We start from the raw sequence: 144,179 nt of genomic DNA on the forward strand, positions 1-144,179 counted from the left end.
ATCAGAATTTTAATTGTTACTCCACGGATGACTCTTGGCCTGTGAGTCGGATGGCAACCTTTGGAGACGGAGATTTGGCTTTGTGTCAGAATCCGTCAGTGAGTAATGAGTAGATTCGCTTCATCCTCCAAATTAAAGTTCATCGTGGAAAACAAGCGCTCCTCTTGAGTAGACTGTGGCAAGTTGGAAAACTTAAACTGCATACATTCTTATGCTGTTAACCCTTAAGCAGCTTCAACAGAGTTATCTCGTTTGAGATTAGTGCATTGCTTTTGGCCTCAGTCGGCAGAACTTGTTATGCTGTTAATTCTTGGAATGTTTTGATCTCTCTTTACTAACATAAAATACAGAAACTGAATGCAGACCTCCTCTATTATTGTCTCGCACTGCCCCCTAGTGACAGGTGGTTATAAAAAGGGATGAGCAGAAATAACGCCAGCGCGAATTTACGCATCGTAGTTTGTAGGTGAAGTTTCAAAACTACGCTTATGAATTTACGCGTTGCAAAGTACCGTGACGCGTAGCTTACGCCCACTATGCGTAGTTAACATGTGTATTGCGTAGTGAACTACAAATACGTTACTCGTATCTAATTTTCCCCGTGCGATTGTATGCTTACAAATTTACGCATTGGAAAGGGGAATGTACGCATAGAAGAGTTACCGGTATCAGCATTTAAAGAGGAATTAATACGTAAAATTTTCTGCATACGGGCATAAGCATCCGCATACACTATGCTTCCCCCTACGCGTAATTGCATATTTTAACGCGTATTATACGAAATGCATATGAAGCGAATACTTGATATCGAAGCGTAATTGCGTAAAACTATGCGTAGTTCCAGAGTAGCGAAGTTGGCTGACTACGACCATCCCTGGTTATAAATACACCTTACAGCAGTACTACTATGGTAGCAAGCAAATGTAACAAATTAGAAATAAAAAAAAATGTGCTAATATGAATTGGCCTGGAGCACTTGCAACCCTAAATAAATTGGCAGTTAAAGGGCTAATGACAGTGTTCTCAAACATGGCACAGTTGGTCACTGGGCGAATGAGATTAATATTGAAGAAAGTGGGTGGAGCCTACAACAGCCAATCAAAATTCACTCAAGTTTGTGAGCACTGGGGGCCTTGGCATGAGTAATGTGAGAATGGAAGCAATTTAAATGTTCCCATTTAAATCAATCAAACAAATATGATTGACTGTTTGTTGTTCTGCCCCCTTTTCTGATTTTGAACCCCAGTCACCCAATAACCAACTGCAGCAGGTATTAGGCCTCTGCCATTAACAGAGTAAGAATGGCACTCATTTAAATATTGTCCTTGAAAATCATTAGGTGAATTTTGATTGGCTGTTGTGCGCTCCACCCACTTTTGTGAATATTAACCCCAGTCACCCAGTGACCACCAACTGTGCTAAGTTTGAGAACCCTGCTATTAGGAGTCTAAAGGTCCATACCCACAATGCAATTTTTCAGCTGTTTTTTTTTTCACGGTAAACAATTTTTTTTGCAATATTGTGTCACATTGTTTACTGAAAATATGTTAAACGAGGTTTCATGATGCAGGCCACCCACGGCAATTGTTCATTTTAAAACAACCGCCATGTTGGATCAAATCGTGGAGGATTGTTCAGATCCCCATTGACTTTCGCGGTTGCTGCTTACTGACTCCCCGCTGCTCCCTATTCCGGTAGTTGGAGTTAATAATAGCCTTATCCCAGGGCCCAAGTTACTCAGTCAGTGCCACCATAGCTACAAATTGCATTGTGGTGTATTGCGGTGCTGCTTCCTACAACTTCCACATCTGCAACATCTCCAAGACACCAGATCTGGGAGATCTGCTTAGTGAGGGCGGAGCAGTTGTGGACGGCAGCTAAGTGTGGGCAGTGGCTTAGTGCAGCAGTTGTGTGGTACACACGCAGGCTTTGACCAGCAGTGGCGTACGTTAACAGGAACCCAAGGTGTGAGACCTATGGAAGTTGACATATTAATTTCCAGCGGATCAGCAGGACACCCAGGCAATGTGCATTATTTAAAAGGAATTAAACATGTCAGCCTCCATATCCCTCTCATCTTGGGTTCCCTTTAAAGAGACTCTGTAACAAAATTTTCAGCCTTATTTTTTCTATCCTATAAGTTCCTATACCTGTTCTAATGTGCTCTGGATTACTGCAGCCTTTTCTAGTTGCACTGTCTCTGTAATACATCTAATCTTCTTTTCTTGTCAAGCCTTGTCGAGACAAAGAGGAATGCACTTTCTCTGCTGTGATAGGGAGAAGTTATTGGCGCCCCTGCAGGCTCTCCTGTGTGTGTATGAGTCACAGGCAATGTCTCTGCTCACAGCCAGCGTCTCTGCAAGGCTCTTGGAGCTGAGACATTTCAAACAGCTGTGAGTGCAGAGAGATCAGTGCAGAGCTCAGACAAGCAGCTAAGGCAACACGTGGGAGTAACATTACAGCAATCAAGTCACATTTGAGAGGAGCTTCTGCAAACAGGCACCTGCTCTGATGATGTATTTCCTGTTTGGCGGCCATCTTCATTGTTTACAAAAACAATGAATAAAACAGTGGTTTTATCACCAGGAAAGCAGCGGGAGTGGCGAAAATGTCACAGAGGGGGCTAGGAGAAGACAACAAACAGGCTGGTACATTTATTTATGTTAGATTTTCACAGTACAGAGTCTCTTTAAGGCTTTGGGCAATGGTGGCTCTATGGCGTTTGTGGTGTTAGGGGACACTGTGGCAGTTGTGGTGTGCGATTCTTTTGAGAATCAGGAGTTTACTGGTCCTGAATAACTTACTACAGTGTACCATTTGTCACCACAGTACCTCTTTAAAGCTAGCGGTGCATTGCATTCCACACGCGTTATAATGAGTGTGAACTGCAATGCAGCTTCGGACATAGACTTTAAAACAAAGCATACAGCAAATTAAATTAACGCAATCAGTTATAACATAGTGATGTGAACAAGTATATAGAGCTATAAGGGCAGTGAGTTTACAAGCAGAATTATCCTGCAACGCAACTGACCACTGTCAGGGGCAAACCCAGGACTTTCAAGGGGGGATTCCTGAAAGGTCACCCTCAGCCATGCACAATACAGTATAATAATATGGTAGGATGTCATGCTGGGTACACATAGTGCAATTCCCCGTCCGACTGACTGACCAACAATGGTATCGATCAGGAGCAGTTTGGATACAGATAATAATGAGGACAGCCAACATTGATAATGAAAGTGAAACATTCGCACAGCAGGGCACAGGGCTGTGCTCATTACTGACTCTGTTAAGTTCCCCAGAGCTGCTCCATGCTCTGTACACATGCTGCTGCTCCATGCTCTGTACACATGCTGCTGCTCCATGCTCTGTACACATGCTGCTGCTCCATGCTCTGTACACACGCTGCTGCTCCATGCTCTGTACACATGCTGCTGCTCCATGCTCTGTACACACGCTGCTGCTCCATGCTCTGTACACACACTGCTGCTCCATGCTCTGTACACACGCTGCTGCTCCATGCTCTATACACACACTGTTGCTCCATGCTCTGTACACACGCTGCTGCTCCATGCTCTGTACACACACTGCTGCGCCATGCTCTGTACACACGCTGCTGCTCCATGCTCTGTACACACGCTGCTGCTCCATGCTCTGTACACATGCTGCTGCTCCATGCTCTGTACACACGCTGCTGCTCCATGCTCTGTACACATGCTGCTGCTCCATGCTCTGTACACATGCTGCTGCTCCATGCTCTGTACACACGCTGCTGCTCCATGCTCTGTACACACGCTGCTGCTCCATGCTCTGTACACACGCTGCTGCTACATCCAATATCCAAAGTCAACTGTAGCAGGGAAAGAAAGGGGCGGTGCTGTGAGCTGCATGATACCTGTAGATAGCCTTGTGTCTCAACTTGTGCCTGTCCCCAGATACTGCACCGGGCCTGGTCTGAGGGGGGATTCTGGGCAGCTGTAATCCCCCCTGCATTTGCCTATCATTGTGAACAGAGCCTAACTCATATATAAACATACAGTGGTGTGAAAAACTATTTTCCCCCTTCCTGATTTCTTATTCTTTTGCATGTTTGTCACACTTAAATGTTTCTGCTCATCAAAAACCGTTAACTATTAGTCAAAGATAACATAATTGAACACAAAATGCAGTTTTAAATGATGGTTTTTATTATTTAGTGAGGAAAAAAAACTCAAAACCTACATGGCCCTGTGTGAAAAAGTGATTGCCCCCCTTGTTAAAAAATAACTTAACTGTGGTTTATAACACCTGAGTTCAATTTCTGTAGTCACCCCCAGGCCTGATTACTGCCACACCTGTTTCAATCAAGAAATCACTTAAATAGGAGCTATCTGACACAGAGAAGTAGACCAAAAGCACCTCAAAAGCTAGACATCATGCCAAGATCCAAAGAAATTCAGGAACAAATGAGAACAAAAGTACTGTAATTGAGATCTATCAGTCTGGTAAAGGTTATAAAGCCATTTCTAAAGCTTTGCGACTCCAGCGAACCACAGTGAGAGCCATTATCCACAAATGGCAAAAACATGGAACAGTGATGAACCTTCCCAGGAGTGGCAGCCGACCAAAATTACCCAAAGAGCGCAGAGAAAACTCATCCGAGAGGCCACAAAAGACCCCAGGACAACATCTAAAGAACTGCAGGCCTCACTTGCCTCAATTAAGGTCAGTGTTCACAACTCCACCATAAGAAAGAGACTGGGCAAAAACGGCCTGCATGGCAGATATCCAAGGCGCAAACCACTTTTAAGCAAAAAGAACATTAAGGCTCGTCTCAATTTTGCTAAAAAAACATCTCAATGATTGCCAAGACTTGTGGGAAAATACCTTGTGGACCGCCGAGACAAAAGTTGAACTTTTTAGAAGGTGCATGTCCTGTTAAATCTGTCGTAGAAGTAACACAGCATTTCAGCAAAAGAACATCATACCAACAGTAAAATATGGTGGTGGTAGTGTGATGGTCTGGGGTTGTTTTGCTGCTTCAGGACCTGGAAAGCTTGCTGTGATAGATGGAACCATGAATTCTACTGTCTACCAAAAAATCCTGAAGGAGAATGTCCGGCCATCTGTTCGTCAACTCAAGCTGAAGCGATCTTGGGTGCTGCAGCAGGACACTGACCCAAAAGACACCAGCAAATCCACCTCTGAATGGCTGAAGAAAAACAAAATGAAGACTTTGGAGTGGCCTAGTCAAAGCCCTGACCTGAATCCTATTGAGATGTTGTGGCATGACCTTAAAAAGGCAGTTCATGCTAGAAAACCCTCAAATAAAGCTGAATTACAACAATTCTGCAAAGATGAGTGGGCCAAAATTCCTCCGGAGCGCTGTAAAAGACTTGTTGCAAGTTATCGCAAACGCTTGATTGCAGTTATTGCTGCTAAGGGTGGCCCAACCAGTTATTAGGTTCAGGGGGCAATTTCTTTTTCACACAGGGCCATGTAGGTTTTGAGTTTTTTTTCTCACTAAATAATAAAAACCATCATTTAAAACTGCATTTTGTGTTCAATTATGTTATCTTTAACTAATGGTTAATGGTTTTTGATGAGCAGAAACATTTAAGTGTGACAAACATGCAAAAGAATAAGAAATCAGGAAGGGGGCAAATAGTTTTTCACACCACTGTAGCTCCCAACTGTCCCTTTTTGGGAGCCCTGTCCCTCTTTCCTTCTCATTTGACCCTCTTTCAGGACTTTGTCCCTCTTTTTATGTAATATATATATATATATATATATATATATATATATATATATATATATATATATATATATATATATATATACTAAAAAATGTCTTTGATTGATTCTAAACTTTATTCAAATCTTTTAAATTGATATATTTTTAATTTTAAGATGTTAATATGAAGGAAAATGATCGAGGATAGAGAGGACCAGTGTGGTTTGAATTGTAAAACAACATATTTTTCTTATGAACTCTTTATGGTATGCGTGACTAGGGGTGTGACGGGGGCGTGGTCAGGGGTGTGGCAGGGACATGGCTTATGCGTTCCTCTTTCTCACCTCAAAAAATTGGGAGGTATGTATAAATTACGCACAGTTTACATTGTGTACAGTATTATCATTGCATGGGTCAAACCATACTTACCTGTGTATGGCGTACTACCCTATTGCATGATGCTCTAACATGCTACGCACACACATTATTCTGATTCCTGCAGTTTAATGAATACATGCCAGTGTCTCCATTTCATTTTGTTTTTCAAAACCACAGAAGTTGAAAAAAATTCAGATATCCTGATTATTACAAAAATGTTCCAAAATTAAACTAGCTGATTTCATACAAGCCTGTTCCGATGTAGAATTTGGTAACAGACCAGCTGATTCCGGTAATGAATCTGGCTGTCTTCCATGGAGGGGACAAGGAAAAAGAGAATAAATAAGTAGTGAACTCTCCGAGATTTCTTCTGCAGTTTTCCAGATCAACAGCGTTACAAAATATTCCGTGATGTTACTGAGAAAGCACTGCAAAGTGCAAGTTTACCTGCTTAAAACATAAGGGCCCACATGCAATTAGCTTTTTCTCCTGATTTATCTCCCAGGTGATCATTTTCATCTGCTCTTTAACCACTTGAGGACCGCAGTGTTAAACCCCCCCTTTTTATAAATATTTTTTTTATTTATTTTTTAATAAATTTTGCTTTTTTTAGTTACATTTCCCCAGCTCCCTCCCCCCGCCAGCCAATCAGCGCGATCGGCTGTCCCCAGTACAGAGCTGCTGCGGATCGCAGCGCTGTACATGTAAATAGACGGCGATTACGCCGTCTAACAGTCTTCCGAGCGGCGATTGTCACTTGGAGACTGAAGGCGGGGCGGAGCTCTGCCCCCCCGAGCAGGAGATGCGTGCGCAGCCTGCACGCGATCTCCTGCATTAGCCGGCTCCAGGACCTGACGCCAATTGGCGTTAGGCGGTCCTGGGGCTTCCGCCGCGACCATGCCCATTGGCGTGGGGTGGTCGTAGAGTAGTTAAAGAGAATCTTTACCTTACCCGAACGAAGAGCCGCTAGTGCACCTGTGCAGGATCGTGGAGAGGTAAAGAAATCAGTACTTGTCAAGCTTTTCGGTGGAGCCAGCGATAGATTCCCCAAAGCTACAGGGGAGGGGGAACTTCTAGTAGGACCATGAGGCTTCCCCCTCCGGAGGTACGGCTTTTTTTAAGTACAGGTTCTCTTTAAAATAGCTTTTAAGAATTTCCCAATTGAAAAAGTACTCAAAAGTTGACGAAATAGCACAATCAAAATTATTGTATGTTGGTCGCTTAACTACTTGCCGGTCGCGTCACGACGACGGGCTTGGCCACGGTGGCAGCCCCAGGACCGCCTAATGCCGACTGGCGTAAGGTCCTGCGGGCCTGTTTTGCAGGAGATTGCGCACTTCCCTGCTTGGAGTCTGCCAGCAGCGATCGCCTCTGAGAGACTGTTAGACGAAACCACCGTCTATTAACATAGTACAGTGCCGTGAGCTAAGGCAGCGCTGTACTGGGGACGGCCGTGTGACACGGCTGTCCCCCTGGGACACAGGAGAACGATCGGGTCTCATAGGCTGAAACCTATGACAGCCGACCGCCGTCATTGGCTGGCTGGAGGGAGGGAGGGAGTTAGGAAAAAATAAATAAATAAATAGAGCCATTTATTTAAAAAAAAAAAAGAGCATAAATATTTATAAAATAAACAAACATCTGGGGGGCTATCAGACCCCACCAACAGAAAGCTCTGTTAGTGGGGGAGAAAAGGGGGATCACTTGTGTGCTGTGTTGTGCGGCCCTGCAGCGAGGCCTTAAAGCTGCAGTGGCCAATTTAGCAAACAATAACCTGGTCTTTAGGGGGGGGGGGGGGGGGGTTAACATTGCGGTCCTCAAGTGGTTAAAAAGCATTTTGTGACAAGGGCCCATATGCAATTCCCTTTTTCTCCTCAGTTTTCTCCTAGGTGATATTTTTAAATTTGTCAATAAAATGTCTTTGAAACTATCAGCAAGCAAGAAAATACTCTAAATAATTTTAATAGTACCTTTTTACCTACTTTTTGGTACTTTTTCAGTTGCAAAGTGCTGAAAAATAACTACCGTATTTTTCGGACTATAAGACGCTCCTGACCATAAGACGCACCAAGGTTTAGAGGACAAAAACCAAGGGAAAAAATATATACTAAACCTGGTGCATCCATGGTGAAGGGGCATCTTGTGGATTATGCTCCCTTGTGCCTCTTGTTTCTTCCTATGTCCTTCTCCGTCCCCCTTGTGTCCGCTTCTGTCCTCCTTATGTTCTCCTCTATGCCCCATTGTGTCCCTGTGTCCTCCGTTTGTCCCCCGTGTCCTCCTCTGCATGGTTACAGTACAGGGAGTCCCCGACATTGCAGCGGGTCGGAGTTATTTATTGGCAGACATTCACAAGTCAGGAACTCCCTGCATTTGGACTATAAAACGCAGTAACTTTCCCCCCCCCCCCCCCCCACACTTTTAAGGGAGAAAAAGTGAGTCTTATAGTCCAAAAAATACAGTATTAATAGAAAATGAAAAATTATCACCTAGGAGAAAACTCAGATGAAAAAGTGAATTGCATATGGGCCAAGGTGTTTTGATATCCTCCCTACAGATGAGCAAGAAGCACAGATTATTTTGAAACAGTGACTTTGTGTGCACAGCCTGATTGGCAAATTATTATTATTATTTATTGAATTTATATAACGCCAACATATTACACAGCGCTGGGCAATAAATAGGGATACATACAATGGAAACAATGGGTAACAGACAGAGAAGGTAGCACACAGTTATACAATATAGCACAAGGTAATACAAGCAAACAGCGCATAAGATCGATGCTGCTTCCAAATTTTCCCCAAAGTCATTTTTGCATCGAAAATGTTATTTTCGATTTCCAGAAAATTTTCGCAAACGTAGCTTGTCATTTTTCCGTCTTTGTGCTTTTCACGATATTTTACCGCGATAGTTAGCGAAAAATCTATATTTTTACATTCATGCTTTCAATAAACTTGAAGTTTTGTTTAAAGGGAACCTGAGGTGAGAGGGATATGGAGGCTGCCATATTTATTTCATTTTAAACCATACACATTGCCTGGCAGCGCCCTGCTGATCCTCTGCCTCTAATGCTTTTAGCCATAGACCCTGAACAAGCATGCAGCAGATCAGGTACTCTGTCGCAGCTGACGCAGGTTATACTGGATTAGCCATATGCTTGTTCCAGGGTTTTGATTCAAACACTACTTATGCCAGAAGATCAACAGGGGTGCCGGGCAACTGGCATTGTTTACAAGGAAATAAATAGGGCAGCCTCCATATCCATTTCACCTCAGCTTCCCTTAGAGGCTGTCATATTTATTTCCTTTTAAGCTATACCTGTTTCCTGGCAGCCCTGCTTGTCTATTTGGCTGCGGTAGAGTCTGAATAACACCAGAAACAAGCATGCAGCTAAGCTTGTCAGATCTGACAATAATGTCAGAATCATATGATCTGCTGCATGCTTGTTCAGGGTCTATGGCTGAGGCGGAGGATCATCAGGTTAGCCAGGCAACTGATATTTCTTAAAGGGGTTCTCTGGGGGGGGGGCTTCTATCAGCCCCCTGTAGCTGTAATGTCCTGCGCCGTCCTCCTCCGATCACCCTTTCCCTGCTGCCGGCACCGGGAAATTATTCGTCATCGGAAGCTTACTGCGCAGTACGAAGTTTTCTTGTACTGTGCCTGCGCAGTAAGCTTCCGATGATGCGCGCGGGAGCGAGCACATGCGCGGCCACAGCTGCAGTTGGATGAGATTCCACTTTAGAACGGAGCCAGAGGCGGGGAAAGGCGGATCGTTGGAGGACGGCGTGGGACATTACAGCTGCAGGGGTCAGTAGAAGCCCCAGGTAAGTGTCTGTTTTTATTTTCAACACCCCCCAGAGAACCCCATTAAAAGAAACTAAAGATTGCAGCCTCCATATACCTCTCACTACAGTTGTCCTTTAACACATTTCTCAGAAGAAAAATACATGTATTTACACAGATCTGTACTGAAAGAGGGACAGATGAGGGAGAAAGTGGGACAGAGGGACTGGGCAGTGGTGCTCATCCGGATTCCGGATATCCAAACTACCCAGATAATCCGAACTTTTTCCACTATCCGAACTTTGAATAGCAATTTGGATATTTTTTTTAATCCAAATAGACTATACGAGCAAACTTGGATTTCCCATCTGAAATCCGAAATCCGAGTGGATAGTTTGTTCAGATATCTGAGCAGAAGCCAAAATCACTTTCAATGCCAAAAATTCCTTTCGAAGGCATCCAGGCCGAGAGAGAGAGAGAGAGGGAGAGAGAGAGAGAGAGAGAGAGAGAGAGAGAGCGAGAGAGAGAGAGAGAGAGAGAGAGGGACCTCCAAAAGGGTTTTTCCCCATGTTCAGGTCACTTCCGGTTTTCTATTTAGATATCCGAATCCGGCCGGATACTGAGGTCGGATATCCGTTTCGGATCCGGATTGGAAAATTTTAAACTCGGATATCCGACCCGGATCGGATATCTGGATATCCGGATCCGAATTAGATCCAGATAGTGAAAAGTGGTATCCGAGCAGCACTTTGGTTCCCAAAGAGGGACTGTCCCTCCGAAAAAAGGACAGTTGGGAACTACTGTATGTTGGATTGACCTATTTTTTTATGATCTAGCACTCATGGTTTGGCATAAAAAAACTCCAAAGTTGGTTGCGTCATTTACTTACATTTTATTTTTTTTAAACTGCATAAGTTAGCATAAATGGACAAACAGCAGTCACTCACCATGGGGACACAAACGTGTAAATGTACTCTACATTATTAAACACTAGATGCATTGTGTTACTGGAAGAAACAAACACCAGTGGTGTCACAGCTTGTTGATGAAGATTTTTTCCTGGATAAGTTGGCAAAAATGAACAAAACTGAGCAGCAGATAATGTGCAAATATGAACTACATTTGTAACCACTGTGTGCACCGTGTACAGGGGAACAACAAACAGCAAACTCACTGGGGCCTATTCATAAAGCTGCAAACAGGCTATTCACAGGAAAAATGCTATATGATTTTTAATTTCTAGCATTTGCTACATAATCACATTTATAAAACAGCTGATGAGGGGGGATTCACGCTTATGGAGATCACACATGCGATTTCACCATGTACTAATTTGCATTCGATGTGACATCCTAAATTAATAAATGGGTTCATTCACATACGACTTAAAGTGGATCAGAGATAAACTTATTCATTGCATAATTGTGTTCCTTTCATATTGTTTATAGGGCATTCCTCAAGCCAAATACTTTTTTTGTTTTAATACTCTAATTTCCTATAAACTTAATAAGCCACGCCCACAGCTCCTTTTGTGCCTTGGCACTGTAGCAAGGGCTTATGGGAGCTCAGTCTGAGCAGGAGGAGGAGGTGTTACTAGCCAGAGATTTCAGAGGCAGAGGGGAGGAGGAGGGGGAGAGGGAACTGAATTTACACACAGGCAAGCTAATAGTATCTCCTGATAGCTGATAGCAGCCTGTGACAAACAGAACATGGCTGCCCTCATTGTATCACAGGAAGAATTAATCATATTCTGTTGAAGCTGTTTGCAGCTAGATATGCTGTGTAAACTATCTAAACTTTAGGTAACATATATAGACAAGTTACTTGTTATAGTTAGTTTTTCATCTCAGATCCGCTTTAAGGTGGCCACACACCATATCATTTTTTAAATATCCTTTTCAATTCAAGAATTGCAATACATTTTTCTGACTGATTGTAACATTTCAAAAATCTGACCAGTGTACCACACACATATGTTCAATTTTCTCCCAATCATGAAAAAAATGATTGAAAACTCAGAAAAACTCAGAAAAAATTGCTTGGGTGTGTACAACAAGTGAGGGCTGTTGCACACCAAGAGTGATTCTGAGCCCTTTTTAAAATCGCTTGGCTAATGTATTGCAATGGGATGGAGCACACCAGAGCGATGCTGTTTTTCCCAAAAGCAAACTCGGGTCCTGCAGCATTTTTGCTGATTTCTGAGGTAATTCAGCCTCAATGTTAAGTATAGGAAAGTGGAAAATCACTCTGAAAAGGGCTAGATCAGAGCGATTTTCCAAGTGTTTTTGTTACAGAAGCTTTTCAGTTACAGCTTTACTGTAATAAAAAATAAAAAACACTACACCAAAATTCTCCAAAAATCTCTAGGCATGATTAGAAAAATCGCTAGACACATGCCTAGAATCGCCTTTAAAAATCACTTCAAAAAGCACTAAGCGTTTGCGATTACACTAGCGCTTTTTGGTGTGCACTGGCCCTGATTGACAATCTACATTACACTACAAGTTTGGCAAAAATTGATCAGAAAAATCCAACACTCCCGATCTTCTTTTATCGAATACAAATGGGAAATATGATCAGATTTCTCAAACTAATGAAAAAATAGCTTTCGATTTTTCGGGACAACCGGTCATAATAATACAATTGGTGTAAAATTGAATCTTTTAATTGTATGGTGTGTGGTCACCTTTAGAGCTGGTTCACACGTTCGCTTGGCAGCGTTTACCGCCAAGCGTTCGGGACTCGTCAGCTAAGCATTTAGCATTGCGCGGTCTCACCTGGGCTACAGAGAAGCAGCACTGGACTGTTGCTCAGTGGTCCAAAGTACTTTTTTCGGATAAAAGCAACTTTTACATGTCATTCGGAAAGGTGCCAGAGTCTGGAGGAAGACTGGGGAGAGGGAAATGCCAAAATGCCTGAAGTCCAGTGTCAAGTATCCACAGCCAGTGATGGTCTGGGGTGCCATGTCAGCTGCTGGTGTTGGTCCACTTTGTTTTATCAAGGGCAGGGTCAATGCAGCTAGCCATCAGGAGATTTTTGAGCACTTCATGCTTCCATCTGCTGAAAAGCTTTATGGAGATCAAGATTTCATTTTTTAGCACGACCTGGCACCGGCTCACAGTGCCAAAACCACTGGTAAATGGTTTACTGACCATGGTATTACTGTGCTCAATTGGCCTGCCAACTCTCCTGACCTGAACCCCATAGAGAATCTGTAGGATATTGTGAAGAGAAAGTTGAGAAATGCAAGACCCAACACTCTGGATGAGCTTAAGGCCGCTATCGAAGCATCCTGGGCCTCCATAACACCTGAGCAGTGCCACAGGCTGATTGCCTCCATGCCACGCCGCATTGAAGCAGTCATTTCTGCAAAAGGATTCCTGACCAAGTATTGACTGCATAACTGAACATAATTATTTGAAGGTTGACTTTTTTTGTTTTAAAAACACTTTTCTTTTATTGGTCGGACGAAATATGCTAATTTTGTGAGATAGGAAATTTGGGTTTTCATGAGCTGTATGCCAAAATCATCAATATTAAAACAATAAAAGGCTTGGAACTACTTCAGTTGTGTGTAATGAATCTAAAATATATGAAAGTCTAATATTTATCAGCACATTACAGAAAATAATGAACTTTATCACAATATGCTAATTTTTTGAGAAGATCCTATATATACTTGTGTTTATATAAAATATATGAAAGCGCTATAGCTAAAACAAAGTATCCAAATGGAGTGCGCTACCACAAGGTCAGGCAGGACCTAAAAGCTTATACACAATTGTTTAAGCGCACATCCTATTCATGCACAAGTCCACATAGGAGTCATATGAAAAGTCCATATATGCTTGGTTTCATGTTCCACCATCACCATGGACCAGTGATGCTCAGCAGAGCTCGAATATTCGAGTAGCTCGAATATTCGAGCTCTTTTTCAGCTATTCGAGCTCGAATACCGAGCTCGAATAGCTGCAGCTATTCGAATGGGCTATTCGAGTGAACTCGAATAGCCCACTCACTATTCGAGCTATTCGAGCAAACAGCACTATTCGAGCTCGAATACCGAGCTCGAATAGCGTCATAGCCCAGATTGATGTCCTTAGAGCCAATCAGAGGGCTCCCAGGCAGCCAATCACAGAGGGGGACCCTGGCCAGCCCCTACCCTATAAATAGCGGCCGCCATGTTTGGTTTTTCCATCCTTGCCTGACTTTGTACAGAGAGAGATCTGCTCCTTTGTGCTTTGGCTTAGCAAGTGCTCTATAGTGGTCAATTACCTAGCGTTTTTGCTCACATACACCTGCTATATACACCTATATTGTTGTTAGCTAGGTAGAGATTGTATTTTAGTTAGTAGCTTGTGTGTTACATAGAGACAGCTGCTGCTGCAGGCAAGCTTACACAGCTTTAGGCCTCAGGGCCTTGCCTGTGTGGGCAGCTGTCCTCCTGTCCTCTGTTAGTTTATTTCTCATCTATACCAGTGTTTCTGCTGTGTATTCTACCCTGTCTTGTCCTTTACTTACTGAGTGATTCTTGTATTTTGTAGTTATACTACTGTACTAGGGACACTCACTGTTACTGTTCATAGCTCCTGAGTGTGTGTGCGCGTGCACTGTCTGTAGTGTACAGTACATAGTATTCCCTTCTACTGAATCATCTGATTACTACTGAATCTGATTATTGTATTTTCTAGTTGTACTTACTGTACTAGGGACACTCAGTCACTGTTCATAGGCTAGCTCCTGCGTGTGTGTGTGCGTGCACTGTCTGTAGTGTACACACACTCTATTTCCTTCTACTGAATCTGATTACTACTGATTATTGTATTTTCTAGTTAGTGTACTAGGGGACACACTCACTGTTCACTGTTCACACTTACTGATTACTGAATTATTGTATTTTGTATTTGTACTGTACTAGTAATCACTTAGCGTTTTAATCACTTAGTGATTAGTGTCACCTCACCCACTAACCCACTCCATTAAAGAAAAAAACATCCAGGAGATCCGCACACTCTGAATGAACCAAGTTCAATAATTTAATTCAGATAAAGTGACACATGCCATTCCATATAACACCGACGACTCGTTTCGGGGCCCCGTGGGGTCCCCTTTGTCAAGGTAACAAACACAGAATGGTGACAATGTGATTAACAGCCAGACACCTTATAAGCAGTACATCAAATCCTAGCCCCTCCTCAAACTGATTCAAAATCTCCACTGCAGTGACAAATTAGCATATGTAAACAACTCCTATATAGAGCACATAAACCTGACACAAGGGATCAAACATGTCCCTGTCAAAGATTGATGGTATTACCTGCCTGCCAGTTCCTCATGCCCTTGAAAGATCTGCCATGTCATCAGAATCAAGCCACCAGTGTCTCAACGCGGCCGTTAGGGCGGAAAACCCGCCTCTCCGTGTGCTGGGAGATTACCCGACTGAGGCTCCGACTGGCCACTACCGGCGTCGCTCAAGGTCAGGGAGAATCCTCCCCTGTCGTCATCACCGGTGTGATGCGCGCGCCGTCTCCGTGCGCTGGCTCTGCGCTGGGATAGGCTGGTCCTTTGAATCAGACCAACCAATCCACGTATCCCACCAGTTGTCAGGGCAACATGTACACATAGCTACAGTTGGCCTGAAACGAGACCCTGGGCCCCGTGAGATAGCCGTGCGGGCGTGCGGTACATCACAAGTGCACACTGGGGTTACGTTGGTGTGATCTTTTTTCAGGTTATCCAATGCCGCTCTTTCACCTGCCATCAGATTGTATCTAGGACGAATAGTATCGGCCCCCTTGAGGACTTCGTACTTAATGGTCTGCGTGAAAGTTTCAATAGATGGGAATTGACCTGATGGGATAAAGTTGCTCTTAAGCTTGAACGGGCATTCCAACACTTCCTCGGTAGTCCTTGGTTCCTTGGAAAAGTGCTGTTTCAACTTCATGTTGCGTTCGAACTTAAACATGTTAATTTCAAAGTCGAATTTATTAAAATTAGTGTGAGGGCAAAACGAGAGACCTCTGGATAGTACGTTTATTTCCTCTGCAGACAGTGCTTTCTGTGACAAGTTCACTACCGGTGTTTCTGTTGCCTGGTCTGTACTGGAGAGTGTGCGCCTGATCTTGCTTTTCTTGCCCCTCCTGGGTCTCCTCCTGCGGCTCCCTCCTGAAAAGGGTGCTGGGACTTTTGTACTGGACCCTGGGCACTATCACTGTCCGACGTGGGGTTCTCACTCCCAATATCACTCTCCTTGCCTTTAGGCTTCTGCGGCCTGGGCTTCCTCGGATGTCCCGGTTTCCTTGGGAATCTTGGTGGGAAGCGTGGATTGCCACCTTCTCTGATCCCGCTAAGCCAAGGATATACACGCCCTTCTTGATAATCCTGGTTCACTAGTTTAAACTTGTCTCTTTTGTACTGCCGTTGTTGTTCTATATATTTTTCAATATCTATATCAAGCTGATCGAGGTCTTTCTGCAGTTTGGTTTCCTTACCGGTCTTTAATTTGTGTTGTATGTGTACAGTAATTTTCCCGATGTCCTTATTAGTTCCCGCCAGTAGAACCTTAACTTCCTCTATGACCATAAGCATGTAATTTAAAGAATGCTGAGTGGATAATGCACACCACCGTTCGCAAAACTCGCGTTTGTGGCGACTGATGGTAGGTTGTATTTGCAGCCTGAATCCTTTTGGGATCTTTTTCAATTTATAGTATTGTGACAATGTTTGGCCATGCAGCTCAAGATCTGCTTTACGTTTTCTTAACCGTCTCAGTTCTTTCAAAAGATCTGCTGTAGTATCACCCCCAAAGGCAGTGTCAGTGTCTGCAAAAAGGATGGAGTCAATCTCTGCTTGTGAGTAGGTACTACTGTACGCAACCCGTCTGCTTCTAATCGTAGCAGGCTGGGCGCCTCCGTTGCGCGCACACTGCTCAACAATGCGTGTGGGCAGGTGCACGCTGGTGAACACAAGTGGTTGTTGCAGGGGGCATCTGGGGTACCAACGTAACCCCAGTGTGCACTTGTGATGTACCGCATGCCCGCACGGCTATCTCACGGGGCCCAGGGTCTCGTTTCAGGCCAACTGTAACTATGTGTACATGTTGCCCTGACAACTGGTGGGATACGTGGATTGGTTGGTCTGATTCAAAGGACCAGCCTATCCCAGCGCAGAGCCAGCGCACGGAGACGGCGCGCGCATCACACCGGTGATGACGACAGGGGAGGATTCTCCCTGACCTTGAGCGACGCCGGTAGAGGCCAGTCGGAGCCTCAGTTGGGTAATATTCCAGCACACGGAGAGGCGGGTTTTCCGCCCTAACGGCCGCGTTGGGACACTGGTGGCTTGATTCTGATGACATGGCAGATCTTTCAAGGGCATGAGGAACTGGCAGGCAGGTAATACCATCAATCTTTGACAGGGACATGTTTGATCCCTTGTGTCAGGTTTATGTGCTCTATATAGGAGTTGTTTACATATGCTAATTTGTCACTGCAGTGGAGATTTTGAATCAGTTTGGGGAGGGGCTAGGATTTGATGTACTGCTTATAAGGTGTCTGGCTGTTAATCACATTGTCACCATTCTGTGTTTGTTACCTTGACAAAGGGGACCCCACGGGGCCCCGAAACGAGTCGTCGGTGTTTTATGGAATGGCATGTGTCACTTTATCTGAATTAAATTATTGAACTTGGTTCATTCAGAGTGTGCGGATCTCCTGGATGTTTTTTGCATATTACTACAATCCAGCACCTCGACAGTGGTGTGCAATTCCCAGCGGACTTGTGCACTCCATTAAAGTACCCCACTTTTTCACCCGCCCTTTTAAAAAACTTTTTTGTTTACGCCCAAAACATCTAAGATGTCTGGAAGTGGCAGTCAGCGCGGTTTGGGCAAGGGGAAGGGCAGCAAGGGAATCAGGAGGAGAGGGAGCAGCATTGTGGCAAGCCGCGGCCGCGCCACCATGCACAGTTCCGCAGCAGCAGCAGCTGCGTCAGTGGCTAACATTCCGCCTATAGCCACTGGCCGTGGACGCCTTGGGCGCCGCCCAGCAGGAGCATCTGCAACTCACTCACTCACTCATCCCAGCAGGACATGTTTCAGGAGGGGGAGGATGATGATGATGACGGGGTGACAGACAAAGACTGGGTGCCACCACCACCAGCACCTGGGGATGTCATCATCAGCAGCTCTGAGGAGGAGGAGGAGGATGCGCTTGTGGGCCTCGCAAGGAGGCGCATCATTGCAAGCATTGGCAGCAGTAGGCAGGTCCCACAGCCTGCTGGTGTCTCAGGCTCAGCAGCAGCAGCAGCAGCATCTGCCAGTACCACCACCAGCCTCACCCAAGCCCCTCCCCCCCCCCCCCCCCAACCACCACAGGGAGACAGGCAGCAGCGGCTCCAGGCTGTAGGGGGGTTTTCTTGTCACCAATCTGGCAATTTTTCACCATGCCCACAGTTGACAACAAGTACGCCACTTGCAACCACTGTCAGCGGAAGTTGAGCAGAGGTGCAGACCCCTTAAAGTTCAGCACCAGCTCTCTGATCAACCATCTTGCTGCTAAACATTACCACCAGCATGAGGAGTTCCAGAGGCTGAAGGCATCTGGTGCTGGCAGTGGCACCACACCCATCACTGCACAGCCTTCAGCAGCAGCAGCAGCAACAGCAGCCACCCGCCCTCCTGCTCCTCCAGCACCACCAGCAGGAGTGTGGAAACGCACTGCTCCTCCCCCCTCTGCAACTCCTGCCGCCGACACTGAGGCCTGTTCTGGCAGCCAGTCCTCAGTGGCCTCCTCTGCTGTCTCCGCTGATTCCCGTGCTAGCAAAAGGCAACGCCAGAGCCTTTTGAGCGAGTCCTTCCAGGGGGTGGTTAGAGCTCTGCCTCCCAGCAGCCGTCGCGTGGGGCAGCTGAACAGCCTGCTGGCACGGGCCATGTGCTCCCAACTCCTGCCGTACACGCTCGTGCAGGAGGGGAGCGACATGCGTGCGCTGCTTGCTTGTGCAGCCCCAGACTGGCAGCTCCCCAGCAGACACTTCTTCGCCCGCCAGGTCATGCCTGCACTGCACCGCTTTGTCATGGCCAATGTGGAGCAAGGGCTGGAGCACGCGGTTGGTGAAAGGGTCCACGTCACCCTGGACTCCTGGAGCAGCCGCTTCGGGACAGGCCGCTACCTGTCCTTCACTGTCCACTGGGTCAGCTTGGTGGAAGGGGGTGAGGATGGGAGAGCAGCAGCGGGCACAGCAGCAGCAGCAACACAGTGGGTGGTGCCACCCCGCAGGGTCAGGGGAACTGCAGCAGGTTCCTCCGATCCTCTGCCATCCTCCGGCACACCTGGCCATACCCCCCGCCTCAGCAGCAGCGTGAAGCCACGCCACTGCCAAGCGCTGCTGCAGTTGGTCAGCCTTGGGAAGACCAAACTGACGGCAACCCATGTGTTGGTCAAACTCCAGGAGCAGGAGAGGATTTGGCTGACCCCCAGAGGCCTCAGAGTCGGAGAGGTGGTGGCCGACAATGGGGCCAATCTGGTTGCCGCAATCGACAGGGGAAACCTGACCCACATCCCCTGTCTTGTCCACGTGCTGAACCTGGTGGTGCAGAAGTTCTTGCACACCTACCAGGGGATGGGCGAACTGCTGGAAACGGCAAGGAATGTTGTGCTTCACTTCCGGCGCTCTGCTGCAGCCTCTGCGAGCCTGGAAGACGTGCAAAAGGAGCTGGAGCTGCCACGCCATCGGCTGATCCTTGACGTTCCAACTCGCTGGAACTCCACCCTAGTGATGTTGGAGCGTCTGGTTGAACAGAAGCACGCTGTCAACCAGTACCTTGCCCTGGCCACTGTTTCCGCCGCTCAGAGAAGGGACAAGACCAGCAACATCCCGTCCATCGTCCCCGATGATGACTGGAGGCACATGCAGCAGGTGTGCTTAGTGCTGGCTCCCTTTCTGCAGGCCACTAACATGGTGAGCAGGGACCATGCTATGGTCTGCGAGTGGGTGCCCCTGGTTTGTCTGCTGAACAGGGCCCTCGATGCTTTGCTGGAACAGGGAGCGGCAGCCTTGGACCAGCAGGAGCGGCAAGCAGCTGCACAGTCCACCTCTGAGGGGGAGGAGGAGGAGGACTTGGTGGAGGTCCCTGACCTTGCTGGTGATGAGGGGGAGCAGCACAGTGCAGCTGAGTTGGTGCGGGGGTGGAGAGAGGATGAGGCTGACGAGGCAGAGGAGGAGGATGAGGACAGCACTGCCGTCGATGTGCCAGCACACGTGGCCCGCCTCTTCCCAATGGCAGCGCACATGCTGACGTGCCTGCGCAAGGACCCCAGGGTGATCCAGATGAAGCAGAGGGAGGACATCTGGATCAGCATGATGTTGAGCCGCGCCTCAAGGGGAAGTTGAGCCAGTTCCTGCCTCCTGCAGGAGGAGACCCAGCGCAACAAATAAGGAGCTTGCAGCAGGCCCTTGTTGAGTGCTTGGAGGAAGCCTTTTCCCCAGCCTTCCACCCCCACTGTCCAGCCAGCACAGAGGCAGCAGCAGGTGCCTGCATCCAGCAGCAAGCGCCCCACAGACCTGCTGTCTCTCAGCAATGAGCTCTACAGGACTGTAGAGGCTCCAGCAGTGACTAGAGAGGAGGTGCATGCAGCAGCATCCTCCTCCGGTCACAGTCAACGCCTGACCCGCATGGTGGGTGACTACATGGGGTCCTACAGCGGGCTTGACAGTGATGCCCCTGTTGATCCCATGGAGTATTGGGTCAAGCGCCTGGAAATCTGGAGCGAGCTGGCGCAGTACGCCCTGGAAGTGCTGTCCTGTCCCCCTTCCAGCGTGCTGTCCGAGCGCTGCTTCAGTGCAGCTGGTGGCGTGGTCACCGAGAAACGCTCACGTCTGTCTCACAAGTCTGTGGACAGAATGACGTTTCTCAAGATGAACCAGGCGTGGGTGGAAGGCGAGTTCCTGGCCCCTGTTGTCTGCGAGAGGGGGACATGAACTGGCGGACGGAACCATCGTTAATATGCCTTACCACCCTTTACCACCTCCTGGCTCCTGCTCACTACTAAGTAGTGTTGGGCGAACAGTGTTCGCCACTGTTCGGGTTCTGCAGAACATCACCCTGTTCGGGTGATGTTCGGGTTCGGCCGAACACCTGATGGTGTTCGGCCAAACTGTTCGGCCATATGGCCGAACTAAGAGCGCATGGCCGAACGTTACCCGAACGTTCGGCTAGCGCTGTGATTGGCCGAACGGGTCACGTGTAGTGTTGGGCGAACATCTAGATGTTCGGGTTCGGGCCGAACATGGCCGAACTCCGAACATAATGGAAGTCAATGGGGACCCGAACTTTCGTGCTTTGTAAAGCCTCCTTACATGCTACATACCCCAAATTTACAGGGTATGTGCACCTTGGGAGTGGGTACAAGAGGAAAAATTTTTTTTGCAAAAAGAGCTTATAGTTTTTGAGAAAATCGATTTTAAAGTTTCAAAGGGAAAACTGTCTTTTAAATGCGGGAAATGTCTGTTTTCTTTGCACAGGTAACATGCTTTTTGTCGGCATGCAGTCATAAATGTAATACATATAAGAGGTTCCAGGAAAAGGGACCGGTAACGCTAACCCAGCAGCAGCACACGTGATGGAACAAGAGGAGGGTGGCGCAGGAGGAGAAGGCCACGCTTTGAGACACAACAACCCAGGCCTTGCATGAGGACAAGAAGCGTGCGGATAGCAATTTGCATTTTGTCGCCATGCAGTCATAAATGTAATACAGATGAGAGGTTCAATAAACAGGGACCGGAAACGCTAACCCATCACAGATGTTCATTGTTCATGTTACTTGGTTGGGGTCCGGGAGTGTTGCGTAGTCGTTTCCAATCCAGGATTGATTCATTTTAATTTGAGTCAGACGGTCTGCATTTTCTGTGGAGAGGCGGATACGCCGCCGATCTGTGACGATGCCTCCGGCAGCACTGAAACAGCGTTCCGACATAACGCTGGCTGCCGGGCAAGCCAGCACCTCTATTGCGTACATTGCCAGTTTGTGCCAGGTGTCTAGCTTCGATACCCAATAGTTGAAGGGTGCAGATGGATTGTTCAACACAGCTACGCCATCTGACATGTAGTCCTTGACCATCTTCTCCAGGCGATCGGTGTTGGAGGTGGATCTGCACGCTTGCTGTTCTGTGTGCTGCTGCATGGGTGTCAGAAAATTTTCCCACTCCAAGGACACTGCCGATACCATTCCCTTTTGGGCACTAGCTGCGGCTTGTGTTGTTTGCTGCCCTCCTGGTCGTCCTGGGTTTGCGGAAGTCAGTCTGTCGGCGTACAACTGGCTAGAGGAGGGGGAGGATGTCAATCTCCTCTCTAAAGTCTCCACAAGGGCCTGCTGGTATTCTTCCATTTTGACCTGTCTGGCTCTTTCTTCAAGCAGTTTTGGAACATTGTGTTTGTACCGTGGATCCAGAAGGGTATAAACCCAGTAATTGGTGTTGTCCAGAATGCGCACAATGCGTGGGTCGCGTTCAATGCAGTCCTAGGCCGAAGAGGTCATAGCCTAGGGTCACAAAACCTGTTTATTGGGCAATTTCAATGGTGGCGAGTCTGACGTACATAAATCGCAGCAATGGCCGTTAGCAACGTCTGAATCTCACGAAATGTCTCATGCAGGTAGAAGACATATTGTTAGACTTGGGCTCCAAAGATGGGTTCCCTACATCTCTGCAAACCAGAGTTACAGGGCTCCAAATTTGGTAAAATCCCCCATAGGATTTCATTGGCTCCCTATTTCACTTTCCAAAATCTCACATCTTTTCAAAGGGCAATGGCTCAGCAGTACCAAATTTTCTAGCATTGTAGGGACCCTTAGGGGGAACATGACTGGTGAGTTTCGGGCCCCTAGGCCGAAGAGGTCATAGCCTAGGGTCACAAAAACCTGTTTATTGGGGCTATTTCAATGGTAGTGATGGTGACGTACATAAATCGCAGCAATGGCCGTTAGCAAAGTCTGAATCTCACGAAATGTCTCATGCAGGTAGAAGACATATTGTTAGACTTGGATTCCAAAGATGGGGTCCCTACATCTCTGCAAACCAGAGTTACAGGGGTCCAAAATTGGTAAAATCCCCCATAGGATTTCATTGCCTCCCTATTTCACTTTCCAAAATCTCACATCTTTTCAAAGGGCAATGGCTCAGCAGTACCAAATTTTCTAGCATTGTAGGGACCCTTAGGGGGAACATGACTGGTGAGTTTCGGGCCCCTAGGCCGAAGAGGTCATAGCCTAGGGTCACAAAAACCTGTTTATTGGGGCTATTTCAATGGTAGTGATGGTGGCGTACATAAATCTCAGCCATGGCCGTTAGCAACGTCTGAATCTCACGAAATGTCTCATGCAGGTAGAAGACATATTGTTAGACTTAGATTCCAAAGATGGGGTCCCTACATCTCTGCAAACCAGAGTTACAGGGGTCCAAAATTGGTAAAATCCCCCATAGGCTTTCATTGGGCCTCCTATTTACCGTTCCAAAATCTCACACCATTTCAAAGGGCAATGGCTCAGCAGTGGCAAAACTCACCAGTCATGATCCCCCTAAGGGTCCCTACAATGCTAGAAAATTTGGTACTGCTGAGCCATTGCCCTTTGAAAAGATGTGAGATTTTGGAAAGTGAAATAGGGAGCCAATGAAATCCTATGGGGGATTTTACCAATTTTGGACCCCTGTAACTCTGGTTTGCAGAGATGTAGGGACCCCATCTTTGGAATCCAAGTCTAACAATATGTCTTCTACCTGCATGAGACATTTCGTGAGATTCAGACTTTGCTAACGGCCATTGCTGCGATTTATGTACGTCACCATCACTACCATTGAAATAGCCCCAATAAACAGGTTTTTGTGACCCTAGGCTATGACCTCTTCGGCCTAGGGGCCCGAAACTCACCAGTCATGTTCCCCCTAAGGGTCCCTACAATGCTAGAAAATTTGGTACTGCTGAGCCATTGCCCTTTGAAAAGATGTGAGATTTTGGAAAGTGAAATAGGGAGCCAATGAAATCCTATGGGGGATTTTACCAATTTTGGACCCCTGTAACTCTGGTTTGCAGAGATGTAGGGACCCCATCTTTGGAATCCAAGTCTAACAATATGTCTTCTACCTGCATGAGACATTTCGTGAGATTCAGACTTTGCTAACGGCCATTGCTGCGATTTATGTACGTCACCATCACTACCATTGAAATAGCCCCAATAAACAGGTTTTTGTGACCCTAGGCTATGACCTCTTCGGCCTAGGGGCCCGAAACTCACCAGTCATGTTCCCCCTAAGGGTCCCTACAATGCTAGAAAATTTGGTACTGCTGAGCCATTGCCCTTTGAAAAGATGTGAGATTTTGGAAAGTGAAATAGGGAGCCAATGAAATCCTATGGGGGATTTTACCAATTTTGGACCCCTGTAACTCTGGTTTGCAGAGATGTAGGGACCCCATCTTTGGAATCCAAGTCTAACAATATGTCTTCTACCTGCATGAGACATTTCGTGAGATTCAGACTTTGCTAACGGCCATTGCTGCGATTTATGTACGTCACCATCACTACCATTGAAATAGCCCCAATAAACAGGTTTTTGTGACCCTAGGCTATGACCTCTTCGGCCTAGGGGCCCGAAACTCACCATTCATGTTCCCCCTAAGGGTCCCTACAATGCTAGAAAATTTGGTACTGCTGAGCCATTGCCCTTTGAAAAGATGTGAGATTTTGGAAAGTGAAATAGGGAGCCAATGAAATCCTATGGGGGATTTTACCAATTTTGGACCCCTGTAACTCTGGTTTGCAGAGATGTAGGGACCCCATCTTTGGAATCCAAGTCTAACAATATGTCTTCTACCTGCATGAGACATTTCGTGAGATTCAGACTTTGCTAACGGCCATTGCTGCGATTTATGTACGTCACCATCACTACCATTGAAATAGCCCCAATAAACAGGTTTTTGTGACCCTAGGCTATGACCTCTTTGGCCTAGGGGCCCGAAACTCACCAGTCATGTTCCCCCTAAGGGTCCCTACAATGCTAGAAAATTTGCCACTGCTGAGTAATTGCCCTTTGAAAAGATGTGAGATTTTGGAACTGTAAATAGGAGGCCCAATGAAAGCCTATGGGGGATTTTACCAAATTTGGAGCCCTGTAACTCTGGTTTGCAGAGATGTAGGGAACCCATCTTTGGAGCCCAAGTCTAACAATATGTCTTCTACCTGCATGAGACATTTCGTGAGATTCAGACGTTGCTAACAGCCATTGCTGCGATTTATGTACGTCAGACTCGCCACCATTGAAATTGCCCAATAAACAGGTTTTGTGACCCTAGGCTATGACCTCTTCGGCCTAGGACTGCATTGAACGCGACCCACGCATTGTGCGCATTCTGGACAACACCAATTACTGGGTTTATACCCTTCTGGATCCACGGTACAAACACAATGTTCCAAAACTGCTTGAAGAAAGAGCCAGACAGGTCAAAATGGAAGAATACCAGCAGGCCCTTGTGGAGACTTTAGAGAGGAGATTGACATCCTCCCCCTCCTCTAGCCAGTTGTACGCCGACAGACTGACTTCCGCAAACCCAGGACGACCAGGAGGGCAGCAAACAACACAAGCCGCAGCTAGTGCCCAAAAGGGAATGGTATCGGCAGTGTCCTTGGAGTGGGAAAATTTTCTGACACCCATGCAGCAGCACACAGAACAGCAAGCGTGCAGATCCACCTCCAACACCGATCGCCTGGAGAAGATGGTCAAGGACTACATGTCAGATGGCGTAGCTGTGTTGAACAATCCATCTGCACCCTTCAACTATTGGGTATCGAAGCTAGACACCTGGCACAAACTGGCAATGTACGCAATAGAGGTGCTGGCTTGCCCGGCAGCCAGCGTTATGTCGGAACGCTGTTTCAGTGCTGCCGGAGGCATCGTCACAGATCCGCGGCGTATCCGCCTCTCCACAGAAAATGCAGACCGTCTGACTCAAATTAAAATGAATCAATCCTGGATTGGAAACGACTACGCAACACTCCCGGACCCCAACCAAGTAACATGAACAATGAACATCTGTGATGGGTTAGCGTTTCCGGTCCCTGTTTATTGAACCTCTCATCTGTATTACATTTATGACTGCATGGCGACAAAATGCAAATTGCTATCCGCACGCTTCTTGTCCTCATGCAAGGCCTGGGTTGTTGTGTCTCAAAGCGTGGCCTTCTCCTCCTGCGCCACCCTCCTCTTGTTCCATCACGTGTGCTGCTGCTGGGTTAGCGTTACCGGTCCCTTTTCCTGGAACCTCTTATATGTATTACATTTATGACTGCATGCCGACAAAAAGCATGTTACCTGTGCAAAGAAAACAGACATTTCCCGCATTTAAAAGACAGTTTTCCCTTTGAAACTTTAAAATCGATTTTCTCAAAAACTATAAGCTCTTTTTGCTAAATTTTTTTTTCCTCTTGTACCCACTCCCAAGGTGCACATACCCTGTAAATTTGGGGTATGTAGCATGTAAGGAGGCTTTACAAAGCACGAAAGTTCGGGTCCCCATTGACTTCCATTATGTTCGGAGTTCGGGTCGAACACCCGAACATCGCGGCCATGTTCGGCCTGTTCGGCCCGAACCCGAACATCTAGATGTTCGCCCAACACTACTACTAAGCCAGCCTGGTTCAGTTTGACTATTACGTCGCCTGTAGCCACACATTTTACACCTACAGTGGGCTGCTGTGTACTGCCCTTCTGCTGTCTGTCTGTGTTTCCCACTGCCAGGGTACACAGATTTTACCTTCTGCTGCCACTCTGCCACCAGCTATTACGTCCAACAATAGCTATATGTGTAATTTGCTGTAAAAATAAATAAATAAATAAAACATTAAAAAAAGAAAAAAAAGGTTTAATTTTTCTGAGGTGCCCGGGTTGAAAACTGTGTTGTCCCAGTTGTGTATTGGACACGATGTGGGCTGCACGACCGCTGTCTGGGACCTCCTGCTGTGTTTATTTACAGCCCTGGTATCACCGCTAGGTACCAGGGCTATTATGTCACGCTGCCTACCTACCTGATGCCACACTCACACTACTCCTCCATTCCTCCTGCTGCTGCGGCTGTCTGTCTGCTGTGTTTCCCACTGCCAGGGTACACAGATTTACCTTCTGCTGCCACTCTGCCACCAGCTATTACGTCCAACAATAGCTATATGTGTAATTTGCTGTAAAAAAATTAAAATAAATAAACCATTAAAAAAAAAAAAGGTTTAATTTTTCTGAGGTGTCCGGGTTGAAAACTGTGTTGTCCCAGTTGTGTATTGGACACGATGTGGGCTGCACGACCGCTGTCTGGGACCTCCTGTTGTGTTAATTTACAGCCCTGGTATCACCGCTAGGTACCAGGGCTATTATGTCACGCTGCCTACCTACCTGCTGCCACACTCACACTACTCTCCTCCATTCCTCCTGCTGCTGCTGCCTGTCTGTGTTTCCCACTGCCAAGGGTACACAGATTTACCTTCTGCTGCCACTCTGGCACCAGCTATTACGTCCAACAATAGCTATATGTGTAATTTGCTGTAAAAAAATGTAAAATAAATAAACCATTAAAAAAAAAAAAAAGGTTTAATTTTTCTGAGGTGCCCGGGTTAAAAACTGTGTTGTCCCAGTTGTGTATTGGACACGATGTGGGCTGCACGACCGCTGTCTGGGACCTCCTAGTGTGTTTATTTACAGCCCTGGTATCACCGCTAGGTACCAGGGCTATTATGTCACGCTGCCTACCAACCTGCTGCCACACTCACACTACTCCTCCATTCCTCCTGCTGCTGCTGCTGCTGTCTGTCTGCTGTGTTTCCCACTGCCAGGGTACACAGATTTACCTTCTGCTGCTACTCTGCCACCAGCTATTACGTCCAACAATAGCTATATGTGTAATTTGCTGTAAAAAAATTAAAAAAAATAAACCATTGAAAAAAAAAAAAGGTTTAATTTTTCTGAGGTGTCCAGGTTTAAAAAACTGTGTTGTCCCAGTTGTGTATTGGACACGATGTGGGCTTCACGACCGCTGTCTGGAACCTCATGCTGTGTATTTACGGCCTGGTACCACCGCTAGGTACCACAGCCTATTATGTCTCGCTGCCTGCCTCATAGACTGCCTGCTGCCACACAATCATCCTCCTCCTGCTGCTGCTGCTGAATTTACCTCCTGCTGTCTGTGTGTTTCCACTGCCAGGGAGCACATACAATGGCGCTTCCACCATGCGCCACCAGCTATTTATTACGCTCAAAAATAGCTGCATTTCTTTAAAAAAAAAATAGAAGAGAAATAAGTGAAGAAGAAGAGGACGATATAGAAGAAGAAGAAGATATAGAAAAAGAAGAAGATATAGAAGAAGATGATGATGATGATGATGATGATGATGATGATGATGATGATGATGATGATGATGAAGAAGAAGAAGAAGAAGAAGAAGAAGAAGAAGAAGAAGAAGAAGAAGAAGAAGAAGAAGAAGAAGAAGAAGGAGGAGGAGGAGAAGGAGAAGAAGATATAGAAGAAGAAGAAGAAGAAGAAGATATAGAAGAAGAAGAAGAAGAAGAAGAAGAAGAAGGAGAAGGAGGAGGAGGAGGAGGAGGAGAAGGAGAAGAAGATATAGAAGAAGAAGAAGAAGAAGAAGATATAGAAGAAGAAGAAGAAGAAGAAGAAGAAGAAGAAGAAGTATACAGTACTGAACAGAATTTTGGACACAACTTCTCTTTCCACCTTTTTTTTTTTTTTTAAAGGAACATCCCCACATAATCACTTGCTGTTGTTACTTGGAAAAAAAGATGTTTCTTGCATCATTCACCCCCAAAACAAGTGTTGGAAGCTATTTAAAGAGACTCCGTAACAAAAATTGCATCCTGTTTTTTATCATCCTACAAGTTCCAAAAGCTATTCTAATGTGTTCTGGCTTACTGCAGCACTTTCTGCTATCACAGTCTCTGTAATAAATCAATGTATCTTTCCCATGTCAGACTTGTCGGCCTGTGTCTGGAAGGCTGCCAAGTTCTTCAGTGTTGTGGTTCTGCTATGAACTCCCCCTTCCAGGCCCCTCTATGCACACTGCCTGTGTATTATTTAGATTAGGGCAGCTTCTCTCTTCTCTCTTATCTTTTACAAGCTGGATAAATCGTCCTCTGAGCTGGCTGGGCTTTCACATACTGAGGAAATTCAGACAAGGGCAAAGCTGTTTGCAGGAAGAAAAGAGCAGCCTGAAACTTCAGTGCATGAGAGATGCAGGGGGAAAGAAACACACAAATGACCTCTTGAGATTCAAAAGGAAGGCTGTATACAGCCTGCTTGTGTATGGATGTATTTTCTATGTGTGGACATACTGTACATCAACCTACTTCCTGTTTTGGTGGCCATTTTGTTTGTTTGTAAACAAACTTTTTAAAACTGTTTTTAACCACTTTTAATGCGGCGGGGAGCGGCGAAATTGTGACAGAGGGTAATAGGAGATGTCCCCTAACGCACTGGTATGTTTACTTTTGTGCGATTTTAACAATACAGATTCTCTTGGCCAATTCGAATAGTCAGCTCGAATAATGAGCTCGAATACCGACTCGAATAGTGAGCTCGAATTTCGAGGTCGAATCGAATAGTAAAAAATATTCGACTCGAATATTCGACCGACCTTGAATAATTTACTATTCGAATTCGACCTAACTCGAATAATAAAAAGGGGTATCCGAGCATCCTAACAGTAAACAGACTCACCAGATGTATTGGCCACTGCTAGACTGGCCAACCATGCTCAAATCCAGGAGCCTCAGTACTTCAGGATCCTGGTGCCTCTTTAGTGTTATCCCTTTAGACCACCATCGTTCTCCACATTATCCATGCATAGTACCTCAAAGAAATAGCCTGCATAGCGTAACTCCGTAAAAACTTTAAAACTTTAATTATAAAATTGCACTCACATGCTCCAAGAGTATTGCACACATTGGGCTTGATTCACAAAAGAGTGCTAACTGTTAGCACGGCCGTTTTCGTGCGAATTTTCACGAGATAACGGTTTCGCGCGCAAACGCGAATTTTCACGCGAAAACAATATTGATTTCGTGGTAACATTCGCATTTGCGTGCGAAAACGTTATCGTTTCGCGCGAAAATTCGCGATCGCGCGCAATGCGAAAATTCGTGCGAAAACGGCCATGCTAACAGTTAGCACTCTTTTGTGACTCAAGCCCATAGAGTTTTACGGGCTCTCCCCCGTTGCCAGGCAGAGCACTGCTTGTGTTGGGTTCTCCTGCTCTCCCTCCACTCAGCTTGCAGACACCACCGCCTCCGCCGGCCGTTTACTTCCTGGTATGTCCAACCAAACGTTGCCACCATTCACAATGGTTGAAGGCGGTCCCAAGGGGACAATTTACACATATTCGTAGGAATTGTAGTAGAATGGAGGCGTATATGCAACAATCACACACGTTGGTGGAAAGGTTCAAGGAAAAAGGGAGGAAGAGTTATATAAAGAAGTTATTGAGGTGGGGAAGAAAGATAGTGGTAGATTGATTAGTGGGGGAAGAGCACAGGAGGGCACGAAATATGTGGTCCCATTTGTTACAGAGTTCTCCAGTCAGCATAGGGAAATGGAAGATGTAGTCAGAAGTCACTGGCATATACTATGCAGGCTATTTCTTTGAGGTACTATGCATGGATAATGTGGAGAACGATGGTGGTCTAAAGGGATAACACTAAAGAGGCACCAGGATTTGTGCATGGTTGGCCAGTCTAGCAGTGGCCAATACATCTGGTGAGTCTGTTTACTGTTGGGTGTCCATGGTGATGGTGGCACAAGAAACCAAGAATATATGGACTTTTCATATGACTCCTATGTGGACTTGTGCATGAATAGGATGTGCGCTTAAACGATTGTGTATATACTTGTGTTTATCTCATCATGGACCTAGTCTCCTAAACTGCGGTAAGATTGTTGTGTACAAGCAAACCTAACCTCACCCTAACCCATCTCCAAGACTTAATCTTCCTAACCAAAGGCAACATGTGACATGATGAGATAAACATGTGTATGTACAATGCAAAACATTTTGTTTTATTTTGCTGCCTGAAATAATACATTTTCAGGCATGCAAGTAACAGCTTCAGTCGTGTCGGTACCTTGTCGGGAGTATAGTAAACATCACTGATAAGCAGAGTACAGCCATAAAAGTTTTCCTGGCAGAATACAACTTCTAAGAGCAGAGTGAAATAAAAAAAAAAGGTCAATAGTTCATGTATTTAAAAGTGAACCTGAGGTGTGAGGGATACAGAGGCGGCCATATTTATTTCTTTTAAAGCAATACCAGTTGCCTAGTGTCCTGTTCATCCTCTGCCTCTAATACTTTTAGCCATAGCCCCTGAACAAGCATGCAGCAGATCAGATGTTTCTGACAATATTGTCAGATCTGACAAGATCAGCTGCATGCTTGTTTCTGGCGTTATTAAGGGGCTCTTCACACTGGCGCAGTGGAGTGCGGCATTTTACCGCAGCTGAACGCTACGGCAATGAATGTCTATGAGGCACGTCACACTACATGCGACGCAGCGCAATGGAAGTAGCCAATCTAATGCCAGCGCAAACCTACATTACTGTGCGACCTCTGCGGCAAGGTGCGGTGGACCGGAAGTCGTGTAAGTCTATGGCGACGCGCGTTTTCAAAAGACCTGCCGCAAGTTTGATGCGTTGCGCATGCGCGGAAGTGTATTTTTGCAATACACATCCACACAAACGGGCTTAGGTCTACTAGTGTCAGAATAAAGGTCTTGTAGACATCCTGCGTATAAATAAAAAAGTAATTGACATTACACTGTGGGAGCCTTGTTGCATTGTGGGAAATAACAGCTTTGTCCAACTGCCAAAAAAGCAAGCAGCATCTCCTTCCAGTGATATCACCTGTGATACATGTCAGAATGTAAATAAGGGAGAGGAAAGATTTTACAATGGGCAAACACTGACTAAATCATTTATACGTAATTATTGTAAAACATAAGCACTTTTTTTATTACATTATTTTCACTGGAGTTCCTCTTTAAAGGCGATCTGTAATGAAAAAACCTCCCCTGGGGGGTACGGCGGTGGAGAAAATCCTCCTGGAGCGGCGGCGATGTAAATATTTACCTTTTGGCTCCAGCGCAGGCGCAGTATCCGCTCTTCCCACGGAGATAGGCGGAAATAGCCGATCTCCGTCGAGCCGCTCTACTGCGCAGGACCCGACGGAGATCGGCTATTTTGGCCTATCTCCGTCAGAAGAGCCGCAACAGCGCCCCCGCTGGAGCCCGAAAAGGTAAATATTGCACATGCTGTCGGATTTGACGCCTATGCGTTCCGGGGGCTGCAGCGAGACCACCATGGGACACAGGAGGACAGGGGAAGCCTCGATAGGGTCCAGAGGCTTCCTCCTACTGAGGTGAGTACCCCCCAGGGGAACTTTTTTTCAGTACAGGTTATCTTTAAGTAATGTTCAGCTTTCATCATACTGATCCCCAATACCACGACCAAGCTCCCTCACCTCAAACATTCTATTGTTACCAGTTTGCCATAAAATATGCGGCTGCCAGACTACAGCGCTGACATCCTCATCATACACTCAGAAATGTCTAAGTTCACTTTTGTTTAGTGTTCTTCAGTTTCAAATACTTCTGTTAGTATTTTGAATCTGGCATTTCAATTGAATTTACTCAGGCTGTTGGCTATCATCACCTCCTTTGACAGAGAACCGCTGGTCACCTTTACAGCAGAGACAGCCTATTTGTGCCAATTTCTCCTCTAGTTATTGGGGGGGGGGGGGGGGGGGGGAGGGGGAGAAAATTCATTTCTGTCTTACACCATAGGATTTTATTATCATTCATTTATACGCACTGCATAAAAAGTGCAAAGAAACAGTTGCAAGTAGCGCCGCCAGACAATGCCGCCCTTCATTTCAACATAAATAAGTAATAGTCGGATGTTAATGGGGACTTGCGCCAAGACCTTGTGTCTCCTTGTCCACTGCAATGGATTGTCATCGTATTCTATTGTAATGATAATAATAGGAGAAAGATTCTGAGAGCGGCTGATTAGCATTAATATGACAACTGGCTCGTAAATCCTACTGATATAGTGACTCTCTTTCATACCTTTCCCACTATTCTGTCTCTTGATTTACTATTTCAAAAACTGCTGTCCCCAGCTTTCAGGTCCATGGCTATTATGGCTCCAAACAGCTGACATGGAAGTTTCACACACTGAACAGACGTTAGACAATTAGATACATCAGTGACATAGCTAGAGATAATGGGGTCTCATAGCAAAACCTTCATGGGGCGCTCGGATGTAGGCACTCTATGCCACCTGCCCCTACCCTATGGATATGAGTAAATTGGGCACTGCTATGGCTGCTGTCAGGGCCATATTTAGGCCAAGGCCACCTAGGCCATGGCCTAGGGCACCACAGGAGCAAGGGCACCAAAGCAGCAGGCTAAACTGGTGCAGAATTTGCAAGCTTGCAAATGCTGCAATGCAGGGAGATCAGGCAAGCGCCTGACCACGGTATTCACCTGCTAGCCACCACCTTGCTCTCTGTGCACATTTGCATTGAAGCCGGCGGCTATGGACTTGGACAGTATTGGAGACGGAAAGGAAGAGGAAGCTTCTGCACCGGAGACAAGTGGAGAAATTAGTGACTCTGATGGCTGCTGTGGTGTGAAGGTGAGCTGGCTACCTATACTGAAAGGAAGGAGGGAGGGATTAAGGGAGTCATCTGGCTACCTATACTGGAGGGAAAAGGGGGAGGGATTATCAGCCTACCTATACAAGAGGGAAGGGGGAGGGGTCATCTGGCTACCTATACTAGAGGGAAGCGGGTAGGGGTCATCTCGCTACCTATACTGAAGGGGGGGGGGGGCAGCTGGTGACAGTGGCCTTGGGTGGTAAAGAGTACAGTTCTGGCCCAGGCTGCTGTGGCTATTGCCACGCCCCTGATATACATATACTGTACTTACCTAGGCTTCCTCCAGCCCCTGGAAGCCTATGTGCCCCTCGCTGCAGCTCCTCTCAAAGCCAGTCTCCTGGGGTCCCCTCCAGAGCTACTGCCGACCTGGCCAGGTTGGTGGCTTCTGCTTATGCACGAGTGCGCAGCTGCCAAAGGGAATGCTCTACAGAGGCGCAGAAGTCCTGCCCCTGCAAAGAACACTCCTTGCCATGGGAGTGCAACTGTGAGCACCGCTTCCACGCACTTGCGCAAAGGGGACCCCAGGTTGTGGCAAAGGACATATAGGCTTCTAGGGGCTGGCAGAAGCCCCAGGTAGGTAAATCTGATTTTATCTAATTTACCTCATGAATCCTTTAAGATACCATTTTCAATGTCAATTTTTTTTTTTTTTACTCAACAGTAATAAACTACAATATTTAATTTAAAAAATGCATTCTGATTTGAGTGCCCTTATTGCCCTTGTGTCTCTCCAGGGGAACTCTTGTCTTTTCAGCTGGCAGCGGAGGGGTAACAGAATATCCAGTAAGCCTCCTGATCATCCATAGACTTTCCCCCCTTAAAGAGGAACTCCGGTGAAAATAATGTAATAAAAAAAGTGATTCATTTTTACAATAATTATGTATAAATGATTTAGTCAGTGTTTGCCCGTTGTAAAATCTTTCCTCTCCCTGATTTACATTCTGACATTTATCACACGGTGACATTTTTACTGCTGGCAGGTGATGTCACTGGAAGGAGATGCTGCTTTCTTTTTTGGCAGTTGGAAACAGCTGTTATGTCCCACAATGCAACAAGGCTCCCACAGTGTGATGTCAGAACCATGGTCCTGACATTACACTGTGGGAGGGGTTTCAACACAATTTCAGCCATACACTGTCCCCTGGTGGTCTGTTTGTGATAAGGAAAATATTTGTCGTGGGAAAGGGGGTATCAGCTACTGATTGGGATGAAGTTCAATTCTTGGTTACGATTTCTCTTTAAAGCCTAATTGTTGCAAATACCTTCTGTTTTAAGAAGGCAAAATTATATATAAAGTGTACAGAAAGATCCTAAAAAGCTATGGTTGCAACTTCCAACCGCTTTCCTGGTCCAGTCTATGGAGAACCCAATATTCGTACGAACATGGTTTGGGTTTCTTGGAGAAAACTGGCAAATATGTACCGTGGATAATGATTACTACTATTCAAGGCATATAGGGAGGTGATCATTACCAGCACAGCGCTAATTAACGTGAACCTGAACCAAGTAACATTATGTAAAATAAACACATGATGGACCTGCAAATAAATATTACATACTTACCTCACTCTCAGTTCCTCTCAGAAGCTCACCATATTCTTCCAAAAATGATTCCTTTCAGTTCTGCCAACATTTTGTCAGAACTGAAATCGATCAGTTGAGGTCAGTTATATATCAGTGACTGTCAGTTATAACTGAAAGGACAACGGATGTGCAAGGTAATGTCCATGTTTCCCTATGGTTCAAGTGGGCGATATTACAGTTTAACAGTGTGCTTACAGCTGTTATGGGGTCATCGCCATTTTTAAAATGGAGGATGGAGAATTCCATTGATCACAGTGGACGAACAGGACACGGGAGAGGAGAAAGAGATTGAGGAGTAGACTACACGGGAGGCAAGTATGACGTTTATTTTGACCTTGAATGTTCAGTGCAGGTTTGCTTTTAAAGCTCATACCAAGGTGCCTATCTACATTTGCAACCCCTGCACTGCACTTGCAACCCCTGTATTTCCTATTGCTACACCGCTGCATCAACCAGTTTCTGTTAGAAGCCACCTAGAATGCTTATACTGGTAGGTGATCAGAGGCGCCAGCAGAATAAAATTAATATAAAATTGTTAAAAATTGCCGGGAGGGAAAGTGGTGGACTTCCCCTCAATAATTAGACACCAAGGTCTGTCATCAAATCAAACAAATACATTTATTCAATAGTACCCCAAAATCTGCAACGCGTTTCGTGGGAACAGACCCACTTCTTCAGGCAATAAAATGTCCCCGTTTTATTGCCTGAAGAAGTGGGTCTGTTCCCACGAAACGCGTTGCAGATTTTGGGGTACTATTGAATATTCGTTTGATTTGATGACAGACCTTGGTGTCTAATTATTGAGGGGAAGTCCACCACTTTCCCTCTCGGCAATTTTTAACAATTTTATATTAATTTTATTCTGCTGGCGCCTCTGATCACCTACCAGTATACTTGAGTCCACCCCAGGTGGAGGGGTGATCCTACCCCATTTTTTCTGATATACAGAGAGCGACTTCTTAATCCTGAGTGAGGACAGGTCTACTCTCCTCACCTGCCTATACAGTGGTTGCCTGAGCGGTAACCCATGTTTGTGAGTATAACCATCTCACTTATTCATTTCCCTTCGTATCTCTGACATACTAAACCATATTGGGCTCTCGATTTCTCTCTTTTCTAGAATGCTTATGTTTCATATTCAAAATAAAACAGTGTAATCAAGCTGAGGGGATAACAATGTTTGCAATGAACACTTGCAGGCTGCATTGTAAAGCTAAACTGAGAGCCAAACTCAAAACATTGAGTTTTTCTTGTGAAAAGTGCTTTTTCCCTCTAAAGGAAGAAGTTCAATACAAAATGCCTGGATAAAAAGCAATCTCAGCTGCTATTTGCTGGTAATGGCTGCAGTCGCTGCCTGGAGCATAACAGACCACAGTGACAGCTTACGAATGCGTAATAAAGTTGTGATACGTGATCCCACTCTTGTTTTTCACACATGGGACCTTTTTATTAAAACGTGGCAATCGCCTCAGTTTCAAGAGGACTGGTCATGTTTGATAATCACCAGAGTTTTGTGACTTCAGTAGTAAATCATCTCCCCTTCCTCACTGATGTTATTGAAAGGAGATGTGGCTGCGATAAATGAACTACCTTATTTTTCAACCTATAAGAAGCTTTGGACTATAAGACGCGCCTAAGATCAGAGGGTAAAACCAGGGAAAAGAATATATACTAAACCTGGTGCGTCCATGGTCCAGGAGCGTCTATCATTGTGTCCTCCTCTTACCTCGTCATGTGTCCTCCTGTGTCTCCATGTGCCCTCTTGTGTCCCTATGTGTCCTCTTCTGACCTCCAGGTGTCCCCTTCTGTCTCCCATGTCTCCTCCGCTCCCCCCTTGTGTCTTCCTTTGCTCCCGTGTCGCCCTCCACTACCCCTGAATAAATAAAAGCAGCAGCAGCACAGCTCACCCAATGCATCGGAACCAGTAACGATCAGGGACCTCTCCTCTTCCACACGGCTCCCCTAGTGTCGGCTTCTGCTGATGACAGGATCAGCAGAAGCCGCCCGACACTAGGGGAACAGTGAAGGAGAGAAGAGGTCTCTGATTGCCGCGGGCTCCAATAGAGGAGCTGAGCCAGGCTGCCGCTGCTTACCTTCATTCAGTAGGGGGGGGGGGGGTAAAGATGAGAAGAAGCAGATGAGGACACTGGGGCAATACAGGTAGTCCTCAAGATTGCGGCGGGTTGACGCTTCGAATTTGCAGGCGTTCGTAAGTTGAGGACTCCCTGTACTTGGACTATAAGACGCAGTGACTTTTTCTACACACTTTTGGGGAGAAAAAGTGTGTCTTAAAAAATATGGTATTTATACAGAGTAATTCAATGATAAGCAGGTCAACAAAGGCACCGAAAAGATAAAATACACTAATGGCAGTTTAAAAGGAAGGTAGTGTTGGACTTACTGGTGGATGCTTAGCAAAATTGATGCTTTTTAAATTGTGGGTGTGGAGAAAGCTACTGAGAGTTCCCTGGACTGCCAGAAGATCTAACCAGTCACTAGGTAAAAAAATAAGGCCAGAGTGTTAACTAGAAGGGCTGATACTACTATTAAAACATAAATACCAATATAGTCATATAATGAGAAAACCGGATTCTTTGGAGAGATCCTTGATGCTTCAAAAATTTGCAGGTAACAGAACAAGAGGATGACATAGGCTAAGATGTATGACAGCATATGTGAAGCTATGAACATGCCTATGCAACAGCTTAAAGAGAATCTGTACTCTAATATTCTTACAATAAAAAGCATACCATTCTATTCATTATTTTCTCCTGTGCCCCTCTGTGCTGTTTCTGCCACTCTCTGCTGCAATCCTGGCTTGTAATTAACAGTTTTAGGCAGTGTTTACAAACAAACTAACCAGCTTCTAATAGGCTCAGCTAAGCATAGTGTATGAGTCATTCAGAGTATGCAGGGGGCCTGCAGAGGGTGTGTATCGCTTCTACCAATCACAAGCAGCCCTGCACATTCCACACATTCAAGCCTTAGCCCGACAAACAGGACAGAGGAAAGATACATTGATTTATTACAGAGACAGTGCAGTTAGGAAAGACTGCAGTAAGCCAGAGCAGATTAGAACAGGCATAGGAACTTATAGGATAGAAGAACTAAGGCTGAAAAAAATTGTTACAGAGTCTCTTTAAAGAAGCAGTGACTGACAGACACCTCCAGCTTGCAAAAGTACATATGGCCACGATGAGTCGGAGCCGGTCCAGGTAGAAAACACAGTCTATTTTAAAAACAGTTTAATTCAGAAAAAAAACTCTACTTGTGATGCGTTTTGCAGGATTTACCAGCTTCTTCAGGCAAAAAAATTATTGGGGTATCTGTAAACACAGATTTGCAGGCTCGGAGCCTTCATTCAAGTGGGCTTTAACATAGAAATTAACACCAAACTAGGGTTTCCTGTTTCTGTTACTTTACCAAATGAAAATGTACCAGTATGAGTGATGTTTCAAACCACACATCAAATATGTATGTTTTTGTTCTTGTGTTGCTGTATGTCCTGTCCTGTCTTTTGAACACATTATTTTGATGCAGCTATTCCAGGCCTATTCCATTTTAAGTAGTCAGTCATGTGACAATGTAGAACGCACATAGCACATTGAATGTTCCCCAGTCGGAGCGCAACTTATACTTAAGTGTCCCCTTTGCTGCTGATTCTTCCTATTAAGAGATTCTAATGTAGCTGCAGTGCAGGTCACAAAGAGTTAATATCCTACCAGCAGAGTGAGGAAGTGGGAGTGGTCTGTGCTCCCAGGGAGAGACTGTGTAACGATCGGTGTAACACAGAGAGGATCTGATTACCGGTGATCTGCAGTATCACCGAGAATACAGATATATACCCGATTATTGATGATCTGCAGTATCACCGATAATCAGATATATCTCTAACCTCTGGACACCTGAGTAATATGAGTGTTTGGTGCAACAGTAATACCTTGAGGAGAGCACCCGTATAGAGGGTGCTAGGCAGTACGAGATATTGCTTAGAGATCAGGTTCCTTCCAAAAGTCTGATGCTCCCCAAGCGGCGGAGCCAGGCCGAGAGTGGGAAGGACCAGAGAGTGAGTGACACCAATGGTGAAGTGTCACTGACAGGTCTGTGAACTATCTTCCAACAGGGAAGATAGTTCTCAAGGTCGGACAGGCCAGGTCGGTAACAGACAGACAATTCAGAACAGATACAGCAGACAGAAACGGAATCTTGAGACAAGCAATGTTCAGCAACAGAGAATCAGATATAGCGAAGTACCAAATCAGAGAACAAGAGAGAGGTCAGGAAAGCAGAAAGTCATAACAGATAATAACAATGCCTAATCTTAGGTGTGAGCTCCGTGATTCTCAACACCCTGGAACTAGTCTGATATATAACAGGATGGTAATACAGTTCCCTAGTCTTGGGTGTGAGCTCCTTGATCATCAACACCCTGGAACTAGTCTGAAGTAATAACAGGTTGATAATACAGTTCCCTAGTCTTGGGTGTGAGTTCCTTGATCATCAACACCCTGGAATTAGTCTAAAGTATAACAGAATGGTTATACAGTTCCCTAGTCTTGGGTGTGAGTTCCTTGATCATCAACACCCTGGAATTAGTCTGAAGTGATAACAGATTGGTAATACAGTTCCCTAGTCTTGGGTGTGAGTTCCTTGATCATCAACACCCTGGAACTAGTCTGAAGTAATAACAGATAATATCACAGATACTGACAAGGTCTGAGTGCTACCACGTAGTGATCGCAACGCCAGATACCAGAGAAATGACCAGCACCCAGTATATTTACACCAGTGCTCTCCAGCGCCTCCCCTAAGTGCTGGACCAATGAAACCTGGAGGAATTGTCAGCTGACTGGCTGGATCAGCTGGCACCCTTCTGACTGTCATAAAGGCTCTGCCTCTCAACGCACGCGCGCGCGTCTTTCTGAACCTGTGTGGACTATCAGTCCCAGCCACACCAGACATGTTTTGCAATGTACCTGTTGGTTTGAACGCGGGGCCAGCCGCACCGCTGTCAGAGCATGCGGCGGCCTCTCCACGTTCAACCAAACTGCTAGTGGTCGGTCCATGTGTGCAAACCGGCGCGTCGGACGCGGAATCCGCCGCCTTGTTCACTGGGCATGCGGCGGTTTCTCCGCGCTCCGTCAGGCCAGTGGATGCAGGCCCATGCACGCCAGCTGCTATGTTGGACACGAAATTAGCCGCCTTACTCTGAGTACTCGAGGCGCTTTTCTGCGTTTTCTCACAGACTGGCTGCTTCTTCCCAGAATACCTCATGCCAGTGATAACGATGTAGGGGGAGTAGTCCAGACAGCTGTTTGTCCAATAAAATTGTACTGCTGATTCAACAGGAAATGAAGCTACAGGATTCAGCCAGCCAGGTACTTTTAAAATATTCATTGTAAAAAGTACAAGTGTGCCATGTACATAATATTACTCTCTGCATTTAACATTGGGAAGTAAAAGCAGGGCTTTAAACCCCTATCCAAAATACCTATTTTTCTGTTTAGTGGAGAGCCAGGAAATCAATACTGTAAAGTAAGACAAAGTCTCGGAAGGCAAAACAGAAGTTTAGTATGTAGACGGTCATGTTGTTGGGTGGAGATGAAAACTGATCTGACCCTCCTCTGTTGTTGAGAATTCTGTGGATAGTATCGGCAGTGCTTAGGAATACATTATCACACCAGTGTAGTCAGTATATCTATTGAAATTCCTTAGAGGACTCGCAAAGCTACAAAAAGCCTTACTGAAGACTTTCATATCTGCGTGCCTTTGAAATCCGCCATGCAAATAAGCCAGATTCGCCAGGTACAGCGTGAATTCCCGAAAAGCGATTCCCCCCCCCCAACAGGGAGATGGAGGGAGCGGCGTAAGTAAGTGGTTTTAATTTCTCCACTCTTTTGGTCTACAGGAACATATTTCAGTTGTTCCTCTCCTCCTGAGACGTATTCAATTATACATGCAAAATTATGCAAGTGAAATATTTACATATTAAAACATCTTCTCTTTTCATTTTCTTCTGGTTTATTTTAACAGTTGCAAAGCGCTGAACCAGAAAGCAAATAGAATTCTGTTCTGCGGATTATTGCCTTAGTTTATCATCGGTCGGCATTTCTGTACGGCATTAAAGGAAACCTGCAGTGAAAGCAAAAAAGATGGAGACATGTTGATTTCCTGCTGTACGGGTCTCAAATAGTTCTCTATAAAGAAGAAAGTTAAGTTGCTTTCTATTTTTAAAGGATACCCGAGGTGACATGTGACATGATGAGATAGACATGGGTATGTACAGTGCCTAGCACACAAATAACTATGCTGTGTTCCTTTTTTCTTTCTATGCCTGAAAGAGTTAAATATCAGGTATGTAAGTGGCTGACTCAGTCCTGACATGAAGTGACTACAGTGTGACCCTCACTGATAAGAAATTCCCCTTTTTACCTCTTTCTTGCTCTCAGAAGCCATTTTATGTTAGGAAAGTGTTTTATAGTTGGAATTTCTTATCAGTGAGGGTCACACTGTAGTCACTTCCTGTCTGAGTCAGGACTGAGTCAGCCACTTACATACCTTATATTTAACTCTTTCAGGCAGGGAAAGAAAAAAAGGAACACAGCCTAGTTATTTGTGTGCTAGGCACTGTACATACACATGTCTACCTCATCATGTCACATGTCACTTCGGGTATCCTTTAAGCAATAAACTGAATTTCCAGACTAAAAATCTACTCAGCAGCACTGAAAAGGCTTGGTGTTTCTTTAACAGTTTCACAGCATCAGAACTTTGTTTTTCTTACTCAAGTCTCATTTTTAGCTGCACAGAAGAAAATTGCCCGCCCATTGTTACCCTGATGTTGTGCAAAGCATGATGGGATTTCTAATGATGTTATTGTCCTTCTGCTGTTTTGGTGCAAATTTGTTTTTTTTCAATTTTGAGTTTGAGATTATGAAGCCTTGCGCTCAGCTGGGAGGGGTGATCAGGACACAGGACGGTTGGAACTGTGTCTCATGCTCCCTGTCACCTCATTTTAACCAAAAAGATGGCTGCTCCCATGAAATCACAAACATTTGCCTGTTCTTTCAAAACAGGGTGGGTAAGAGATTATATTACCTATCTATTTTAATTAACATAACTAATGTAACTTCTTGACAGTATGTTTAGGCTGATGTTCCCCTTTAATCATCTTTATCCTGCTAAACGAGTACCTCCTTCTCCAGAAAGTGTATTTTTTCCTCTTTGATCCACTTGGTCGGAGAATGGGCTAACAGGAAGAGGCAGAGCTGTTCACCTTATTAGCTTCGCCTCTTCAATTGTCAATTGCCGCCTATCTCGGTCCCTTCCAGTTGTTCTTTCGCATGCCTGCAGTGTGTGCCAGGCACAGAATGTCAGAGTGTGCAATCAGCCCTCATTAGCTCCATGAAAAATACAGCAAAGGAGTAGGGTGGTGCGCTAGGACATGCAGAGTGTGCGCGCACGCGACCTGGATGAACATCATGCCGTGACACTGAAAAATTTCAGAGGTTGTGGCCATATTAAACACATGCACCTTGTACTGTACGTGCTTTTGTTGCAGAATGTAGGAACACTGCGTGGATGCTCCTAGAGCCCTTAACATCGACATGTTTCGATAGTATACGACTATCTTCATCAGGATGGACCTGGTCCTCTGGAAGAGATTTATAGATGACGTCCTGCTCGTCTGGAGGGGCTCGAAAGATGCTTTGGGGAAGTTTGTGGATAAAATAAACAATAATGATTGGGGGCTGAAGTTTACAGCAGAGATAAGTGAGAGGGAAGTTAATTTTCTAGATGTATCTATTTATATAGAGGGAGCGGAACTGAAAACTAGAACCTATAGGAAAGCCACAGATGTGAATGGATACATCTTGGCTAACAGCTGCCATTTACCGGCATGGTTGGAGAACATTCCCAAAGGTCAATTCATGAGACTTAAACGGAATTGTACAGAGGAGGAGCAATATAAAAAAGAAGCCGATATAATGTCGGGACAATTTATGGAGAAGGGATATGAGAAGGATGCTCTGGAACAAGTGAAATGGGAGGTGGGGATAATGGAGAGGAAAACATTGTTAGAAAAAAAACAAAAGCAGGATACTGCAGATTTTTGAATGAGATTGAATTTGAAATACAACTCACAAATAGGATGTGTAAAGGGGATCATTAGAAAGCACTGGGGGATTCTGAAAGGCGATAAAATTTTGAGGGAAATATTGCCAGAGTATCCTTCTTTTGTGTTTAGAAAAGTAAGCAATATAGGCCTGAAAATAGCTACGGCCAATCATAATCGAGGGGACCTACAAAGGATTCAGGGGGAGGGGTTTGTAAGATGTGGGAGGTGTCAGAACTGTCATAGAACTAAGGGATATGCTAAAATGTTACAAGTAAAGGAGGGGAAGGAAATATACAGTATTGATGAATTAATAGCATGTGACACCAAAGGGGTTATATATTGCCTTATATGCCCGTGTGGCAAAAGGTATATAGGACGTACAAAGAGGGAAATGCATAAGCGTATAGGGGAACATTTTAATAATATTTTGAAGGGTTGGGAGGGGCATCCCCTCTCGAAACATTTTAGACAGCACCATGGAAGCAAATTGAATAATGTGATATTTTTTGGATTGGAAATAATCCGGAGAGACCCCAGAGGGGGAAACTACATAGCAAAAATGTCAAGAAAAGAAAGCCAATGGATTTTTAATTTAAACACTATGGTACCTAATGGCTTAAATGAAGAATGGGAGATGTTTGGTTTCTTGCAATGAGATGAATGGGAGCCACCTGAGTGCATGGATCACCTGGGTCTCTATGGAGGGAGAGGGGGAGCTTTTAGGAGGAAGCTTTTAGGAGGATGTTTTCAAAAAATGACTGAAAAATGATCAGAAAATGTCCAGAAAATGTTTGAAAAATGCCCAATAAATGCCTAAAAACGCTCAAAAAATGCCCAATAAATGCCTAAAAACGCTAAAAAAAAATGCCCAATAAATGCCTAAAAACGCTTAGAAAATGTAAAAATAATCTATGGAGGGTGAAAAATTGAGACTTAGAGAATTGAGGGCAACTATGAGTAATGAATGGAGTTCCCCTTTAAGGAAAGGTGGAGATTTGATAGATTGGATGTCTATAAAAAGCAGGAAGTGGTGGCCAGTGGGTATCCCTCATCCTGATGAAGATAGTCGTATACTATCGAAACATGTCGATGTGAAGGGCTCTAGGAGCATCCACGCAGTGTTCCTACGTTCTGCAACAAAAGCACGTACAGTACAAGGTGCATGGTTGCATATGGGAGTTCTGAAAGCAGGAAATCGCATTGGAACGCTGGTTGGAACGCAGGAGCCCGGAAAGGGAAGTGACGTCACTCCCAACTGGCCAATCACCCGGAAAGCTGTGCAGCCGGAGCGCACGGAGCTGTAAGGAGCTTGCAAACGGACGCCATACCGGGGGAGCGGCGATACGGAAAGAGAGAGGAGTCCTGCTTGCGAGGCTACCGGCCGGAGCCCGCATGTGAAAATTAGAAAAGCTGCAAGACGCGTAAGTGACTGGACGCACAAGTGATTGAAAGCGTCCTTTGCGGCAGGTGGATAGACACTCTGAGATAACGGAGGGGACTGCTATAAACGCATAGGCGGATTGACCCAATACACTTATCTACACGGATTTTACTGGAGAATTTTTTATGGGGAATTTTTATTAGAGATTCAGGTGGCTCCATGGTATGCATGACAGTGTGCATGGCATGAATGAAGTTATATTGTTCCACTTATTATTATTTTTTTAGAAGACATATGCAGGAGGGGATATAGTGGAGAACTTTTGAAGTGATCTTGTATATGAAACCCTTTATGCTTATATGGTTTTAACTCCAAAGGCTAGATATTTTTTATGCATAGATAAAAAAACTATCAATTACAAACTTGGATACGAGCGCTATTCTCTGTTTTTTGTCTATTTTTATGTTTTGTGGGGATTAAAGGGATACCCACACCTTGAGAATTAAGCAGCTGATTGATTGGGAGGATAGGGAGACAGAGTAGCGCCTTTTTACTTCTCCTTCTTTTTGCATGTTCCTCTTCATGCATGAATGCAGCCATGCTGTACCCGCTCAATCACGGCCGCGACTGTGCACCTGCGCAGTAACACCAAGCCACCCATGGATGAGGGGTTCCTGCGCAGGCTTGGCCATACTCACACAGACGCAGTACGGCCATGCTGATGCACGAAGAGGAGGATCGCAGTACATTGCTGAGGAGAGGGAAGCTTCTTATCTCCCCTCCCACATTCCTGCTCCTCACTGACTGGCTGAGAGCAGTTTCAGTGTGACCGGTGGCTGAGGAAGAAGCTGCTGAAATATGATTTATGATGTACTCGCATGTTTACAAAGCAAGCTAGATATGACAGTGCAGTTTCTAGGAGAGGGGGAAAAAAAAGAGTAAGGGAGGAAATTACATCAGGATTGGCTTCAGTCGGAGGCAGTAAAGATGGAAGATACCTAAAAGTTTTCTCTTTATTTATTATATAAAATTCAGTGAAATTAAAATGAGGATACAGTGCAATACATATGTTATGTAAGTAGAACAAGTATTTATCTACTTATATATGTGTTATTTTTCCCTGAAATACTATAGCTGTCCCTGTTGCTTTAAGTAGGGGCCACATTACATTTTTGGCTTGTATTACCACATAAAGATAGATATGTCCAAAAAGCAAGACAATAATTCATTAGCTACAGACAGCGGGCGAAGCCATGCAGATGATTCCGGATGCCTTTGTATTCCGAGCATACACCCAGAAGCACCGGTTTATTGACTGCTGCTTTTAAACTTGTGACCTTGTCATGTAAATATAGAGCAATATTTTGGATGCATGTAAAGTTTTTCCTGATCACGGGAGCAGAGAGCACGGCGGTTTATGGAGGTCGTCAGAAAAGGGTTGATCAACATGGTAATTTGAGTCTTTTACACGTATAATTAAGGAGCAGCATGTCTGGGCCAGACGGAACATTCCGCAGCAGACAGAAAGCAAAGCCTGCAATTAGCATAAATATTACCAATGTCCCCGGCTGTCATCTCAGCCCACGTGACAAAGCTGTGCCTTTTGTTCTGAGGCTGAGGATATTATTGAACGATGTCAACAGCAGCGACTGTAACATATGAATCGGTCCAGCTAATATAACTTAATTAGAAGGACACCCCCATATCATTAAAGGAGAATTCCTGGAGACATTCCAGCGGGGTAAAACTCAAAATTAATTTTGGTCTAAAGCAGTGGTTCTCAAAATGGGTGCTGCGGCATCCTGGGGCGTCATTAACACTTTCCTTCAGGGCCTGTTTCCACTACCAGCTATTTGCTGGAACCCTTGTGTTACTTTATTGTCCCTTAGTGGTCAGTGAGAAATCATGATTGTTTTCACCTTCCTTTTCTAGGCATTGGTCTGTCTCTGGTAGTGTCCTCTTTTTCATTAAGGCCGGTTTCACACTGCAAACTGGCAGCAGCAATGCAGTGCGTCACGCCCGCTACACCGCAGAAACAGGCCTCCAGGAAACACTGCGTTAGTACTCGGTGTTCCCTGTCTGGCCACCAGCCAAGCAGGAAGTGACACACACTTGTCATCACTTCCTGCTTCAGGTATGCGGAAGTGCATGGAAGCGTATTGCTACTATAGAGTCACCATAGCGTCACTATAGAGTAACATAACTTCCGGTCCGACGCAGAAAGTTAACGTAGTTTTGTCCTATCATCGGGGATGCGGTGAAAACGTCAGTTCTGTCGCGTCACGCCTCACCATGGCAGTATGAAAGTCTCCATAGACTTTCATTGACCGATGGTGGGGTGCGGTAAAAATATCGAACTGCCCCGGGGTAAAAGGGCCCTGAAAGGAATCCACATTTATGCTCTATGTTGTAATAGATTTTTCTTTTTACTTATATAAATACTGCACTATGGATTTTGTCTTGCATTGCATTTGAGCGTTATCAGGAGCGCCCTATCCAGAAAAGTTTGAAAACCACTTTGTCTAAAGCATTTAACACAGTGATGATAGCGAAAAACATATGACTGGTTTTCCAAGTTACTTAAAGAGAATCTGTATTGTTAAAATCGCACAAAAGTAAACATACCAGTGCGTTAGGGGACATCTCCTATTACCCTCTGTCACAATTTTGCCGCTCCCCGCCGCATTAAAAGTAGTCAAAAACTGTTTTAAAAAGTTTGTTTATAAACAAACAAAATGGCCACCAAAACAGGAAGTAGGTTGATGTACAGTATGTCCACACATAGAAAATACATCCATACACAAGCAGGCTGTATACAGCCTTACTTCTGAATCTCAAGAGATCACTTGTGTGTGTTTACCTTCTGTCCCCAGATTCTCTCATGCACTGAACATTACAGGCTTCCTGCAGACAGCTCTGCCTATGTCGTTAATTCCTTAGTATGTGACAGACAAGCTCCTTTCACAGCCTCCAGAGGAGGATTTTTATCCAGCTCTCTTCTATCACTGATAAGATAGCAGAGAAGCTGCTGGCTTATGTAAATAAAACACACACTGGAGTGTGCATAGAGGAACAGTTCAACACTGAAGAACTTGGCAGCCTTCCAGACACAGGCCGACAGGGGAAAGATACATTGATTTATTACAGAGATGGTTATAGTAGAAAGAGCTGCAGCAAGCCAGATCACATTAGAATAGGTTTAGGAACTTGTAGAAAGGTAGAAAAAACGTTGTAATTTTTGTTACAGAGTCACTTTAAAGAGTTAATACTAAAACTTTGTACTTCCCTTAGAAGCTAACTAATAAGATAATTTCCCTACCAAAATGATCAGATTGTGTTGATATGTACTAAGCTGTGCACTCAATGTGGAAAGATCTGCTGTATCCAGGGGAGAAGCAGAAAACTTTTTCTCCTTTAGGGTCGTTCAGATCAACGGCTCACGGCAACCCGTCTAGTCACAATGAAACTCTTTTGTGCTACCGCACAGAAAAGTGCTTGACGCTGTTCGTTGCTGTTTATGGTCATGTTGAAGAGCCTGAGGGAGTTCAGTGTAGCCACAAACACAACTGATTCCAAGGACAACTCGATTGTCCACAGCAGTTGACCAAATGACAACAATTGACAGTAAACATTGTGAGATGAATGCCCCATTCATCTCAATTGCAATGCAGTGAATCCTTAACATTAAACTTGGCTGGGGGGGGGGGGGGGGGGGAATGGAAACAATATCCATCTGAACCAGCCCTCAGTAATGAATTACAAGACAATCAGTTATTTGGAGGCATTACATGTATCTGCTGGCTACCTGTGACTTTGACCCGAAGTCTCCATTAAAATGCTGTTCTGTATAATTCTACTACTTTACCCTGAAAGTGAAGAGTTTACTTAAAGGACAGTTGCTGTTTCTCTCTCGATAGGAGACAGCGTGTTAGACTTGGTAAACACACATCAAGCTCTCTGACCGTCAGTACTGGTGCACCCCAGGGCTGTGTGCTTTCCCCACTGCTCTACTCACTGAACACCAATGACTGCATCTCCACAGATCCATCTGTTAAGGTTCTGAAGTTTGCAGATGACACAACAGTAGTTGGTCTCATACAAAACGGGGATGAATCTGCATACAGGCATGTGGTGGGACAGCTTTCCTCCTGGTGCAGCAGCAACAACTTGGAACTAATTGCTCAAAAAACCATGGAGATGATAATAGACTTTAGGAGATCTCCCCCCCAGCACCTCTCCTTAACTATAAATGGATCCACAATAACCCAGGTAGAGTCATTCAAGTTTCTTGGGTCCACAATCTCACACAACCTAAAATGGGATAACAATACGGCCACTATTGTCAAGAAAGCGCAACAGAGGATGTACCATCTACGGCAGCTGAAAAAGTTTGGCCTACCTCAAAATTTAATGGTGCAGTTCTACACTGCAATTATTGAATCCACCATAACATCATCTATGACTGTATGGTTCGGCTCCTGCTCAGCATTAGAAAAAGGGAGGCTGCAGCGAATCATCCGATCAGCGGAAAGGATAATTGGCTGTAGCTTACCTTCCCTGCAGGATCTTTACGCTAGCAGGTGCAGAAAAAGAGCAACCAAAATTGCCTCTGACCCCTCTCACCCAGCTCACTCCATCTTCCAGCGCATGCCTTCAGGAGTAAGATTCCGGTCAATCGCTACCAAAACCTCCAGACACAGGAACAGCTTTTTTCCTCAAGCGGTAGCCATACTTAATGCTGAACTACGTTAGAGCTGCTACTGCTGGGACTTGATAGTAATCAGCACAAAACTGAAAATGAACGATTCTCACATTGCTTACTGCCACTACACTTATAATGTCCTTGACTTGTAATATACACACTGTCTGTCCTTGTATTGTTTATGTTTGTGTTTGTTAAGCAACTGCCAAGACAAATTCCTTGTAGGTGCAAACTTACTTGGCGAAATAAAATTGATTCTGATTCTCTCTGTGTGCTGTCTTCCACTCTTCTCTCTGGCCAGCACTGAGTACACAGAGCAACTGTCTTCTCTCTGCACACAAAGAGCAGACAGTATGAATGAGCAGAAGGGAAGAGAACGGAGAGAAATAGAGAGGCCAGGCAAAACTACAGACCAAACCATGCTATGGTTACATTTTCACACAGTTTTTCAGTAGAAAAAATAATTTTACAGAGGAAAAACAGCAAAAGTATTTTTAGTGAACACTTCCTTCGGGATATAGTAGTGGATTCATGTACCTGGATGCATTACAGTGTCTGTTTAAAGGAGAACTTTATCAAGTGTCATTGAATTGAGCAGTCAGCAGTAATACTGTAGTATTTGTAATTTATCAGCTACAGAATCTTTAGAACTCTTCCTAGCCAAAATGATAAGGAAGTCACTATAACCTCAGATCAAAAGATTAATGTGGCTTTAAAGTCATGATGTTCTGTTGTAATAAATTAATTGCGACATAAAATCCAAAGTGCAGTATTTATAAAGTAAAAATAAATAAATAAATAAAAATAAAAATCTCTTTATTACACCATAGACCATAAATACCAAATCCTTATAGTGAAAAAGAGAATACTACCAGGGACAGACAAATGCCTGTAAAAGGAAGGTGACATCAATCATGATTAGAGATGGGCCGAACAGTTCCCGGCGAACTTCCGTGGTTCGCGTTCGCGGAGAACCGCAAACTTTTCCGGAAGTTCGATTTGCCCCCATAGTGCATCATTAGGGTCAACTTTGACCCTCTACATCAGTCAGCAGGCACATTGTAGCCAATCAGGCTACACTCTCTTCTGGAGCCACTCCCCCCTTATAAAAGGCAGGCAGCGTCAAGCATTGGACTCACTCGTGTGCCTGCAGTAATTAGATAAGGGAGAGCTGCTGCATAGAGAGCTATAGGGTAAGCTTAGTTAGGCTCTTGTAGGCTTATTAGCTTGCTCCTTGCTGATTCTTATTGCTAAAAGAGCACCCCACAACAGCTCTTTTGAGAGCTATTCTTGTTCTTGTGATCTTTTTTTTTTTTTGTGGCCCACTTGCATTATATACAGCCCTGTCAGTCAGTCGCAGCTGGCCTTTGGTGTAATTGCTACTGTGCCACTGCCAGGCCCAGCACATTCAGTGACTACCTGTGTGTGTGACTGGCAGCTGCAGATTTGTAATCTCATCCCAATCACTGCACCTGTTCACTGTTCAGTGCACCTACCTACCTACCTACCTACGTGAGCGCACGCATTGTTAATACCACCAGTCATTGCACCTGTTCACGGCGGTACCTGTGTGTGTGTGTGACAGGTGCACATTATAATACCCATCACTGCATATACCTTCCTGTTGTTCACAGTGCACCCTCCTACCTACGTGTGCACATGCAGTGTCACTGTGCCTGTCCGGTACCTGTCTGTGTGTGACAGGTGCACATTATAATACCTATCACTGCATATACCTACCTGTTGTTCACAGTGCACCCACCTACCTACGTGAGCGCAGGAAGTGTCACTGTGCCTGTCCGGTACCTAGGCACGTGCACAGGGGGGTGCTCTGGGTGCCCAGGCACCCCCCTTTTTAAAATCTTCAAAAAAAGGCCCCTCTCGCCGAGCAACTTGCAAAAAATAAGCTCCGCCCCGACCTCGATAAGCCCCACCCATCCGCGGGAAGCTCCGCCCCCGCCTGGGACACTTTCAAGTGAAGAGGGCCAGACAGGAATCCTAGTGTGGCATACTGACCTCTCCCTCCACCTAGGACCCATACTGACCTCTACCTCCCCCAGCACCCATAGTGACCTCTCCCTCCACCTAGTACCCAGTGACCACTCCCTCCCCTAGCACTCACAGTGACCTCTCCCTCCACCTAGGACCCATACTGACCTCTCCCTCCTCAGTACCCACAGTGACATCTCCCTTCACCTAGCACCCACAGTGACCTCTCCCACCTAGCACCCACAGTGACCTCTCCCTTACCCGGCACCCACAGTGACCATTCCCTCCATCTAGCACCCACAGTGACCTCTCCCTTCACCTAGCACCCACAGTGACCTCTCCCTCCACCTAGCACCCACAGTGACCTCTCTATCCCCAGCTCTAGCAGTGATCCTGCCTACCCCAGCACCCACACTGACCTATCCCTCCCCCAGCACCCACAGTGATTTTTTTCCTTCCCCTGTGGCTACCCTCCTGTCCCCTGCAGCACCCACAGGGACCTCCCATCCCAAAAGCAGCACCTACAGTGACCTCTCCCATTGCCAGCACCCACAGTGGCCTCTCCCAACATCCAGCATTCACTCCCTCCTCCAGTAACCACACTGACTTCTCCCAGCAGCACCCACAGTGACCTCCCCTTCCTCCAGCACCCATACTGATCTCTTCCTATCACAGCACCCACAGTGGCATACCCTTCCCCCAGCACCCACACTGACCTCTACCTCCCTTAGCAGCACCTATGCCATTCATAGCAGCACCCATAGTGACCTCCCACCCCCTGCACCCACAATGACCTCTACCTCCCGAGACCCACAGGGACCTCCCCCAAAGGACCCACAGTGACCTCCCTTTCCTCCAGCACCCATACTGACATCTACCTTCCACAGCACCCACAGTTACTTCTCCCCCCAGCACCCACAGTGACCTACCCTTCCCCCAGCAACCACACTGACCTCTACCTCCCCTAGCAGCAACTATGCCATTCATAGCAGTATCCACAGTGACCTCCCACCCCCTGCACCTACAGCAATTCCACCAATATTCAGCACCCACATTACACTCAACCAGTAACCCCCACTATAGCAAGCACCCAGTACTTGCAACAATCACCCAATAATCACATCCGGCCTCAATATGGCACTTAGTACTTGCATCAAACAGCCACATGACACCCAGTACCTGCACCCCTTCACCCTATAGCTGGCACCCAGTACTCACACCTACATGGCACAGTACTTGCACCCAGCCCCAACATGACACTCTCTACTCACACCTGCACACTGCCTTCACATGGCACCCACTATCTGCACTCACATAATTAGTACTAGCACCCAAACTACCTGCACTCAGAACCCACATGACACACAATGCCCACCCATAGCTAGCACCCAGTGCAGGCATGGCACCAAGTATTTGCACCTATGTGATACCCAGTACCTGCACCCAACACCCACATGTTGCATCTGCAGTAGTTCCAGTTGCACTAAGCCTCCACTTGGTGCCCAGCACCCACACCAAGCACTCACATATGACATCCAGTACTTGCACCCAGAACTCACAAGGGACTGAGTACCTGCAATAAACACCTACATGATGGTTGATACACACCCATACAGCCAGAATCCACATGACACCCTGTGCCAGCACCCAGAACCCACATGGCACCCAGCATCTTCCTTTAGCACCCACATGACAACAAATACCCCACTAGCCAGCACCCTTCCACCCATATGTCACCATGTACACACTCCCAGTACCCACTTGGCACTCAGTATTTGCACCGAAGACCCACATACCCCCATAATCAACACCCACATGGCACAGTACTCACACGTCACCAAGCCAAAGCCATTATATGCACCTAGTACTCGTGTGTGTGTGTGCGTGCATGCGTGCGTGCGTGTGTGTGTGTGTGTGTGTGTGTGTGTGTGTGTGTGTGTGTGTGTGTGTGTGTGTGTGTGTGTGTGTGTGTGTGTGTGTGCGTTAAGACTGCCTTATGCTTTCTGGAGAGGGGGTATTACATACACAAGTTAGCACGATTTATCGATTTCAAATTTGGGCACCACCCCCTTGAGGATCCTCTGCATGGCACTGCCCCTTCCTGCAGCACCCACACTGACCTCTATTTTTCCCGGAATCCACCCCTTTCACTCATAGCTAGCACCCAGTACTCACACTCACATGACACCAAGTATCTGCACCAGGCCTAAAATTGCACCCAGTACTCACACCTGCACACAGCTTCCACATGCCCCCCGCCCCCACTATCTGCACCAAGCACCCACTTAACCCGTACATGCACCCAAAGTACCTGCATTCAAAACCCATGTGATGCCCAAAGCCCACCCATAGCCAGCACCCAGTACAGGCATGGTGCCAAGTATTCGCACTAATGCCAGGCCCCTTTTTTAAATTTGAGCACCCCCCACTTAAGGACCCTCTGCACGGCCCTGCCGGTACCTGTCTGTGTGTGACAGGTGCACATTGTAATTTGATCAGCTGGACAGTCACTGTTGTTCAGTCATTGAGCTACCACAACCCCGCGACCATATGGGCTTGAAAGTCGCCACGGCCTGCACTCTCGCCATGGCGCGCACCAGTCCAGCACGGCCGTCACTACACAAACAGCTGTTTGCGGTGCGTTACACAGTGAGTTTGGGGTGTCAGTGTGAAGCAGTACTCTAATTACACTCCCTGATTTATGTATACACATGCAAGATGTTTTAAAGCACTTTAGGCCTCCAATTTAGCATTCAATGTGATTTCTGCCCATAAAACGCTGCTTTGCGTCAAATCCAGAATTTTTTCCCCGGGACTTTTGGCGTCTGTCCCACTCCACGATGCCCCCCTCCAGGTGTTAGACCCCTTGAAACATCTTTTCCATCACTTTTGTGGCCAGCATAAGTGTTTCTAGTTTTCAAAGTTCGCCTCCCAATTGAAGTCTATTGCGGTTCGCGAAAGTTCGCGCGAACTGAACTTTTGCGGAAGTTCGCGAACCGAAAATCGGCAGTTCTGGCCATCTCTAACCATGATTTCTCATTGACCACTAAGGGACAGTATAGTAGCACAAGGATTTGGTGTAGACCTTTTACAAAGACCAAATAATGTCATAATCATGGACGGTGTATACCTGATATGGTTTAAAATAAACAAAATTATACATACCTGGGGCTTCCTCCAGCCCCCTCCAGGCTGATTTCTCCTTCACCGTCCTTCAACGCCGACTGGACTCCCCCCAATTGGCTTTTGGAAAGTCCACCTGTCCGGGGCATACTTCGCATGCCGCCCTCCCCCGTCACACTCCCGTGGCAGGGAGCATTGAGCTGGACTGCACCTGTGCCGACTGGAGGATACCAGGCGTAGAGATGAGCGTAATAACCTAATTACGATTTCGCGAAATTTTGCGTAATTAGTGTAATTACGATTATGGCCGTAAGTACATAATCGTAATGAAGAAGGATTTCGTGAAATTTCGCGTAAGCGTAATTTTCGCGTAATTTTCGCATTACAATGGTTATTTGTTCATGCCGTAATTTCGCATTAAACGCTACCGTAATTTCGCGTTAAACCGTAACGCTCCGTATAATATAAAAAAGCCGCCGACTTTAAGGGTTAATAGCAAAGCCCCCTTAAATGCTAAGAGCCTCAAATTTAGAGAATATATTAAGGAGATCAGGAGGAATAAGAGGAAAAAATTTTTTTTCAAAAAGACCTTATAGTTTTTGAGAAAATCGATGTTAAAGTTTCAAAGTAAAAATGTATACATTTAAAAACCCGCCGACTTTAACGGTTAATAGCAAAGCCTGCTTAAAGTTTAGGAACACCAAATTCCTAGGGTATATTAAGGGGATCAGTGGGAATAAGAGGAAAAATTTTTTTTCAAAAAGACCTTATAGTTTTTGAGAAAATCGATTTTTAAGTTTCAAGGACAAAAATGTCTTTTAAATGCGGAAAATGTCAGTTTTTTTTGCACAGGTAACAATAGTGTATTATTTTCATAGATTCCCCCAAGTGGGAAGAGTTTTACTTACTTCGTTCTGAGTGTGGGAAATATAAAAAAAAAAACGACGTGGGGTCCCCCCTCCCAGACCTCTTTAACCCCTTGTCCCCCATGCAGGCTGGGATAGCCAGAATGCGGAGCACCGGCCGCGTGGGGCTCCGCACCCTGACTATACCAGCCCGCATGGTCCATGGATTGGGGGGTCTCGGAAGGGGAGGGGCAGCCAAGCTTTCCCCTCCCCCTCCGAGCCCTTGTCCAATCCAAGGACAAGGGGCTCTTCTCCACCTCTGATGGGCGGTGGAGGTGGAGGCCGCGATTTCCTGGGTGAGGGGTTCATGGTGGAATCTGGGAGTCCCCTTTAAAAAGGGGTCCCCCAGATGCCCACCCCCCCTCCCAGGAGAAATGAGTATAGAGGTACTTGTACCCCTTACCCATTTCCTTTAAGAGTTAAAAGTAAATACGCGTCCGTGCAGGACGCTAAGTCCCCGCAGCTCCCGCTGTCCACCCCGCCCACATCTGTCACCCACATGTCACCCACATGTGGGTGACATGTGGGAGAGGCGGGGAGGGCAGCGGAGCCGGCAGGGACTCCTTCAAATCAGAAGGAACCCCATTGGTCTGCTAAGGACCAATGGGGCTCCTTGGAGCCCAAATACAAAGATGCTTTCGAGAGCTCTGAGCTATAGCTCAGAGCTCTGTCGGGTCCTGCAGCACAGACGCGGTGGCGGCGGCGGTGGTGAGTGACGTCGGGTGCGGCGTAGTTACAATGTAACAAAGTTGTTACATTGTAATAACTTTGTTACATTGTAACTGATAAAACATTTCCGAGGATATTGCGTGGGATCATTTATTTAAAGGGACAGGTAAGTATTAATGGTTAATTAAGAATATTAAAGGACTTTTTTCGTGGTTATGTTTTTTGTTCAATTAAAATACTTTTTCTATGTGTTTGTGTGTTTATTTACTTTTAACTCTTAAAGGAAATGGGTAAGGGGTACAAGTACCTCTATACTCATTTCTCCTGGGAGGGGGGGTTGGCATCTGGGGGACCCCTTTTTAAAGGGGACTCCCAGATTCCACCATGAACCCCCCACCCAGGAAATCGCGGCCTCCACCTCCACCGCCCATCGGAGGTGGAGAAGAGCCCCATGTCCTTGGATTGGACAAGGGCTCGGAGGGGGAGGGGAAAGCTTGGCTGCCCCTCCCCTTCCGAGACCCCCCAATCCATGGACCATGCGGGCTGGTATAGTCAGGGTGCGGAGCCCCACGCGGCCGGTGCTCCGCATTCTGGCTATCCCAGCCTGCATGGGGGACAAGGGGTTAAAGAGGTCTGGGAGGGGGACCCCACGTCGTTTTTTTTTTATATTTCCCACACTCAGAACGAAGTAAGTAAAACTCTTCCCACTTGGGGGAATCTATGAAAATAATACACTATTGTTACCTGTGCAAAAAAAACTGACATTTTCCGCATTTAAAAGACATTTTTGTCCTTGAAACTTAAAAATCGATTTTCTCAAAAACTATAAGGTCTTTTTGAAAAAAAAATTTTTCCTCTTATTCCCACTGATCCCCTTAATATACCCTAGGAATTTGGTGTTCCTAAACTTTAAGCAGGCTTTGCTATTAACCGTTAAAGTCGGCGGGTTTTTAAATGTATACATTTTTACTTTGAAACTTTAACATCGATTTTCTCAAAAACTATAAGGTCTTTTTGAAAAAAAATTTTTTCCTCTTATTCCTCCTGATCTCCTTAATATATTCTCCAAATTTGAGGCTCTTAGCATTTAAGGGGGCTTTGCTATTAACCCTTAAAGTCGGCGGCTTTTTTATATTATACGGAGCGTTACGGTTTAACGCGAAATTACGGTAGCGTTTAATGCGAAATTACGGCATAAACGAAACGTGAAATTTCGCGTTGAAAATTACGCTTACGGTATTTTCAATTACGATTTTAATGGCAATTTCGCTACGCTAATTTCGCATCGTAATCGCAAATTTCGCATGCGTAATTATAGTAATGCGAAATTACGAAAATTTCAGCTCAACTCTAACCAGGCGGCCAACAGGGATGGTGAGGGAGTGATCAGCCTAGAAACAGTTAACTGTACATTAGATTGTAAGCCTCTGGCAGGGTCCTCCCTTCCCTAGTGTAATATACAGGATCGTGTGTTCCTGTCTTATGACAGCCTGTACTTGTATTACTGAGCCTACCTAACCAGCCCAAATCGTATGATCATGTATTTTGTAAGCTGTTTGCATAGTTTAGCTTTGCTCTACAGTATGTTGTATAACCTTCTTACGTCTGTCATTTTTGTATCATTGTATATGTCTAGCGCTGCATAATATCTTGGCGCTTCATAAATACAATAAATAATAACTATTGTATCTTACTGAACTCGGGGTGGGGGGGGGGAGGGCACAGTGATTCCCAGTAGGGGCCAGAGCCTCAGTGTAGCACCACCCATGCACTACGTATTGTATTTACAGTACAAAAATTTGTGTCAAGTCACTCTTGACATATGTCCTCACAATTGTGGGTGTATGGGTTTTATTGAATTTGTAATAAAATTGTGCAGTTTTTTGAGCAGCATATACTGGTTTGGCTCTTTTTTTCCTTTGTTTTAATGTTTGTTGTTTACCAGTGCTGGTACCTGCACATAAAACCATACACATAACATTTTTCATAACTACCGTATATACTCGAGCATAAGCCGACCCGAGTATAAGCCGACCCCCCAACTTTTCCCTAAAAAAACAGGGAATAATGAAAGACTCGAGTATAAGCCGGGGGTAGGTAATACAGCACCTACTATAGGTAATTGGTGCAAATGTGAATATTGCTCTGTTCATTATGGATTGATGGGCAGGTCAGATTAAGAACCTTCCCTTGCACATGGGCGTTTTGCAGTGCTCACATATTTGCAGCACAGACATAGAAGGCTTCATTGCTTGAACCCAAAGTCATCCACATTTACACATACGTCCATATGCCAAGCAGTGCACATGTCCCTACCTGGAACAGTACAGGTATTTACTAAATGATCGAGTCACTAACTGAACAGTTCCCCCTCCCTGCCATATGTAAAGGGCTGTGAGCCCCCGCCAGAGCAGTGTACACTATTTGTACATCAGTGTATCTGTGTCATAGCGTTATGTGCTATTTGTGCAGTGTATAATGCTATGGCATTATGTGCTACTTGTTAATCAGTACCCTCCCCCTGTTATTAGCATATGCATAGCAGTGCACAGCGGGGATCGTTTACACACTGCCTGTAATCACCTTGTCTGTTGGCATATGATAGCGGTGCTTAGCGGGGAGACTTTACTTGCTGCTCGGTCTCCACTTCCTCTTGTCCGTCGCAGTCTCATTTCTATGACGCCCTCTAGTGGCGCCTTTTATTACATGTGCCCGGAGGAGGTCGTAGAGTTGGGACTGCGACAGACAAAGTTGCGTTCGAGCAGCAAGTAAAGTCACCCCGCTGAGCACCGCTATGCAATATCCCGATAGAAAAGGAGATTCCAAGCAGAGAGTAAAGTCTCCCCGCTGAGCCGACAGACAAGGTGATTACAGGCAGAGTGAGTAAACGATCCCCGCTGTGCACCACTATGCATATGTCGGGAGGGGGGAGGGTACTGCTTAACAAGTAGCACATACCACCAAGGCAGGGGGGGGACACTGATGCAAATACACTGCACAAATACCGCAAAACACTATGACACAGATACACTGATGTATAAATTGTGCACACTGCTCTGGCGGGGAGCTCACAGTCATCTACTTATGGCAGGGAGGGGGACTGCTCCATTTAGTGACTCGAGTATAAGCCGAGACCCCCACTTTTGGGACTCTTTTTTGGTCCCAAAAATTCGGCTTATACTCGAATATATACGGTATATATTTTTTGGGTGTAGCACCACCCATGGCCTGCGCGAGTATGGTTGTGCGGGCACAGTAGGCCATGCTACTGCACAGCCATAGCTATACCCCCACAGGTGCAGTACAGCATCGCTCGTGTGCGAAGTGGAGAGCAGCTGCAAACTGTCAGAGGGTCCCAGCAGTGGCGGTGGGACCAAGGAGGGCGTGGGAAGCCTTTGGCGGATCCAGAGGGCTTCCCTCTTCTTAGGTATCTAACTTTTTTTTTAAGTGTTTCAGGTCTGCTTTAAACTTGAAAAGACATGGCTGTCTCCCCAACTGCTTCTTTGCAACCACTGTATATATGATGGACAACTTTGTGTATTAGTTACTGTCTCATTAATGTTGTACCCAACTTTGTATTATACCATGTATTTATTTTGTACAGAGCTAAACAAAATGACACTAAGTAAATGAATAATAATAACAACAACATAAAATAAAAAAATAAAAATAAAAAAGCTAGTACAGTATATACTCGAGTATAAGACGACCCCCCAACTTTTACCTTGAAAAACTGCAAAAAATATTGACTTAAATATAAGCCGGGGGTGCAAAATATAAATATAATATAAAATATAAGCAAAATTTAAGCCAAGGGGCAATAATGAGCCAGAACATAGGCCTACAATGGAGATGGACATGCAAAGAACTCCTGTTGCAAAGTTTAAGCTGGCATAAAGATAAAGCAAGGAATGCAGAGCCACATAGTCATGTATGTAAAACTTGATATAGGAATGCAAGGATTCTCACCACTCAGTAGACACTGTCCCTGTATGCCTTCTAAGGCTACAACTCAAGATGAGGTTAGCTGGGACCTCCCATGAAAATGTCAAGTGTGTGGTCTCCCTCAGATGATGCACCACTGTGCATATAGTGGGAGCACCTCACTGTGGGGGCTACTCAAAGAGTAGTGACTCGAGTATAAGCCGACACTCCCACTTTCTAACCACTTTTTTGGCCCAAAAATTAGACTTATACTCGAGTATATACCGTACATGTTTGGTTCATAAACATAACACAAATATTACCAATTTAGAAGTTATTCTTGTTTAAAACCACCCACTGTAACGATTGTGGAATTATCTCCGTGGTCAGCGCACAAGATGTGCGCTGACACTGCAGAAGTCCTCCACAAGCGTATAAAATGGCAGAACCCAGCTTTGGTGTAATGCACTTGTAGAGGGAAATTCCCACCGGCAGATGGAGCTGTGGAGTGCAGAGGAACAACCCCTCTGCACTGCCACAGATGCCAGTAGGGAATTGTACGAATTGCAACAATGCAGGGCAAGATAGCCCTCAGAGAGAGAGAGAGTGAGCACAGCGACAGAATGTATGTGTGTCCACCAATCTAGTCACCACCCAGCGACGGTGAACACACAACTGCGGAAACCAAGTTGGAACGCAATCGCAAGAGTGGCGATTGCCAACAGTGACACAAGACCGAATAAAGACAGAGCACAAGTGTAGCAAGAAAGACACAGCAAATAACAATGATCAGACCGCCAAGGAAAATAACAAACGCACTCGCTAAGTGTGGTCGCCGCACGAAAAGCGCAACAGCGACAAAGCACGCTACTGGTGCGGTCTCCGCACGAGAAGCGCAACAGAGACAAAACGCACCAACCCTAACTAACCAAAGAAACATGAAAACAAAGAGAACGCGAACGCTTGCTAAACGGTTACCTCACCGAGCCTACAGCAAGCGTTCGTTCCAGACAAGACAGACAGAAGGAGTAACCAGTAGCAACCGCAGCTCTGGCCTACACTTCCAGACAGAGTACAGAAGGAACCACCGCCACTACCGCTAGGGTGAATGCGATCTAAACAGACAGAACGATTTCCTGTCGACCGCCGCTGGCGACAAGACAATCGCAAGAGATAGACAGTACAAGGCAATACAGATAATACAACCTGACTACGCTAGAAGGAGTGCTAGTGCAGTCCCAAGTAATTACTCTAAGATAATCTTAGCAAACAATTAGCAAAGGCTAAGACTCCAGGTAAGTTAGCAGGAACAAACCATCATGACCAGCAAGGAATTCTGGGAGGAAATGGTTTTTTTACTGCAAGCCATCAGAGGAAGCAGCTAAGCAATTTGCATGACAAGTGGATGCAAATTCCTCCCCAGAACAGCAACTCTGCAACTTGCAGAGTGGAGACAGGTCTCTTTTCCAGGGACCTGCAGCACTCAGACCTAACAAATGTTCAAAAAGCTGTCTGCCTGTGCAGACAGCAGAGCAGATCATTACACCCACAAAACAACCCAACATATTTCATCCCTCTAAAAATAGGGGCTTCATCAAGGGTAACATAATAGTGCAGTAGGTGCTATAGTGCTGTACATGTGAGTGCAATTAATATGATCAAATCACAGACAAATATCGCCTTTCGGACAGGAATTTAATAAAATATTGCGATTTGTCTTTAAACACACCAACAGTGGCACCCAACTTTTCGTTACAAAAATTAAATAAATATTTTCCTTTCGCTTCGATTTTTTTATTCGTTATGAAGCCGCGATGAGGATTGGGAGGAGGCAGGAGGAGGTGAGAGCCGTACATCTCCAGTGAAGATATCTCAACATTGTCCCCGCGAGAGAGAGACGCCGCTGCTGCGTTATATCAGTCAGCCCGCCGGCAGCCATGCGGGGCTCTGATGATATCATTAAAACTTTCCGCGCTGACAAATGTAACTTAAGCTCTTTTCACTTCCCGCTCTTTAATTAAAGAGCAGCAGCGACGTTCAGACAAATTAATCTGCGCATCTCATGTTCTGTCACATCTTGTGAGCCCGGCGACATCTGAGTGACGATGACATCAATAAGCAATGCCGGCATTTCACTCACAGGCATAGAGAAATCACAACAAACAAATGATTGCGCTATCTCTCTCTCTCTCTCACCGATCGTCTCGAAATCAATGAAAAAGAAACATTTCTGAAAATGGGACACGGTGTCCAAAATGAAAAACAGACACGCCGCTTGTTCTTTTCTAACCCAAAAAAGCAATGATTTTTTTTCCTGTACTTGCCATATATACTAGAATATAAACCAATTTAAAGTAAATCCGAGACCAAAAAACGATGTGTAATGGAGTATATACTTTTGTTACTAATGCAGGGCCGGCGCTGCCATTAAGGCAAAAGGGGAAATTGCCCTAGGGCCCCGGGCTTTGCCAGTGCCCTCGTGCTGCCAGACCCCTCCCCAGGGCTTTCCCTGAACACTCTCCAACTCCCCGGGGACCCTGCACTGTTTTTGGCAGTAACTTATTCAGCCAGTGCTGGGGATGAAGATGGGGAACACCAGGGCCGCCATCAGAAATTTTGGGGCCCCTCACACATCATCAGGCCTGGGCCCCCCTTCCTGGGCCCACCCACTGGTTGCTGTGCCCGGCCACTAGCCACCCTACCCCCGTGTCCATGTGCGAAGTGCGATGCGGCGAAAAATTTGCATGGCTCCGACACTGAAAAAAGTGTCATGCACAGCGTTATGCAGCAAAAAGTGGGCGTGGCCATGGCATGTTGTGGGTGGAGTCATATACTAGCAAAATACATGTAGTCCCCGGTTAACAAATGAGATGAGGACTTGTAGGGGTGGCTGGATAGTGTAATGGTTAAGGGCTCTGCCTCTGACATGGGACACCAGGGTTTGAATCTCAGCTCTGCCTGTTCAGTAAGCCAGCACCTATTCAGCAGGAGACCTTAGGCAAGTCTCCCTAACACTGCTACTGCCTATAGAGTGTGTCCTAGTGGCTGCAGCTCTGGTGCTTTTAGTCCGTTGGAGAAAAGCACTATATAAGTGTTTGTCTTTAGATCAGTTCTTATACTTTATCTGTTCTCTTTTGTCCCCCTCTTTTCTTCCTGTGCCTCTTCTGTGTCCCTCTGTGTGACCTCATGTTCCCGACTCATCTCTTTTCTTCCTGTACCTCTTCTGTACACCTCTGTTCCCCCTGTGCCTCTTTTATCCCCCTGTGTTACCTCTTGTCCCCTTCTGTCTAAGCTTGTTAACCCTGCCCTAGCCAGGTATAGGTGTCCCCAGTATAGGTAGCCAGGTATAGGTTCCCCCAGTATAAGTAGCCAGCTATAGGTGGTGCCCCAGTATAGGTAGCTTGGTGTAGATGCCCCCAGTATAGGTAGTCTAGTATAGCTGGTGCCCCAGTTTAGGCCAGCAAGATACAAGTGCCCCCAGTATAAGTATTCAACTATAGGTGGAGCCCCCGGTATAGGTAGCCTGGTATAGTTGCCCCCAGTATAGGTAGCCTGGTATGGGTAGTGCACCAGTATAGGTTAGCCAGGAACAGGTGCCCCCAGTATAGGTATCAAGCTATAGGCGCCCCAGTATAAGTAGCCAAGTATAGGTGGTGCCCCAGTATAGGTAGCCAGGTACAGGTGGTGCCCTCAGTATAGGTAGCCAAGTATAGGTGGTGCCCCAGTATAGGTAGCCAGGTATAGGTGGTGCACCAGTATAGGTAGCTAGATATAGGTGGTTCCAGCCCCAGTATAGGTAGCCAGGTATGGGTGGTGGCCAAGTATAGGTAGCCTGTAGCCAGAAGTAGGTGGTGCCCCAGTATAGAAAGTCCGCTGTAGCGGGCTCACTCATCTGCTCCCCACGTTCAAGCGCTGATGTCCCTCTTTAGGGTTAAGCCGAAATTTTCGAAATTCCGCGTTACTATAATTACGCATGCGAAATTTGCTATTATGATGCGAAATTATGGTAGCGTAATTACCATTAAAATCGTAATTGAAAATACCGTAAGCGTAATTTTCAACGCGTAATTTCACGTTTCGTTCATAACGTAATTTCGCGTTAAATCATAACGTAATTTCGCGTTAAACCATACCGTAATTTCGCATTTCTTCATAATTTCGCGAATTTCGTAATTACTTGTTAGCTATAAAAAATTACTTGTTCGCATTAGCCAATCAGAAGCGAATCAGCGGTAGTCAGACGAACGCTAACAATTTTTCGCATATAAACGCTTTTTCGCGTTAAATAATGAAAAAACTAAGCATGCGCAGTTCAAGGGTGTAAACTACGCTTACAAACATTTCGCAATACCCACCGTAACGCGAAAACGACGCGAAAATTAACGCTTACAGTAATATGAACTATCGCGAAATTACGTTATGTAACTACGCTTACAAACGGTTGCATGCAAGGCAAACGTAATTTCGCGATACCCACTGTAATGCGAAAATTACGCGAAAATTACGCTTACGCGGAATTTCGCGAAATCCTTCTTCATTACGATTATGTACTTACGGCCATAATCGTAATTACACTAATTACGCGAAATTTCGCGAAATCGTAATTAAGTCATTACGCTCATCTCTATCCTCCTCTCTCAGTGCTGGAATGCAGTGTGCTGGTTAGTGAGCCACAGGTTGGCAGCCAGCACATGCGGCCCTTCCAGCGCTTTGGGGGGGGGGGGGCAGGGCCTTCAGAAGCCCTGGGCCTCTCACTGCAGTTTCAGTTGTCCCCCCCCCCCCCCCCCGCCGATGGCTGCCCTGGGGAACACAGACAGAGATGCATACCAGGACAGGTGAGTTACAATACTGCTAAAATGGTTCATGGGCCCCGGGTAGCATAGTAGATTGGGGGGATAAAATGGCAGCCAGTTTGGGAGCACTGGGAGCTCAATTACTGTACTGTACTTACTGTACTAATGGCATCTTTTGGCAGGCTGCCCTTCTTTCATTTGCTAAAAGTCCCATTAGTAGGTCCCGACTAGTACTAGTCAGGACTTTTAAACAGGAAGTAATCACCATCACGCATGCCTAGTAGCCTCCCAATAGTCATGAGCGAGTGTCATACAGAAGGATAGCCACCAGGAGCGCGGACAGTGCTGTCATTTTGACTATGGCTATTGGATCGTGCGTGAGGGTCATTACTTCCAGTTGAAGGGTCCTGACTAGAGCCAGTCGAGACCTACTAATGGGATTTATAGCAGATGAAAGGAGGAAGATGGGGGGGGGGGGAGAGGCAGAGGACACAACCTGCCAAAGGATGCCATTAGTAACTAAAATATGTACTCCATTACACATCTCAGATGTCCAGATGTCTTTTAAATGAAAAACATTTTTTACCTGAGAAAATAAAAGAAAGTAAAAATAGTCACCCCAAGTATAGACCACAGGGAATTTCATCTCTTGCCACCACGTTGATACCCGGCCGGTAGGCATCTAGACTACCACAAGGCCTCTTGTATTTTTCTTTTTTGCAGGGTGTGGTGGGGGGGAGTTGGGGGGTGAAGGGACAGTTAAGGTTAAGCATCAGGAAGGGGGGTTTTCAGGTTAGGCATCAGGAAGGAGGGTTTTAAGGTCAGGTGTCAGGAAGGAGGGGTTTGAGGTTAGGCATCAGGAAGGGGGGGGGGGGGGGGTTGAGGTTAGGCATCAGGAAGGGGGGGTTTGAGATTAGGCATCAGGCAGGGGGGTTTTTAGGTTAGGCATCAGGAAGGGGGGTTTTAAGGTCAGGTGTCAGGAAGGGGGGGGGGTTTGAGGTTAGGCATCAGGAAGGGGGTTTTAAGGTTAGGTGTCAGGAAGGGGGGGGTTAGGGTTAAGCACCGGGAAAGGGGGTTTTAGGTAGTGTTGGGCGAACACCTAGATGTTCGGGTTCGCGAACGTTCGCCGAACATCGCCGCGATGTTCGGGTGTTCGCGCCGAACTCCGAACATAATGGAAGTCAATGGGGACCCGAACTTTCGTGCTTTGTAAAGCTTCCTTACATGCTACATACCCCAAATTAGCAGGGTATGTGCACCTTGGGAGTGGGTACAAGAGGAAAAAAAATATTTGAAAAAGAGCTTATAGTTTTTGAGAAAATTGATTGTAAAATTTCAAAGGAAAAACTGTCTTTTAAATGTGGAAAATGTCATGTTTCTTTGCACAGGTAACATGCTTTTTTTCGCCATGCAGTCATAAATGTAATACAGAGAAGAGGTTCCAGGAAAAGGGACCGGTAACACTAACCCAGCAGCAGCAGCAGCACACGTGATGGAACAGGAGGAGGCGCAGGAGGAGAAGGCCACGCTTTGAGACACAACAACCCAGGCCTTGCATGAGGACAAGAAGCGTGCGGATAGCATGCTTTGTACCGCCATGCAGTCATAAATGTAATAAAGATAAGTGGTTCAATAAACAGGGACCACGCGGCAACGCTAACCCAGCAGCAGCAGACGTGATGGAACAGGAGGAGGCGCAGGAGGAGAAGGCCACGCTTTGTGAGACACAACAACCCAGGCCTTGCATGAGGACAAGAAGCGTGCGGATAGCATGCTTTGTACCGCCATGCAGTCATAAATGTAATAAAGATAAGAGGTTCCATAAACAGGGACCGGCAACGCTAACCCAGCAGCAGCAGCAGCACACGTGATGGAACAGGAGGAGGCGCAGGAGGAGAAGGCCACGCTTTGAGACACAACAACCCAGGCCTTGCATAAGGACAAGAAGCGTGCGGATAGCATGCTTTGTACCGCCATGCAGTCATAAATGTAATAAAGATAAGTGGTTCAATAAACAGGGACCACGTGGCAACGCTAACCCAGCAGCAGCAGACGTGATGGAACAGGAGGAGGCGCAGGAGGAGAAGGCCACGCTTTGTGAGACACAAAAACCCAGGCCTTCCATGAGGACAAGAAGCGTGCGGATAGCATGCTTTGTACCGCCATGCAGTCATAAATGTAATAAAGACCGGCAACGCTAACCCAGCAGCAGCACACGTGATGGAACAGGAGCAGGCGCAGGAGGAGAAGGCCATGCTTTTTGAGACACAACAACCCAGGCCTTGCATGAGGACAAAAAGCGTGCGGATATAGCAGCAATGCTTTTTGCCGCCATGCAGTCATAAATGTAATACAGATGAGAGGTTCAATAAACAGGGACCGGAAACGCTAAACCATCCCAGATGTTCATTGGTCATGTTACTTGGTTGGGGTCCTGGAGTGTTGCGTAGTCGTTTCCAATCCAGGATTGATTCATTTTAATTTGAGTCAGACGCTCTGCATTTTCTGTGGAGAGGCGGATACGCCGATCTGTGACGATGCCTCCGGCAGCACTGAAACAGCGTTCCGACATAACGCTGGCTGCCGGGCAAGCCAGCACCTCTATTGCGTACATTGCCAGTTCGTGCCAGGTGTCTAGCTTCGATACCCAATAGTTGAAGGGTGCAGATGGATTGTTCGACACAGCTACGTCATCTGACATGTAGTCCTTGACCATCTTCTCCAGGCTATCGGTGTTGGAGGTGGATCTGCACGCTTGCTGTTCAGTGGGCTGCTGCTGCATGGGTGTCAGAAAATTTTCCCACTCCAAGGACACTGCCGATACCATTCCCTTTTGGGCACTAGCTGCGGCTTGCGTTGTTTGCTGCCCTCCTGGTCGTCCTGGGTTTGCGGAAGTCAGTCTGTCGGCGTACAACTGGCTAGAGGAGGGGGAGGATGTCAATCTCCTCTCTAAAGTCTCCACAAGGGCCTGCTGGTATTCTTCCATTTTGACCTGTCTGACTCTTTCTTCAAGCAGTTTTGGAACATTGTGTTTGTACCGTGGATCCAGAAGGGTATAAACCCAGTAATTGGTGTTGTCCAGAATGCGCACAATGCGTGGGTCGCGTTCAATGCAGTCCTAGGCCGAAGAGGTCATAGCCTAGGGTCACAAAAACCTGTTTATTTGGGCAATACCTACCAGAGTCCTACCTCATCATCCTCTTGTGAGCGTTGTGATAGTTTTTGTGATGCATCATAGTCGTCACCTTCATCCTGGTCTGCTTCTGCTGACCATTCGCGCTGAATTGTGGAAGTCCAACGTGCACCGCTCTGGCCCTCGTCAGTGGTGGCAGGAAATTCCTGCTCCAACTCCAGCTATTCCTCCTCCTCTTCTTCGTCATATCTGCTGGGGCCAGCGTTTCCTGAGGCGGATGGCCTGATGTTGGTACCATCACGCTGATCGTTTTCTCCTTCAGATTCCCCCAGTTGTATCATGACAGCTGTTTCCTTGATTTTCAACATTGACCTCTTCAGTAAACACAGCAGTGGTATGGTAATGCTGACTGAAGAGTTGTCACTGCTCACAAGCAACGTGGATTGCTCAAAATTTTGGAGGACTTGGCAGAGGTCCAACATGTTGGCCCAATCGGATCCACAGAAGCTTGGCAGCTGTCCGGATGCGCCTCGGTACTGCGCCGTCATGTACTGGACCACTGCACTCTTCTACTCACAAAAGCGGGCTAGCATGTGCAGCGTAAAATTCCAGCACGTAGGGACATCACACAGCAAGCGATGGTGGGGGAGATTGAAGCGCTCCTGCATCTTGGCGAGTGCCCCCGAAGCAGTACTGGAATTTCTACAATGTTTGGCCACTCAACGCACCTTCAACAGAAGATCGGCCACGCCTGGGTATGTCCTCAGGAACCGCTGAACTACTAGGTTCATCACGTGCGCCAGGCAAGGGATGTGTGTCAGCTTAGCCAACCTTAAAGCGCGAATGAGATTACTCCCATTATCACACACAACCATGCCCGGTTTCAGGTCCAGCGGTGCCAGCCTCAAATCCGTCTGTTCCTTTATTCCCCTCCAAATTTCCTCCCCTGTGTGCTGCTTATCCCCAAGGCAGATCAGCTTCAGCAACGCTTGCTGACGCATGCCAACAGCTGTGCTGCACTGCTTCCACGATCCTACTGCTGCTGGTGCTGGGTTGGCGTTTCCGGATGAGGTACAGCTTTGAGATGCGTTGGAGGAGAAGGAGTCAGAGAGGTAGGTGGTGCTGTTGTTATCCAGTGGGAGGGACGGCGGTGCAGCTGTTTGCGGCATGGGCAACACCCGCGCCGTAGCAGGTGAGGAATCGCTGCCAGGCTCCACAAGGTTCACCCAGTGCGCGGTAAGGGAGATGTATCGACCCTGGCCGAACGCACTCGTCCAGGTGTCAGTGGTGAGGTGAACCTTGCAGGCAACGGCATTCTTCAAGCTTTGGGTTATTTTGCTGACCACGTGCTCATGCAACTCAGGCACTGCAGAGCGCGCAAAGTGGTAGCGGCTGGGAACCACGTAACGTGGGATGGCCACTGACATCATGCCCTTGAAGCTGTTTGTCTCCACCACTCGATATGGCAGCATTTCGCAGGCCAGAAGCTTGGCTATGCTGGCTGTTACTGCCACGGCCCGGGGGTCATTTGCTGGCAATTTCCTCTTGCGCTCAAACATCTCCGAGACAGACAACTGAACCGTAGCGCTGCACACGGAAGGGCTGTTGGTTGTTGTGTTTGATGAAGACTGGGAGACCTCAAGAGCACTACTCCGGAAAGTGACAGTGTCAGCGTCGTCTGATGTTTGTGAATGTTGTGAACCACGCAATGGCTGGGCTACTGCTGCTGCTGAGGCGGGTCTGGTGGTGAGTCTGGTGAACCCAAGGGAGGCAGTGTTGCTGGTACCCTGTCCTGCCGCGTTTGCCCAAAGAGTGGGATGTTTGGATAGCATGTGGCGGCTCATGCTGGTGGTGGAGAGGTTGTTAATACTTTTCCCCCTGCTCAGGCGGGTCTTGCACACCTTGCAAATCGCCATGGTAACATCCTCAGTGCAGTCTTCAAAGAAAGCCCAGACTTTGGAGCACCTGCCTTGCTGGCAATTTCTGTTTGCTCCTCTTTTGCCTCTCACTTGAACTTCCACGCTTGTGGTGCCTGAAATTGCGCGCCGCCTACCTTGTGGCACAAGGCGAACTCGTGCAGCAGTGGGTTCTTCAACAGACTCATCTGTGCTGCTGCTACGACGGCGATGTTCTCGTTCACAAACAAAATCTGGGTCTCTGTCCACATTGTCCATACCCTCCTCTTCCATCTCCTCAAACTCGTCATATGTCATTGTGGGGGGCCGCCGCCGTGGAGTAGAGCTCCCCAGAACAACCTCTGCGCAGCTCACTCCAACGTCGTCTTCCAGAGCTTCTCGCCCGACCTCCTGCAATTGCAACCCCTCCTGCTCAACTTGCTCTGGGATTTGGGTTTCAAAGTCCTCGGACTCGCCTTGTATTTCAGTGCCCGGTGCATTTCCCACAGTTAATGGTTGTGAATCCGGGCACAACATTTCTGGCTGTTCCTCCATTGACCTTTCAAAGGTGGAAGTTTGTTGGCCTGGGAATAGCTCCTGCGAATACCCCATTGTGTCCTGAGGTAATTCATCGGACTGGTTATCTGGCAGTTGTGTGCGTAGTGTCGCTGCCGGTTGTGTCAGCTTTGTGCCCACTGGCTCCTTGTAACTGGCTGAGGACTCGGACCTCGTGCGTGATGTGCTGGTGCTGCTTAACCCACTGCTGGATGCTTGAGAGGTCATCAAAGTAATTATCTGGTCCTGTTCTTTTGGATCTGTGAGGGTTGTTGTCCTGGACAACATGGGCGGTATTGAGTGGGTTTTCTTGGGTGCTCCCCTGTGGCCTGTACATGAACCGTCAGGGGAAACACCTCTTCCCTTGCCCCTCCCTCTTTCACCGGATTTCTTCCTCATTTCACTTATCCTTAAAGTACACGCTGACTGGCAGCAGTACAGTGGCAGTACAGAAATGCTATACAGTGGTGGGTGAGCGGTGTACCACTATTGCCAGAAGCGACACAGAGCACAATGCTATAGAGTGGCGGGTGAGCGGTGTACTACTGTTCCCAGCAGACACAGAGTGGCAGTAAACAATGCTATATAGTCTGGCTGAGCGGTGTACACAGAGTGGCAGTACACACAGTGCTATTTAGTCTGGCTGAGCGGTGTACACAGAGTGGCAGTACACACAATGCTATATAGTGTGGCTGAGCCGTGTACACAGAGTGGCAGTAAACAATGCTATATAGTGTGGCTGAGCCGTGTACACAGAGTGGCAGTAAACAATGCTATATAGTCTGGCTGAGCGGTGTACACAGAGTGGCAGTACATACAATGCTAAATAGTCTGGCTGAGCGGTGTACACAGAGTGGCAGTACACACAATGCTATATAGTCTAGCTGAGCGGTGTACACAGAGTGGCAGTACACACAATGCTATATAGTCTGGCTGAGCGGTGTACACAGAGTGGCAGTACACACAATGCTATATAGTCTGGCTGAGCGGGGTACACAGAGTGGCAGTAAACAATGCTATATAGTCTGGCTGAGCGGTGTACACAGAGTGGCAGTACACACAATGCTATATAGTCTGGCTGAGCCGTGTACACAGAGTGGCAGTAAACAATGCTATATAGTCTGGCTGAGAGGTGTACACAGAGTGGCAGTACACACAATGCTATATAGTCTGGCTGAGCCGTGTACACAGAGTGGCAGTACACACAATGCTATATAGTCTGGCTGAGCGGTGTACACAGAGTGGCAGTACACACAATGCTATATAGTCTGGCTGAGCGGTGTACACAGAGTGGCAGTAAACAATGCTATATAGTCTGGCTGAGCGAGGTACACAGTGGCAGTACACACAATGCTATATAGTCTGGCTGAGCGGTGTACACAGAGTGGCAGTAAACAATGCTATATAGTCTGGCTGAGCGAGGTACACAGTGGCAGTACACACAATGCTATATAGTCTGGCTGAGCCGTGTACACAGAGTGGCAGTAAACAATGCTATATATAGTGTGGCTGAGCGAGGTACACAGTGGCAGTAAACAATGCTATATATAGTGTGGCTGAGTGAGCGGTGTACTACTGTTCCCAGCAGCGACACACAATGACTGGGGGGGACCCTGGCTAGCGTGGCTGGAGAGCGAACTACCCTGCCTGCCTACCCAAAGCTAAACCCACAGAGAAATGGCGGAGATATGACGTGGTTCGGGTATTTATTTACCCGAACCACGTGACCGTTCGGCCAATCAGAGCGCGTTTGGGTCCGAACCACGTGACCCGTTCGGCCAATCACAGCGCTAGCGAACGTTCGGGGAACGTTCGGCCATGCGCTCTTAGTTCGGCCATGTGGCCGAACGGTTTGGCCGGAGCACCATCAGGTGTTCGGCCGAACTCGAACATCACCCGAACAGGGTGATGTTCTGCAGAACCCGAACAGTGGCGAACACTGTTCGCCCAACACTAGTTTTAAGGTTAGACGCCAGGAAGAGGGGTTTAAAGTGGACCTGAAGTCTGTAAAAAGAAAAACAGTTTCACTTACCTGGGGCTTCTGCCAGCCCCCTGCAGTCATCCTGTGCCCACGACGTTACCAAACTATCCTCCGGTCCCGTGTCACAGCTCACTTTCTTTCTCACTGACTTACAAGTCGATGTCCACTGCGCCTGCGCGGCCCTGGCCAGGTAAGTCCTTGTACGCGCTCCTGTAGCCGGGAGCATCCTGCGCAGGCGCAATACAAGAAAATCTCTACTGCGCCTCCCAGTGTTGAAAGCAGAGGGGCAGGGCTGCACAGGCGCCGTTGGCTTCGACTGCCAGAACGAAAAGTGAGCCACAGCGGGGGACTGGAGGATCGTTTGGCAACGTTGTGGGTACAGGACAGCTGCAGGCGGCTGGCAGAAGCCCCAGTTAAGTGAAACTATATTTCTTTCACATCTTCACGTTTCCTTTAAGGTTAGGCGTGTAAGGGGTGTTTAAAGGACACCAGAGGAGAAAATGAACTAATGAAATAAACAATTGTATCTATCTTCCTTCTCCTAAAAATAACGTTTTAATATATTCCACAGTTTTATTTTATGTTTAAATCTACTTTTTAAGTTTTAACTGTTTTATTGTTTTTGCTCAATGATACATTCATTGAAGTATGCCAGAGCTAAAATCTATGAACTATTGACCCTTTTTTATCTCTTTCCTGCTCACAGAAGCCATTTTCTGCTGGAAAGTGTGTTATAGGCCTGGTGCACACCAAAAACCGCTAGCAGATCCGCAAAATGCTAGCAGATTTTGAAACGCTTTTTCTTCTTTTTCTGTAGCATTTCAGCTAGCGTTTTGCGGTTTTGGTGTAGTAGATTTAATATATTGTTACAGTAAAGCTGTTACTGAACAGCTTCTGTAACAAAAACGCCTGGAAAACCGCTCTGAACAGGCGTTTTTCAGAGCGGTTTGCGTTTTTCCTATACTTAACATTGAGGCAGAAACGCATCCACAATCCAAAAAATGCCTCACCCCGGGAGTATGCGTTTCTGCAAAACGCCTCCCGCTCTGGTGTGCACCAGCCCATTGAAATACATTACCCAAGCGTATCCGCAGCCGCAAGCGGATCGCAAAACGCAGCCGAACCGCTCTGGTGTGCACTAGGCCATAGTGGGAATTTCTTATCAGTGAGGGTCACACTGTAGTCACTTCTTGTCTGAGTCAGGACTGAGTCAGCCACTTACATACCTGATTTTTAACTCTTTCAGACAGAGAAAGAAAAAATGGAACACAGCATAGTTATTAGTGTGCTTGGCACTGTACATACACATGTCTATCTCATCATGTCACATGTCACCTCGGTATCCTTTAAGGTAAGGCGTGGTGGGGCGGTAGGGTTAGGCAACGGTATGGTGGGTGGTTAGGGTTAGGCATCAGAGGTTTCTGTGTGAGAGTTGGATTAGACTTAGCTGTAGTAAAATATCAGTAACATTTACCAATGTTTTACTATCTGAATTGCCACTGTAAAATACTAGAATATTGGTAAATGTTATCGATGGCCTAATAGTTCCAGCACCCAAATGTCCTTGTGCTATTATTTCGCGTACGCCCCTCAGTCCTGGTCCCATCACTAGAGATGATAAGATGCTAATAGAGTTGTTGATTTGCTGCAAATTTATGCAACTTGGAATCAGACAACTCATCAGCCGGGGTTGCCCAGTGAGACGCTAACAATTCCAAATTGATGCAAAGTTTATGCTGATGTCATGCAAACGTATTCAACTTGAAAATTGACTGGATTTCATTGGTGCATTTAGAAGCTTTGTATCAACTCAGAATTACAAGCTTCTCATCATTGACCATCCCTAGCTGATGGGTTTCAGGCAGAGCCGGGACAAGGTCCTCCAGCACCCAAGGCTGAGACACCAAAGTGCGCCCCCCCCATCCCTCCTACCCCAGCCGTCACACCCTAATTGCTATTAGACTAAGAGGCGCCACAGGGCCCACAACCTCCCTAACACCTTAATCTCTAGTTATCTGGCTTGCAGTCACAGTCATGTATCCCCTTTTCTTATTTTCTTATTTCTTTCTGCTTCAAACACAATTAGGAATGACAGCTGAATGAATTCTGCGCCCCCTCCTACACTGCGCCCTGAGGCTGGAGCCTCTCCAGCCTATGCCTCGGCCCAGCCCTGGTTTCAGGGGTCCAAGCAATCATAACATATATATCAGACTGATATGATTAGCATACATAAATGTATAAACAAGCTACTGCTTACCTCTCTAGACAACATTACACCACAGGAGTGTTGCTAGCCCCACAGATCAGTGGCACGTGCCCCGGATCTATTCTGGGGTGCCCCGGATGTCTTCCAGGCAGAATCAGCTGTGTTATCTCAATGGCGGGCATGCTGGGAGCTGGGGTGCATCAATCAGGGTTATGCTGGGTGCTGTGGTGCCTCTGTGGGGGGCATACTGGGTGCTGTGGTGCCATGCTGGGCACTGTGATGCCTTTATGGGGGCATGCAGGGAGCTGTGGTTCTTCTATAGGGGCATGCTGGGAGCTGTGGTGCAGGAATGTGAGGCCTATTTGAGCATGGGAGGGGGGTCTACTAGTAGGTCAGGGAATGCTATAGGGGAGTGGCAGCAGGCCAGCCCACCATGCAGAAAGCCAGTACAGCCAGCACAGAAGCCGGGTAACTGCCTAGTTATGTTTAAATGGCACTATGTGATATGCTGCATTTTTGTTTTTTTGTATTAATGGAAAGGGGGCTTTAGCGATCATTTTGCTGAGCAGGCCTACTTAGATTACTGTTCATTAGAGTTGGGCCGAACCTCCGATTTTAGGTTCGCGAACCTGGTTCGCGAACTTCCGCGGAAGGTTTGGTTCGCGTTAAAGTTCGCGAACAGCTATAGACTTCAATAGGGATGCGAACTTTGAAAAAAAAAATAATTATGCTGGCCACAAAAGTGATGGAAAAGATGTTTCAAGGGGTCTAACACCTGGAGGTGGGCATGGCGGAGTGGGATACATGCCAAAAATTCAGCAATCCGCCTGGAGTCCCGGACCCTGTTGGTGGTGGCGGAGAAGGTAGTCAAGCGGCCTGCAGGCAGACATGCTGTGTGGAGGGACTGGGAGCGACTTAGTCTTCTTGGGGCAGGCCAGGCAGCCAGTCACACGGCGTGCAGGCAGAGATGCTGTGAGTGCGGGGACTGACTTAGTCTTGGGGCGGGCAGCAGCCCTCCGGGATCCATGCCTCATTCATTTTGATAAAGGTGAGGTACTTAACACTTTTGTGACTTAGGCGACTTCTCTTCTCTGTGACAATGCCTCCAGCTGCGCTGAAGGTCCTTTCTGACAGGATGCTTGCGGCAGGGCAGGAGAGAAGTTGGATGGCAAATTGGGACAGCTCTGGCCACATGTCAATCCTGCGCACCCAGTAGTTCAAGGGTTCCTCATCGCTGTTCACAGCAGTGTCTACATTCACACTTAAGGCCAGGTAGTCGGCTACCTGCCGTTCCAGGCGTTGGTGGAGGGTGGATCCGGAAGGGCTACGGCGAGGCGTTGGACTAAAGAACGTCCGCATGTCCGACATCACCATGAGATCGCTGGAGCGTCCTGTCTTTGACTGCGTGGACACGGGAGGAGGATTAGTGGCAGTGGTACCTTGCTGGCGTTGTGCCGTCACATCACCCTAAAGGCATTGTAAAGCATAGTTGACAGCTGGTTCTGCATGTGCTGCATCCTTTCCACCTTCCGGTGAGTTGGTAACAGGTCCGCCACTTTGTGCCTGTACCGAGGGTCTAGTAGTGTGGCCACCCAGTACAGGTCATTCCCCTTGAGGTTTTTTATACGGGGGTCCTTCAACAGGCAGGACAGCATAAAAGACGACATCTGCACAAAGTCGGATCCAGTACCCTCCATCTCCTCTTGCTCTTCCTCAGTGACGTCAGGTAAGTCAACCTCCTCCCCCCAGCCGCGAACAATACCACGGGAAGGTTGAGCAGCACAAGCCCCTTGCGATGCCTGCTGAGGTTGTTCTCCTGCCGCTGTCCCCTCCTCCTCCCCCAAAGAAACACCTTGCTCATCATCCTCTGAGTCTGACTCGTCTTCTGCACACGACTTCTCTTCTTCCTCCTCCTCCCCCCTCTGTGCTGCCGCAGGTGTTGAGGAAACAGCTGGGTCTGATGAAAATTGGTCCCATGCCTGTTCCTGCCGTAACGGTTCCTGGTCACGCTCATTCACAGCTTCATCCGCCACTCTACGCACAGCACGCTCCAAGAAGTAAGCGTAGGGAATTAAGTCGCTGATGGTGCCCTCACTGCGGCTCACCAGGTTGGTCACCTCCTCAAACGGCCGCATGAGCCTGCATGCATTTTCCATCAGTGTCCAGTTGTCGGGCCAGAACATCCCCATCTTCCCAGACTGTTTCATTCTACTGTAGTTATAAAGGTAGTGGGTCACGGCTTTCTTCTGTTCTAGCAGGCGGGAGAACATGAGCAGGGTCGAGTTCCAGCGAGTCGGGCTATCGCAAATGAGGCGTCCCACCGGCATGTTGTTTTTGCGCTGAATTTCCGCAAAGCGTGTAAGACCACCTCAAATGCCCACAGAACTTCCTGGCCTGCTTCAGGACATTCGCTAAGCCAGGGTACTTTGCCACAAATCTTTGAACCACTAGATTCATGACATGTGCCATGCAGGGTATGTGTGTCAGCTTCCCCATATGCAAAGCGGCAAGCAGATTACTGCCATTGTCGCACACCACGTTGCCTATCTCCAGGTGGTGCGGGGTCAGCCACTCATCCACCTGTTTCTTAAGAGCAGCCAGGAGAGCTGCTCCAGTGTGACTCTCCGCTTTGAGACAAGACATGTCTAAGATGGCGTGACACCGTCTTACCTGGCATGCAGCATAGGCCCTGCGGAGCTGGGGCTGTGTAGCTGGAGAGGAGAACTGCCACTCAGCCAAGGAGGAGGAGGACAGCGAAGAGCATGTAGCAGGAGGAGAGGAGGTGGCAGGAGGCCTGCCTGCAAGCCGTGGAGGTGTCACAATTTGGTCCGCTGCGCCCTGCTTGCCATCGTTCACCACCAGGTTCACCCAATGGGCTGTGTAGGTAATGTAGCGGCCCTGCCCGTGCTTGGCAGACCAGGCATCCGTGGTCAGGTGTACCCTTGACCCAACGCTCTTCGCAAGAGATGACACCACTTGCCTCTCAACTTCACGGTGCAGTTGGGGTATGGCCTTTCTCGAAAAATAAGTGCGGCCTGGCATCTTCCACTGCGGTGTTCCGATGGCCACAAATTTACGGAAGGCCTCAGAGTCCACCAGCCGGTATGGTAACAGCTGCCGAGCTAACAGTTCCGCCACGCCAGCTGTCAGACGCCGGGCAAGGGGGTGACTGGCCGAAATTGGCTTCTTCCGCTCAAACATTTCCTTCACGGACACCTGACTGCTGCTGTGGGCAGAGGAGCAGGAACCGCTCAAGGGCAGAGGCGGAGTGGAGGAGGGTGCCTGTGAAGGTGGAAGGGAGAAAGCGGCAGAAGCAGATAATGCACCTGATGGAGGAGGAAGAGGAGAAGGAGGGTGGCTTTGCTTTTGTGTGCTGCTGCTGCTTTTGCTCAGGTGGCCATCCCATTGCTGTTTGTGCCTTTTCTCCAGGTGCCTTCGTAAGGCACTTGTCCCTACGTGAGTGTTGGCCTTTCCACGGCTCAATTTTTGTTGGCAGAGCGAACAGATGGCTTTGGTCCGATCTGAGGCACACACATTAAAAAATTTCCACACCGCTGAGCCACCCTGGGATGTGGGCACTATGGGGACCTCAGCAGCTGATGCTGAAGGGCAAGTTGGCTGGCTGTACATAGGTGGCGATACATGGTGCCGGACTCTGCCACCAGCTGTTTCTGACGAAGAGCTGCCCCAGCTTCTTTCAGCAACTTCTCTCCTCCTACTACTCTCTGACTCCCCCTCTGAACTGTCCCCCTCTTCATCTCCTCTATTGGGAACATACAGAGGATCCCTATTACCGTCATCATCGTAGTCATCCTGCCCAGCTTCGCTTGCCTCAGACAAATCCAAACTTGCACCATCAGTAGGTCCTTCATCCTCCTGACACGTTACATCCATAGTGTTGCCGCGTAACTCAGACATATGAGCTGGTGAAAATTCATCTGGCTGTAACAACAATGGCTGTGCATCAGTGATTTCACCACTAAATAATTCTTGCGAAGTGTCAAATGCAGCGGAAGTGGTGCTAGTAGTAGCGCTGGTGGCTGAGCAAGATGAGGTGTTCTGTGTCGCTAAATACTCAACCACGTCCTGACAATCTTGGGAGGTGATGGGACGTGCCTTCTTCCGAGCACTGTACTGTGGGCCAGGTCCACACGAAATTACATTTACACGACCTCGCGCAGACCTGCCGGGTGGCCTTCCTCTGGCTCTGGCACTACCTCTTCCTCTACCTGTTTTGTCCATATCGGGTATGCACGGAGTGGTATATCACACTGCGTGCACTCACGTAGGTAGGTGGGTTCACTTAACTGCACAGGTATGCGCACTGATGCGGTGGGTTCACTGAACAGAACAGGTATACAGTGGCGGGTTCACAGAACAGGTATGCAGTGGCAGGTTCACTGAACACAACAGGTATGCAGTGGCAGGTTCACTGAACACAACAGGTATGCAGTGGAGGGTTCACTGAACAGGTATACAGTGGCGGGTCCACTGAACAGAACAGGTATGCAGTGGCGGGTTCACTAAACAGAACAGGTATACAGTGGCGGGTTCACAGAACAGGTATGCAGTGGCAGGTTCACTGAACACAACAGGTATGCAGTGGCGGGTTCACTGAACAGGTATACAGTGGCGGGTCCACTGAACAGAACAGGTATGCAGTGGCGGGTTCACTGAACAGGTATACAGTGGCGGGTCCACTGAACAGAACAGGTATGCAGTGGCGGGTTCACTAAACAGAACAGGTATACAGTGGCGGGTTCACTAAACAGAACATGTATACAGTGGCGGGTTCACAGAACAGGTATGCAGTGGCAGGTTCACTGAACACAACAGGTATGCAGTGGCGGGTTCACTGAACAGGTATACAGTGGCGGGTCCACTGAACAGAACAGGTATGCAGTGGCGGGTTCACTAAACAGAACAGGTATACAGTGGCGGGTTCACAGAACAGGTATGCAGTGGCAGGTTCACTGAACACAACAGGTATGCAGTGGCGGGTTCACTGAACAGGTATACAGTGGCGGGTCCACTGAACAGAACAGGTATGCAGTGGCGGGTTCACTGAACAGGTATACAGTGGCGGGTCCACTGAACAGAACAGGTATACAGTGGCGGGTTCACTAAACAGAACAGGTATACAGTGGCGGGTTCACAGAACAGGTATGCAGTGGCAGGTTCACTGAACACAACAGGTATGCAGTGGCGGGTTCACTGAACAGGTATACATTGGCGGGTCCACTGAACAGAACAGGTATGCAGTGGCGGGTTCACTAAACAGAACAGGTATACAGTGGCGGGTTCACAGAACAGGTATGCAGTGGCAGGTTCACTGAACACAACAGGTATGCAGTGGCGGGTTCACTGAACAGGTATACAGTGGCGGGTCCACTGAACAGAACAGGTATGCAGTGGCGGGTTCACTGAACAGGTATACAGTGGCGGGTCCACTGAACAAAACAGGTATGCAGTGGCGAGTTCACATAACAGGTATGCAGTGGCAGGTTCACTGAACACAACAGGTATGCAGTGGCGGGTTCACTGAACAGGTATACAGTGGCGGGTCCACTGAACAGAACAGGTATGCAGTGGCGGGTTCACTAAACAGAACAGGTATACAGTGGCGGGTTCACTAAACAGAACAGGTATACAGTGGCGAGTTCACAGAACAGGTATGCAGTGGCAGGTTCACTGAACACAACAGGTATGCAGTGGCGGGTTCACTGAACAGGTATACAGTGGCGGGTCCACTGAACAGAACAGGTATGCAGTGGCGGGTTCACTAAACAGAACAGGTATACAGTGGCGGATTCACAGAACAGGTATGCAGTGGCAGGTTCACTGAACACAACAGGTATGCAGTGGCGGGTTCACTGAACAGGTATACAGTGGCGGGTCCACTGAACAGAACAGGTATGCAGTGGCGGGTTCACTGAACAGGTATACAGTGGCGGGTCCACTGAACAGAACAGGTATGCAGTGGCGGGTTCACTGAACAGGTATGCAGTGGTGGGTTCACAGAACAGGTATGCAGTGGTGGGTTCACAGCACAGGTATGCAGTGGTGGGTTCAATGAACAGGTATACAGTGGCGGGTCCACTGAACAGAACAGGTATGCAGTGGCAGGTTCACTGAACAGGTATGCAGTGGTGGGTTCACAGCACAGGTATGCAGTGGTGGGTTCACAGAACAGGTATGCAGTGGTGGGTTCACAGCACAGGTATGCAGTGGTGGGTTCAATGAACAGGTATACAGTGGCGGGTCCACTGAACAGAACAGGTATGCAGTGGCAGGTTCACTGAACAGGTATGCAGTGGTGGGTTCACAGCACAGGTATGCAGTGGTGGGTTCACAGAACAGGTATGCAGTGGTGGGTTCACAGCACAGGTATGCAGTGGTGGGTTCAATGAACAGGTATACAGTGGCGGGTCCACTGAACAGAACAGGTATGCAGTGGCAGGTTCACTGAACAGGTATGCAGTGGTGGGTTCACAGCACAGGTATGCAGTGGTGGGTTCACTGAACAGGTATGCAGTGGTGGGTTCACAGCACAGGTATGCAGTGGCAGGTTCACAGCACAGGTATGCAGTGGTGGGTTCACAGCACAGGTATGCAGTGGTGGGTTCACAGCACAGGTATGCAGTGGTGGGTTCACAGAACAGGTATGCAGTGGTGGGTTCAATGAACAGGTATACAGTGGCGGGTCCACTGAACAGAACAGGTATGCAGTGGCAGGTTCACTGAACAGGTATGCAGTGGTGGGTTCACAGCACAGGTATGCAGTGGTGGGTTCACAGAACAGGTATGCAGTGGTGGGTTCACAGCACAGGTATGCAGTGGTGGGTTAAATGAACAGGTATACAGTGGCGGGTCCACTGAACAGAACAGGTATGCAGTGGCAGGTTCACTGAACAGGTATGCAGTGGTGGGTTCACAGCACAGGTATGCAGTGGTGGGTTCACAGAACAGGTATGCAGTGGTGGGATCACAGCACAGGTATGCAGTGGTGGGTTCAATGAACAGGTATACAGTGGCGGGTCCACTGAACAGAACAGGTATGCAGTGGCAGGTTCACTGAACAGGTATGCAGTGGTGGGTTCACAGCACAGGTATGCAGTGGTGGGTTCACTGAACAGGTATGCAGTGGCGGGTTCACTGAACAGGTATACAGTGGCGGGTCCACTGAACAGAACAGGTATGCAGTGGCGGGTTCACTGAACAGGTATACAGTGGCGGGTCCACTGAACAGAACAGGTATGCAGTGGCGGGTTCACTGAACAGGTATGCAGTGGTGGGTTCACAGCACAGGTATACAGTGGTGGGTTCGCAGAACAGGTATGCAGTGGTGGGTTCACAGCACAGGTATGCAGTGGTGGGTTCAATGAACAGGTATACAGTGGCGGGTCCACTGAACAGAACAGGTATGCAGTGGCAGGTTCACTGAACAGGTATGCAGTGGTGGGTTCACAGCACAGGTATGCAGTGGTGGGTTCACAGAACAGGTATGCAGTGGTGGGTTCACAGCACAGGTATGCAGTGGTGGGTTCAATGAACAGGTATACAGTGGCGGGTCCACTGAACAGAACAGGTATGCAGTGGCAGGTTCACTGAACAGGTATGCAGTGGTGGGTTCACTGAACAGGTATGCAGTGGTGGGTTCACAGCACAGGTATGCAGTGGTGGGTTCACAGCACAGGTATGCAGTGGTGGGTTCACAGCACAGGTATGCAGTGGTGGGTTCACAGCACAGGTATGCAGTGGTGGGTTCACAGAACAGGTATGCAGCCAGACAGGAACAAGTTAAGCCTAACTAATCTTTCCCTGAGAGACAGTCTGCAGCAGCTTGCCCTACTCTCACTAACGCAGGCAGCACACGAGTGACCGTAATGGCCCTATATAAGGAGGGGTGGGGCTCCAGGGGCTAGTGTAGCCTAATTGGCTACACTGGGCCTGCTGACTGTAATGTAGAGGGTCAAAGTTGACCCTCCATGTGCATTATGGGGCGAACCGAACTTCCGCAAAGGTTCGCCTGCGGGACGCGAACGCGAACCACCGAAGTTCGCGTGGAACCGTTCGCAGGCGAACCGTTGGGCCCAACTCTACTGTTCATATCATGTATATTTGGCTCCACCCATTACCACACCCACATTTTCCGGCTGGAGTGCCTAAAAATGCCCCGGATCTCATCGGATCCTAGCAACACCCCTGTATACTAGAAAAGGATTTTATACAACACAAAAGGTAAGACAATGCGTTTCACCGGTACTCGCCCGCTTCCTCGGGTCAATTCAAAATGTTTTTCCTGTGCGTATAATAGTAGTAAGCAATGAGTGCCTCTGATAGACTCTACAGTATTTTCAAGGGGTTGTTGTACCCATCCTAGAGTCCTTCAATACTTATGGAATGATTGCAGCACATTGACCATCTCTGTCAACAGCTACTGCATTCCTGAGATACACAAATAAGCATACAATTTACATAGAATTTGCATCAACCCAAAAAGATTAGCATGTCATTGACCATCTGTACCCATCGCTACGGTGGTCCCCTGCTAGTCCAGTACGTACAGTATCTGTAAGCAGCATACATGCTGCTAATGCTGAAACATACATGAATTCTAAGAATAGAAACCAGGTTATTTATATATAGCAGTACAGTTAATAACAGAGATCTTAAAGGTCGATTGCTTCTAATAAGAATCTAACTGTAATTTATTAATGGTAATTGGTTCTGTTGCTTCTTTTACTGAGTACACAGACATATAAGATTGCTTGAGCTAAGAGTGCAAGTTTATATAATTTTGCTTATATAATTTAGAAAGTCGCTTTTTGGGGGGAAATATAAGTTGCAAAAGAATGCAGATTTTAATGTACTAATACCACTTTATGTTTATGTTTATGAAACCTGCCCCTTCCTTCCCCATCCAACTCCTGCAACCTGTTACTACCCCTCCTCCAAATACTCCTGCAGCCTGTCACTACCCCTTTCTCCAAATACTCCTGCAGCCTGGCACTGCCTTCTCCCTCCAAACACTCCTGCAGCCTGTCACTGCCTTCCACACCCAACTCCTGCAGCCTGTCACTTCCTTCCCCATCCAACTTCTGTAGCTTTTCACTATCGCTCCCTTCAAGTACTCCTGCAGCCTGCCACTACCCCTCCTTACAAGTACTGCTACAGCCTGTCACTGCCCCTCCCTCTAAATACTCCTGCAGCCTGACACTACCCCTTTCTCCAAATACTCCTGCAGCCTGTCACTGCCTTCTCCCTCCAAACACTCCTGCAGCCTGTCACTGCCTTCCACACCCAACTCCTGCAGCCTGTCACTTCCTTCCCCATCCAACTTCTGTAGCTGCTTTTCACTATTGCTCCCTCCAAGCACTCCTGCAGCCTGACACTACCCCTCCTTACAAGTACTGCTACAGCCTGTCACTACCCCTCCCTCTAAATACTCCTGCAGCCTGTCACTACCCCTCCCTCTAAATACTCCTGCAGCCAGTCATTACCCCTCCATCCACATACTCCTGCAGCCTGTCACTACCCCTCCCTTGTAAATACTCCTGCAGTCTGTCATTCTCTCCCCCCTCCAACTCCTGCAGCTTTTCACTATCCCTCACTCTAAATACTCCTGCAGCCTGTAATTCTTTTTCCTCTCTAACTCCTGCAAACTGTCATTACCATACCTCCCAACTTTTTGAGTTGAGAAAGAGGGACACTTGAGCCACGCCCCTGCCACACCCCTGATCACACCTCCAGTCACGCATACCATAAAGATTTCATAGGAAAAATATGTTGTTTTATACTTCAAGCCAAACTGATCCTTTCTATCATTTTCCTTCATAGTAACATTTTACAATTAGTAATATATCAATTTCAAGGATGGGAATAAAGTTTAGAGTCAAACAAACACATTTTTTGTAGAAAAATATATATATTTACATAGAGAGAGGGACAAAGTCCTGAAAGAGGGACAAATGAGGGTGAAAGAGGGACAGAGGGACAGGGCTCCCAAAGAGTCCCTCCAAAAGAGGGACAGTTGGCAGCTATGTCACTACCTCTCCCTCCAAAACCTCCTGCATCCTGTCACTCTCTTCTCCCTCCAACTCCTGCAGCCTGTCACTACCCCTCCCTTAAAATACTCCTGCAGTCTGTCATTCTCTCTCCCCCTCCAACTCTTTTCGCTACCCCTCATTCTAAATACTCCTGCAGCCTATATTTATTTTTCCTCTCTAACTTCTGCAACCTGTCATTACCTCTCTCTCCAAAACCTCCTGCATCCTGTCACTCTCTTCTCTCTCCAACTCCTGCAGCCTGTCACTACACCTCTCTTAACCACTTCAGCCTTCAGTCGTTTTCACTTTATGCATCCGAGTAATTTTCACCTCCCATTCATTAGCCTATAACTTTATCACTACTTATCACAATGAACTGATCTATATCTTGTTTTTCCGCCACCAATTAGGCTTTCTTTGGGGGGTACATTTTGCTAAGAGCCACTTTAATGTAAATGCATTTTAACAGGAAGAATAAGAAAAAACGGAAAAAAATTCATTATTTCTCAGTTTTCAGCCAATATAGTTTTAAAATAATACATGCCTACAAAACTCATGTATTGTATTTGCCCATATGTCCCGGTTATTACACCGTTAAAATTATGTCCCTATCACAATGTATGGCGACAATATTTTATTTGGAAATAAAGGTGCATTTTTTCCGTTTTGCATCTATCACTATTTACAAGTTTAAAATAAAAAAAAAATTAGAAATATTTCATCTTTACATTGATATTTAAAAAGTTTAGACCCTTAGGTAAATATTTACATGTTTTTTTTATTGTAATGTTTTTTGTTTTTTTTGTATTAAACATTTTATTTGGGTATTTTTGGGAGGGTGGGATGTAAGCCATAGTTTTATAATGTAAATGTGTCTTGAGTTTTATTTTTTTCACTTTTAGTTGTAGTTTTACATTTTGGCCACAAGATGGCGGCCATGAGTTTGTTTACATGACATCACTCTAAGCGTAACATACGCTTAGAGCGACGTATGGGGGACGTTACAGCCAGAAAAAGCGCAGCTTCCAAAAGAAGCTGTCGCTTTTTCAGTGGGGGAGAGGAATTAGTGATCGGGCACCATAGCCCGATTCACTGATTGCCAGGCTAACGAACCGCAGCCGGGAGCGCGCGTGCACGCGCGCGATCGGCCGCGGGAGCACGCTGACGCGCACATGGCCTCCTGGGCGTAGCTACTACGTCCAGGAGGCTAAAGTAGTTAAAGAGAAACTCAGACCAAGAAATTAACTTTATCCCAATCAATAGCCGATACCCCCTTTTACATGAGAAATCCATTCCTTTTCACAAACAGACCATCAGGGGGCGTTGTATGACTGATATTGTGGTGAAATCCCTCCCACAAGAAACTCTGAGTACTACTCCTGGCAGTTTCCTGTCTGTGACCCTTGCTGCATTGTGGGAAATTTTACAACTGTTTACAACTGCCAAAAAAACATGCAGCAGCTACATCACCTGTCAGCAGTAAAAATGTCACCATGTAATAAATGTCAGACTGTAATCAGGGATTTAAAAGATTTTACAATGGGCAAACACTGACTAAATCATTTATTAATAATTATTGTAAAAATGAAGCACTTTTTTATTACTTTTTATTACATTATTTTCACTGGAGTTCCTCTTTAAAATACTCTTGCAGTCTGTCACTACCCCTGTCTCCAAATTCTCTTGCAGCCTGTCACTACCCTTCCATCCACACACTCCTGCAGCCTGTCACTCTCTTCCCTCCAACTCCTGCAGCCTGTCACTACCCTTCCTTCCACATACTCCTGCAGCCTGTCACTCCCTCTCTCCAAATACTCCTGGAGCCTGCTACCCTTCCATCCACACACTGCCATTCACTAAGTGCTTTTGAAAATAAACAAAACCCTGAGAATCCCCCATAAGGAATGGGCTAGTCCAAAACCTGTCGGTAATGTCAGATTTCCCCTACTTACTGTAAGTGACAGCAACATAGGAGAAAAGTAATTTATAGCTCATTTTACTCAGGAAGAAACTGACTTCTTATTTTCATGTGTTTACAAGTATTTAAAATTTTACGATTTTCACGATAGTGGTCCTTTAAGACATTTGAAGCACTCTTTAGTACACATACACTACCCCTTTAAGCATGCATTTGAAAAAAAAAACACCATTGGATATGATATCAGCGTGTGAATAATAACATTTCCGCCATGCCAGTAACTTCCAAGCTGCTGTTGCCGAGCTCTTAGAAACAACGATCATAAAATACATTTATGTCTGTGTTTTCCAATAATAATAATAAACAGGATTGCGGTCCTTTAGCGTGACTGAGTGGGCGCAGTGACACGTTCATTAGCGCGAACAATGGCTGCCACTCTTTGCTTTTGTCTTTGGCTTCAGCCGTAGAAATGATCAAAAGGCCGGCCCCATCCAGCAGCTGCTGCGCCATTTGCACATATGCACGGACAATAACGCGCTCCTCAATTATGCTAATGTAAAGATTATGGCTTCAATGTATCAAGCGCCTCTTCCTTCCTGAGCAGAATACGGCTCATTTCCTTTGCCTGATGTGGAAGTTACAGTATAGAAGTCAGCAACAGCGCAGTAAATATCATAAAGGCGACCGCTGTAATCGTGAAGAGAAGACCCATGGAATCCCGGGACGCACACATTAGTGTGATGCTGGTAAGTTGGGCACAGGGAGAGCCGAAGGTAGCAACTCTGAGGGAGATGTAATTGGGAGTCTAGGGGTTGCAAGGTTCAATTTACTGACAGGATGTTTAGGCAGCGAGTCAGTAAGGCCGTATTTATACGTTTTGTACCCCTAGGCATAGGCAAATGCAGGGGGGGATTACAGCTGCCCAGAATCCCCCCTCAGACCAGGCCAGGTGCAGTGTCTGGGGACAGCACAAGTTGAGACACCAAAATACCTGCAGGCATCCTGCAGCTCACAGCACCGCCCCCTTTCCGCCACCGATCACAAATTCGAATTCGAATGTATCCGAATTTTACTCTCGAATTCGGCCGTGATCACGGGTGATAAACCCATGATCACGAATTCGGATTCAGCTACCGTCGCCCAAAACCCGCCGACTTTAAGGGTTAATAGCAAAGCCCCTTTAAATGCCAGAATCACCAAATTTGCAGGTTATGTTAAGAAGAAAAGTGGGAGCAAGGGGAATTTTTTTTTTTTCAAAAAGACCTTATACTTTTTGAGAAAATCGATTTTAAACGTTCAAAGAAAAAAACGATACATTTAAATGCCGGTCAATGACAGGTGGTGGGAAATATTTCCCAGCAGTTAATAGCAAAGGCCCCTTACATCCTAGTAATACCAAATATACAGGGTATGTTAAAAAGATAGTGGGAAACAATAATAAAAAAAAGAATTAAACATTTTTTATTTTTGGGGAATGTGGTAAATCTGAAAAAAAAATGGCGTGGGGTTCTCCCTCCCGAGCCTCTGTAACCCCTTGTCCCCCATGCAGGCTGGGATAGCCAGAATGCGGAGCCCCAGCCGAATGAATCGGCTCTGAACCATTCATGCGATTCAATACAAAAAGAACCGGCTCATTGATGAGCCGGTTACTATACCTTAGAATGCGTCCTGTGCAGGACGTATAGCTGCCGGCTCCCGCTGTCTCTCCCCACCTGCCTGCACCTGTCACCCTTACCTAAGCTGGCACCCATGGGTGCACTGGGTGCCAGCCTAGGTGAGGGTGACAGGTGAGGAGGCGGGGAGGACAGCGAGAGTCGGCGCTATGCGTCGGAAGGACGCATTCTAAGGTGTAGTATAGGTAATTCCCGTGGGAGATCTTCAATCAACTTAATTGAAGATCACAAGATAAGAGGATACTGTATACGTTGGATCATTACTGAGGATATTGCCGTGGGAACATTTTTTTTAAAGGTACAGGTAAGTATTTCTGGTTAATTAAGATTATTAAAGGACTTTTTTCGTGGTTGTGTTTTTATTTCATTTAACCCTTTGTGGAAATGGGTAAGGAGGGGGGTGGGCATCTGGGGTCTCCTTCTTAAAGGGGACTCCCAAATGCCACCATGACCCCCCCCCCAGGGAGTTGTCGCCCCCACCTCCTCCTGGGGCACCGGAGGTGGGGAAGAGGCCCTTGTCCATGGATTGGACAAGGGCTCCAGGGGGGGAGGGGGAGGCTTGGCCTCCCCTCCCCCCCAGAGCCCCCCCATTCCGGCCACTATTGCCGCTCGGGAGACTGTTAGACGGCGTGATCGCCGTCTATTTAGATTGTGGGGCGCTGCGATCAGCAGCAGCGCTGCACTGGGGACAGCCGTGTGACACGGCTGTCCCCCTGGGGGACAAGAGAGCGATCGGCTCTCATAGGCAGAAGCCTATGACAGCCGATCGCCGTAATTGGCTGGCTGTGGGGAGGGAGGGAGGGAGGGAGGGAGGAAGGGATGGGGTTTAAAGAAACAGCCTTTTTAAAAAAAAAACACAAATGAAAATATTTATGGAAAAAAAAATAAACATGGGGGAGCGATCAGATCTACCAACAGAGAGCTCTGTTGGTGGGGAGAAAAAGGGGGGGGGGGGGGGGATCACTTGTGTGCTGTGTTGTGCGGCCCTGCAGCTTGGCCTTAAAGCTGCAGTGGCCAATTTTACTCAAAATGGCCTGGTCACTAGGGGGGTTTAGCCCTGCAGTCCTCAAGAGGTTAAACACGCTTAAGCAGGATTGGAAGTGCTAGGGAAGGGTGCTGCTCCCTAAGGACTGGTGGAAATGAGAGAGGGAAAGGTGGGATTAGTGGAGGAGGAAGAGGAGGGGCTCACCATTTTGTCAGGTAGAGCAAATTTCCTGACATGATTTTACGTAACTGGTTTGCACATATGTTTTCAATTTTTCTCTCTTTGTTTTAAGTGGAGTATTTGTGTAGACCTGTCATTGCAGCCTGGCTTTAGTTCATTCCAACATTAGCAGCCTGTGTGTTATTACAGGCATTGTAGTATAGGTGGCGGTGGAGGGATTTTTATGTAGTTCGGGGGTTCCTTGGTTGGTATTATTTAGAATGTTCAGGATACGGATCAGACAAGTAGTGCCACACGTCTCTCACCCGTTGCCTTGGAGACAGTGGAGCATACAGTCAATTAATAAGTTTTATTAAATTAAAAGTTAATATTCAGTGAAAAGTTTATTTTCTGTTGAGTACTCTTGCTTTATGAAGTCATTCATATACAATTTTAAATCTTCTTTATTATTTCTTGAATGCTGTTTTCTAAAAAAAATCAATAAAAGCAAGAAAGAGGAAAAAAAAGGTTGCTTCACTTTAACTGTTAATGTGTGTGGTTTTCGGTAATGCATGCAGTGCGTTACGATGCAGGGTGGTGTTATCCCGGCCGTTATGCCGCATTGCAACACGCCACTGTGAACATAGCCTTAAAGTAAAAAAAAAAAATACAGATGGAAAAACAGGAACAAGAAGTAGTAGACAATACCTGGCTGCATACATGAAATAAAGACCCCTGGAAATGGCGCAGGGGAGGGCCGCTAGTAAAATATCAAAGTTAGTGACATTCTACTACTGCATTTTTATAGTAAAACTAGTGACCTAAGCTGTTTGAAAATGGGCTCTAGATCTGTCACCACTGCGTGCGCGCGCACCCGCCCGCCGCGCGTGCACACACGCTCGCCCGGCTGACCTGCTCGTCCTGCATCCTGTCCCAACGGCTGTCAGTGCTTGACATGCACAGTACCGCAAAAGCACTGACACACGGACAGGACGCAGGGGAAACTTGCAAATTGTTAGGTAGGATATCGGTAATATTTACCTATTTACATATTTTACTATGGCTAAACCTAATCCTACTCTCACACAGAACCCTTTTCTGGTGGTGCCTAACCCTACGACTCCCCCCCTATCCTGGTGCCTAACTCTAAGACCTGCCTGGTGGTGCCTGACCCTAAGACCCCCTTGGTCGTGCCTAATCTAAGACCCCCCCCCCTGGTGGTACTTAACCCTTAACCCTAAGAGGCTCCTTGGTGGTGCCTAAATCTAAGAACCACACAGGTGGTGCCTGATCCTTAGACCCCTCCCCTGTTGGTGCCTAAACCTACCCCCCAGTGGCGCCTAACCCTAAATCCTCCTCCTAAAGCGAATAACCCCCCCTCCTTTTCACAATGCGGCTATGAAGGTAAATTTGGCGCCTAGACATGGCCGATTAGCAGCAAGAGGGGGAAATATTTGTGCCTGGCTGCCCGCTATGCAATGCCACAATTTTGTTATCTACAAGCCGATTTTTACATCCGCAAGGCTATCCACAAATATTTCCCCCTCTTGTGCCTCCTAATCAGGCGCCTCCGGGCACCCAAATTTACCGTCATAGCAGCTGTGGTTTGCGGCAAAGAAGGTAAAATTTGGCACCCTGAGGCCCCCACCGTCATGCACCCAACTTTCCATTTTATGCCACAAAATGTGGCTTTTAAACGAACACTATCGATTAACATGTTTTTTTTTAACCTGGGATTGAGAGAGTTCCTAAAGTGCTTGTAACTAATAATGTATACAATTCACTTGCTTATCTCTTGTGTACTGTATCAAATTCCTTTCACTCTGAACTGATGGCAGTCTGATCTAATCTGAGGGCAGAGTGAGCCATGATGAGAGGGGGAATTCCCTCACAGTACATCTGTTAACCCTGTGTGTGTGAGAGAAAGTCCTGTGTCCTGTGTCTCTGATTAAGCTCTGTAGAGAGCAGAGGACATGTAAATGAAAAATACTCTGTAGTCTGATATGTCTGATAGTCTGATATGCAAAAAACAACACTGGCTTTGCATTGAAGCAAACATCCCTTTTGAGAATGATTTGTTCCAATAGAGCTAAATACTACACACAGTGAATTAAAGCTTTTGCCTCTGATATTTAACATGAAGTAGGAAAATGTTTACACGGCTACTTAGACATTATTTGTACATTGTCATTTTACAGCACTTGGTTTGATAGTGTTCCTTTAATATAGGTGCCTATGGCGGCTCTGTTTTTGCCATAAGGGCTCCTGCGCACGTTCTGAGTGCTTCCACCCGGCTTGTTTGCACACTCTGAATCACAAGACTAGCTGCCTGCCATTATTACCCTCCTGCAAGTTAAAAGTTCACATATATTCAGTGATAACTATAATAAAACCGCCGCGTTGATGCATATTTTATTATGTCGTTATTATAGCTTTTATGGTTAGAAATGTTACTGTATCGATTTTCTCCCAGTACAATACTCTCATGTTATTAGCTTTATTTATCTATCATTTGGTCTGAAAAACTATGCACTTATTTTTTTCTTTTTTTTCTCTGGTTCTTTTATGTGCGTATAGATTTTCCCGCCGTTTACCTCATGCTGAAGGTTGCCTCTCGCACACACTCCCCAACATCACTTCAAAACTTTATTTTAACTGTTGCATTCAATCAATTTGTCATTACCCGTGTTGTGCTTTACTATGCATCGATATTTTTATGAAAGCGGGGCCTTCCCTGCAGGAAATCGTTGTGTTCTTATTTATGTTCCACTCAGTGTGTATTGTTATTCTTTTATAAGTTCACCTAAGATCACTGAAACAGTCTTTTAACAGCCAAGAACATCTGCTACAAGGGCAATTATTTTTATAAAAGCCAAAGTCATGGTACTGCATTTATGTGGGGCTGCATTTATGTGGGGCTGACATGGTAAGAACCAGATACCGTGCAAGAAAGAGGCTGGGCAGTGCCCGATATCTGCTCCTTTATTCTAGCACTATTTGGTAACAAATGAAGCGTGATTTTCACATGTTGTCACTTTTCGCTGCAGCAGAGTGGGAGCCAGCATTGAGTTCCTGTAGGCGTGGTTAGGCAACCAGGTGGGAGGAGCCTCTTGCCGCTTAAAGGGGCACTACAGCGAAAAACTGTAAAATTTTAAATATGTGCAAACATATACAATTAAGAAGTACATTTTTTCCAGAGTAAAATGAGCCATAAATTACTTTTCTCCTATGTTGCTGTCACTTACAGTAGGCAGTAGAAATCTAACAGAAGTGACAGGTTTTGGACTAGTCCATCTCTTCATAGGGGATTCTCAGCAAAGCTTTAATTCTTCATAAAGATATTCCCTAAAAAATTTCACCAATTATGCCGGCCAGCGTCCCTGATCGCTACACAGTTTTTTGGCAGTTGGACAGAGCTACTGCCATTCACTAAGTGCTTTTGAAAATAAATATATCCCTGAGAATCCCCTATAAAGAGATGGACTAGTCCAAAACCTGTCACTTGTGTCAGATTTCTACTGCCTACTGTAAGTTACAGCAACATAGGAGTAATTTATGGCTCATTTTACTCTGGAAAAATTTACTTCTTATTTGTTTATGTTTGCACATATTTTAAATTTTACAGTTTTTCGCTGTAGTGCCCCTTTAACCACTTGCCGACCGCACACTCATACCGTGCGGCGGCAAAGTGGTAGCTGGAGGACCAGCGACGCAGATCTGCGTCGCCAGGTGCCTCCCTAATTAATCAGGAAAGGCCGCTCGCGCGAGCGGCCGTTTCCTGTTAGATCACGGAGCGGGTCTCCGTGAATAGCCTGATCGCGGCTCGCAGACTAAATGTAAACGCAGGAGACATTTGTCTCCTTTGTTTACAGCAGCAGCGCCGTAAGGCAGATCAGCGATCCCCGGCCAATCAGCGGCCGGGGATCGCCGCCATGTGACAGCGGACATCCTGTCACAGGCTGCACAGGACGGATAGCGTCCTGTGCAGCCCCGATCACTGGGCATGACAGGTAGGAGAGGGAGGGGGGGGAATGTCGCCGCGGAGGGGGGCTTTGAGGTGCCCCCCCCGCAACATGCCACCAGCAGGAGCGATCAGACCCCCCCTGCACATCATCCCCATAGGGCGGAAAAAAGGGGGGCGATCTGCGCGCTCTGCATGAAACCTGATCAGTGCTGGGGGCTGCAAAACCCACCCAGCACAGATCACAAAAATCAGCGCTGGTCCTTAAGGGGGGGTAAAGGGTGGGTCCTCAAGTGGTTAAGAGGAATTTTAGTGAAATGGGGAAACAAATAAATCACTACCTTAGAAAGTGAGATGTTAAAAAAATAGAAGAGAGATCAAGAAATGATTTATATTTACCATGTAATTTGTCCGTGTTGTTTGATCCACAATCAGCCTGCAGGTCACCTTCTTTACTACTGGAGTACATGACAACAAATGCCATTATTTATAACCACACCCCCTAACAATGCGATAGGCTAAAATGTTTTTGTTTTTTTATAGATATACATATGCACAGAGGGAGATACTGGTTGCTTGGCAGTTAGAAACAGCCGTTATTTCCTACAATGCACCATGGTCATGATATCACACTGTGGGAGGGGTTTCACCACAATATCAGCCATACAGACCCCCCTGATGACCTATTCCAGAAAAGTTAAAGATTTCTCGTGGGAAAAGGGAGTATCAGCTACTGATTGGGATGAAGTTCAATCCTTGTTTTAGGTTCCTCTTTAAAGGACCACTATCGCGAAAAAGTAGGCAGTCAAAACCTGACAGACCCGTCAGGTTTTTTCTCAGGAGATTCTCAGGGTGTTCTTTGTTTTTAACAGCATTTGAACTGACTGACTGACAAAATAGTGTGCAAGTAATTAGGAAGTCTGGCTGGTATCTTACTATTTTGGCATTTAAACTGCTGTTCAGGAAATTGTTGAAAACAAAGAAAACCCTGAGAATCCCCCATGAGGAGATGGACTGTCCCAAAACCTGTCAGTTCTGTCAGATTTTAACTGCCTACTTTTTTCACGATAGTGGTCTTTTAAAGAGAAACTCAGACCAAGAATTGAACTTTATCCCAATCAGTAGCCGATACCCCCTTTTACATGAGAAATCTATTCCTTTTCACAAACAGACCATCAGGGGGCTCTGTATGACTGATATTGTGGTGAAACCCCTCCCACAAAGAAATTCTGAGTACGTACTCTTGGCAGTTTCCTGTCTGTGAACCCTGTTGCATTGTGGGAAATAGCTGTTTACAGCTGTTTCCAACTTCCAAAACAGCAAGCAGCAGCTACATCACTTGCCAGCAGTAAAAATGTCACCATGTGATAAATGTCAGAATAAAAATCAGGGATTTAAAATATTTTACAATGGGCAAACACTGACTAAATCATTTATACATAATTATTGTAAAAATGAAGCACTTTTTTTATTACATTATTTTCACTGGAGTTCCTCTTTAAGTCTGAAATCAGAAACCACTGAGAGTGTAAATACCACAATAGCAAACCATGCAACCGCTATGGAGCACAAAGGATCCCAAACAGTGTGGCTACTGTAACGATCGGTGTAACACAGAGAGGGTCTGATTACCGGTGATCTGCAGTATCACAGAGAATACAGAATATACCCGATTATTGATGATCTGCAGTATCACCGATAATCAGATATATATTCTAACCTCTGGACACCTGAGAGATAAGAGTGTTTTGGTGTGACAGTAATACTTTGAGTATTGCACCTTAGGAGAAGGTACAGAAGCAGTAAGGAGCACTGCACAGAAGTATGTTCCTTCCGTATGCCTAGACTCTCCCGGGGGAGGAGCTAGGCTGAAAGTAGGAAGGACAGAGTGTGAGTGACACCAGTGAGAGGGTGTCACTAACAGGTCTGGGAACTGCCTCTAACAGTAAGGCCAGTTCTCGAGGTCGGGCAATCCAGGTCGTAAACACACAGACAGATACGGTACAGATTCAGGAGACAGATACGGAATCCAATAAACAGGCAGGGTTCGGCAACGGGGTATCAGAATAGCGGGGTACAGAATCAGGAGGCAAATACAGAGTCCCGGAACGAGCAGAGTTTTGGCAACAGGATATCAGAGATAGCAAGGTACAGAATCAGAGTACAGAAGAATAGTCAGGCAGGCAGAATGTCATAACAAATAATACAGTTCAATATTCCTAACGCTAAGGTGTGAGGTCCGTGATCGTCAACACCTTTGGAAACTATGCTAGAACATAGATACAGACAAGGCCTGAGTGCTACCACGATGTGATCGCAACGACAGACAACCAGAGAATGACCAGCACCCAGTATATATACACCAGTGCTCTCCAGCACCTCCCTTAAGTGCTGGACCAATGAAAGTTGTTGAATATGTCAGCTGACCGGCCTGGTCAGCTGACCTTTCTCTGACTGCCATAAAAGTTCTGCCTCTCCGCGCGCACGCAAGTCATTCTGCACCTAGGTGGACTATCAGTCCCAGCCACACCAGTACTGCTTTGCAATGTCTCCGCTGACCCATGCGCGGGGTTGGTCGCACCGCTATCTGCACCGGCGGCTGCCTCCCCGCGCTGGGTCAGAGTGTCAGCAACAGGGCCATGCGTGCTAACCGCCGCGTCAGACGGGGCGGTTTTTCAGCGTTCCGCCATGCTCTCCATGGAAACAGCCGCCTCCCGCTGAGTAGAGGCGGCTGATTTTCCGCGTTTCCTTACAGCTACATTCTCTTCCCTTGTGCAGTTACTAAGTACATGTGGTAACCCAGAATGGATGCATAATAGCAATCCACACACTGTACTTTAGCATTCCTACTGTTTTGAATAGCACAGGCTTCACAAGAAGATTGGATTAGAAATTGCGGTATAGCGTGTGAGAGAGCACTATAATTAACTTGCTCTGAGGTCTCATTACACTCGGTTAAGCTCCTGCAGGTCATGCAATAAATACCATTATTCTCACTAAGACCTCTGCAGTTGAGATTTCCAGCATATATCACTACATTTCAGGTATCAGGTGGTGAATGACCTTGGCATTGATAGCAGTAGCCTTGGAGACCGGGTGCACCAAGAAGAAAACTCAACTGAAGGCTCTTCACTCTGCAAGGTCAAGTACATGCTTATTAAAAAACATTACAACATGGTTAACATAGTCATAGTGAAACAACATAAAGTGTGTGCTGATGAAAGGGCAGGATCTAGAACAGAACAGAGTTTCTAGCCCTGATTATTAGGCCTTTTTTCCCCGTATCTCCTACAAGATTTGCAATTCATATAGCAGCTCACCCAATGCCCAGAGGCGAAACTTCTGGAGGAAAACTCTTGTGAGTGAATGCCAGAGCTGTGGAGGGGAGTGGGTTGGGGGGTGAAGGGGCGAAACAACAGCCCATGAGTGCCCCCTTGCAAAATTGTCATGGGACCCCCTGGGATCCAAACGTCTCCCCGCTGTATCTGATCTCCTCCCTTCCCCCGCACACCCCTTACGCATGCAGAATAGTGTTGGGCGAACATCTAGATGTTCGGGTTCGGGCCGAACAGGCCGAACATGGCCGCGATGTTCGGGTGTTCGACCCGAACTCCGAACATAATGGAAGTCAATGGGGACCCGAACTTTTGTGGTTTGTAAAGCCTCCTTACATGCTACATACCCCAAATTTACAGGGTATGTGAACCTTGGGAGTGGGTACAAGAGGAAAAAAAAATTAGCAAAAAGAGCTTATAGTTTTTGAGAAAATCGATTTTAAAGTTTCAAAGGGAAAACTGTCTTTTAAATGCGGGAAATGTCTGTTTTCTTTGCACAGGTAACATGTTTTTTGTCGGCATGCAGTCATAAATGTAATACATATAAGAGGTTCCAGGAAAAGGGACCGGTAACGCTAACCCAGCAGCAGCACACGTGATGGAACAGGAGGAGGCGCAGGAGGAGAAGGCCACGCTTTGTGAGACACAACAACCCCGGCCTTGCATGAGGGCAAGAAGCGTGCGGATAGCATGCTTTGTACCGCCATGCAGTCATAAATGTAATAAAGATAAGAGGTTCCATAAACAGGGACCGGCAACGCTAACCCAGCAGCAGCAGCAGCAGCACACGTGATGGAACAGGAGGAGGCGCAGGAGGAGAAGGCCACGCTTTGTGAGACACAACAACCCAGGCCTTGCATGAGGGCAAGAAGCGTGCGGATAGCATGCTTTGTACCGCCATGCAGTCATAAATGTAATAAAGATAAGTGGTTCAATAAACAGGGACCACGCGGCAACGCTAACCCAGCAGCAGCAGACGTGATGGAACAGGAGGAGGCGCAGGAGGAGAAGGCCACGCTTTGTGAGACACAACAACCCAGGCCTTGCATGAGGGCAAGAAGCGTGCGGATAGCATGCTTTGTACCGCCATGCAGTCATAAATGTAATAAAGATAAGTGGTTCAATAAACAGGGACCACGCGGCAACGCTAACCCAGCAGCAGCAGACGTGATGGAACAGGAGGAGGCGCAGGAGGAGAAGGCCACGCTTTGTGAGACACAACAACCCAGGCCTTGCATGAGGGCAAGAAGCGTGCGGATAGCATGCTTTGTACCGCCATGCAGTCATAAATGTAATAAAGATAAGTGGTTCAATAAACAGGGACCACGCGGCAACGCTAACCCAGCAGCAGCAGACGTGATGGAACAGGAGGAGGCGCAGGAGGAGAAGGCCACGCTTTGTGAGACACAACAACCCAGGCCTTGCATGAGGGCAAGAAGCGTGCGGATAGCATGCTTTGTACTGCCATGCAGTCATAAATGTAATAAAGATAAGTGGTTCAATAAACAGGGACCACGCGGCAACGCTAACCCAGCAGCAGCAGACGTGATGGAACAGGAGCAGGCGCAGGAGGAGAAGGCCACGGTTTTTGAGACACAACAACCCAGGCCTTGCATGAGGACAAAAAGCGTGCGGATATAGCAGCAATGCTTTTTGCCGTCATGCAGTCATAAATGTAATACAGATGAGAGGTTCAATAAACAGGGACCGGAAACGCTACACCATCCCAGATGTTCATTGGTCATGTTACTTGGTTGGGGTCCTGGAGTGTTGCGTAGTCATTTCCAATCCAGGATTGATTCATTTTAATTTGAGTCAGACGGTCTGCATTTTCTGTAGAGAGGCGGATACGCCGATCTGTGACGATGCCTCCGGCAGCACTGAAACAGCGTTCCGACATAACGCTGGCTGCCGGGCAAGCCAGCACCTCTATTGCGTACATTGCCAGTTCGTGCCAGGTGTCTAGCTTCGATACCCAATAGTTGAAGGGTGCAGATGGATTGTTCGACACAGCTACGTCATCTGACATGTAGTCCTTGACCATCTTCTCCAGGCGATCGGTGTTGGAGGTGGATCTGCACGCTTGCTGTTCAGTGGGCTGCTGCTGCATGGGTGTCAGAAAATTTTCCCACTCCAAGGACACTGCCGATACCGTTCCCTTTTGGGTACTAGCTGCGGCTTGCGTTGTTTGCTGCCCTCCTGGTCGTCCTGGGTTTGCGGAAGTCAGTCTGTCTGCGTACAACTGGCTAGAGGAGGGGGAGGATGTCAATCTCCTCTCTAAAGTCTCCACAAGGGCCTGCTGGTATTCTTCCATTTTGACCTGTCTGACTCTTTCTTCAAGCAGTTTTGGAACATTGTGTTTGTACCGTGGATCCAGAAGGGTATAAACCCAGTAATTGGTGTTGTCCAGAATGCGCACAATGCGTGGGTCACGTTCAATGCAGTCTAGCATGAATTGAGCCATGTGTGCCAGAGTCCTACCAGAATCCTCAGACTCCTCTTGTGAGCGTTGTGATAGTTGTTGTGATGCATCATAGTCGTCACCTTCCTCCTGGTCTGCTTCTGCTGACCATTCGCGTTGAATTGTGGAAGTCCAACGTGCACCGCTCTGGCCCTCGTCAGTGGTGGCATGAAATTCCTGCTTCAACTCCAGCTGTTCCTCCTCCTCTTCTTCGTCATAGCTGCTGGGGCCAGCGTTCCCTGAGGCGGATGGCCTGATGTTGGTACCATCACGCTGATCGTTTTCTCCTTCAGATTCCCCCAGTTGCATCATGACAGCTGTTTCCTTGATTTTTAACATCGACCTCTTCAGTAAACACAGCAGTGGTATGGTAATGCTGACTGAAGAGTTGTCACTGCTCACAAGCAACGTGGATTGCTCAAAATTTTGGAGGACTTGGCAGAGGTCCAACATGTTGGCCCAATCGGATCCACAGAAGCTTGGCAGCTGGCCGGATGCGCCTCGGTACTGCGCCGTCATGTACTGGACCACTGCACTCTTCTGCTCGCAAAAGCGGGCTAGCATGTGCAGCGTAGAATTCCAGCGCGTCGGGACATCACACAGCAAGCGATGGTGGGGGAGATTGAAGCGCTCCTGCATCTTGGCGAGTGCCCCCGAAGCAGTACTGGAATTTCTACAATGTTTGGCCACTCGACGCACCTTCAACAGAAGATCGGCCACGCCTGGGTATGTCCTCAGGAACCGCTGAACTACTAGGTTCATCACGTGCGCCAGGCAAGGGATGTGTGTCAGCTTAGATAACCTTAAAGCGCGAATGAGATTACTCCCATTATCACACACAGCCATGCCCGGTTTCAGGTCCAGCGGTGCCAGCCACAAATCCGTCTGTTCCTTTATTCCCCTCCAAATTTCCTCCCCTGTGTGCTGCTTATCCCCAAGGCAGATTAGCTTCAGCAACGCTTGCTGACGCATGCCAACAGCTGTGCTGCACTGCTTCCACGATCCTACTGCTGCTGGGTTAGCGTTTCCGGATGAGGTACAGCTTTGAGATGCGTTGGAGGAGAAGGAGTCAGAGAGGTAGGTGCTGCTGTTGTTATCCAGTGGGAGGGACGGCGGTGCAGCTGTTTGTGGCGTGGGCAACACCCGTGCCGTAGCAGGTGAGGAATCGCTGCCAGGCTCCACAAGGTTCACCCAGTGCGCGGTAAGGGAGATGTATCGACCCTGGCCGAACGCACTCGTCCAGGTGTCAGTGGTGAGGTGAACCTTGCAGGCAACGGCATTCTTCAAGCTTCGGGTTATTTTGCTGACCACGTGCTCATGCAACTCAGGCACTGCAGAGCGCGCAAAGTGGTAGCGGCTGGGAACCACGTAACGTGGGATGGCCACTGACATCATGCCCTTGAAGCTGTTTGTCTCCACCACTCGATATGGCAGCATTTCGCAGGCCAGAAGCTTGGCTATGCTGGCTTTTACTGCCACGGCCCGGGGGTCATTTGCTGGCAATTTCCTCTTGCGCTCAAACATCTCCGACACAGACAACTGAACCGTAGCGCTGCACACGGAAGGGCTGTTGGTTGTTGTGTTTGATGAACACTGGGAGACCTCAAGAGCACTACTCCGGAAAGTGACAGTGTCAGCGTCGTCTGATGTTTGTGAATGTTGTGAACCACGCAATGGCTGGGCTACTGCTGCTGCTGAGGCGGGTCTGGTGGTGAGTCTGGTGAACCCAAGGGAGGCAGTGTTGTTGCTGGTACCCTGTCCTGACGCGTTTGCCCACAGAGTGGGATGTTTGGATAGCATGTGACGGCTCATGCTGGTGGTGGAGAGGTTGTTAATACTTTTCCCCCTGCACACCTTGCAAATCGCCATGGTAACATCCTCAGTGCAGTCTTCAAAGAAAGCCCAGACTTTGGAGCACCTGCCTCCTTGCTGGCGATTTCTGTTTGCTCCTCTTTTGCCTCTCACTTGAACTTCCACGCTTGTGGTGCCTGAAATTGCGCGCCGCCTACCTTGTGGCACAAGGCGAACTCGTGTAGCAGTGGGTTCTTCAACAGACTCATCTGTGCTGCTGCTACGACGGCGATGTTCTCGTTCACAAACAAAATCTGGGTCTCTGTCCACATTGTCCATACCCTCCTCTTCCATCTCCTCAAACTCATCATATGTCATTGTGGGCCGCCGCCGTGGAGTAGAGCTCCCCACAACAACCTCTGCGCAGCACACTCCAACGTCGTCTTCCAGATCTTGTCGGCCGACCTCCTGCAATTGCAACCCCTCCTGCCCAAATTGCTCTGGGATTTGGGTTTCCGAGTCCTCCTCGGACTCGCCTTGTATTTCAGTGCGCGGTGCATTTCCCACAGTTAACGGTTGTGAATCCAGGCACAACATTTCTGGCTGTTCCTCCATTGACCTTTGAAAGGTGGAAGTTTGTTGGGCTGGGAATAGCTCCTGCGAATACCCCATTGTGTCCTGAGGTAATTCATCGGACTGGTTATCTGGCAGTTGTGTGCGTGGTGTCGCTGCCGGTTGTGTCAGCTTTGTGCCCACTGGCTCCTTGTAACTGGCTGAGGACTCCGACCTCGTGCGTGATGTGCTGGTGCTGCTTAACCCACTGCTGGACGCTTGAGAGGTCATCCAAGTAATTATCTGGTCCTGTTCTTTTGGATTTGTGAGGGTTGTTGTCCTGGACAACATGGGCGGTATTGAGTGGGTTTTCTTGGGTGCTCCCCTGTGGCCTGTACGTGAACCGTCAGGGGAAACACCTCTTCCCTTGCCCCTCCCTCTTTCACCGGATTTCTTCCTCATTTCACTTATCCTTACAGTACACGCTGACTGGCAGCAGTACAGTGGCAGTACAGAAATGCTATACAGTACCACTATTCCCAGCAGCGACACAGAGCACAATGCTATACAGTGACGGGTGAGCGGTGTACCACTATTCCCAGCAGCGACACAGAGCACAATGCTATACAGTGGCGGGTGAGCGGTGTACTATTATTCCCAGCAGACACAGAACAGTAAACAGAATGCTATATAGTGTGGCTGAGCGAGCGGTGTACCACTATTCCCAGCAGACACAGAACAGTAAACAGAATGCTATATAGTGTGGCTGAGCGAGCGGTGTACCACTATTCCCAGCAGACACAGAACAGTGAACAGAATGCTATATAATGTGGCTGAGCGAGGTACACAGAGTGGCAGTAAACAGAATGCTATATAGTGTGGCTGAGCGAGTGGTGTACCACTATTCCCAGCAGACACAGAACAGTAAACAGAATGCTATATAGTGTGGCTGAGCGAGCGGTGTACCACTATTCCCAGCAGACACAGAACAGTGAACAGAATGCTATATAATGTGGCTGAGCGAGGTACACAGAGTGGCAGTAAACAGAATGCTATATAGTGTGGCTGAGCGAGCGGTGTACTACTATTCCCAGCAGACACAGAACAGTAAACAGAATGCTATATAGTGTGGCTGAGCGAGCGGTGTACCACTATTCCCAGCAGACACAGAACAGTGAACAGAATGCTATATAATGTGGCTGAGCGAGGTACACAGAGTGGCAGTAAACAGAATGCTATATAGTGTGGCTGAGCGAGTGGTGTACCACTATTCCCAGCAGACACAGAACAGTAAACAGAATGCTATATAGTGTGGCTGAGCGAGCGGTGTACCACTATTCCCAGCAGACACAGAACAGTGAACAGAATGCTATATAATGTGGCTGAGCGAGGTACACAGAGTGGCAGTAAACAGAATGCTATATAGTGTGGCTGAGCGAGCGGTGTACTACTATTCCCAGCAGACACAGAACAGTAAACAGAATGCTATATAGTGTGGCTGAGCGAGCGGTGTACCACTATTCCCAGCAGACACAGAACAGTGAACAGAATGCTATATAGTGTGGCTGAGCGAGCGGTGTACTACTATTCCCAGCAGACACAGAACAGTAAACAGAATGCTATATAGTGTGGCTGAGCGAGCGGTGTACCACTATTCCCAGCAGACACAGAACAGTAAACAGAATGCTATATAGTGTGGCTGAGCGAGCGGTGTACCACTATTCCCAGCAGACACAGAACAGTAAACAGAATGCTATATAGTGTGGCTGAGCGAGCGGTGTACCACTATTCCCAGCAGACACAGAACAGTGAACAGAATGCTATATAATGTGGCTGAGCGAGGTACACAGAGTGGCAGTAAACAGAATGCTATATAGTGTGGCTGAGCGAGCGGTGTACTACTATTCCCAGCAGACACAGAACAGTAAACAGAATGCTATATAGTGTGGCTGAGCGAGCGGTGTACCACTATTCCCAGCAGACACAGAACAGTGAACAGAATGCTATATAGTGTGGCTGAGCGAGCGGTGTACCACTATTCCCAGCAGACACAGAACAGTAAACAGAATGCTATATAGTGTGGCTGAGCGAGCGGTGTACCACTATTCCCAGCAGACACAGAACAGTAAACAGAATGCTATATAGTGTGGCTGAGCGAGCGGTGTACCACTATTCCCAGCAGACACAGAACAGTAAACAGAATGCTATATAGTGTGGCTGAGCGAGCGGTGTACCACTATTCCCAGCAGACACAGAACAGTAAACAGAATGCTATATAGTGTGGCTGAGCGAGCGGTGTACCACTATTCCCAGCAGACACAGAACAGTAAACAGAATGCTATATAGTGTGGCTGAGCGAGCGGTGTACCACTATTCCCAGCAGACACAGAACAGTAAACAGAATGCTATATAGTGTGGCTGAGCGAGCGGTGTACCACTATTCCCAGCAGACACAGAACAGTGAACAGAATGCTATATAGTGTGGCTGAGCGAGCGGTGTACCACTATTCCCAGCAGACACAGAACAGTGAACAGAATGCTATATAATGTGGCTGAGCGAGGTACACAGAGTGGCAGTAAACAGAATGCTATATAGTGTGGCTGAGCGAGCGGTGTACTACTGTTCCCAGCAGCGACACAATGACAGGGGGGACCCTGGCTAGCGTGGCTGGAGCGCGAACTACCCTGCCTGCCTACCCAAAGCTAAACCCACAGACAAATGGCGGAGATATGACGTGGTTCGGGTATTTATTTACCCGAACCACGTGACAGTTCGGCCAATCAGAGCGCGTTCGGGTCCGAACCACGTGACCCGTTCGGCCAATCACAGCGCTAGCCGAACGTCAGGGGAACGTTCGGCCATGCGCTCTTAGTTCGGCCATGTGTCCGAACGGTTTGGCCGAGCACCGTCAGGTGTTCGGCCGAACTCGAACATTACCCAAACAGGGTGATGTTCTGCAGAACCCGAACAGTGGCGAACACTGTTCGCCCAACACTAATGCAGAATAGTGAAAGGAATCAGAGTAATAGTTACCTGCTCCAGTGCTGCTGGTCTCCTCCATGCATTACAGCAGCACACTCTTGGCTGCCATTTGCCAGCTCACGGTGCAAGTATCTCCTCCACTCACTTCCTGGTTTGTTTTCGATTGCTGTGCAGAGCCAGCCAATCATCATGCAGCTGCCAAACTTTTACAGCTTATTAAAAATGACAGAAATGTAGGGAAAAGATTGTATATATATATATATACATACACATGCACAGTAGCGTAAGCAAGGGATGCAGCCATGTGGGCCCATGGTGGGGGACGTTTTTGGGGACGGGAGGGGTCACAGCGCATGAGGGGAGAGCAATGGCCACCCACAATGGAAGAGAGGGGGGCCACTCCCCCCTTCCTCACCTTGGGCTCTCCCTTCAGCACTTCCCCCTCCAGCATTAATTGGCAGCAGCGGGCATGGAATGCAGATATACCTCTTCCATGTGCCAAAGGTTCCTTCTGTAAGTGTCTGACTGTATATCAGGAAGTAGCGTGAGGAGCTTACAGAGACTGGACCACCGGCGCATGGAACGCTTGGAAGAGGTATATCCGCGTTCCTTGCCCGCCGTTGCTGCTACCAATTAATGCTTGAGGGAGAAGTGCTGAAGGGAGAGCCTGAGGTGAGGGAGGGAGTGGGCCTCCCTCCCTGCCGCTCTGTTTGGCCATTGCTCTCCCCTCATGCACTGCGACGGTGGGGCACCTAACTGGCTACCTATACCAAGCTATACTGTGGGCACCCATGCCTGGCTATACTGTGGGTACCTATACCTAGCTATATTCTGGGCACCCATGCCTGGCTATATTGTGGGCACCTATACCTAGCTATACTGAGGACACCTACCTATACCTAGCTATACTGTGGGCACCCATGCCTGGCTATACTGAGGACACCTATACGTGGCTATAGTGTGGGCACCTATACCTAGCTATACTGAGGGCATCTATACCTAGCTATACTGAGGACACCTATACCTAGCTATACTGTGGGCACCCATGCCTGGCTATACTGAGGACACCCATACGTGGCTATAGTGTGGGCACCTATACCTAGCTATACTGAGGGCACCTATACCTAGCTATACTGAGGGCATCTATACCTAGCTATACTGAGGACACCTATACCTAGCTATACTGTGGGCACCCATGCCTGGCTATACTGAGGACACCCATACGTGGCTATAGTGTGGGCACCTATACCTAGCTATACTGAGGGCATCTATACCTAGCTATACTGAGGACACCTATACCTAGCTATACTGAGGACACCTACCTATACCTAGCTATACTGTGGGCACCCATGCCTGGCTATACTGAGGACACCCATACGTGGCTATAGTGTGGGCACCTATACCTAGCTATACTGAGGGCATCTATACCTGGCTATACTGAGGGCACTTATACCTGGCTATACTGAGGGCACTTATACCTGGTTATACTTGGGGCACCTATACCTAGGTATACTGTGGGCACCCATGCTTGGCTATACTGGGGGCACCTATACCTAGTTATACTGTGGGCACCTATACCTAGCTATACTGTGGGCACCCATGCTTGGCTATACTGGGGGCACCTATACCTAGTTATACTGAGGGCACCTATACCTGGCTATACTGAGGGCACTTATACCTGGCTATACTTGGGGCACCTATACCTAGCTATACTGTGGGCACCTATACCTAGCTGTACTGTGGGCACCCATGCTTGGCTATACTGGGGGCACCTATACCTAGTTATACTGAGGGCACCTATACCTAGCTATACTGTGGGCACCCATGCCTGGCTATATTGTGGGCACCTATACCTAGCTATACTGAGGGCACCTATACCTGGCTATACTGTTGGAACCTATGCCTGGCTATACTGTGGGCACCTATACCTAGCTATACTGAAGGTACCTATACCTAGCTATACTGGGGGCACCTATACCTAGCTATACTGGGGGCACCTATACCTAGCTATACTAAGGGCAGCTACAGTATACCAAGCTATACTGAGGGCATCTATACCTGGCTATACTGAGGGCACCTATACCTGGCTATACTATAGGCAGCTATACCTGGCTATACTGAGGGCACCTATACTTGGCTATACTGTGGGCACCTATACCTAGCTGTACTGTGGGCACCTATAACTAGCTATACTGAGGGCACCTATAACTGGCTATACTAAGGGCACCTATACCTAGCTATACTTTGGGCACCTATACCTAGCTATACTGTGTGCATTTATACCTAGCTATACTGTGGGCACCCATGCCTGGCTACACTGAAGGCACCTATACCTGGCTATACTGAAGGCACGGTAGGCACCTATACCTGGCTATACTGGGAGCACCCATACCTAGTTATACTGAGGGCATCCATACCTCGCTAAGTCGCTATGCTGTGGATCCCCATGCCTGGCTATTCTGTGGGCACCCATGCCTGGCTATTCTGTGAGCACCCTTGCCCACCTACACCTTGGGTTGAGGGGGCAACCAAATTTTTGCAGGAGGGCCCAGTGATTTCTAGTTACACTCCTGTACATGCATTTTCAGTTGTACAATTTTCCGGGATAGAAGTCCTTTAAGATATCTGCATCACTCATCAAAGCCCTTTTATTGATATATTTTTCTTACACTGTATACTCAAGCTCTGAAAAACTGACAACACATTTATTGGTAAATAGAAGAACAAAACTGTACTCCACCTGCCACAGTGTATAATCTAATATCAGCCGATAACAGAGCTACGTACTTAATGGGACAGAGACAGAAAAACAAGCGTTTGAGTGATTATCTTCTCCTTTCTTCTTCTGTCAACACTCCTTTATAACCGTATTTAAATATACCATTGCGTTTTATCAAAGGCATCGGAACAGACCCCGTTGTCTTGGGTACGCTACATAATTTAAATAGGTTTAAAAGAAATTTGCTACCTGCTGACAGCTACAATGTGGATGCCACTTTCCAGATGCCAGGCTTTTGTAGCTGTCTGTGCGGCGTCGCCAAGTGAAAAATTAAGCCCTGTTTGATCATGTCGAATAAAGTGGCGGTAATTTGTACCGATTCTCGTTTTTACAGCTGAGTTGTTGCGGGTTTAGAATAAACGGAATTACCTTCAGCCAGTTATTTTGTTGTGCAGGCAGTGGCGACAAGTCTTAAAGCGAACCTCTGGTGCGTAAAATCGATGGCCTATTCCTGCACTGAATTAATGGATATATCGATGTCGGGAGCAGGTTACTTTTTTACAAAGCACTAAGGACCTTAGCCAGTTTAATAACGGGCTCTAGGTATGTCACCGCCGCCACCTGTCAGAGCGCATGCATGCGCCCGCCGCACGCGTGCTCCGCCTGTGCTCGCTCATCGCACGTATGCGGGCGCACATGCCCGTCCGGCCCCCTGGCTGTCCTGCTCCCATCTGAACAATGGCTGTCCCTGCAGCACATGCGCTGTAGAGCAAAGCAGGGACACACACGGACATGGGGCGCAAAGACACAGGGGATTTATTAGGTAAGATACCTGTGGGGCTCGGCCTCGCTGGGAGTAGTGTTGGGCGAACAGTGTTCGCCACTGTTTGGGTTCTGCAGAACATCACCCTGTGGCCGAACTAAGAGCGCATGGCCGAACGTTCCCCGAACGTTCGGCTAGCGCTGTGATTGGCCGAACGGGTCACGTGGTTCGGACCCGAACGCGCTCTGATTGGCCAAACGGGTCACGTGGTTCGGGTAAATAAATACCCGATCCACGTCATTTCTCCGCCATTTGTCTGTGGGTTTAGCTTTGGGTCGGCAGGCAGGGTAGTTCTCTCTCCAGCCAGGCTAGCCAGGGTCCCCCCAGTCATTGTGTCGCTGCTGGGAACAGTAGTACACCGCTCACCCACACTATATAGCATTGTGTTTACTGCCACTCTGTGTACACCGCTCACCCACCACTGTATAGCATTGTGTTTACTGCCACTCTGTGTCTCTGCTGGGAACAGTAGTACACCGCTCACCCGCCACTGTATAGAATTGTGCTCTGTGTCGCTGCTGGGAATAGTAGTACACCGCTCACCCACCACTGTATAGCATTGTGCTCTGTGTCGCTGCTGGAAACAGTAGTACACCGCTCACCCACCACTGTATAGCATTGTGCTCTGTGTCGCTGCTGGGAATAGTAGTACACCGCTCACCCACCACTGTATAGCATTGTGCTCTATGTCGCTGCTGGGAATAGTAGTACACCGCTCACCCACCACTGTATAGCATTGTGCTCTGTGTCGCTGCTGGGAATAGTAGTACACCGCTCACCCACCACTGTATAGCATTGTGCTCTGTGTCGCTGCTGGGAACAGTGGTACACCGCTCACCCACCACTGTATAGCATTGTGCTCTGTGTCGCTGCTGAGAACAGTAGTACACTGCTCACCCACCACTGTATAGCATTGTGCTCTGTGTCGCTGCTGGGAATAGTAGTACACCGCTCACCCACCACTGTATAGCATTGTGCTCTGTGTCGCTGCTGGGAACAGTAGTACACCGCTCACCCACCACTGTTTAGCATTGTGCTCTGTGTCGCTGCTGGGAACAGTAGTACACCGCTCACCCACCACTGTATAGCATTGTGCTCTGTGTCGCTGCTGGGAACAGTAGTACACCGCTCACCCACCACTGTATAGCATTGTGCTCTGTGTCGCTGCTGGGAACAGTAGTACACCGCTCACCCACCACTGTATAGCATTGTGCTCTGTGTCGCTGCTGGGAATAGTAGTACACCGCTCACCCACCACTGTATAGCATTGTGCTCTGTGTCGCTGCTGGGAATAGTAGTACACCGCTCACCCACCACTGTATAGCATTGTGCTCTGTGTCGCTGCTGGGAACAGTAGTACACCGCTCTCCCACCACTGTATAGCATTGTGCTCTGTGTCACTGCTGGGAACAGTAGTACACCGCTCACCCACCACTGTATAGCATTGTGCTCTGTGTCGCTGCTGGGAATAGTAGTACACCGCTCACCCACCACTATATAGCATTTCTGTACTGCCACTGTACTGCTGCCAGTCAGCGTATACTTTAAGGATAAGTGAAATTAAGAAGAAATCCTGTGAAAGAGGGAGGGGCAAGGGAAGAGGTGTTTCCCCTGACGGTTCACGTACAGGCCACAGTGGAGCACCGAAGAAAACCCACTCAATACCGCCCATGTTGTCCAGGAAATCAACCCTCACAAATCCAAAAGAACAGGACCAGATAATTAATTGGATGACCTCTCAAGCGTCCAGCAGTGGGTTAAGCAGCACCAGCACATCACGCACGAGGTCCGAGTCCTCAGCCAGTTACAAGGAGCCAGTGGGCACAAAGCTGACACAACTGGCAGCGACACCACGCACACAACTGCCAAATAACCAGTACGAAGAATTTCCTCAGGACACAATGCGGTATTCGCAGTTGCTATTCCCTTCCCAACAAACTTCCACCTTTCAAAGGTCAATGGAACAGCCAGAAATGTTGTGCCCGGATTCACAACCATTTACTGTGGGAAATGCACCGCGCACTGAAATGCAAGGCGAGTCCGAGGACTTTGAAACCCAAATCCCAGAGCAAGTTGGGCAGGAGGGGTTTCAATTGCAGGAGGTCGGCCGAGAAGATCTGGAAGACGACGTTGGAGTGAGCTGCGCAGAGGTTGTTCTGGGGAGCTCTACTCCACGGCGGCGGCCCACAATCACATATGACGAGTTTGAGGAGATGGAAGAGGAGGGTTTGGACAATGTGGACACAGACCCAGATTTTGTATGTGAAGGAGAACATCGCCGTCGTAGCAGCACAGATGAGTCTGTTGAAGAACCCACTGCTGCACGAGTTCGCCTTGTGCCACAAGGTAGGCGGCACGAAATTTCAGGCACCACAAGCGTGGAAGTTCAAGTGAGACGCAAAAGAGGCGCAAACAGAAATCGCCAGCAAGGCAGGTGCTTCAAAGTCTGGCCTTTCTTTGAAGACTGCAGTGAGGATGGTACCATGGTGATTTGCAAGGTGTGCAAGACCCGCCTGAGCAGGGGGAAAAATATTAACAACCTCTCCACCACCAGCATGACCCGCCACATAGTATCCAAACATCCCACTCTGTGGGCAAACGCGGCAGGACAGGGTACCAGCAACACTGCCTCCCTTGGGGTCACCAGACTCACCACCAGACCCTCCTCAGCAGCAGCAGTAGCCCAGCCATTGCGTGGTTCACAACAACATTCACAAACATCAGACGACGCTGACACTGTCACTTTCCGGAATAGTGTTCTTGAGGTCTCCCAGTCTTCATCAAACACAACAACTAACAGCCCTTCAGTGTGCAGCCCTACGGTTTAGTTGTCTGTCTCGGAGATGTTTGAGCGCAAGAGGAAATTGCCAGCAAATGACCCCCGGGCCGTCGCAGTAACAACCAGCATAGCCAAGCTTCTGGCCTGCGAAATGCTGCCATATCGAGTGGTGGAGACAAACAGCTTCAAGGGCATGATGTCAGTGGCCATCCCACGTTACGTGGTTCCCAGCCGCTACCACTTTGCGCGCTCTGCAGTGCCTGAGTTGCATGAGCACGTGGTAAGCAAAATAACCTGAAGCTTAAAGAATGCCGTTGCCTGCAAGGTTCACCTCACCACTGACACCTGGACGAGTGCGTTCGGCCAGGGTCGATACATCTCCCTTACCGCGCACTGGGTGAACCTTGTGGAGCCTGGCAGTGATTCCTCACCTGCTACGGCGCGGGTGTTGCCCACGCCGCAAACAGCTGCACCGCCGTCCCTCCCACTGGATAACAACAGCAGCACCTACCTCTCTGACTCCTTCTCCTCCAACGCATCTCAAAGCTGTACCTCATCCGGAAACGCTAACCCAGCAGCAGTAGGATCGTGGAAGCAGTGCAGCACAGATGTTGGCATGCGTCAGCAAGCGTTACTGAAGCTGATCTGCCTTGGGGATAAGCAGCACACAGGGGAGGAAATTTGGAGGGGAATAAAGGAACAGACGGATTTGTGGCTGGCACCGCTGGACCTGAAACCGGGCATGGTTGTGTGTGATAATGGGAGTAATCTCATTCGCGCTTTAAGGTTGGCTAAGCTGACACACATCCCTTGCCTGGCGCACGTGATGAACCTAGTAGTTCAGCGGTTCCTGAGGACATACCCAGGTGTGGCCGATCTTCTGTTGAAGGTGCGACGAGTGGCCAAACATTGTAGAAATTCCAGTACTGCTTCGGGGGCACTCGCCAAGATGCAGGAGCGCTTCAATCTCCCCCACCATCGCTTGCTGTGTGATGTCCCTACGCGCTGGAATTCTACGCTGCACATGCTAGCCCGCTTTTGCGAGCAGAAGAGTGCAGTGGTCCAGTACATGACGGCGCAGTACCGAAGCGCATCCGGACAGCTGCCAAGCTTCTGTGGATCCGATTGGGCCAACATGTTGGACCTCTGCCAAGTCATCCAAAATTTTGAGCAATCCACGTTGCTTGTGAGCAGTGACAACTCTTCAGTCAGCATTACCATACCACTGCTGTGTTTACTGAAGAAGTCAATGTTGAAAATCAAGGAAACAGCTGTCATGATGCAACTGGGGGAATCTGAAGGAGAAAACGATCAGCGTGATGATACCAACATCAGGCCATCTGCTTTAGGAAACGCTGGCCCCAGCAGCTATGACGAAGAAGAGGAGGAGGAACAGCTGTAGTTGGAGCAGGAATTTCATGCCACCACTGACGAGGGCCAGAGCGGTGCACGTTGGACTTCCACAATTCAGCGTGAATGGTCAGCAGAAGCAGACCAGGAAGAAGGTGACGACTATGATGCATCACAACTATCACAACGCTCACAAGAGGATGATGAGGATTCTGGCAGGACTCTGGCACACATGGCTCAATTCATGCTAGACTGCATTGAACGCGACCCACGCATTGTGCGTATTCTGGACAACACCAATTACTGGGTTTATACCCTTCTGGATCCACGGTACAAACACAATGTTCCAAAACTGCTTGAAGAAAGAGTCAGACAGGTCACAATGGAAGAATACCAGCAGGCCCTTGTGGAGACTTTAGAGAGGAGATTGACATCCTCCCCCTCCTCTAGCCAGTTGTACGCCGACAGACTGACTTCCGCAAACCCAGGACGACCAGGAGGGCAGCAAACAACACAAGCCGCAGCTAGTGCCCAAAAGGGAATGGTATCGGCAGTGTCCTTGGAGTGGGAAAATTTTCTGACACCCATGCAGCAGCCCACAGAACAGCAAGCGTGCAGATCCACCTCCAACACCGATCGCCTGGAGAAGATGGTCAAGGACTACATGTCAGATGGCGTAGCTGTGTTGAACAATCCATCTGCACCCTTCAACTATTGGGTATCGAAGCTAGACACCTGGCACGAACTGGCAATGTACGCAATAGAGGTGCTGGCTTGCCCGGCAGCCAGCGTTACGTCGGAACGCTGTTTTAGCGGAGGCATCGTCACAGATCGGCGTATCCGCCTCTCCACAGAAAATGCAGACCGTCTGACTCAAATTAAAATGAATCAATCCTGGATTGGAAACGACTACGCAACACTCCCGGACCCCAACCAAGTAACATGAACAATGAACATCTGTGATGGGTTAGCGTTTCCGGTCCCTGTTTATTGAACCTCTCATCTGTATTACATTTATGACTGCATGGCGACAAAATGCATTGCTGTCCGCACGCTTCTTGACCTCATGCAAGGCCTGGGTTGTGCCTGAAAGCGTGGCCTTCTCCTCCTGCGCCTCCTCCTGTTCCATCACGTGTGCTGCTGCTGGGTTAGCGTTGCCGGTCCCTCTTTACGGAACCTCTTATCTGTATTACATTTATGACTGCATGGCGACAAAATGCATTGCTATCCGCACGCTTCTTGTCCTCATGCAAGGCCTGGGTTGTTGTGTCTCAAAGCGTGGCCTTCTCCTCCTGCGCCGCCCTCCTCCTGTTCCATCACGTGTGCTGCTGCTGGGTTAGCGTTACCGGTCCCTTTTCCTGGAACCTCTTATCTGTATTGCATTTATGACTGCATGGCGACAAAAAGCATGTTACCTGTGCAAAGAAAAATGACATTTTCCGCATTTAAAAGACATTTTATCCTTTGAAACTTTACAATCAATTTTCTCAAAAACTATAAGCTCTTTTTCAAATATTTTTTTCCTCTTGTACCCACTCCCAAGGTGCACATACCCTGCAAATTTGGGGTATGTAGCATGTAAGGAAGCTTTACAAAGCACGAAAGTTCGGATCCCCATTGACTTCCATTATGTTCGGAGTTCGGCGCGAACACCCGAACATCGCGGCCATGTTCGGCGAACGTTTGCGAACCCGAACATCCAGGTGTTCACCCAACACTAGCTGGGAGCGCACGGCTATTTACCGTTACTAGTGTAGAGGGAGCACCGGCCGATAAAGAGAAACTGTAACCCAGGATTGAATTTCATGGCTCTCAGTAGCTGACACCCCCTTTTCCACAAAAAATCTTTACCTTTTTCTCAGATAGATCATCCAGGGGGGTCTGTATGGCTGATATTGTGGTGAAACCCCTCCCACAGTGTGATGTTATGACCATGGTCCTGACAGTTTCCTATCCGTGAACCTCGTTGCATTGTGGGAAATAACGGCTGTTTCCAACTGCCAAGCAAGCAGTAATATCTCCCTCTGTCCATAGAACTCTCAGTAAACGAACATCCTGCAGAGATAAAGATGTGGCCACCGGTGATACATTTCAGAATGTAAATCTGAGAGAGGAAAGATTATACAATGGGCAAACCCTGACTAAATAATCTACAAAATGTATATTGTAAACAGTAAGACATTTTATTGTGTTATTTTCACTATATGTCCCCTTTAACTCAGCACCACGTGCATTCCCGTGGTCGTGCATGCGTTGCTAGCATTACCCCATGTGTTACCATAGTAATGTACACGCTATCCCGGCAACCATAATTAACGCCTGGTGCTCCCCTGCCCTAGCAATGGTAAAATTACCATGTGTTCCCTCTGCTTGGCAACTTTACAGAAGTTTACTGCATCAGGCCTTTGGATAGATAATGCATGAGATGAGTCTTGTGAATTACCCTCATGAACCTCATTAAACTTTAAATCACTATCAGAAGTGTTGTTGCACAGCCGCACAGAGGTTTTATGGCCTTTAATTAGTTTTCAGAAACCTGTTGCTATGACTGATCCAAGAGCAGAATCAAAGCACAGGTTTATTGATCCTTTCAATGAAAAAAAAAGGGGGGACCAATTTTTAACTCTAGCAAAATGTTCGTCCAGATGTTTACTGCAGGTTATGTTTTAAGATTCACCACACAAAATTACATTTGATAAAAAGTTTTGTTTCTTTTTTTTGTTCAGGGAAACATGAAATACTGAAGTGTAAACAAATTGTCCAAATATTCACTGCCTGTTTTTGTTTTTTATTTTTATTTTTTTTTACTACAGGTTATATCCTTTCCTTCTTTGTTTTTTCTTAGATTTAGCACACCATATTACATTTGATAAAAGGTTTTATTTTTTGATCCGGTAAATATGAAATAATGCAGCGTAAGTAAAGAATTTCGTTGCATAGCAGCTCCACCTACTGGTTTGAATGGCAAGATTTCTATCTGTACTTTCCATAGGCTCCTAAAAATGATATTTTTATTGCTAAACATAATTATTAAGTTAGTCTATAGACATGTTGCTTACTGTCCTCAGAGGAGCTCGCAATGTAATCCCCGCAATGTAATCCCCATTATCGTCATATGCCTGTCATAGTTTCAGTGGCATAGCTAAGGAGCTGTGGGCCCCGATGCATGTTTTACATTGGGGCCCCAAGCACTCTAAACATAACAATTGATATGGGGCACCAAAACCTGCCAATGGCAACTACAGTGTCAGAGGTGCAAGAAGGGAATGGGGAGCAGTTTGTTAATGATTACTACAATTCAAAGCATCTATAGAAGTGATTATTATGAGCACAGGACCAATAGGGAGCTAATACTGTAGTTGAGGGAGGGCCCTTTGGGGCCCCTCTGGCCCATGGGCCCCGATGCGGTTGCTACTTCTGCACCCACTATTGCTACGCCCCTGCATAGTTTAAAGGTAGCAATACACCACATGGTTTTTGTTTTTTAGATCTTTTATGCCAGTTTTACACAGCAAACTGGTTTTAGCGTTGCAGTGTGGCACGTCCACCGCACCACATTGCATCGCCAAAAATAGGCCTTCAGGGAACCGCTTACTGCAATGTGGGAAGTATGAACTTTCCCCTAGGGTTTCATTAGGCTGCAGTAGTAGACAAATTGCCGCACCGCACCATGCCAGTGTGAAAGAGGGCCCTTAAAGTGAACCAGAGGCGAAGCACTCTCATGTATTTTACCACATATAGCATTGGGAACAGTCTAGAAAACACCTACCCTGCTCTCTGGTTTATCCTTCACTGCTCAGCCTGCTTGTTATCAGCCCTGAAAAAATCCCTGACTGAGCATTCAGTCTGGCTTTGCTCAGGAATCATTATAGCTGAGTCTGTCTTCTCTGATGTCTTTTCAAGCCCAAGCCTGCCCCCTTCTGGCTCTGCTTTCCCTTTTATGTATACTTACTAGGGATGCTCATTCGGATTTCGCGGAATTTAAATTTCCAAATTTCCGATCGGAACTCTGAAATCGGATTTCTGCTGAAATACTGCAATTCGGTAATTTTAGCCCAATCACAGAACTGGAAATCAATGGACCAATCAGAGGATGCAGAAACAACTCGAAAGTATTTCGCCAATCAGAGAATGCAAAGAAATGTCAAAAAAAACCTCTACTTGGAAATCGGAAACCGATCAGAAATCCGTGAAATCGGTAATCGGCATTGGTGGAAATCGGAATTTCTGCTGAATCGGAAATCGACATTTCCGACCATCCCGAATACTTACAGCATCACAGAGAGCAGTAAATGAGATGGGATGAGCTGCTAATGTAAGGGTGTATTGAAAAACGTTTTTTTTTTTTTTTTTATCTGTATTCGTTAGTCATAAGAGGTTTTTAGAAATGGTGCTTTCATTTTGCACACAGCCCACTAAATAATATGTTTTTCTGATAAACTGTGTTTTGTATGGAGTTTTAGTAAAAAAAAAAACCCACAAAGAACGGCACACCAGAGCGGCGAAAATAACAGGTATAGTATTTATTTTGTATATTCTGTCAAGGGATATGTTTTTGTGCTAAAGCGTTCATCTCTGGTTTCCTTTAAATAGACACTGAAGCGAAAAAAAAAATTATGATATAATGAATTGGTTGTGTAGTACGGATAATTACTAGAATATTAGTAGCATAGAAAATATTCTCATATTTTTATTTTCAGTTATATATATTTTTTATAACATTGCATTATTCTCTAATATTTGCAGTTTACACACTACTCAGCATTGTAAATGATTTTACAGAGCAGGCCAGTGAACATTTGAACTGCTCTCTGCAATAAAAAAAATACAATGTCAGACACTTGAGATAATAAGCTTCAGAAGACAGAGCTCTCTGAGACTTTGAAAGTCATGGAGCTCAATGGCTCTTTTGCATAGATAACAACTGGAGTTTCTTAACTCTTCCTGTACTGGAAACAATATTAGACTTATGTCTCTGCTCCTAATGCTTTATTTCTTAGCTGTGCTACACATACAAATCATTATATCTTCATTTTTTTTTTTTGCTTCAGTGTCTCTTTAAAACTGTAGCACTTGTCATCTGATTTTTCTTGATAAATTACAAGCAAAATTAAATGATGCTTAAAAAAAATATTACCCTCCGAAAGCCTAGAATGTCCTGAAAGAACAATATATGTATCACCATGATGATATAGGTAATAACAAGTTGTTGCTGTATCAAAAGCAGCACAGCTAATATGCCAAAATTGTCAGGAACCTTAAGAGGTAAAGCCTCAGAATCTGAAGAGGCTAAAGCAGAATGAAACCCGGCATTTCTCCTTTGCTCTAAAATATTATTTACAGCATATTATATACTACCACCATTTTTTTTTTTTTACTAGAACAGCATTCAATTAGTTAAACACAGGACGTACAAGTTCCCTGCAGAGAACGCTGGACGCATCCGAACTGGAGATAATGGTATCTTGTGTTTACATTCCTCACTTGATACAATGAAGTAAATACTTCTCTGAAAGTGCAGACACTTCTAAACACAGTCAGAAACTCATTTCTGCTTAAAATTCAAGATGAATAAAACAGTTATGATTCAAATGCAAACGCAGCTCTCAGAGCAAAAAAACTGTACTTTGGGAACTTGTAATTTCTAAATGAATAATAATACTTATGCACAAAAGCAAATATGATAACCGTACGGCATATAAAAAGTAGGAAAACATGTTTTATTGAATATTATTGCAGGGTTTTATACCGCTTTAAGAAGCTATAATCAGATATCCTGTCAGGTAATGCGGCAGATATACTGACTACGCACAGGACAATCCTAGTGTGATGCCAGGATAGAGATCAGGTGGTCCTATAAATGTTCTCCATATGTTTCATAGTGGCCAGAGATGCCTCTTGTATAATAGTAAGACAGGATCAGCCATTCGTCTTGCGCTCTTATGAAACAGCCCTAGTTTCCCGGATTAATCTTGGAGCTTTAGTTTGATAACCTGGAAGTGGGTCAGGGCAGTTATGAAGTAGCTTCAATCATTCTTCACGTTGAGTCCCGACCAGGTGGCGCCTCCAGTGCTGTTAATTACGTTAATGTCATTTTCTTCCCCTGCAGCTGACTGATAGCATCTGTGATGCAACAGAAGAGCCCTGCAGGTAAAGTGGAGCGCACGGGAAAAGCAGAAAGCATCAGTACACCTTCTCAGCCCTTTTTCATTGAAACGATTATATACTGCGTGTTTACGGGGAAGAAAAAGATACAGCAGTTAGCCAAGGAGTGGAAAGGATAGACTTGCATTGCTTTGCCCCATTTCTGAAGTAAACCTGCATCAATAATGTGCTAAATAAATGGTAATAATGACTTTTCTCTTGTCTCTTGAGCTTGTCCACAGATATATAACTAATCCCCCCCCCCCTCCAGTCCTCCAATGTCCTTTCCCGCATTTATCATTCTCATGCACGCCTGCAGGACTTCTCAAGCGCCGCCCTCATCCTATGGAACTCCCTACCATTCCTCCTAAGACTCACCCTACCTTTCACTCATTCAAGCAAGCTTTCGAAACACACCTATTTAAGACATGCCTTCACCCCTCCCCCAACACCACCACCACCACACCTTGGGCTTGATTCACTAAACCATGATAACTCATATTAAGGCCATTTTCGCACGCATTTTCGCATTTACGTTTGTGCATGAAAAATCACGATTACGCGCAAATCCGTGAACATGCGCAAATGCAAAAATGCGCGCGAAAACACCCAAGCACCTATTCCACAGCCTTGTGCTGGCACAGTGTGGCCGCGATTGTGCATGTAGAGGAGCGCGGCTGGAATCTTCAGTCTGATAAGATCTTGTTGGATTTCTTTGGAGGGTCCAGGAATGGAAACAGAGGTGCAGAGGACAGTGTGAGAAGCCTCTACAGGATCCAGAGGCTTCCTTCTTTTGAGGGTTTTGAACTCAAGATTCTCCTCGGGGGCACTTTAAGAGCAGAGTTGTGGCTACTATAAAAATTGGATGTGTGTACCAGCTTTTAAACTAACAAGTTCTGGAACTACACATATCAGGAGGAGGAGAGCCAAAAAAAGTTCACTAAAGCTTGTTACATGCTTTCGATTATGATTGGCCAATCAATGGCCAATTTTACACCCCCCCCCCCCCCCCTCATGTAGTAGGAGGCCCATTTTACATGTAGCCTTTCTGCATGCAGGATAACGCAACAGCAAAGAAAGTGTATTGGGCCTAGTACACTAACCGCATCGTGCCAGAAGTTTCTGATTCGCCGCCGACTTGCCGAAAAGTCAACAGCACATTACCATCGGATTTCCGCACCGACCGAAACTCAATAGGTGACTCAGAAACTTTAAAGACGTTGTCAGCTGTGGTGCGGCGTGCATGGGCGAAACAACGCAAATACAACGGGGAAGCCTGGGAATCTCAGTACCGTATTTCCAGTCCAGCAGGAAGTTTGTCACTGAGTGAGTGGCGGCAACGGGCATGTGAGAGGCGTGTGGGGGGCGCCACCATGTATATGACCCTGTTGATGCACTCTGCCGCAGGGTCATATGAATTAATGTTTTGGTGTTGCGCTGCGATGCGAGGGGGCGGAGCATCGCATTGCTTACCTCATAACCAGCCTGAGGGTTCACCTGCACAATCTGCTCATAGTGTTTAATATCTGTGGACCCTCATGGAGGCGGTAAAACTGGTCAGTGATTGGCCAGTCATAATTTTAGTGCATACCAGCCTTAAAGAGGAACTCCAGTGAAACAGTGTAATAAAAAAAGTGCTTCATTTTTACAATAATTATGTATAAATGATTTAGTCAGTGTTTGCTCATTGTAAAATCTTTCCTCTCCCCGATTTACATTCTGACATTTATTACATGGTGACATTTTTACTGTGGGCAGGTTATGTAGCTGCTGCTAGCTGTTTCGGCCGTTGGAGACAGCTGTAAACAGCTATTTCCTGTCTGTGAACCTTGTTACATTGCGACAAACTGTCAAAAGTACCGTGGTCCTCAGAGCTTCTTGTGGGAGGGGTTTCACCACAATATCAGTCATACAGTGCCCCCTGGTGGTCTGTTTGTGAAAAGCAATAGATTTCTCATGTAAAAGGGGGTATAATCTACTGATTGGGATAAAGTTAAATTATTGGTTGGAGTTTCTCTTTAATGCTTATGCAGGTATGGGCCCCAATCATTTTCACTATGTACCAGGACTGTGGGATTATATTTAAGATGTAAAAAAAAAAAGAAAAGAAAAAATAGTTCCTAATGTTTTGTAACTGAAAAGTTGAACAGCTAAGTTAGTTTTCAGAATGCAGAACCTGGCAGATAAAATAGAATATTCTTGCATCTGGGACTGGCGTCTCACGGGGCAGGGCTCAGACTGACTCATCACATCCGAAACGGGAGCATTGTGCAGCAGTAAACGAAGGAGAGTGGAACATTTTGTGATGTTCCGGATGAAGCGCAGGCAATTAGTAATGAATCTCGGTGATTGTCAATTCTAGCAAGGTTGTGTACCAACGGGAGACAACAGAAGTGCCTATGTAATGTGCCGCCAGCTGCACTAACTCACACACCACGTCAATCCTCTCATTTACCCGCAGGTGATAACTCTGGCTTATAGCGGAAAAGTCATGCTAGGCGAATTCCTGTTTGCAAGAGCAACTTTAACATGTAAGTTTGGGTCTGCTAAAATAGTGTACAGTATATATAAGTGCAATGCGTCGTGTGTCGCTTCCCTGGGATCCAGCACTGCTCTTCTGTACACGCCCCTACTTAGGGTGGAGCTTTATAATAGGAATGTCTGCCAAGGGAGTGGCTAGCATGAGGAGCGGCGCTGCCAGTGAGGCAATGGCCCCTATTTGGTAGTTCAGTTGCCTTGGTAATCTCCCACCTGTCCCGGCGGCAGCTCCGTCCCGATCTCTGCCTTCAACCATACTGCCTGCCTCTTCTCTATGCCCGGCACAAGTTATTTATACATAACATGGGCCGGATGAAGGAGACGCAGACAAGTGGGCTGAAAACGGAGATCGGGATGGAGCAGCTGCCAGGACAGGTGAGAGATTTCAAGGCAGCTGAACTACCAAATGGAGGCCATGGGGAGTCGCTTGGGGAGGCCACTTGGGGGGTCCAGACTAGTGTTGGGCGAACACCTAGATGTTCGGGTTCGCGAACGTTCGCCGAACATCGCCGCGATGTTCGGGTGTTCGCGCCGAACTCCGAACATAATGGAAGTCAATGGGGACCCGAACTTTCGTGCTTTGTAAAGCTTCCTTACATGCTACATACCCCAAATTAGCAGGGTATGTGCACCTTGGGAGTGGGTACAAGAGGAAAAAAAATATTTGAAAAAGAGCTTATAGTTTTTGAGAAAATTGATTGTAAAGTTTCAAAGGAAAAACTGTCTTTTAAATGTGGAAAATGTCATGTTTCTTTGCACAGGTAACATGCTTTTTGTCGCCATGCAGTCATAAATGTAATACAGAGAAGAGGTTCCAGGAAAAGGGACCGGTAACGCTAACCCAGCAGCAGCAGCACACGTGATGGAACAGGAGCAGGCGCAGGAGGAGAAGGCCATGCTTTTTGAGACACAACAACCCAGGCCTTGCATGAGGACAAGAAGCGTGCGGATAGCATGCTTTTTACCGCCATGCAGTCATAAATGTAATAAAGATAAGAGGTTCAATAAACAGGGACCGGGCGTCAACGCTAACCCAGCAGCAGCAGACGTGATGGAACAGGAGGAGGCGCAGGAGGAGAAGGCCACGCTTTCAGGTGCAACTCAGGCCTTGCATGAGGACAAAAAAATGTGTGCGCAAAGCAATGCAATGAGTAGTTTTCAGGACACAATGGGCTATTCGGAGGAGCTATTCCCACCCCCACAATCTTCTACCTGTGAAAGGTCAATGGAACAGCCACAAATGTTGTGCCCGGATTCACAACCTTTTTCTGTGGAAAATGCACCTCGCACTGAAATGCAAGGCGAGGCCGAGGATGAACATGACGTCAACAACTCAACATGACGCAAAATGGGGGCGGAACAGAAAGCTGCTTTCAATGTTTTGAAGGCCTTAATTGCCTCCGGTGGCCAGTTAGATGCATCATTCATCACACCCAAATCCCAGAGCAATGTGTGCAGGAATTTGAATCTCAGGAGGTGTACCGAGATCATCTGGACAAGTGACCAAGTGACAAGTGACAAAGTGACCAGTGACAAAGTGACAAAGTGACAAAATGACAAAGTGACAAAATGACAAAGTGACAAGTGACAAAGTGAGAAGTGACAAGTGACAAAGTGACAAAATGACAAAGTGACAAGTGACAAAGTGACAAGTGACAAAATGACAAAGTGACAAGTGACAAAGTGACCAGTGACAAAGTGACAACTGACAAAGTGACAAAATGACAAAGTGACAAAGTGACCAGTGACAAAGTGACAACTGAGAGGTTGTTCTGGGGAGCTCCACTGCACTCAGTCGCATATGAGGAGAGGTCTCGTCGGGACTGCTGATCCTCCTCAGCTTGCTCAAAGCCTTGAGGGTTCCTGAAGATCCTCTGCTTGGAGTTCGCCGGGGTTCAGCTTGGTGTCGGGGTCGGCGGCGTCCTCCTCACTCCAACGTGGCAGATCTTCTGTTGAAGGAAAAAAAAAAAACATTGTTAAAAGTCCAGTACCGCTTCTGAAGGACTCACCAAGAGATGCAGGAGCGCTTCAATCTAGCGCACCATCGCTCGCTGGGTGATGTCCCTGCCTACGCGCTGGAATTCTACGCTGCACATGCTAGCACGCTTTTGCGCAGTGCCGAGGCGCATTCCAGCAGCTAGTAGCTACCAAGCTTCTGTGGATCTGATTGGGCCACCATGTTGGATCTCTGCCAAGTCCTCCAAAATTTTGAGCAATCCACGTTGCGTGACTGAGCAGTGACAACTCTACAGTCAGCATTACAATACCACTGCTGTGTTTACTGAAGAAATCAATGTTGAAGATGGAAACCGCTGGCATGATGCAAGTGGGGGATTCTGAAGATGAAAACGATCAGCGTGATGATACCAACATCAGGCAACCTGCCTCAGGAAACGCTGGTCCCAGCTATGACAAAGAACAGGACGAGGAACAGCTGGAGTTGGAGCAGGAATTGGATGCCCCCACTGCCGAGGGACAGAGCGGTGCACGTTGGACTTCCACAATTTAGCGGGAAAGGACAGCAGAAGAGGAAGAAAGTGATGCTGGTGACGAATATGGTGCATCACAACAATCACAACGCTTACAAGAACATGAAGACAGAGGAGTCTGGCAGGACTCTCTGGCACACATGGCTCAATTCATGCTAGACTGCATTGAACGCGGCCCGCGCATTATTCACTATTAATTATTATTCATTATTCTGGAATCTGGACAACACCAATTACTGGGTTTATACCCAGTTTATACAAACACAATGTTAAAAAACTGATTGAAGAAAGTGTCAGACAGGTCAAAAATGGAACAATTCCAGCAGGCCCTTGAGGATGGAGACTTTAGAGAGGAGATTGACATCCTCCTCCTTCTCTAGCCAGTTGTACGCCGACAGACTGACTTCAGCAAACCCAGGAGGACCAGGAGGGCAGCAAAGAACACAAGCTGCTGCTAGTGCCGAAAAGGGAATGGTATTGGCAGTGTCCTTGGAGTGGGAACATTTTCTGACACCCATGCAGCAGCCCACAGAACAGCAATCGGGCAGTTCCACGTCCTCCAACACCAATCGCCTGGAGAAGATGGTCAAGGTCCAGGACTACATGTCAGATGGCGTAGCTGTGTTGAACAATCCATCTGCACACAGACGGTGAGTGTGACAGGCAGCACAGAAGGACCATGGCAACTCACTCATAGTACCACAGTTTGATAGTGCTGCCCAAAAAATTATATGGATCCGTGGACCCGGGCACTGCGGGCAGTACTGGGAAGTGGGAACGCAGATTTTAGTACCTAAACACACGATACAACATGTTTTCCGGGGTCGGACTCTGAGGCACATACAGATGGTCCCGATCATCATCCTCATCATACAACTCTTCTCCTGAGTCTGACCCACCCACCACCTCTGCCACCCCAACATCCCCAGACACAGACCCCTCATCGTCCTCAACATTAACTTGGCATGCTGGCCTGAGCCAGACCTCCTCCTCCACATCAGGCCCCATCATCTCCTCAATGGCAGCCCTCATTAATCGTTCTGGCGACGGACCGATGGACACAACATTCTCCTCCGGAGAGGGCTGCTGCTGACCACTGGCTGCTGGGGTGGATGTTATAGCTTGCGTGGGGCGTTGGCTGTTGCTGTTGTTGGGAGTGCTGCTCACAGCGGAGGTCTCTGAGGAAATCATGGTGAGCTCATATAGTGGTTGGCGGTGAGTGGAGTATTACTGATCCCAGCAATATACACACTGACTGGCAGAGTACGCAATGCTATATAGTCTGGCTGAGCGGTGTACACAGAGTGTCAGTAAACAATGGTATATAGTCTGGCTGAGTGGTGTACACAGAGTGGCAGTAAACACAATGCCATATATAGCGTGGCTGAGCGAGGTGCACAGTGGCAGTACACACAATGCTATATAGTCAGGCTAAGCCGTGTACACAGAGTGTCAGAAAACACAATGCTATATATAGCGTGGCTGAGCGAGGTGCACAGTGGCAGTACACACAATGCTATATAGTCTGGCTGAGCCGTGTACACAGAGTGGCAGTAAACACAATGCTATATATAGCGTGGCTGAGCGAGGTACACAGTGGCAGTACACACAATGCTATATAGTCAGGCTAAGCCGTGTACACAGAGTGTCAGAAAACACAATGCTATATATAGCGTGGCTGAGCGAGGTACACAGTGGCAGTAAACAATGCTATATATAGTGTGGCTGAGCGAGCGGTGTACTACTGTTCCCAGCAGCGACACACAATGACTGGGGGGGACCCTGGCTAGCGTGGCTGGAGAGCGAACTACCCTGCCTGCCTACCCAAAGCTAAACCCACAGACAAATGGCGGAGATATGACGTGGTTCGGGTATTTATTTACCCGAACCACGTGACCGTTCGGCCAATCAGAGCACGTTCGGGCCCGAACCACGTGACCCGTTCAGCCAATCACAGCGCTAGCCGAACGTTCGGGGAACGTTCGGCCATGCGCTCTTAGTTCGGCCATGTGGCCGAACGGTTTGGCCGAGCACCGTCAGGTGTTCGGCCGAACTCGAACATCACCCGAACAGGGTGATGTTCTGCAGAACCCGAACAGTGGCGAACACTGTTCGCCCAACACTAGTCCAGACGCTTGGGGGACTTGGAAGATAATTTTCATGGTAAGGTACCCAAGTTACTTTTGGCCAAGGGTCCCCGTGTGGCTTAAACCGGTCCTCGCTAGGATCCTACAAGACCCAGGGCCAGATACACATCACAGGAGCCTATAGACACAGATGTCTTGGCAGCCTAGACTTCATCTTCATGAACCTACAAACACCACAAGTGACAGCTGTCCCAGCTGACACTTCTCTCTTAGTTCCCTTAGTTCTCTTGAACGTCATAGGTAGCTAGAGATGCTCCTTTGTATTAGGTAGCCAGAGATATCCTCAGTATTAAGTAGCTAGAGGTGCCCCCAAGTATTAGGTAACCAGAGGTGCCCCTCTGGTCTGGTCAGTGGAATGCCGAGACATGGGTGAGTAACCTCTCATTGACATTCTGCTCTGGACTCTGTATATGGAAGGAGGTGAGCGAGCTGCCTTTCCCTCTTCAGGCACCTTTAGGCACATGCCTACAGTGCCTTATGGTAAATCCAGCCCTGCGCAGGGCATCCTTCGGCAAACTGCAGTAGCCATGGTCAAAAACTGGGGGCGGGACCAAACATCTATAATTTTAAAACAGTAATCTGTAGTGGGAAAAAAAGTCAAATACTTACTTAAGTAGAGGGAAGGATCTAGATCCTCTTGAGCCTCCCCTGTCTCTTCTCAGTCCCCTCGTTCCAGAGCTGTCCCCTCAGAAAGCTTAGGGAGCACTTGCATCCCCAAGTGCTCTTGAAGACAGGCAGCTCCGTAGACGAATTGGACAGACCAAACCATAATTTGGTTTTACTAAACAAAAAAAACAAAAAAAAGGGAAAATAATGTAACCATTATTATACACTAGCTGATGGCCCGGCGTTGCCCGGGTATGTATTTGGCTGGTGTTGGCTCTGCTCACTTTTTCTAACCCTGACACACAAACACTCAATGACCAAGTTTGTGAGCTTTGGGGTCTTTGACATCAATAATTTGCACTGACATGAAACAAATCTGATTGGCTGTGTGTGGCTCCACCCCCTTTTCTGAATTTGATCCCCAGTCACCCAATGAGTGACCAACTGTACCAGGGTTGAAGCTTGTGCCATTAACAGTGCAAGAATGGCAGCAATGAAATATTCCCCTTGAAAATCAATAGGTGAATATTGATTGGCTTTTGTAGGCTCCACCCACTTTTCTGAAAATTAATCCCAGTCACCCAGCGACCAAATGTGCAAAGTTTGAGAACCCTGCCATTAACAGTGTAAGAATGGTTGCAGTTTACATTTTCCCAGTGAAATTGGTATTTGCCTCCGCCCACTTTTTGATTATGGGGATAAAAAGTATCCTATATGTTATTCCAGGTAATGTACTATGTGTGCGCCAAATTACATTCAAATCCGTTCAGCCATTGTTGCGTGATCGAGTAACAAACATCCAAACGTTTGCATTTACAATATTAGTGAGATAACATGACAATAAAATGAACAATATTTGGTAAAGAAAGAAATACTCCCAGCGCCAGGCTGACAAATGATTCCCAGAGAATGTTCACAAGATAAAGGTAGAAAAGTTAAACTTTAATTAAACGTTATTGATATTCTAATAATAAAAAGCTGCAAAGGAGAGGAACTACTGTGGCGTGATAAAACTACTAATCCCTGTGGATATTTAATTGCTTTTACTAATTTAAGTCTCAGCAAGTGTCATGTAAAAACTTGGGTTCCGGAGAATCGCCCAGCATGCCGCAGTCATCTCAACCACCAGGGTACATCGTGAGATGGAGCGGCCAAACGTTCACGTGCCCTAGATCATGTTTCCCCACACGGGGCTGTCACATCTATCACAGGGAAGGCCTAATAGACACATTTATACCGCAAGGCCTCCAATAAAAGGAAAGATGAGTGTTAGGAAAGAATGGAGAGAAGACACAAGGAAAATGGAAAGGAAGGCGGGAAGGGGATGAAAGAAAGAAGAAGGAATGAACAGAGGCGTGGAGTAAACAATGGAGGCAGGAAGACAGAGAGGAAGGAAGAAAAGGATGAAGGCAACAAAGTAAAGAGGGAGGAAGAAAGGAAAATAGGAAGGGAGGAACACACAAAGATAGGCAGGGTAGAATGGAAGCAGGAAGACAGAGAGGAAGAAAGGAAGGAAAGGATTACGGTAACAAAGTACAGAGGCAGCAAGGAAAGGAGTAAGGCAGAAACATAAAAACGCAGTAAAGAAAGAACGGAGGCAGAAAGATGAAGAAGAAAGCATGCAAAAGGAGGAAGAAAGCAAGTGGGTACAAAGGAAGGAAGGGAAGGGGGGGGGGGGGAGAAGATACAGAGGGAGGAAGGAATGGGGGAATGTAGGAAGATACAGAGGAAGGATGGGCAGGAGGAAGGCAGGAAGAAACAGAGGCACAGAGGAAACAACGGATGCTGGAAGATACAGAGGAAGGATGAAGACAGGAAAGTACAGAGGAAAGAAGCGATGAAGGCAGAAGTTACAGAGGGAGAACGGAAAGGATGAAGGCAGGAAGGTACAGAGGGAGGAAGGAAAGGAGGAAGGCAAGAAAGAACAGAGGAAGGAAAGTAATGATGAAGGCAGGAAGATATAGAGGGAGGACGGAAAGGAGGAAGGCAGGAAAATACAGAGGAAGTAAGGAAAGGAGGAAGACAGGAAGATACAGAGGAAGTAAGGAAAGGAGGAAGGCAGGAAGATACAGAGGAAGTAAGGAAAGGAGGAAGGCAGGAAGATACAGAGGAAGTAAGGAAAGGAGGAAGGCAGGAAGATACAGAGGAAGTAAGGAAAGGAGGAAGGCAGGAAAATACAGAGGAAGGAAGGTACAGAGACATGCTAGAGGAGGAGGAAAGCAAATGGATGCAAAAGAAGGAAGGGAAAGGAGAAGACAGGGAAGATACAGAAGGAGGAAGGGATAGGGACGGTAGGAAGACATTAAGGAAGGATGGGCAGGAGGTAGGCAGGAAGAAACAGAGGCACAGAGGAAACAATGGAGGCTGGAAGACATAGAGGGATGGAGGAAACAGTGAGGCCAGGGAGAAACAGTGGGAGGAAGGAAAGGAAAAATCTGTGGAAGATACAGAGGGAAGGCAGGAAGATATAGAGGAAGGAAAGAAGGTAGACAAGAAGATGTAGAGGGAGGAAACCAAGGATGAAGGCTGGAAGATAGGGGGCGCTGTTACTATGGATATAACGCAGGAACAGGTAGTAAGTAGTACATGCGACGCTCGATCCCGGCAATATGAGTATTTGATGGCCCCCTTAGCCGCTGCACGTGCGCCCGCCGCTGTGTTCCCCCACGTAGCACGTGGGGAGGACAAGTGCCCCTCCCCCTCCCGGGCCCCAGGCCCTGTCGCACAGGTAGCTGCTGTGACCGTGGCCTGTACGCCACTGGTGGTAGCCTTGGCATGCCCGAATAGTGTTTTTGGTAAGCTGAGGTCGGAAAGGGGTCAGAGGAAATGGCAGCCAAGCCCCTTAATGCCCACAAGGCCTTAGGCATCTGCCTAGATTGCCTTGTGGATGATCCTGCCCTGTTTGGGCCTCCAGGTTGTGTTTTCCCCCAGTCGTCCCCTGACACGCTGTGCATTATTTACTTTTCATCCTAATTGTTATTACAATTTTCCTTGTACAATTTTGTGTAGTGCTGATCTTTAGCAGTCATTTTTATGATAACTTGAGTTGGGAGTCACCTCTGTAGCCGAGTCTGTGAGCTTCACGCTGCCTGAACACATGCTTCCCTCTCTCTCTGGCAGAGGCTGCATTAATCTCTGTGCACTTGCCTTGGCAGAGCCGTATTCCTGATGCGAGGTTTCGCCCCGCCGCGTCGTTTCTGTATTTGTCGGTGAGTAAACACTGTATGTGCCGTCGCTGCTCACTGTGCCTTTTCCATCTGCTCTGCTGTTTGCTCAGCTGTCCTCGCCCCGCACACAGCCCCGTCTAACGCGCTATCATCTCTCGTCAACACTACCGGCGCATAATTGGTTTGTCATTTTAGGACAGTATCCTGCTGATTGGAAATCACCAAAAGTTATGGATTTAACATAGTCATAGCGATAATCATTTGCAAGGCCCGGAGGAGGCGGCAGCGGGAGAATGTTTTTGCCAATTTGTGCCTCGAAAGTTTGAATCAAACATTTATACTTAAAAGGGAAACTCTGCTTTCAGTAAGTCAGTGCTAAAAAAGTCACTTTGTAATCAGTGGCGTAGCTAAGGAGCTGTGGGCCCCGGTGCAAGTTTTACAATGGGCCCCCCAAGCACTCTATACATAACAATTGATACGGCGCACCAAAACCTGCCAATGGCAACTACAGTGTCAGAGGTGCAAGAAGGGGATAGAGAACAGCTAGTTAACCTCCCTAGTGGTAAGTCCGACCTACGTTCGGGCTAGCCGCTGGAGAGAATCACATGGCCCCGGAGGTTTTTTTTTAATAAATGAATAAAATGCTTAAGCTAGCACTTTGCTAGCTAACTATGCCCCCCAAGTCCCTCCGGTCCCCACCGATCGCCCCGATCGCCGCCGTTATACGTACCCCCCCAGGGATCCCGCGATGGCGCAGCCTCCCAATCAGCTCCAGGCTTCGCTATGGGGAGGATCGGGACTGCACATGACGTCGATGACGTCATGACGTCATGTCCGATCATCGCCATAGGGACGACTGAAGCTAAAGGGTAAAGATGCGCCTCTTGCGGGATCGCGGACGGGTAAATATTGCCGGCGGGGATCGGAGGGATCAGAGCGGTGCCGGGGGACTTGGGGGCCACAGTTAGCTACCAAAGTGCTAGCTTAAGCATTTTATTTAAATTTTATTTTAAAAAATCCTCCCGCGGACGCAGCATCTTAAACTGCGTACCGCCAGGGAGGTTACTGATTTCCACTATTCAAAGTATCCATAGAAGTGATTATTATGAGCACAGGACCAATAGAGAGCTAATACTGCAGTTGAAGGGAGGGCCCTTTGGGGCCCCTCTGGCCCAAGGGTCCCGATGCGGTCGCTACCTCTGCAACCCCTATTGCTACGCCCCTGTTTGTAATTTAATGTGATTAAAAATGGCCTTTCTGTTTTTCAACATGCAGCCAGTTCTGATTTTGTACAATTGCCATGACATTCAAATTTTACTTCTTTGCTGTCATGGTAACAGTACAGATTGGTAAAATGATAGCTCTCCTTAGCTCCATCCTTATGATCCTTTTACACTTTATCAGTTGCTGTCCAGTGTCCATGTTTCCCTGTGGCCTCTTTTACACTAAACGCTGAAAAACTAAAGCTTTTTCACAATGCACTGCTATGGAGGGAAAAAACACATTAACCTCCCTGGCGGTTTATTTATTTTGCCAGGGAGGCTGCAATGGGGTTTTTTTTTAATTAAAAAAAAAATATTTCATGCAGCCAACTGAAAGTTGGCTGCATGAAAGCCCACTAGAGGGCGCTCCTGAAGCGTACTTTCGATCGCCTCCGGCAATCGAAAGTAACAAGATAGGCCGCAATGAGCGGCCTATCTTGTTTCGCTTTCCTCGTCGCCATGGCGATGAGCGGAGTGACGTCATGGACGTCAGTCGACGTCCTGACGTCAGAGCTGCCCGATCCAGCCCCTAGCGCCGGCCGGAACTGTTTGTTCCGGCTGCGCTGGGCTCGGGCGGCTGGGGGGACCCTCTTTCGCCGCTGCACGCGGCGGATCGCCGCGGAGCGGCGGCGATCGGGCAGCACACGCGGCTGGCAAAGTGCCAGCTGCGTGTGCTGCTTTTTTCAGAATCAAAATCGGCCCAGCAGGGCCTGAGCGGCGACCTCCGGCGGCATACCCCGAGCTCAGCTCGGGATTACCGCCAAGGAGGTTAAAGGATACCCGAAGTGACACGAGATAGACATGGGTATGTACAGTCCCTAGCACACAAATAACTAAGCTGTGTTCCTTTTTTTCTTTCTCTGTATAAAAGAGTTAAATATCAGGTATGTAAGTGGCTGACTCAGTCCTGACTCAGACAGGATGTGACTACAGTGTGACCCTCACTGATAAGAAATTCCCCTTTTTATCTCTTCCTTGCTTTCAGAAGCCATTTTCTTCTAGGAAGGTGTTTTATAGTTGAAATTTCTTATCAGTGAGGGTCACACAGTAGTCACTTCCTGTCTGAGTCAGGACTGAGTCAGCCACTTACATACCTGATGTTTAACTCTTTCAGGCAGAGAAAGAAAAAAAGGAACACAGCATAGTTATTTGTGTGCTAGGCACTCTACATACACATGTCTATCTCATCATGACACATGTCACTTCGGGTATCCTTTAACCACTTGCCGACCGCACGCTTATACCGTGCGTCGGCAAAGTGGCAGCTGCAGGACCAGCGACGCAGTACTGCGTCGCCAGCTGCAGGCTGATTAATCAGGAAGCAGCCGCTCGCGCGATGATGTTGACCAGCTGTGGGGCAGCGTTACAGTAGGGGTCCGTCTGACAATTGTTTCACTGTAGCGACATAGCCTCTGAAGACGTGCCACAGCGAAACAATTGTCAGACGGACCCTTACTGCCACACTGCCCCACAGCTGGTCACATCATCCGGTATGTCTCCTGCTTAAGATGACTTTTATATGTGATGTTGATTGTTGAGAAAGCACAGCATGTTTAACCACTTAAGGACCGGCTGATTATTCTGTGATCTGTGTTGCATGGGCTCTTCAGCCCCAGCACAGATCAGGTTTTAGGCAGGGCGATCAGACTTCCCCCCTTTTTTTCCCACTAGGGGGATGTCCTGCTGGGGGGGTCTTATCGCCACCGATGCCTTGTGCCTAGCGGGGGGACTCCTCAAAGCCCCCCTCCGCAGCGCTATCCTCCCCTCCCTCTCCTTCCCTCCCTCCCCTTCTCAATGTAGATGGTACAGGACAGCAATCCGTCCCGTACCGCCTCAGATAGGCTTCAGCCTATCAGATGGCGGCGAATCCCGGTCAATCAGAGGCCGGGGATTGTCGATCTCCTTTACGGCGCTGCTGTAACAGCAGCGTTGTACAATGTAAACACCGGGGATTATTTCCCCAAGTGTTTACATTTAGCCTGCGAGCCGCGATCGGAGGCTCGCAGGCTTTTCATGGAGCCCCCCGCCGTGAACTGACAGAAAGGGTCCGTTTCCATAGAAACCCAGGTGCGACCAGCCGCCGCCTATCTGGTCAGAAATGACAATTTCCGATACCGCGGTAAATCCGCATTCCGCCATTGCCAATTACCAGAAATCACGGAAATTCCGCCCGACTTTAACATCGATTTTCTCAAAAACTATAAGGTCTTTTTGAAAACTTTTTTTGAATCTTGTTCAGAAGATTCTGCTTAATAAACCCTAAAAATTTGGTGTTTCTAGGACTTACGGGGGCTTTGCTATTAACCGCTAAAGTCGGCAGATTTTTACTGTAATGTAAAATGCAGAAAATCTGCATCTGCCTATTTTCTGCATTTACATTACAGTAAAAATCTGCCGACTTTAGCGGTTAATAGCAAAGCCCCCGTAAGTCCTAGAAACACCAAATTTTCAGGGTTTATTAAGCAGAATCTTCTGAACAAGATTCAAAAAAAGTTTTCAAAAAGACCTTATAGTTTTTGAGAAAATCAATGTTAAAGTCGGCGGAAATTTCCACGATTTCCGGCGGAAATCCGCCTACCACACTTGCATTACCGATTTCCGCATTCCGATGCGGAAATGCAATTTCCGATCAGAATTTCGGAAATTTCATTTCCGCGGAATCCGAATGAGCATCCCTAGTCGTTAAGTTAAAATAAAGCAGTTTTATTGATTTTAAGGAACAGTGCCGGATATTACTTTCTATATTGTGTATTGAAGCTACTTACTCTAGATAGAATATTCAGAGCACGTCCTGCCGCAAGACAAGGAGACATATATCTAGGGGAGCTTCCTGGAACGTGGTACACATTTCTAACCCCATTACTTTGCTGATGCTAACTGTAGTGCCAGCTGAGCTCTACATTCGTTTGAAGTATCAGTTTGCATTATGCACCTTTTAACTGAAAGTGTTTTCACAATGCACTGCTATGGAAAGTTAAAGCACATCATGTTTTTCAGCGTATAGCTTAAAAGGGGTTAAGTGCAAATTCGCCTTGCTGCAATCCACATTAGTAATGAAAGCAATGCATTGAATATGTTTTTTGAAGCCATTCCAACCTGAAACAAAAATTGTGCAGCGAGTTGCATATTTTCGCACCAAGCATCCGTTTCCCATGTAATGATTGTCAATGACTGTAGAGGCATGTGAAAGTTCACATAAACATTCTACATATGCTTGTTCAGGGTCTACGGCCAAAAGTATTAGAGGCAGAGAATCAGCAAGAAAGCCAGGCAAGGCGAATCGTTTAAAAAAAGGATATATGGCATATTGTAACTCGCTCCCATCGTTATCCCAATGCAGGGAGTACCTTAGTTTTGGTCTTTAAATTCGGCATAGCCAATTCAGAACTACTCAGAATACTCCCATCTGCTGCTGTTCAGCACTGAACAAGCGGACAGGGTCAGAAGGACTGGTTTGTGGGTCATGTGACTTCGATAGAAGAAGCATCAGGGTCACGTGAAACACAACATGACTGGTAATCCAGTGCACTCCTCCTGTCCCTGTCCGCTTGTTCTGTGCTGATCAGCAGCAGTTGGGAGTATTCTGGTGTTTCTAACACCAACTCTACTTCCTGTATTGGGATAACAATGGGAGTGAGTTACAATGAACATACTCCAATCTATATATGTCTGCACTTCCCGTATTGCTATGACAATGGAAATGAACTAACGCGGATCGCACTTTTGTGTGAACACACGCATGTGTAGTATAGAGGTGTCGTCTTTCGGAAGCTCTCAAAGACACAAGTGCTACCAAAGCCTTCCAAGGACTCCCAGAGGTGGCAAATTTAAACATGAGGCAGAGAGGGAACTAGGACACAAGACAGGACAGGGAAGTCTATGAGATCCAGAGCCATCCCTCTCCATAGGTGAGTATCTGACTTTTTTTTCAGGACACTTCACATTTGCTTTAAAGTTTACCTAAGATGGGTAAATAAAAAGATTTGATACTTACCCGGGGCTTTCTCCAGCCCCATGAGCAGCGATGCACCCCTTGCCGTCCTCTTGAGTGCCTCCATTCTTCTTGGATCGGCCCTGACTGGGCCAGATTACCAGGATCAATACAAGCAGAACGGAGCCACACGGGAGGACGGCGAGGGACGCATTGCTGCTCATGGGGCTGGAGGAAGCCTCGGGGAAGTATCAAATCTTTTTCTTTGCACATCTCCGGTTTACTTTAAAGTGAATTAAGTATTGAATAGTAGTGACAAGCACATATTTTGCATATTTGTAACTCCGCATAGAAATTCGCAATTACGACGTCAAATCGTAATGCGAAATTTCGGGAAAATATTAATTAATTTCATCTGTAATTGTAATCAGAAACTGTATTTTTCGCATTTTTCAAAAAGACCTTGCAGTTTTTGAGAAAATCATTTTTTAGAAATGGCTGTGCATTGAAGCAGACACCCTTTTTGAAAATTATTAACCACTTAAGCCCTCGGTCGTTTTCACTTTATGCATCCGAGCAATGTTCACCTCCCATTCATTAGCCTATAACTTTATCACTACTTATCACAATGAACTGATCTATATCTTGTTAATAATCCACCAATTAAGCTTTCTTTGGGTGGTACATTTTGCTAAGAGCTACCTTACTGTAAATGCATTTTTACAGTAAGAATAAGAAAAAAACTGAAAAAATTCATTATTTCTCAGTTTTTGGGCCATTATAGTTTTAAAATAATACATGCCTCCATAATTAAAACCCACGTATTGTATTTGCCCATTTGTCCCGGTTATTTCACCATCTAAATTATGTCCCTATCACAATGTATGGCGACAATATTTTATTTGGAAATAAAAGAGCATTTTTTCCGTTTTGCATCCATCACTATTTACAAGCTTATAATAAAAAATTAAAAAAAATAGAAATATTTCATGTTTACATAGATATTTAAAAAGTTAAGACCCTTAGGTAAATATTTATGTGTTTTTTTATTGTAATGTTTTTTTATTATTATTATTATTATTAATAAACATTTTATGTGGGTATTTTTGGGAGGGTGGGATGTAAATAGTATTTGTTTGGGGTAAATATATGTGCATTTTTATTTTTTTTAACATTTAGATGTAGTTTTACTTTTTGGCCACAAGATGGCAACCTTAAGTTTGTTTACATGACGTCACTCTAAGCATACAATGTACGCTTAGAGGGACATAGGAGTCAGAAAAAGCGAAGATTCAGAGAGAAGCTGTCGCTTTTTCTGCAGGGGAGAGGAATCAGTGAATGGGCACCATGGCCCGATTCATTGATTCCTGGGCTAACGAATCCGCAACCGGGAGCGCGCGTGCATGCGCGCGATCGGCTGTGGGAGAGCACATGTCCTCCTTGACGTAGAACTACGTCAAGGAGGACAAAGTGGTTAAAGAATAGAGCTAAATCCTACACACAATGAATTACAGCTTTTGTCCCTGATATTTAACATGAAAAGTAGGAAAATGTTTACACGGCTACTTAGACATTATTTGTGCATTGTCATTGTAGAACACTTGGTTTGATAATGTTCCTTTAACTTGACCCAACAAAGGTTCTTCTTGTCCTTCGTGGTCCTATCCACAGTCTTACCCAGTCCTCTCTGTCTCTGCTTTACGCTTGGACAACGGGGAAATGTGTCACAGCCAAGGAGAGGTGTCCCTTCTAATGATGCATTATGTGTGATATGGATTCTCTAATGATACATCTCCTGTAATGAGAGCGTGGAGATCGCCCCACCCGCCACATGTTCCTCCTACGACAATCATATCCTATTCAGCCTGGTGTAAAGCCAAAAATCAATATTAAAACTCATTAGTCTATCAATATTAATAGCTCATTAGCATCATATTCTCCCGCATGCTAATGACTCTCTGCTCTGATCACTAAAATCCATTTGGGATGGCGGGCAAGTCTTGCGAAGTGTGGCAAGTAAAAGTGTAAATTGATGGAAGATGAAGGACTCCATCCATCTAGTTTCCCGTTGAAAGGAAATCCAATCTACTGCAGAGCACACTGATGTATGCCTTCACGGCCATTTAAAGGAGTAATCCACCAAAAAGTAATAGCAGAAAAGTAATAGCATGAATTTGGGCAAGCTCCGAACAGGCTACAGTCGGCTGCCAGATTTTCAGTTCTCTTCAGGTAAATAGTTTTGAATTCTGCCGAAAAGTTAAGGTTCGAGGTCTGATTGGTGAGTCGATATTGGAATTGTTGTGCAAGCATTGGTGCAATTCTTTACTTGTAGTTCTCCATCAGGTCTGGCTTCCTCCAATGGAGTATACCTGACGGCCACCTGCCCTGAGGGGCGGAGTTATGGCTATTTAATGGTTCTTTGTGTGGTGTTTTGTGCATTTTACTTTTTTGGCAACTTGAGAAAGGCCAGTCAGGCTGAAACAGCGGGCTGTCGTTGCTGTCATTTTTAATGACTCAATTGAGTATCAGAGCTTATAATACAGGTACTTGCTTGTGTGGTGCCGACCCTAGAGTGTGTACGTCAGCCTCCAATGCCCCCAACACCTTGGCCATCGATCAGTACTGGCGGATCAGTTTCGGCCTAGTGTCTGCAGATAGCATTGTTCTCCCCACTTACCCTGCCCACTGCTCAACATCATTCCTGCCCCCCTTCGCCGAAGCACAGCCTTGGCCCTGTAATGTTTCCCGAGTGATCAGTTCCCAGGCGGCCTTGATTGTGAGTGTGTATGGGCCTTAAAGAGAACCTGTAAGGAAAAAATGAGCCCTCTGGGGGGTAAACAAAAGTGGGGACACCGAGAGCCCAATATAGTGTAGTAAGCAAAACAATAGGTTGGAATTGAAAAGTATATAGTGAAAAGTATATATACTCACAAAAGTGGGTTACTTCCTAGGTAACCACTGTACAGGCAGGTGAGAAGATGAGACCTGCCCTCACTCAGGATTAAAAGTCGCTCTCTGTAGATCAGGAAAAAAGATATGGGGATCGACCCCTCCACCAGGGGTGGATATTGGATTTATAAGAGTGAACAGAGGTGCCAGCAGGATAAAAGGTACTAAAAAGTTTAAAATTCCTCAGGAGGTGGTGGACTCGCCTCCTTGAAGTAGACAAGATACTGTGAGCTTTTTCACAACAACAGGTTTATTTATATACTCCAGACAACCATGCAACGCGGTTCGCAGGTATAGTCCTGCTTCCTCAGGCAATAACAAATAGGAGTACACGCAGTACAGTCTCAAGGTCACGATAAGCACCTCTGGGGGGTACTTATCTAGGGAGGAGGAAGCCTCTGGCCAAGTGACAGTTCGGCCAAGCGACCACAGATAACATTGTCCTCCCCACTTACACCACCCTCCGCACCATCATTCCTGCAACGCTTCCCCCCTCCTCCCAAACTGTCTGCACAGCGTCAGCTCTGTAATATCTCTCGAGGGATCAGGTCCCAGGAGACATTGATTGTGAGTGTGTATAGTGGCCTTAAAGAAAACATGTTAGAAAAAAAAGAGCCCCGGGGGGAGCCTGCGCTGGATCGGGCCTACACAGGAGGCAGGGGAAGCCTCATTTGGATCCAGAGGCTTCCCCCTCCCGAGGTAAGTACCCTATAGGGCAGGGGTTAGGAACCTTTTTGTCTGAGAGAGCCATACATGCCACATATTTTAAAATGTAATTCCGTGAGAGCCAAATAATATGTTTCAATTTGGAACGGTGCGCATGCGCAGCAGAGGTCTCACATCCCTGTTGCCATGTTGATGTGTGTACGGTGTCAGAAATATCTTCAGCTTCTGTTTGGTTTCAGCAACATAAGCAATTTCCTCGAGAGCCAAACAGGAGAAATATCGACTAACAGCTTGTACAATTAGCTAGCTGACTTGGGAGTTATTTCACTTTGTAGGACGAGATCCCGATACTTTAGCCCAATAGGGGCTCTATTGGGCCAATCAAAGTGCAGGGATTCTACAAAGTCACTGGACCTCACAGGGTCCAGAGTGGGACAATTGGAGCAGTTGTTTGTTTTGGGGGGAATGCGAGTAAGTTAGTAGTGCATACTACAGCAGTAGCGTGCTCTACTTTGAAAATTTTACTTGCGCTGCCACACTTTTTTTCCTCACAGATTCTCTTTAGTAAGATCTCACAGAAGAGCTACTGCAGTACGACAAAAGAAAAAATAACCTTGATGTTGGTCATGAAAGAAACATGTCACAACACATAGCCAAGGCCAGATTTATGCTTTTTTCGCCCTAGGCCAACTTGCTTGTGGCTCTCCTTCCATGTACAGAAGCTGCTCTCCCATTACATCGGCAGCCCCCTCTTCCACATGTAACATCCAAGCACGTGTCTACAGGCGCCTTGGGGTGCAGAAGTGGCCCCCGAATGTCCCCTATGCAGTGCAAAACCAGGGAGTGCGATCACTGTCACCCTGGCCCTGGGCCCATCCTGTCCTGCCATCGCATCTCCCACCGCTGATGGTTAGCCACACACAGTGAAAGGCTTGTTGTGTGGTCCCCCCAGCGGATTCCCGCTGCCATATTTAATCATGCAGCAGCCAGTGGTGTCGTTAACCCATTTCCTTCGAAGCTCGCACTCCGTTTCTCATTTTTTGTGCCCTGAACCGTGCACATCCACAAGAGAAAATAGTCCCTATTGCTGCAGAAGGACATGGTGCTCACCTGACAGCGTGGCTGTGTTCGTAATATGCAGCAGCCGCATTGAAGATGAGGAGGCTAGAGGAATGTGATGCTGTAAACAAAAACAGATTTTACGGACTGCCCAACCTTTTTGTTTGATAATTTTATTGAGTCGAAGAGTCGGTTCTGCAACATGGCCACCATGGCTTGATCCAGTGTTTCTCAAACCTGTCCTCGTGACTCCCCAACGGTGCATGTTTTGCAGGCAACATCACCTATACAGAGGTGGGGTAATTAGTGTCTCAGCTAGATGGATTCCATGTAGCTGAGAGACTAATTACCCCTACCTGTGCATAAGTAAGGTTGCCTGCAAAACATGCACCGTTGGAGAGTCAAGCGGACAGGTTTGAGAAACACTGGCCTGATCTTTTAAATAATCTCCAGAAGAAATTGGTAATGGTGAAGAGGATTGATTGGGAACGCTGGAAAATCTTGATCACAAGAGCTTAATGGAACGCACAACGGTAATGGAATTCGATATCACAACAGTCAGAGCCCTGGCTGGTGTCCCTCCAATTTTATATGTGTGTTGTCCCACCCCTTCCAGTGCCCATGTGCCGTGCTGAAGGCCCACTTGTCATGCCGGTGCGAATCTTGGCCTCCTTGGGTGTCTTGCATCACAGCAAGCGCCTGTACCATGTGACAAGTCTTTTCATACGCCGGTGGGTGTTGTGTGTCACGGTGATGGCAGACACCAGAGAGGAAGCCAGGATTTGTGCTGGCAGGACAGGTGCACGTAGGCACTGTTAGGAACACATATTGGGAGGCATCATCAGGACAATTTCAAATAGATTTCATGTTGAAATCTATTGGAAAATGGTGTGCATTGTATGGGCAGGCAATAGATCCCTCTCAGATTCGTTCATAGAGGAATCTATCTAATGGTTGATCTGGCACCAGATCAAACAATATAAGTCCGGCCTTAAAGGATCTGCTGATATCACCTTTGTGCCACATGGCAAAAGACACCTTCAAAGCTCTTGTGGAGTCCTCATCTCGATGGGGAATGGGGAATTTTGGCTCCACAAGGAGGACATGTGTCATGCTCCTCCTACCCTCCGGAACACTTTACCACACTCAATAAAGATATTAAAATAAAATCCAGCCCAGGTTTGCTGGATCTCACATATTCTCCTCTCATCTCTAACCATTGTTATTCAACTCCAGACCCCAAGAAGCAGTTTCAGCACTACAATCTGCATTAACGTAATTTGATGTTTAGAAACATTTTAATGCAATTTTTAATGGTGTGAAAACACTATATGGTATAAGCTACAATTCCTCTGATATCTAAAGAATACAAAACTGTATTTTCTTTCCTTTATTCCACTTTTAATGGCTTACCGTAATTAAAAAAAAAAGAACGTATGAAATGTGATTAACAACTCTATTAAAAATACTAATTTAATTATACATAGTTAAAGCAACTTTTATAGATGTTCTTTATAAATACATTCTGTTATTAAAACCATTATTTTTAGATGTTCCCTGCCGAGTATTAAAAAAAATGGAGCAAAGTGGCTTTTACTGTTGTTTTTGTGCTACACACAACCATGCGGGATAGCCAGACCTGGAAGTTACATCACAGGAGCCTATAGGCACAGAGTTTCTGGCACCCTAGACTTCACCCTTAACGAACCTACAAACCCCTGCCGAGCTGCACCACTAGTGTGCTGGTTGGCCCAGCTGTCATACACTGGTCGATTTGCCATCAGATTCGACCAAAAGATAGATCCCTATCTGATCGAATCTGATCAGAGAGGGATCGTATGGCCACCTTACTGCAAACAGATTGTGAATCGATTTCAGCCTGAAACCGATCACAATCTGTGGAGCTGGCGCCCCCCCTGCATACATTACCTGTTCCGGCCGCCGTGAGTCCCCTGGTCCACCGCTGTCTTCTCCGCCTGGTCCCGGCATCTTCTCCGCATCGGCTCCCGGCTGACATCCGCGTATAAGTTTCTGTCACTCCAGTGACAGCGGAAGTTCAAATAGAGCGCCCTCTATTTGTACTTCCGCTGTCACTGCAGTGACACAGGAAGTTATGCCGGATGCCGGGATGCGGAAGCTGATGCAGAGAAGATGCCGGGACCAGGCAGAGAAGACAGCGGTGGACCAGGGGACTCGCGTAATGTTTCTCCGCTGTATTGCGTCGGACGTTGGGCATTCGAACGCCGCTATCGACGCACTCCGACCTGCCGGCGACCGAGAAAAATCTTCCGCACGGAGGGATTGATGGGAGTCGACGGGAACGATGGATTTCGGACGGAAATCCATCGTTCTGTCAGCGGTGTGCGCAGCGATTTCACGGCCGTTTCGATCACTGTGATCGAAATGGCCGTATTTCGGCAGGAAAATCGTTAGGTGTATGGGCCCCTTTACTTCCCCTGCCTGGTGTAGGTAGCCACAGGTGTCCCTTACTGAGTGTACCTCTGGCTACCTAATGCTAAGTAGCTAGAGGTGCCCCCTGGTATTAGGTATAGAGGTACCCCCGACTGAAGGGAGATCTCATCAGTGGAATGCCGAGAACTGGGTGAGTAACCTCTCATTTACGTTCCGCTCGGGACTCTGCATAGGGAAGGAGGAGGCACTCGACGAAGAGAGTGAGCCGCCTTTCCATCATCAGCCGCCTGTAGGCATGTGCCTACAGTGCCTTATGTTTAATCCGGACCTGGGTTTACACATCAAGGAGGCACCCAGGACCAGAGTGCAAGGAATGGAGCTGCAGTAGCAGCAGGCAGAGGAAACTGGCTACAGAAGGTGCCACTAAATAAATACTTAAAAATAAAAGTGGACATAGGCCTGGGGCCCACTAGACTATTTTCAGCTGTGCTTTGGGATCACAAAAAGTGCTGCGCTAATTCAAGTCAATGGAGGGGAACCCACTCCTACTATTGCAATTAGACCATATCACAATCGTGGATCCTGCAGCATTTTTGGAGTGAGTATGCTCAAATACAAGAGATAGAACACTGCAAAATCGCTCAACTGAGCAATTTTGCAGTGACTTTATGGGAGACTAGCAGACCCAAGCCCGTTTAAAAACGGGCTCTAGGGTCTGTGTTTTTCGTCGCCGCCCGCTGCATGTACTGCTCACGCGTGCGCACCTGACACGGGTGCACGCACCCAGCGCACACTTGCGTGCGCATCTGCTGCACACCGTGCCGCGCGCACCCGCCGCACACCCGGCCGCCCTCTCACACGCCCGCCTGGCTCCCTCCCTGTCCTCCTGTCTGTGTGAGGCTGGGTCCGTGGCGCGCACATGCGCAGTAGCAATAAGCACGGACCCAGCTACACAGGGACAACTGTCCCTGATGTACACAGGGACAGTTGCCTATTATTATATAGGATTTGGCAGTTTAAGTACAATCTTAAAGAGGAACTTCAGCGAAAATAATAATTTTACAATAAATTACAATAATTATGTAGAAATGATTTAGTCAGTGTTTGCCCATTGTAAAATCTTTCCTCTCCCTGATTTTCTGACATTTATCACGTGGGGACATTTTTACTGCTGGCAGGTAAAGTCAGTGGAAGGAGATGCTGCTTGCTTTTTTGGCAGTTGGAAACAGCTGTCATTTCCCACAATGCAACAAGGCTCCCACAGTGTGATGTCAGCATCATGGTCCTGACATCACACTGTGGGAGGGGTTTCACCACAAAATCAGCCATACAGAGTCCCCTGATGATCCGTTTGAGAAAAGGAAAAGATTTCTCGTGGGAAAGAGGGTATCAGCTACTGATTGGGATGACGTTCAATTCTTTAAATACTTTCTGGGTCTCCCGACGTCCTGCACATAGCTCCGCCTCATAGTACAAGAGGGCATCTGTGCTTCTTTAACTGGAGATTATGGGCTTATGACCTCTAGTGCTAGGGGGTGGGGCTACGCAGCAGAATCCGGCAGAAATTAACCTTTAGGAGGCCCTGTAAGTACTTTATTTCCACAGGATCAAATGCAAATCAGAAGTGTCTACAGTGCCTTGAACAACTGCAAGCACAGGAACCATCTCCCATAGGTCCCAGGCCCGAAAAAAAACCTTATGAGATATTAATTGTATGTGTAGTACCAATGGTAAATAAAGCATTTGTAACATAGAACAGAGTTTCATATTTTTATATTTAAGGATTGCATTTTTAAGACTGAAATCTTAACCTGGGCCATGACAATCTGATCATTCAGCAGTAAAACAAACAGAAGTAATGACTCTTTGAACTTAACAGCTCTAAAATATTATCAGCAGTTTTTCCTCAGCCAGATAGAACTGTTTTGGATCCTATTTCATTTTCAAAACATTGGGTTAAATTCTACAAGCTTTTTGACAGCCTGATTTGCATAGATAACAGCTTTGTATTTTTTATTACATGTAGTGCACGAAAATAGAAAGGGACTTCAGACAAAATGTATGCCTAAGACCCCCCTCCCCATGGCGCCCAATGGGGAGGAGGCACCCGATAGAATCCAGGGCCGGCCCTAGACTTTTTGCCGCCCGAGGCAAACTTAGAAAAAATCGAGGAGGGGGTAGCAGGCAGGAAGGGGGTATTGGGCAAAGCGGCAGGGAGGGGGGTTGGACCCCCCTCCCCTCGCCTGGGTCCCCCGATCTGCGCTCCCCTCCAGCTTTAAAAAGTTAAGTAGCAGCCGCTACTAGTAAGAGGCAATGGGCGGGGATCACTCACCTCTTCCGCGTTCCAGATCGCTTTCCACTGTCGTCACTTCCTGCAACGCCGCCCACTGTATTGTAAGTGGATGGCGTTAGGCCGCCGCTAGGCCCAATACCCCCTTCCTGCCTGCTTCCCCTCCAGCTCGGCGCCCCCCCCCCCCCCCCGCACCCACGGACAGGCAGGTGCCGCCCCCCCAGCCCCCCCCAGAAGTGCCGTCTGAGTTAAATGTTTAACCCCGCCTCATGCCCGGGCCGGCCCTGATAGAATCGCAGATGCAGGAGCATGATAGTAGACGTTGCCATGCGCCCAAATTTCCGTTTTCTGTCGCTGATTGTGGCTTTTTATCATAGGCACCTATGGTGGCTGGT

General features: G+C 47.0%; 1 long non-coding RNA gene across 1 annotated transcript; it reads right to left on the bottom strand.

Moving 5' to 3' along the window:
- Positions 1-41,264: 41,264 nt before the first annotated feature.
- Positions 41,265-93,904, bottom strand: LOC137560480 (uncharacterized). The gene is made up of 3 exons (XR_011029829.1): positions 93,731-93,904; positions 49,651-49,744; positions 41,265-41,343 (listed from the first exon to the last, which is right to left on the bottom strand). It is a non-coding gene; the product is annotated as an uncharacterized lncRNA (long non-coding RNA).
- Positions 93,905-144,179: the final 50,275 nt, after the last annotated feature.

The sequence above is a fragment of the Hyperolius riggenbachi genome, chromosome 1 (assembly GCF_040937935.1).
Source record: "Hyperolius riggenbachi isolate aHypRig1 chromosome 1, aHypRig1.pri, whole genome shotgun sequence".
Lineage (NCBI taxonomy): Eukaryota > Metazoa > Chordata > Amphibia > Anura > Hyperoliidae > Hyperolius > Hyperolius riggenbachi.